At 42.3% G+C, this 118,284-nt stretch overlaps 6 protein-coding genes across 10 annotated transcripts; 1 reads left to right on the forward strand and 5 right to left on the reverse strand.

The window, feature by feature from the left end:
- Nucleotides 1-4,933: 4,933 nt before the first annotated feature.
- Nucleotides 4,934-36,179, reverse strand: prr12b (proline rich 12b). Its single transcript, XM_076080025.1, has 16 exons — nt 36,097-36,179; nt 24,764-24,921; nt 22,615-22,776; nt 17,853-22,357; nt 16,583-16,795; nt 14,466-14,540; nt 11,734-12,556; nt 10,936-11,540; nt 10,729-10,845; nt 9,074-9,207; nt 7,817-8,796; nt 7,573-7,692; nt 6,504-6,601; nt 6,198-6,329; nt 5,636-5,731; nt 4,934-5,068 (listed from the first exon to the last, which is right to left on the reverse strand). Exons 1-16 carry the CDS (start codon nt 36,177-36,179, stop codon nt 4,934-4,936), a joined length of 8,436 nt encoding a protein of 2,811 aa, XP_075936140.1.
- A 1,070-nt stretch (nt 36,180-37,249) lies between these two features.
- prrg2 (proline rich Gla (G-carboxyglutamic acid) 2) lies at nt 37,250-42,226 on the reverse strand. Its single transcript, XM_076080498.1, has 6 exons — nt 42,142-42,226; nt 41,439-41,623; nt 40,997-41,030; nt 40,271-40,400; nt 37,956-38,102; nt 37,250-37,292 (listed from the first exon to the last, which is right to left on the reverse strand). The coding sequence occupies exons 1-6, from the start codon at nt 42,224-42,226 to the stop codon at nt 37,250-37,252; spliced, it is 624 nt and encodes a 207-aa protein (XP_075936613.1).
- Nucleotides 42,227-44,184: 1,958 nt separating this feature from the next.
- rras (RAS related) lies at nt 44,185-52,863 on the reverse strand. Its single transcript, XM_076082344.1, has 6 exons — nt 52,219-52,863; nt 50,307-50,394; nt 49,067-49,169; nt 48,025-48,133; nt 46,914-47,032; nt 44,185-46,548 (listed from the first exon to the last, which is right to left on the reverse strand). Exons 1-6 carry the CDS (start codon nt 52,303-52,305, stop codon nt 46,461-46,463), a joined length of 594 nt encoding a protein of 197 aa, XP_075938459.1. The 5' UTR covers nt 52,306-52,863; the 3' UTR covers nt 44,185-46,460.
- A 1,954-nt stretch (nt 52,864-54,817) lies between these two features.
- On the reverse strand, nt 54,818-64,142 carry LOC142939098 (uncharacterized). Its single transcript, XM_076082349.1, has 5 exons — nt 62,612-64,142; nt 62,271-62,365; nt 60,037-60,196; nt 59,669-59,792; nt 54,818-55,937 (listed from the first exon to the last, which is right to left on the reverse strand). The coding sequence occupies exons 2-5, from the start codon at nt 62,361-62,363 to the stop codon at nt 55,118-55,120; spliced, it is 1,197 nt and encodes a 398-aa protein (XP_075938464.1). The 5' UTR covers nt 62,364-62,365; nt 62,612-64,142; the 3' UTR covers nt 54,818-55,117.
- A 1,156-nt stretch (nt 64,143-65,298) lies between these two features.
- ap2a1 (adaptor related protein complex 2 subunit alpha 1) lies at nt 65,299-98,326 on the reverse strand. 4 transcript variants are annotated; one of them, XM_076082346.1, is made up of 22 exons: nt 97,505-98,326; nt 93,418-93,629; nt 83,462-83,655; nt 83,148-83,277; nt 82,866-82,967; nt 81,988-82,247; nt 81,410-81,578; nt 80,045-80,182; nt 79,559-79,741; nt 78,860-78,957; nt 78,548-78,779; nt 77,400-77,588; nt 77,106-77,260; nt 74,734-74,793; nt 72,208-72,270; nt 71,430-71,512; nt 70,943-71,032; nt 70,270-70,393; nt 69,474-69,590; nt 69,300-69,369; nt 68,715-68,849; nt 65,299-67,033 (listed from the first exon to the last, which is right to left on the reverse strand). In XM_076082346.1, exons 1-22 carry the CDS (start codon nt 97,569-97,571, stop codon nt 66,956-66,958), a joined length of 2,949 nt encoding a protein of 982 aa, XP_075938461.1. In that variant the 5' UTR covers nt 97,572-98,326; the 3' UTR covers nt 65,299-66,955. The 4 variants fall into 4 exon arrangements, with proteins under 4 accessions (XP_075938461.1, XP_075938462.1, XP_075938463.1 ...); XM_076082347.1 differs by lacking the exon at nt 74,734-74,793; XM_076082348.1 differs by lacking the exons at nt 72,208-72,270; nt 74,734-74,793 and having other exon boundaries at nt 70,270-70,397; nt 70,932-71,032.
- Nucleotides 98,327-102,947: 4,621 nt separating this feature from the next.
- Nucleotides 102,948-112,064, forward strand: prmt1 (protein arginine methyltransferase 1). 2 transcript variants are annotated; one of them, XM_076082350.1, is made up of 10 exons: nt 102,948-103,045; nt 106,467-106,610; nt 106,735-106,890; nt 107,049-107,112; nt 107,231-107,373; nt 108,365-108,452; nt 108,811-108,926; nt 109,057-109,207; nt 110,343-110,464; nt 110,598-112,064. In XM_076082350.1, the coding sequence occupies exons 1-10, from the start codon at nt 103,019-103,021 to the stop codon at nt 110,679-110,681; spliced, it is 1,095 nt and encodes a 364-aa protein (XP_075938465.1). In that variant the 5' UTR covers nt 102,948-103,018; the 3' UTR covers nt 110,682-112,064. The 2 variants fall into 2 exon arrangements, with proteins under 2 accessions (XP_075938465.1, XP_075938466.1); XM_076082351.1 differs by having other exon boundaries at nt 102,958-103,045; nt 106,476-106,610.
- Nucleotides 112,065-118,284: the final 6,220 nt, after the last annotated feature.

Genomic DNA, 118,284 nt, shown 5'->3' on the forward strand with positions numbered 1-118,284 from the left:
CGGCAAAAATAAAGAAGTTACAACAGATTTTAACTAAATCTCTGTTTTGCACTTTTTAATGCAAGTTTGTTTATGTTGAATACATGTGAGTACTCCACTCTGTCAACTAGAACAGCTTTCTGCTAACACCAGCAGATCATGCAAATAATAGCAAAATACATAATGAGAATATTTGTTTTGTCACATTATTAAATGTATAAATTTGATTCTTAGATTAAGGTCAGAACATTAAACCCACCAATGAAAAAAGACACTAACATCGCCCTGACGTCCGTGGTCATGAAAACGTTTGAGAGACTGGTGTTGACCCACCTGAAGGACATCACAGGGTCCTTGCTGGACCCCCTGCAGTTTGCCTACCAGGCAAACAGGTCGGTGGATGATGCAGTCAACATGGGACTGCACTACATGCTGCAACACCTCGACTCCCCAGGGACATATGCAGGGGTTCTGTTTGTGGACTTCAGCTCTGCGTTCAACACCATCATCCCAGAAATGCTTGAACCAAACTCTCTTTCCTGACAGACTCCTGTCTGCAGCAGGTGAGGTGAGCAGGCGAGGCTGGAAATAATCACATCCAGCACCGGCGCCCCTCAGGGATGTGTGCTCTCCCCACTGCTCTTCTCCCTCTACACCAACAACTGTACCTCAGAAGACCACCAGACACAGGAACAGCTTCTTTCCACTGGCCGTCACTCTCATGAACAATGAATCAGTCATACTGCACTATTACCTGATTCTGATGATTTGCTTTGAGACTCATGTGTCACATCATTTACATTCTCTATTATGTAGTAATATATTGTTATTGTGTAGCCAACTTGTAGCAATAGTAACATGAGATAAGAGAGACTTTATTGCCATCCAGTGCAGTACAGTACATAGAGGAATGGAACTGTGTTGTTAGTTTAGTTTACTTGCTTTTATGTGTGTCTATCTACATTCCAATCTGTGTGTGCCTTTTGTAACTATATTTGCATCCCTGTTCTGTGTCAAATCTAACTGAAGCTGCTCCCTTGGCATATCCAACAAGCTGCAACAGTGCCAATGTTTCGATGTGTTAATCAAGCACTCATCCCTGGTCCCAAGATTTTCTCTCACCAAACGAAAGTTTTTTTTTCAGGGGTCGTTTTTCCTTAACCGATGCGAGGATGTCGATTGTAAAGCCCTCTGAGGCAGATTTGGGATTTTAAGCTTTACAAAATAATTGCATTATGTGACGACCCTCCTCCTGTCATACACTAGGTGCCGGTTTTTCCATCTGTTACAGGTGCTGAGTGGAGGATCGTTACCAGGATGAGTCTAACCTGTGCCGGGGCGTGGCTCATCCTTAAATACCCTTTCCAGTTGGAAGCCCAGGGGGGAAAGGAAGACCTGTGCTGACGGGCTCGCGACCACGGTTGCTGACCTTGTAAAGTGCGGTTGCGTGTTTTTGGCATCACAAATAAATACTACTTTTGGCGCCAGCTCATTGTCTCCCTGTTTTGTCTCAGTCTATGAGCCGGGCTGTGACAATTATAATTGAATTGAAAACCTCATATGGAATATTATTGGCCCAACCTGAAGCATCATTTATGGAACAACATCAGAGGCATTACTGACCCCGTTCATTGCCTATTCCCTGGATGTGTCACTGTCTCCTTGCGAGCTGAAGGAGTACTCCGCTTTGTGATGCATGATCAGCTTGTTGTTGATAAAGTAAAAACTGTCCAAACGGGTTGGAAATCATTTCCTCTACTGAGCAGAGCAAAAGAGAAACGGGTGCAGATGGAGTTAGACATTGTAAGATGGAGACTATTTCATTTGTATAAGGACAACAGCAGCAAGACAAGGGCAGACTGGCTAGTACGGGGAGGCGTTCCAACGGGGTATCTACAAAAAACACAAAATTTAAATTAAAAAAACACTAGAGAGAGATGCTCATGTGCCATTTATTCAGATTTAAAAATAATAAAAAAACATTTGTTGCCTTGTGATTATTGATCTATTTGGTTTTCTTGTTAAATATAATAGTTTTGATTATATGTAATTTAGCTTTGACAATAATGTAACATTGACATTTATGCCAAAAAAGCTTATTTTAATTTGAATAGAGAGGTGGTGGTAGGAGCAGTGGGCGTGTCCACATTGGTAGAGCAACACAGGGGAAAGAGGAAACGTACTAATACACAGAAATCACTCAAATGAACAACCAATGGGCTCAACAACAGAACAGGCTTGTTGCTGAAGTTATATTACCAACTGTAATCCTGCAGACTGTTTCCATGGTAACAAACAAATCATATTTCTAGTTATAGACTGCAGTAGTCATGGCAACAAACAATGACCTGGGTGTTGTAGCTGTCCAGCAGGAGCTGGACGGAGTCCTGGTCTCCTTGGATGATGCTCTCGATGATCCTCTCCATGTCTGACACCATGCCTGCAGCCCAACCAACACCATCAGCTTACACATATTGACAAATATTCTAGAAATTACAATACCTAGTTCCACAATCAGGTTGCATGAAAGATCAATGTTCAAAAGTAACATCACTAGAAGTAATTTGCTCCTTCTGCCCATTGAAACAAGTATAGACCCTAATGACATCGTACCACTTTGGATAAAAACTTCCCACAAAAGAAGTAAAAGGTTTCTTGAAAATGTCAAATTCTGTGAAAGAGCAAAATTCTGTGTTATCAAACTCATATGTTTTCAATTTGTTGCTTAGTTGATACCAATAGTTTTTAGTTGATTTTTACAACATACATGATGAAATGTGTGAAATGGTAATGAAATCAAAGCATTTACTGTAGTGATGCAGTTCAATGTTACAACAGCAGTGACCATGAGTTCCTGCACTCACCTGTTGGTGTGAAGTGCCTCTGACAACTTCTCCTTCTCTTCTCTGACACAACAATGGCTGTGTAATCGCAGTTCTCCTCCTTCCTTCACCCTCCAAGCCCTGGAGTTACTCTGACTATCTACTATACTACCTGCATGCTTCATCTGTAGCAAGTGATGTAGTTAAGCTGAGTACCCACATGCCAAGAAAATATCCAGATAGGCTCAAATCTCTATTCATGAAATACCAAAATCCAGTATCAAGTATCATCAATATAATACACGAATGTTGATGGTCCAATTTGCCAATTCCTTTAACTGTTCTCTGTTAATCACGTGTATGTAAAATAAATAAATAGAGAGACCACTTTTAATGGTGAATAGCTCATGTTTACAGTGTGAATTCTCCAAACTAATACATGCATGCTCACAACAGAGAAGTACATAGCACACTATAGACTGTTTATGTGTCCACAACGTGTGATCTAACACACATTGAACATACTGATGCTAGTAGTTGTACTCAAAACAGACAAATCCGTATTTTTGTTCAATCAGCTGCTAGTTGATTGTCGGTTACTGAGGATTGGTGTCCTTTGCTTATGGATAAACAAAACAAAATCCAGCTTTTTGATGCACATACTAAATATTTGAAAATAATTGGCACAGGGAAATCTGAATAAAATATAAATCTGGGCTAAGAAAAGAAAACAGCAATAAAGGCTAGCCTCCCCTCAGCAAAAAGGATCCTGCCCACACCGTTCCATTGATACCCCACACAACAAGGGTTTTCATACTTTACAATGAGAAGCGACTGTATTATTGATTTAATGTGCGCTACTAGTTTTACTGCTTTTTTTCTGTATAAATTATTATTATTATTGTATTTACTCAAGTATGATATGGATGCAAGTACCAAGCATGAGCTTTTATAGAAGTGTTTCACAACTTAACACTTAATGGATCTGGAAAAGTCATCAAACTTCATGTTGAATTTCGTGTTATTTAGGTAGTTAACTCCATGAACGGGTCAGTTTTTACCCTCCTGGTTTCCGCACTAGATTCTGGATGAACCTGCTGGATCTTTAGTGCAGCGATTCTGTATCAGCTCAAATCCACTCCTCATGCATTGCTCGAACTTCAGTGAAATGACTTAAGCACATCAGCACTTTTGTCATTTGAACAGTTTTATTTCATTATTTCAAATACAGGATTTTCATGTACAGAAGAGCAACTGGAAACTAGAGAATGAAGTAGCTGTACAATATATACACATCAAAACAACAGAATTGCTCTACAAGTATATCCTCTGAGAGGTCAAAGAATAGGAAATATCAATCAACAACAAACAGATAAAAATGACTGACATTAAACACTGACATTTATGATTTTGGATCATTTCACCTCACACTTCCTTCAAGAAAGTCGTGCTTAATTTTTTCATTCATGGTCTAACAGGCATTAAATCCTCTCTCTTATTGTCTTCTGAAGAACAAACAGAAAGAACACAGCTTAGTTGTAAATACATTTCCCCTCAATCAACTGTTTCTAACTGAGACAGGAAGCAGAGAGAGACTATCATATAGTCCTTTTGAACCTCACTTCTGTCTCACTCAACTATAGTTTATCTGTCTGTCTGATAGACGCAAAGAATTGCAGGTGGGCCATTTTATGTATATCCCTTTAAAACATTTGTCAAAAAACAATAACAGCAAACAATCCCATCTTAGGACAGTCATTTTTGGAAATGTCCTTGTATAAATTATACAAACCATAGTAGCTAATACTTATAGACATCTTGTGTGTGTTGTTCAAAATTCTGTAGGTCTTAACAAAGAACTCTTTTGTAGTGCTAATCCCTTTTTTACTTTTGTGGAAATCCATCACATTCACGTAGTTTACTCCCTCCATCGTTCAATACTTTTCTTGAAATGAAGAGGTACTTTAAATGGACTTAATAAGAAAACTTTAAAAGTTAAATCTCCAACAAACAAACCAACAGTCTCACTGCAAGCATCCGTACAGTTTTGGTTTCACAAACTCTGGATGCCTCTATCCTCCTAATACTGCAGGTGGATGTGTGAGTTTGGTGGCTGGGGCTGTGGTCCTCCTTCAGGCCTTGGCACTGAGGCTAAGCAGTTCCATGAAGGAGTTAAAGAGGCTCTCCAGCCAGCCCTGGTTAGCCATGCACTGCTGCACCACCTCCTCCTGACCGGGGTCCTCCGCTGCCTGCTCAATGCTGTCCGTCTGGGCAGGAAGCAACAAGTCAGTTACACATGCATACATTAACTGCAGAACAAGCACAGTTTGTGTAGTCCCTGTGGACAGGCCAGCATTTTAACATATCACATAGATATGTGTAGACATATTTTACCAGATTAAGTATTCGGGATTCGCTGGGGCTCCTTTTAACTCTTGCTAATACAGTAGCTCTAAACTAAAGCTAACCATGAATGGGTTCAGAAACCACAAGAAATATGGTTCTCTGAAAAAATAAAGACAGCTGGATAACATTAACAGCATTTAGCAACCAGAAAATATATCACATTTATGCCAGCGTGAACGCCATGAATGCTGACAGTTTTTAGCCTTTCACAATGCAAAGCTGATGACAAAAGAGAAGACAAACTACAGAAATAAGGGAAAGATTAGATCAATTATTATCTTGACCCAACAACCTGATCAACACTTTTTCTGAGCAGAGGATTCCAATCAAATATGCCAGTTTAAGCGTTTTATACACAAAGACACAGATGGGATATTGGAGCCAAACTATTACCTAAATACATTTAGCATCGATGCAGTCATCCTTACCTCCTTCTTGCAGTGCAGGAAGGTGTGGTACTTGTAGTGGTGAAGGGAATGATACAGACTGTAGATCCGGCAAGTTTCAATTGAGAGCTTTAGATCCTAAAAAAGGTTGAGAAAAAAAAAAGTTTGAAGATTTTTTCCAGCATTTTCTTGTAGGAAATGTCCCACCATTTGAAAAAGCACTACTGATAATAAAAGCAACACCATAGAAAACCTTTCCTTTGTACTCTGAAAGATACAATATTAAATAACAAAAAGCATTGAACAATAAGAGAATGTGTCTTAGATGAGATACATTTTTACTGCTCTACAATGTCAAGGCACAGCTGAATTGTCCCTGCTGGGCTTCCATATTAACTCCACACAGTGCTAAAGGTGAGGTCAATGTTGGGTTGCCAGGTGTGTGTGTTTTCTGCAGCAAATGGATTATTCTGAAGAGTGAAGGAGCAGTAACTGATGATTTGGCAGCCCTCTGTACTCCTTCACTGTTGGAGAGCTGCTCTACTACTAGTGGGAAACATTACTCTGTGGGAAGGATTACTTAGTGGGAAGGGTTCTTTCTGACCTGTTGCTTAGGAATACTCCTCTTGACCCGGTTGAGGGTTTTGCGGTTGTACCCCTCCCCACCCAGGTGCACTTTGACAGCTCCAGATTCCAGGGGATCTGCCATCATTTTGGGGAATATATGTAAAGCCTCCTGGAGAGAGGAAAGCAGAACGCAGTCAAAGGCATGAGTACAGCTCTCTACAATCTCTATTTGTTTGAAACCCCTACAGTAAGGTATTTACTGTAAATGAACTTCAACAGACTTCTAACAAACTGTGATCTGAGAAGTGCCCATAAAACAAAGTAGATGGATGTGTAGGTTTACCTGGTGCTGAACACTCATGTTGACTCTCCTCAACAACCTCTTCTTCTGTTCACCGAGCAGGCTATCAATTTTCCTCATGGGTGGCAGGTACAACTCATCTGAGGAGATAGTAGTAAGTAGTAGAACAATTATTTACATTGATAACTGTCACTGTCTATTACCATAAGAGACATGCAAAGGACGTTGAAAGTGTAGAAGGGTTTCTTTTAGTAAATGACAGTGAAATGTTTGATAAAATTGCTGTATAACTTACTAACGTTGTTAGCCCGCCCGCCATGCTAGCTCCTGCAGGGCATGTTTACAACCCCCCCCCCCCCCTCCACACACACACATTATTTACTGTGCCCTCCTGTTCTTGGCCACACCACTCGAGTAAATTCCGCTAGGTGGAATCCAGTATGAGTACGACATTAGTCAGTGGGAGGTTCTATAAAGGGTTATTGAGCTGGTTCTATGGTTGCTGTTGTTCTTTTATGACTCTTCTGTACATGGTGTCAATAAATGGCAACACAGGCGTTGAAGGGATCTCTGTCAGGAGAGAAGAGGAGCTTGAGGTTGAGCATCCCAGCGGCCATGGCAGTCAGTCTTAGTACCAGCACCAGCACTGTTACAGCACCAGCACCGCGCTTTAGAGAGCCCAAGCTTCATATATTGTTATTGCTTATTGATTTGTGAAGCAAATAGTATAATATGCGCGTCAGACGGTTCAGGCCTCCACGTCATCCATCAATTTCTGATAATGGACAACTCGTCAGGCATTGTACATTACATGATCTGCACTTTTCAAATCAATCTGCACTTACAATTCTGTTGCCATGCAACAATAACGCGGCAGATGCAAAAAAATTATTTCCAGACTTTATCTTCATTGTGACTGAAAAATACATTCAACAACCCAAAACTCAACAGCATGCCTGAAAATGGTCAGCTTTGCAAGAACACTCGTATGGTTGTTAAAGTGATCTGATATTACACTGACAAAAGTGAAAAGGGACAAGCCAGCTCTTTTCTCAACTCATTCACACTTTCACTGAAGCCTTTCACTGTGTTCCTCCATGTGAGCGCTCACCATCAGTGTCCTCCAGTGCTTGGATCATGTCAGGGTCGAGTGCTGTACTGACCAGCATCTCCACATAGCTCCTGAAGATCTCCCTCATGGCTCGGCTGTTAACTCCACCCCGCACCGGTCCTACAACACAAGACGGCACACTGAGGGCCTGAACACAGCAGACATTGACCTAACGACATTTATTAATATGTGATTAACCAATATGTGTGTACCATGCACACCCCACACACACAGAACAGCTGACCTTCGTCATCGCTGGGTTGGGAGGAGTCAGAGGAAGAGGAAGAGGATGGCACCTCCTTCAGCCACTTCTTCCTCTTCTTGGGAGGAGGCTCTGCCTTGTCCTTTGAAGTCTTGGCTCTGGACCGACAATCCATCTTCTTTTCTCCTCCTCTCTTCTCCTCCTTCAACCTTGCAAACCCCACTGTGCCATCTCTCCTCTCTCGCTCCTCTGTCACCCTTTTCTCTTTTTCATGACCCCTTTGTCTCTCTTTCTCTTTTTCCCTCTCTCTTCCCTCCTTTTCTCTCTGCTCCCTCTCTTTCTGTTCATTCTCCTCTCTCCGCTCCCTCTCATGTTTCTCTTTTTCTCTACACTCCCTTTCTCTCTTTTCTCTCTCTTTATCTGTTCTCTCCTTCTCCCTCTCTTTTTGCTGTCTCTCCTGCCTCTCCCTTTCACTTTGCTCCCTCTCTTTCTGCTCTCTCTCCTGTATCTCTTTTTGCTCCCTCTCCTGTCTCTCCCTTTCTTTCCTCTCTCTATCCTGTTTCTCCTTCTCTCTCTGCTCCCTATTCCTTCTATCCCTCTCTTTCAGCTCTCTCTCTTTTCGCTCTTTCTCATACTCTCTTCTCTCCCTGTCTTTTTGTGCTTTCTCTCTTTTCTCCTTTTCTTTCTGCTCCTTCTCCCTTCTTTCCCTCTCCTCTGTACGTTCCCTCTTCGTTTGCTCTCTGTCCTCTCTTTCCCTCTCCACATTCTCATTTTCTTTCCTTTCCCTCTCTTTCTGCTCCCTCTCCTGTTTCTCCTTTTGTTCTCTCTCCCCTTTCTCTCTCCTCTCTCTCTCCTTATGTTCCTTTTCTACTTTCTCCCTGTGCTCCCTCTCTCTTTGTTCTTTTTCTCTTTCTCTCTGCTCCTTCATCTCCCTCTCTCTCTGTCTCTCCTTGTCGTCTCTTTCCACTCGAGGTGGGGTTTGATTGTGAATAGAAGGCAGCTGCAGCGGTAGTGACTGGCGTCTGTCAATTAGTAAGTGCAAAAAGAAAAACACAGAGTGAATGAAGCTGCCATGTCTTAAGACCTAGGAAGCTGGTAGATTATTTGAAATTAATCCAAAATCAGTTGTTGACCATACACATTTTTGACAAACGTCTCGCTGAGTTTGCTTCAGATCTGTGGTTTGATGTAGCTTTAGCTCTGATTCTTGTATTACTTTCCAATTTGTGTCAGTTCCTCTTCCCTACCTCTGAGTGACAATCAGAAACATTTGACAAGAAATCAAATTCATCTTCTTACCTCAGAGTGAGACCGGCTCTATGCCACGGCTTCCGAGAACACACTCTGACATAATCTTTTTTGTTGACGTTCTCCAAGAACTTCACATACAAACGCTGGTAGCGCATTTTGGCATCACCGAAGTAACCCAGATACTGAGGGAAGAAACATTAAGAATAACATTTTAGTAAACAGTATTGCTCTCTACGAAAATATTCAAATTACTTACAGAGGATTTAAATAAGGATCAATCAAACTGGGTACTCTAAGATGTCCCAGATTGCAGTGAAAGTGAATTGTCTGAATTCTGGGAGTTGGACTACAATATGTGATGCTATAAATGGCCTATAGGGGGGGACAAATCCAACAAGTGTGTACATCTTACTGTAGATAGAGCACTCACTTATGAAGAAGCGCTAAACCATTTTCCCATGAAGGGATTTCCTCTCTACTAAAACAGCTGATCAGAGGGCACAGACACCAATCAGCCTAGTGATTAATGAAATTATTAAATTATTAAATACATGAATTGGTTACAAACCGTCCATTAGTTTGTTTCAAGTCCAAGTGATGTGTCATCAGTTGGTCCTTGTCCTAACTCAGAGCATTCTATATAAAGACAGTGTTTTGACCCTTGTTTTGTACTGTTGCTGCTCTAATTGTTTTTCTCATTTCATGCCTAAGTGTTTCAGATACAGAGCAGGGAAAAACTAAGATGTCTGTTGCAGTATTTCTTTGTCCTGCACTAAGCCCCACTGATAGGAATGGTGGCCAAAACTACAATGAACTACATTGTGCTGGGGGAGTTTAAGAAATGAATTATCCTGCTCAAAACAGATAATGCCCTTAAGTACAAATTAAACAGTCGCTGTTTTTATAAGCTTCTTGAATAAGTATGTCCTCAATTGTGAATGTTGTTCTGTCATCATTTCTGTATAAGACCTATATAAGCAAATGGAAATTTGGAAGTCTGCTACCAGCATTATCTTGAATCAAAAGAGAGAGAATATATGGAAACTGAAAACAGAAAAAGCATATTACATACATCTATACTACAATATCATTAGTGTAGTCAAAGATCCTTTACTTGTAAATATGCATAGATGGGCAGCAATTCAGAGGTCTGGGAATGATTGGAATAATTGTTCAATATATAACTATTTTATTGTTAGTTTAGACCTATTTTCTAATATAAAAATCATCATTTACATCAAACATCAACCTAGCAGTGGACATGATAAAAGTATATAAAGATCGAAATCAGTTAAACAAAGCAATAATGGTTAACATGAAGTTTGGTATTTCTTGTGCAGGTTCCAGAGTTCTTAAGTCACTCTGAACCTTCTGCAGGCAGGTGGGGGTCACTCGCTCATTTCGCTGTTGTGCCTTTATTGGACAGCTTACAGTGAAGGTATAGACAGGCCATATGTGGAGAGAGAGGGAATGACAAAGGTTGTATGTATGCACCTCAACCATTGGGCCATCGGACGTCTCTAATCTACTTAATCATTCGAGAGAAACTAAAGTTTAAGAAGATGCTTTTGGGAAACGGGGCCAAGTCTGACATCACAGACTTGTTTTGAACCCATAAAGAGCTGAACAAAAGCAGTTCTCTCCCCAATTTAATTTACTATTGATAGAATCGGTGTAAAACGTATGTCTGCTGGAAAACTCACGTTACTGGTTGCACAGAACTGTCTTTGACCATCTTTGATCTCTGGGCTGAATTTCTGGAGCAAGGCTTTCTGCACCCTCCAGATGGGCGGGGGCTCCCGGCCTGTCTGCAAGGCCATCTGGTGACACCAACAATCACAGTGTATACCATTAATGTAAAGGTATTTATTCACCAAACATATTTCCTGGGAGCTGTAGGGGGAACTCACCTTAAGCGTCCCGATGTCCTCAGTTCGAACCACAAACTCGTCCCGTTCACGGAAGATTCCCTCACCTCCACTCTCACTGTCCTCCTCTTCACTCTCCCCAGCTATGGCGGCGTCAGCCTGCTTCTTTGCCAGGTGGAGGGAGGTAAGACGCTGAGGTGTTGGGGCCTCTTCCGGGGTTGGAGGTGATGGTGGTGGAGAGGATGATGAAGAGGGTGAGGAAGAGGTGGGTGAGGAGGGGGAAGGCTGCTCAGCTTCGGGTTCCTGGTCCTGATCAGAAGATGATGGGGGAGGTGTAGTGGATGGAGGGGGAATGGACTGGCCCAGGGGAAGGTTGGAGAGGGGTGAGGATGGGATAGCCGGAGGGGAGGTCGATGGGGGAGGGGAGGTACCAGTTGGAGCCGGTTGGTAGGAGGACTGCTGCTGCTCAGAGGGAGGATAGGTTTGAATGACCTCTTCCTCATCCTGCTGGATCGGCAGTTGGGAGGGTACGGAGAGACTCAGGGGAGGCAGGGGCGAGGGTGAAGAGTATGTGGGTGGAGTGGAGGGGGTGATGGACAGTAATGGGGATGGAGGGGCAGGAGCAAGCATGGGTCCTGATGGAGAATCTGAAAAAAACAGGGTGGGGGTGAAAAAAAGTTTCAATAGCCCTGCACTGTAAATCTTAGGGGGGACATGGAATCACCAACTGCTTCCTTTCGCCTGTTAGCCAGGAGCCTCACTGGGAGGCAGTAACAAGCTCATGATATCACATCCGCCACCGCTTGGTTCAAAAGCAGACAGAACAAACACATACATTACCTTCAACTTGAGGCACCTCCAAAATCTGCATTTCAGACATCCTTTCCTCTTCCTCCTCCTCCTGCTCTTCCAGGGTTCCCTGCTGCAGATTCTGTGGATTTCTCATTTGTGCTTCATTGTCTGCAGTCTCCCCACCTCCCTCCTTCTCCTCTTCTCCTCCTTGCTTAGCCTCCCTCTCATCTACTTTTTCTCCATTCGGCTGTGGGGAGAACAATTTTTGCTCTTCCTTGTCCTGTATGTGATCCTGCGTGTAAGTGAGCACCTCCTCTTTTCCATCCTCCATACTGGGGATGAGGGGAGGCATGGCAGAGAGCAGGGGGCTGAGCGACGGCTCTTGTGGGATAGGCGGGGACAGGTTGGGTGGAGCCTTGGCCATGGCAGAAGCTATTGCAACAGCTAACGAGTGCGGGGTGTCATAAAGGGCAGAGATGGCAGATGAGATGCTTTTCTGCAGGTCCTGGTTTTTACTGACCGAGTCCTCCTCATCAGAAGAGAAGGAGGGCAGCGTCTCCAGGTTTCCTTTTAGCTCTTCGTCCAGTGGTTTGCAGGGACTCGGGCAGCTGCTGAGAGCCAGGTCTGCCCCATGGCCCTGGCCTCGCTCGCTGAATGTTCGTGGAGGGTGCTGTGGAGGAGTTGGTGGTAGGGGGGGAAGAGGAGGGGATAAGGGCCTGATCCCTCCCTTCATAGAGGAACAGGAGTTTACGGAATCCTGCTCACTTCCATCATGTCCCAGTTCAAGGCCTGACTGTTTTTTGCCTGTCTTCAGGAAGTCCAAAAAAGAGGCCATGAAGCCAGGTTTGAAGTCGAAAGCCTTCTCATCAGCCTGCAAAAGGCAAAAGAGCATAATCTCATCACTGATGAGAGCCTTATGATGATGTCACTCCTTGTCCACTGCACTGGCATGGTTTGTCAGTTAGCTGTATTCCTCTGTACACTGCAAAAAACAGTTTCAACTAGTAATTTGGTCTCATGTTCACTCAACAAGACTTATCTGTCTTTAAAGCAGCATTCATTGAATATTTGACCACAAGATGGCAGCGGAGCAAAGCTGTTTCCATAACTTTATCACCATACAAAGTTATGGAGAGCATGTTAGCATGTTGTTGCCAGCAGACACAAAGCGTGAATGAATGATGAATAAGCTAATATCCCCTCCACATTAAGCTCTGGTTAGGTCTTCCCCAACGCTTGGAGTGGTGAGAGTGAACCAAAACATTTGCAGATGGTAAACCCAAAACAAAGAGCTGAAAGATGGAGCTGAGGGGAACTGCAGTTGTTGATATTGTAGTTTGTAATTGCAAGAGACCCCTTTCATAACTTCATTATACACATCGGCATTTGATCCGTTGTTCATGTAAAGATATTGATCTTTACATGAGATGTGTCCCATCTGTAGTTGTTTCTGAATCTTGAATGACTATGACCACGCTTTGAGTTGTCGGAGGACTAGAAAGGTGCTTAACAAGTACAAGTCCATTTACTATATATTATCTTGACAGATAAAATCACTCCACTAGAATTAAAAAAGGAAAAATCTGACATGGCATTTTAGGGCTTCATCTAACTGCAAAGTATCTTCATCTTCAATTAATGTGATTAAGTTCTCGATTCATTGATTGACCATTTAGTCTATAAAATGTCAGAACATATTGAAAAGTCGAACATGGTGTCATCCAACATCTAAAATCTAAAGATATTCAGTTTACTTTCACATAAGAAAACACATTTTGGGCTGAATTCATGATTAATTAATGATGAGCAATTATCAAAACAGTTGCTGCTTGTTTCTGTTGACTAATTGATTAACTGATATAGTAGTATCAGCTGTACATGCTTTACAAAACAAATCTCATCCAAATGGCAGATTTCTGTTTGATTTTTGATACATCTAATTATCTTAAATTACTTTATTTGAGTGTAATCCTGAACATGTGAAATTAGACAGACAGACCACATTGACAAGCAGACAGTGAAGATGAGAAGTGATGCAAACAAAATCGATGACAGCTTTATTCTTGTTGTTTGAACTCCTGAGGAATGCATATTGATTCAGCTAACTTATTGTTCATTGTGACCAATGCTATATTGTTCATTGTCATTCTAAAACATGGTGTGTTCAACTCTTTACAACCTTAAGATACATCTGTAGCCTTCTTATATCCAAGAGCATCTTTCATCTTCAATGTTTGAGATGAAATAAATAAATAATAATACATTCTTACTTTCTCAGCTCTAACATGACATTTTAAGCGATTGAATAAATACAGGCCCTGGACGCTTGGCTATAATGAAGCTTAACAGACAGCAGGTGGCAGCAAGGGTTCTTTACTGAAAAATGTAGTAACCGTGGCAACAGCTGCCCTGGTAACAGCCATCTCTCTCCTCTCTCTTTTGTCAGTCAGAAAGAACTGGCTGTCAGTCAACTATAACCTCCTTCTCTCCAAACCTCAAATCACAAAAAACATGAGTGAAAATTAAAATGTCTTTTTAGTTCCACTGGAGACGACACCACCAAAACATTTGAACATTTAGTTTGAACACATACCTGGGCAAAATGCTACCTATTTACACGTGTATTGGCATAAGTGCCTTTAGGCACCTGTGGTGTGAGGAAGGTAAAGAATGTGCTTCTCTCTCGCTACCAGAGGCTTGAGTTTGAATGGATGAGGTATGAATTAAATATGAAGCTCCTTGGCTTCGCTCATTTTTGTAAAGGGTGTGAGGCAACTTACTGAACTGGAGAGCTTCTGCATAGCAGCCCAGGCTTCAGGATTCAATGGATCGTCAATGTCTTTCTTCCACATCATCTGTGTTAACATTAGAGAAAACTGCCTTCAAAAATCTGTTAAGTCCAAACTCTTCAGAGAGCTTGTTAGGTATATAGTTTACTTTTTCTTTACATGAACAACAATGTGATGAAATCACAAGATTTCATGGGGGGTTGTATCATCTATCTAGATGATACTTAAGAGGATAAATGTTAATTTTGTCTCTTAATATCTATGTTGTTGTCCCATCATTTGTTTTGCCCCCCTTTCATATTCTACCCTAAAGAAAGGAGTTTGAACATGATACTTAGAATAACTATAATGTGTTTACCTAGATTTATCAGTAAGAACAGTGTAGAAACTCCAGCCTTTTCTAGTTTGTCTTGTAAAGTTTAAGGAATAATAACTGAAATAAAATAATAAAATTCAATATTTAGTTGCAAATCCTTCGCAGTCAGTGACTACCGAAATCATCAGCAGACCCGAGTGATGCTCTGCAGTGTCGAGACTTAAGGTTCTTAAAGGAATACTTCACCCACAAAATGACCATTTATATATCAATTACTCACCCCGTTACCTTGAATTCTTGAATAAAACTGCAAAAACAGCAAAACTATATGAAAACATGCATTAGTAAATCCTCACACAACTTGTGCAGTATAATCCAAATCTCATTTATCCAGTCATATGCTCACTACTTCCAAAACTCACGCATCTTCACAAAAACCTTACTATTTGTTAAACACAACAAACATGTTCTTCAAAAATTCAAGGTAACAGTGGTTGAATAATTGATATACTGTACATATCGTCATTTTGTGGGTGAAGTATTTCTTTAACCCATGCTCAGTTGAAATGAGGTCTTGTGACCGACTTAGCCAGTCAAGGCCATTTCAATGTTTGGACCTTAAAAACTCCTTGGTTGCCATGGCTGCACTATATTAAGGCTCACTGCCCTGCTGCATCGTTCTGAAATTGCGAGGCTAGATTTTTAAGGGGCTGAGTCCTTAAAGCTGACTCAGCAATTTAACATCAGTCCCTGGTAATGTCCCCTAATGTGCTGGAATACAGAGCCGGCATAATGAGAGGATAACTGTTCAAATACTTACTAACTCAACTGCATATCAGCTTGACTTGATTTGAAAATCTACGTTTTCTCTTCACAGTCAAAATACTGCAGATGCAGTATACCACACTGTTGCTGAGGCAACTAGATTATATTTCCCTCGAACATGAAATACACTTGACGCTGTCATGCATAGGTCCTCTGCAGCCCTTCGTAATATCTACCACTCCTTCTCCCACACCCTGACATCAAGAAGTGAACAACTAGTACGATGTAAGCAGCCTACATGATACTACTTGATTTAAAAGATAGAATGATAAGGGATTTCTGATTAACTGATTATTCTGAATTTACATTTGCATTAAACCATATGGTCTACCTGCAAATATAAGTTCTGGGGAGCATGAGTCAAAACAAATTTAAAAAAGGAAGCAGAATCTTAGCTGATAAATAAAGCAATAATTAGCGTATATAATATGAATTACTTTGAAAAAAAAATCAAATCCTCTTTTAGGTTTATATCAGGAGGCAGGTTCTGCTTCCCCAAAAACTCTCGTCCCCAAATCCCTTTTTTGAAAAAATAAATCCAATGTTCAAATAATGAAATCATTTTAGCCTCGGATTCCTCTCAAATAAGATTTCTTTGCAAGATATTTGTCATTATGCCTTTCCCCTGTGAAAAAGCCCCTCCCCCTCAAGCTGTTGTGTATAATTTAACAGGGCAAATGAGAAAACTCTCAGCTTCCATCACACATCGCACAGCGCCAGTCCATTCAAATGTGCATGGTAAAATCTGCATTAAATTCATATAAGGCGCTCACCATCCTTCAAACCATTGAATATTTCAATACTTGGCATTGAAATTATAACAGAATTTACACTTCAAATAGATTTGTACATTCACAACAAAAGACAAGTTCAGCATTTATCAGAAAGAAACCCATAAGGGAGCTTTGCCAGTAGAACTAATGAGCAAACAGAACTTCTATTTAGGATTTTCGGATGTGCTCTTTACCTCTACAGCTTTCTGCTGATGCTTCATCATCTTGTCTTGAGTCTGGTTCTCCTCATTTCTGCTGATGTCCATGGCAGCACTGGGTCCAGGACTCAGTCCCAGAGATGGTGCCGACCCCACCGATCCGTCAGACAGAACTGGCTCAGTGCTGGACAGTGAATCTGTCCTCAACAAGCATTCTGATGAAGGCATGGTGGGAACGGGCAGTTTGATCTGGAGACAGACAAGTTGGATGGAAGGGTTAGGGTTAGATGGAAGACATTCAGAAGGATTTTTAGGATAAAATATACAATCTTTGTTTTGTTGAAGTTACTGTAACTTGGCTACTTAGGATATCTACAAGACAAGATAAGCCAGTAATACTGATTTTGTTAAACCCCTGAGGGGTTGGTTTCACAGAGATATATTACACTACTCTATAATGGTCAGCATGAGTTGTTCTGTTTTGCTTTTAGACTAATCTCATTTGTGTCGGGACGGAACTGGCAGAGGGATATATATCGCACATTATGGTAACAAACGTATAAAGATGTATTGGGGGCAGATTCGTAAGCATAAGAACAATTGCTGTTTAATCGGTTAATTTGTTTGTGTTATTGTGTGACTTTGGTGAATCCGATCTTACCCTTTAAAACATAATAACACAAATTAACTAACCGTTTGAGGCAGCTGTAGACCAGCAACTCCCATGTTCTGCAAAGTCAAATGACTGTTTTTGTCAAATAAGTCTTGTGGCTTCGAAGAGAGCACAGATAAGGGCCTTAGTACACTCAACTGATATTGATTTGTTTTACGTTTTTGCTGTTGCACATGTCCACGGGCGTCAGTAGCTCCCGTGCTGGTACTCCTGTCTGTTTCTCCAAACTGGGGCGTGCCGACCATTATCTACTGTAGGTAATACACTCACTATATAAGTACTTCATACAACCCCACTTCAAAACATCCAAACTATCCCTTCAATGCGCACAGCAAATAATCAACACTCTGAAGGTAAATATAATAACCGATATAATAACCGAAACTCAAGTTTACCAGATGAATTGTATACACACACACACACACATATGTAATCTTTACTTTTTACATTTCTATGTGTCATAAACTGTGAGTAATTCATCATCAGAACTTCTATTCTTCTACTTAATGCAGGTAGGAAGTTAACTAATGTCCTACTCCAAGCTACGGCCGTTTCAACTCATTCTAACTTTTTAGGCATCACTATGACTCTTGACCAGTACAGACCCAGATCATCTGGTCTTTTCAGGATTACCTTGATAGGTCTGATTGGGTCTTGCAGCAGCTGCTGGGATGATTGCTGTTGTTGTTGAAGATGATGCCTTTGATGTTGATGATGCGGTTGGTGGTTAGGACAGGAAACATGCTGCTGCTGATGTTGAAGGTGATGCTGTTGTTGTGGTGCTTGGTGGTTTTCTGCCTGCTGTCTGGGATGGTTGTGTGGATGCTGTTGGAGATGCTGCTGTTGGCTGAATTGTTGCTGCTGATGATGATATGGGAGGCTTTGAACTTTGTTCATATCTTGATGCATTTCAACATGCACTTCCTCCCTCTTGCCTCGCCCTCGGCCCCGCCCCCGCCCCTTCCTACTTTCTCCAGTCACTGATCCCATCAGCCCCCTGCAGTAAGGAGGCTCTGGAAGAGGACGTATGCGTGGTCTACCTCGAGGGCGAGGAGGGCCTTCACGTTTTGGTTTAGTTGGTTTCCTGCCTCTTTTTTTAGGGCCATCACTGGGATGCAGTTGTGGAGGATGTCCAAGGGATGCGTAGCTGGAGGGGTGGCAGAAGTCCATGTCACTCATCAGTGGACTGAGCACATTTACTCCTGATGCGCCACCAGCCTTCCTACAACTAGACAACAAGTCAGGAAGCAGGTCAGGAAGGCGTCGACTGTTATTAAGGCGAATATCAGCTGGAACATCAGCTTTATCCTCATCATCCTCAAATTCGTACTCCTGCGCATAGTTTTTCTTTGTTTGAGGTTGTGGCTCACGCCGCTGTTTGAGCAAGTGAAATGAGCTGGTCTTCAGCAGTTTCTTGGGTCGAGAGGAACAGAATATAGGTGAGGTCAGACCAGTAGTACTTGAACTTGCACCCACTCCTACAGCCCCCATCATCTTGTTTACTGAGCCATCCCCTTGAACTGCTGAACTCAACCCCATAGTGGGTGTTTGGGATTGGATGAGGCCTAGCTGGTCAGTATTCACAGTAGAGGGAAGCTCGGGGGTCTTCATAGAGTCAAGGTCTAAGTGTAGACTGCCATTCCCTGTTCCTGGAAGGCTGTGGCAATACTGTCCATAGCCTTGATCACTGTGATGACCAACCATATCATAGCCCTCTCCAGCACCTCCTGCTTTTAAGGCCTCCATACCCTCTTGCCCTTGCCCATGGGTAAGGCTTTCTTGAGCATCCTGTCCTGCCCCAGCATCCTCAGCACAGCTTGATTTGTAATCAGCTGAACAAAACATGTCCTCCATTTCAGGAAAGAAAGAGCGGTCTTCATCGTGTAAGAGAGAGTCTGGAAAGCAGATGGATGTTAGAGGCGCAAACCGCTGCTGTTGCTGCTGAACTTGACTCTGTCCTACTTTATCCACTGGGCTCACTGTGTCAAACTGGTGCTGTTTGAGCTGGTCTAGCTGGGAGTGTGACAGACTTTCAGGCTCTCTTTGTTGGCGCTGCTGCTGTTGTTGCGTAGTTTCCATATTTGCTGTCATCCGGTGGGAGTGTGGGTGAGCTAACTGAGAGTGTGCCATCTGATGGTGAGAGTGTGCTTGCTGTTGATGGTGGGCATGGGGGTGGGCATGGGCCTGAGGCTGGTTGAGGTGGTGCAGGTGTGAGGGTGTAGACAAGCCCAAATCTGGTTCAGAGAGAAAGTCATGGAGATCTGAGGCTGTTTGTTGGGTATGGTGGTGGGGTGTAAGTCGGTGCTGCTGTCTATGTCTGTCTCCACCACCTCCCTCCCCTCCTGTAACATTCACTCCAACTCCAGTTCTGTCCAGAGCTCCTCCACCACCTCTACTGTTGGTCTGGGAAAGAGATTGGTCTAGCATGTCTAGCGGAGACAATGAGCTCTGACTGGCTCGGGATTGATCTCTTGGCTGGGCTCCAAGGTTGTAGTGTGTATCCAAACCTTGGGTCTGGAGCTGGAGTTGCAACTGTGAGGACCGGTTCTGTGCATGAGATTCCACTCCTGCAGGCCCTGCTCCTCCAGCTGAACCCATCATGGCCTGCTGGCTCAAGGGATGCTGCCGTTGCTGTGAAGGGGCTTGCTGGGGGTCCATCTTACTGCGAGTGGTATGAGAAAGGACAGATTGCAGCAGAGTTTGCTGGGGGGGGTCTGGCGATGATTCTATCAAGGAGAGGGAGACCTGGCTTTGTCGAGCCTGCTGCACATCTGGTGTGTTACACAAGTAGGCATTGTCATTTGCATCTGACGGCTTCTTCAGCTCCATGTGAGGGTGGCTGTGAGAGTGGGAATGAGGATGGCTATGCTGACTATGTTGTGTGTGTTGAGTGTGCCGAGAGTGCTGGGAGATTTGTGGATGCTGAGAGTGTGATGGCACATGTGAGGTGTGATGGGAGTGCTGTGTGTAGGGGTCCTCTCTTCCATAATGGACCACAGAGCCCAAGGAGTCATGCTGTTGTTGATGGGAGTGGGTAGTATGGGAGTGAGAAAGAGAGTCAGTGATCCCTCCTACCCGTCCAGCATTGGACTTTGATATGGTCAACTCAGATTTGGCCTGTTGCTGTTTCTTCTGTGATGCTTCCAGTTGACTGTTTAAGCCACTTGCAACATCATCAATTGCCGTTCCAGGACTTGAACTGCTGGTGATGTTATTGGTACGAATGACACTCTGAAGGTGGTAGCGCTCTTCTGAGATCTTGTTAATGTCATAGGTCACCTCCTTGCCTTCCCCATTTCTAGCTTGTGGGAGCGGCTGTGGTAGTTGCTGAGGAGGTGGATGATGCTGGGAAGGATGGGGAGTTGAGCTCTGGGCATGTAGTAAATGGTGGATGAGGAAATCATCATCATCCTCTTCATCATTTGGAGATTGCTGAACTCCCAACATGTTAGTGTCCGTTTTTGGCTTGGGTGGTGTTGTGTGGTAGGACTGGCTCTGCGCTTGCCGTGTATCAGGGAAACCTTGTGGTGAGGACATAAAAGGAGGAGAGAGGATGGAGGACAAGTATTTGGTGGCCCCTGAGCCTCCAGGGGACTGAGCAGGGCAAGCAGAAGCAGGAGAGTGCAATCCAGGGCGACTGATAGTAGAACTGATGGAAGGCGAGGGGCACGACTCAGGCAGGTGGTAAGAGCTGCTGCCTCCATTACCACCACTAGCAGCCCCGCTCCCTGATCCTGCAGATCCAACGCCACTGCCAAGTGAAGTAGCTCCTGATATGGGGCCACTTACTGTTGATCCTCCAGAACTCCCATACCCTAAGGACGGACTGCCTGCTCTTCTGAGAGGAGTTGAGCCAAAGCTTGAATCTCCAAAGACTACCTCTGCAGAAAACGAGCGTCCTCCTGAGACTGTACTGGTAAAGGCCTTCCCTCCAGAACCCCCTGATCCAGAGCTCAGGTCTTGGGCATGAGGTGAGTTAAAGCCTCCATAAGACTGGGTCATGTGTGCAGATGGAGGCTGGTTGGGAGAGTAGGACTGGACATGTTGCTGGGTAGGGGTCTGGTCTGGTAGGCCTGTGCTGGATTTGGCCACAAGTGGAGAGCCAAAGGTGGAGAGGCATTGTTTGGGTGCTGGCTGTTGAACAAGGTTGGATGACACCACTGGTAGAGGAGGTGGTGCTGGTGCTGACTGAGATGGAGGTTGCTGACAAGAGGGAGCAGACAAGGAGCCAGTGCTTGTCTTGGAGCTTGAAGAAGATGAAGAGGAAGTGGAGGAAGCTGATGGAGGAGTGTGTGGGGTACGGGAAGAGGATGAAGCTGAGCCTGTAGAAGAGTAGCCACTACTGGAGCTGGAATTCTTGGGTCCCTTAGTGCCAGACGAGGAAGGAGCTGAGGAGCTGGAGGACGAGGATGTGTAGAGGGTTTGGATAATAGGTCGATATGTCTTGGATTCCAACCTTGGTGAGGGCTTGGGGTCAGAGGATGGACTTTGCTCCCCAAGGGGACTGCAGGACACTCCAGCATGCCGGTGGTGGCTGGCTATCTGCTGATAGCTTGATGACCCACCACAGCTGACATATTGCTGTGGGGGGAGTGTTGTGGAATGTGTGGGGGACGAGCGTTGATAATGCTTTATCACACTGTCCTGTCGGGAAACTGCCCTCTCTGAAGAAGGCTGTGGTGGAGGGGGAGCCGTAGACAGCAGGGCTGGTGTGGAAGAAAACATGGCGGCATTATAAAGCTGGGAGGACTGGTTGTGGAGCTGGGAGGACAAGAGGTTGAACTGAGGATGGGGCAGGTGGCAACTGGAGGAGGTGGGAGGGGCTTGGGTCTGAGGAGAGGCTGGGGGCTCCTGGGAGCCCCGGTAGGTGGCACTGTGGGAAGACAGCAAGCGATCAAAGCCCAAGTTGGCCTGGGAGGGTGTTTTGATGTGCAGCAAGGGATCATGGGGGGATAGCAAACCGTTGGAAGTCGGGCTAAATGTAGGTGTGTCCTGCAGGGATAGTGAGGGAGTGAAAGATCGTCCAGAGAAGGAGCCAGGATGCTGGTATGCAGAAAGGGCTGAAGAGGAGGGAAAGGAGCTGGAACCAGGAAGTGCCCCTGACATAAAGAGCTCCGCTGGTGCCGGTGTATGCATTGCTACAGAACACAATATGACATGGACAGGGTTGGTAAATGCAAGTCACTATTCACATGTAACAAATTAGCACATTTTCAGTTTTAGACTACAAACTTTTTACTTGTTGGATGTTTTTGCAAATCAAATGAATGCAGCTGATTTTGTAAATTAAACTATTATTTATTATTTAGGAATAACAGTATTTCAATAGAAACTAGAACTAACGACATATGGCGATTTTTCGTTTGTAGCATTACACTAAAAAGCTGATGCTCACCAGTCTGCCAAGAAGGAGTGTGAAACTGAGAGAGGAGGGAGGAAGCCGAGGGTGGGGGCTGTGGACCCCGCGACTCCAGAGCTGAAATCAGATTCATGACGGAGGGGTCAGGACCCGAGTGATTGGCATGATGGAGGCTGGCGTCAAATAGCCCCGACAGGCCTGGCAACAAAACACAACTCTCACTTAATTCATATATATTATCACATCATATTCATATCATACATCAAAGCATCATCATATAAACAGTTAAATAAAACTTTCTTTCAAAGTTATCTTTCTATTTTATTGAACGACTTTCACTGTGGCATATAACAGAGTCACAATTACTATATGTTGATCTCTGTGATGCACAATAAAACTAAGCGCAGAAAAAAGAAATGCATTTACATCCTGCTTCTCTGCACTATCGAGACAATATTATTATTTCCTATCTGGACAGACGTGTGTCAGGTGTGTCTTCTCTTTTGAACTATTTTCATCATGCTACTCTGGGATTGGCACAGCTGTTTAAAAGATATGAGACAAGTAATCTAAGTGGTTAAGATCAATCACCCTTCCTTTCATTTATATTCCACTGTAACCAATTGTTTGGCACATGCCACCACAGCACTTACTTTATATAAGAAAATAAAGAAGGGTCACCTGGAAATACTCACATTCTACACAAGATGTAGCACTGCACAATAGTTGGCCTTAATTCTCATTACTTATCAGTTTAGTAATTACAAGCTTGCACATCATCCATCGCAATGTTGTCCAGCTCTTCCTGGGGAACCCTGAGGCGTACCCAGGCCGGCTCTACTCCAAGCTCCCTCCGGTTGTCTGAGCTCCTCAGCCTATCTCTAAGGCTGAGCCCAGCCACCTTACGATGATGCTCATTTCGGTCGCTTGTATCTGCAATGTCATTCTTTCGGTCACTACCCAAAGCTCATGACCATAGGTGAGGGTCGGAACGTAGGTGGTGCATTCTGGCACAGCTCCCCCTTCATCTCAATGGTCCAGTACAGCGCCCGCATCTCTCACTTTGGTTATACAAGGACCGGATGGCTGATAGCAAAAACCCTGGTACCCCATATTCATGCAGTACCCCCCACAGGTATCCCCAAGGGACACAGTCGTAAGCCATCTCCAAGTCCACAAAACATATGTCGACTGGATGGGCAAACTCCAGGTTTGACAATCGACCGGAATGTCATTTCCAGCAACTTAAAATAAAGTTTCCCTGGGACGCTGAGCAGTGTGATATCCCATAAATATCCCACACTCTCCGGTCCCTCTTTTTTTTAAAAGAGAACTTTCTGGGAACACTGTCCCCTACCTCCACGCGACACTGAAGAGGCGTGTCAGCCAAGGCAGCTGAACAACGTCCAGAGCTTTCAGCATCTCAGAGCGAATCTTATTCACCCCTGGCTTCTTCAAACTTTGCATCCTCCTGGGTTCAGATCAAGCACGCCGTTCCTCCAAAACAGCGGTGCTTAGCTGGGGGCTAGTGAGTATCCTTCCAGAAAAGAAAACATGATAAAGTGCCCTGTATGGTGCCCTTCCAGTAGAGAAACATGTTTAAGTTCCCTACATGCTAAATAACTCTCTTGCGTGCTAGTGCCCCACTGCATGCAGCTGGATCCCTTTTTTATTTTATTTTCAGCCCTGCCCCTCAGACAGCCACCGGGATAGACCCTGGATAGGTCACCAGTCTACCACAAGGCTGACACTTATGGACAGGCAACCATCCACTTTCACATTCACTCTAACCTACAGGTTATCAAGACTTGCCAACAGTGGTGTGTGTTGGAAAAGTTCAAAATCAAAAATATTACCTGCATATCTCTCAACCAGACTATGGATATAAACACATTTGATTTGAATGTAAATATCCTTGAATAAAGCTGATATCGATGCCCAAATACAGACTGTAAATGGTAAATGGGCTGTACTTGTATATCTCTTTTCTAGTCTTCTGACCACTCAAAGCTCTGTAACACTATGTCATTATTCACCCATTCATACACTGATGACAGGAGCTACCATGCAAGGTACCACCTGCCCATCAGGACTATCTAACATTTATACAACATTCACACATAGAAAGAAATACAATATTTCTAGATTTGCATTTTTACAGATATATCATTCAATGAATCCTTACCAAGCGTCCGTCCAGCAGCACCCCAGGCTCCACCCTGTCTGGAGCTTCCTGGGTGGTGGTTGGTTGCATAGCCCTGGAGGGTGTGAGGAGTGCCATAAGTTTGCCGATGGAGCAGCTCTGAGTCTGGGTGGGACGACCTGGAGCTCCCGTACACGAGGCTGAGGAACACATGGTTATTAGGTTTGAATTTTACACATGCCCTGATTTACAACAAGCCTGCTTACACAGGACTGTTAGGCCTAGTAGTCCATTTACCTGCTTAAGGCATCCACACTCCCCTCTATATGTATCCTTTGGGAATAATATAGTATGTATGTACCTATCTATCAGTGACCCCAACACACAGCCTCTCTAATTCAGAGGTTCCCAATCCCCAGGCGATGGTAACGAGTTATATTTTCTGGGTCTGCTGAAATAGCACACCGAAGAGGAAGACAATAAAGACAGCAACATTTTAAATATGATGCCATTATACTATGAAGCTGTTAACACTTGGAGACAAAACATTCTGCTCTTAATGTCAACCTCAGTTAACAATGCTGCCATGAAGGCCTCATACCTGCTGGTTGATTGTATTTTCAAGGCAAAATTCTATCAGAGAGAAGTCAATATTCTTTCATCGGCAAACGACATATGCCTAGAACTTTTTGGGCCAACTGCAGCTACTAACGCTGGGCTTGTTGCACTCTATGAAAACACAATACAAAGGAGAATAGCTGAAATAGCAGCCGATGTTTAAGGGCAATTGTTTTGCTTTACAAAGTGTATGTCTCTGTGTTATCGGACTAGTTGTGATGGATCAGCTTAGCATGTATTGGAGTTGGTTTACCAATTAAGCCTTGGCTGTTTCCCTTAATCTTTAGCTTTTCCAGTAGGGATGAAATGTTCTTATTCCGTCACATTCTCCTTAGATAAACTGATAGGGAGCTGCCAATCACTTGCACGTGATATATTTTTTCATATTGTCCTAGGTATTTTATATCTCATACTGGACAAAAAAGTATATTTTATTACACAGTAGTAGAATAAGTAAGACCCTTCATTATATGTATGTGTATTTGTATAATGTAGTATTTATATTAGGGCTGGGCAAGTTAACGCGTTATTATCGCGTTAACGCATTAATTAATTAACGCCGACAATTATTTTTTCACACGTTAACGCATTTTAAAAAATGTATTATTAAGCAGACATTTTTAACACAGCGAGCGGTGAACAGCTGTTTGTGTGGCGTCTCTTCCGTCTCTTCCCGTTTCCTTCACCTACATTCCCCTGGGTCCTAAGTCCCTCCCTGTACAGCTTCTTATCACCCTCTATGTACCAACGTACATTTATAACAAATACCACACATATTATGGTAGGCAGAGTTGTATATGTGTCTGACCAAAATACCAAAAAAAGCAAAAAATAAATGATTCATTTAAATTATTTTTTTTAGTTTTTAAAGTTGTTTTGTTTGTAATATGTATAATAAGCATATGATTTAGTTATCGCTACTGAGAATTTAACAAACATAAAAAAAAGAAAAAAACATGACGTAGATAGGTTTGCAGTTTTCAAGGTGTATATTTCAAATTGCATCTATTACACACATGAAGATAAAGTTGTAAACACGGGCTGAATATCTATTATCAGAATCATTATAACTGTATTTTAACTGCTACTGTGTAAAGGGAATACTGCTGTTAAAAAGCACCTTATTTGTTTAAAGTGTTTGCAAACCAAATGTTATTGCACTTTTGGTCATATACTTTTAAAATAAAAGTGCGCAGTACATTACTTTTGAATTCATTATTAAATTTTGCCCATAACAATGAGATTAATCGCGATTAATCGCATGATTTTCTTGCGATTAATCGCGATTAATCTGAAATCAATTAAATCAATTAAAAATTGTAATCGTTGCCCAGCATTAATTTATATATTAATTTATGTAAAAATAGTGTACAAAATGATGACTAAATTTAAAAAGTTTCATACAATTGTATGAAATTATGAAGTTACACCACTACAATATCATCAGGAACTGTTTAGAAGCTCTGTGATAGGCCAAATCCACTATTGGCCTGCCGGGAGTCAAGTTTAAGACATCAATTAAAATATTGGTATGAGGATATAAATATGTATTGGTTCAGAGATATTTAGATTAGAATTGTTTGTTTTTTTGTTTGATTAACTCCAAAGATATTTGTTGGCCTGACTTTGTGGTTTGTCTTCATCATGAGACACCGGCTTGGAGAAAATGTACTCTCTCTGAATCAGGGACGAAAAACAAAAGAGAGGGTTGTAAAACGGCTTATGGAGAAAAGGTACCTGCAAAAGAAACCAAGTGAAAACTGAAGTGCAACTAAAAGCAGCAGAAGGAATCAATGTACTACCATGGTAAGTTGAACATAAACGGAAAAGCACCTTTGGCACTCAGAATTGTCCCTCCAGTTTTTCTAACTATGTAGAGTTTTGCTAGCCATAACACAAGCAGTCTTTTGGTTTTATTACTCAAGATAAACCTACCGTTGTATTAGTAGCAAGCAAAACCCTATGAGGATTGATAAATTGATTTTGAGCCTGTGTATAAGAAAACTACAGACAATAAAACATCCTTTGATGCTTTACCCAGAGGTTAGCACATGAAAGTGTAATGTAACATTTATTTCCAATTTGGACCTTGGTGTTAAAAGAACACATAGAGGTGCTAGCAGTGGCGGGCCGTGTGTTTTATACCTGGGCCTTCAGTGCTGTCCTACTACAGTTGAACCACCTCCTAATAACATCATTATGACGCCACAACTACAGGTCATTAAGGGTGTAACAATACAGTTCGGTACGAGGCTTACAGTTCGGTACGTCTTACGAACCGAACAATACGTCTGAATAATACTGGTGCATTTGGAAAATGCAGAAGCTTAAGTTGTGGGAAATATAATCTCGGTGGAGCCACTGCGCTCAACCTGGCAACCCACTCAACGTAACAGACAACGTGCTGTCTGACACGCCCACCACGGAAGAACAACATTGTACTCTGGTGAGGCACGTGTGTTCTGGGAGGCGCGCTATGCTAAACTAGCTTAGCAGGAAAACCAACAGCAGCACACATGCTGAAAACTCTCCCCGCAGCAGAGAAACAGGGCTAAAGCAATCGCCACACAATCCCCATTTCTCCAGACCATAATTCCTGCTTTGTAAAAGAAAACAACAGCCCAAACAGAGAATCAAATGTCAGAACCCTAACCCCTACAGGTTATTATTTGTTTTGTGTAAAAATGAAGCTCAACACCTACAAATCCAGTTGCCGCCTCCGTGCCGCAGCGGGTTCCAGTTCCAACCGCTGCCGTCTCCGAGCCGCAGCAGGTTCCAGTTCCAGCCGCTGCCGCCTCCGCGCCTCCGCGACCTCCAGTTCCTGCCGCGGCCGCCTCCGCGCCGCAGTGGGCTCCAGTTCCTGCCGCTGCCGCCTCCGCGACCTCCAGTTCCAGCTGCTGCCATCTCCGAGCCGCAGCGGGTTCCAGTTCCAGCCGCTGCCGCCTCTGCGCCGCAGCCACCTCCAGTTCCTGCCGCTGCCGCCTCCACGCCGCAGTGGGCTCCAGTTCCTGCCGCTGCCGCCTCCGCAGGCTCCAGTTCCTGCCGCTGCCGTCTGTGAGCCGCAGCGGGCTCCAGTTCCAGCCGCTGCCGTCTCCGAGCCGCAGCGGGTTCCAGTTCCAGCCGCTGCCGCCTCCGCGCCTCCGCGCCTCCGCGACCTCCAGTTCCTGCCGCGGCCGCCTCCGCGCCGCAGTGGGCTCCAGTTCCTGCCGCTGCCGCCTCCGCGACCTCCAGTTCCAGCTGCTGCCATCTCCGAGCCGCAGCGGGTTCCAGTTCCAGCCGCTGCCGCCTCCATGCTGCAGCGACCTCCAGCCCCTTACCCCGCTAGGCCATCACTCCATCCCCCTGAGCCCCAGTCTTTGGACTTCCGTCCTCCGGAGCCCCAGTGTCCCCAGTCCGGCCGCCCACCCGAGATCCCAGGTCCAGAGCAACTCCGGCAGTCCGGCCGCCCACCCGAGATCCCGAGCCCTGAGCAACTCCGGCAGTCCGGCCGCCCACCCGAGATCCCGGGCCCTGAGCAACTCCGGCAGTCCGGCCGCCCACCCGAGATCCCGGGCCCTGAGCAACTCCGGCAGTCCGGCCGACCACCCGAGACCCCGGGTCCAGAGCCCTGTTCCCCGTCTGATCCCCAGCCTCTAGAGCCCTGTTCCCCGTCTGATCCCCAGCCTCTAGAGCCCTGTTCCCAGTCTGATCCCCAGCCTCTAGAGTTCCGTCCTCCTGACCCCCAGTCTCCCCAGTCCGGCCGTCCCCCCGAGCACCTGTGTCCGGACCAACTCTGGATCCAGCCGTCCCTCCTCCGGACCCCCTCCACCCACCCGGCTGTGGACTCTGACTCTCAGCCTCGGAGGAGTTCTAACCCTCCTCCGGGCCCCGACCGCCCTGCCCTCCCTTGGGAGACGTTTATGTTTTGTTTTTGGGACTTCCGGAGCCGTCCCTTGAGTGGGGGGTTCTGTCACAGCTCTGCCACCATTATCCTGTTTTTTCCATCTCTCACCTAATCAGTTTATTCAGCGCACCTGCCAGTCACTCCCACCTCGTCAGTTAATTTCTCTCACCTGCTCACTCCACTGCAGCCACAATTTAAACCCCAGTCACACACGCACTCACTGCCAGATCATTTTCATGTCTACCCGCCTGCTTGGCTCGTCTTGGTCCCGGGTTTCCCGTCTGCCTGCCCTGCCTCATTCTGCTGGATTTTCCCCCTCGTCTCTTGTCTTGCCCGTGGATCCCCCGTTGTGTCCTGTAAGTTTCCTGTGTTGATTTAATTTCATTAAATACCTGCTTCATGCTACTCTGTCTGGCCTGCATTTGAGTTCTCCACCACACCCCGTGACAAGCAGAGAAGGCTTTGCCGGCCCTGACGGCCCACCACTGGGTGCTAGTCATCACTATTAGAATGAGCTATGTCGAAACAGAGCAGTTGTTGCTGAAAGCGAGAGCAACAAGTCCGTGGACTGCCGAGTGTTTGAATGTCGTCTCTCTGCTCTCACCCACACAAACGATGTGTGCATGCAACGCCCTGCCCTCGAAGAAGAGGAGAGAAACCAGCGCAGCAGTAAAGACTCCCATGGTAACCCCATCCCTACACCCATCTCTGTCTCTGATGAGTGGGAGATCATTCCATAAACCCGCCAATATGGAGGAATGACTTCTTTAGTTTGCTAATTCACCCTTGGGACTCAGCATGACATAACACTTGTTCTGGTGATGATACTGTCGATGTACCATTGTATATGGCACATCATCTACTATTCTTGGATTCAATACCGTTCCCTGCACATTTTACCTTGAACTTGTTTTATTTTTGCAATCTGTGCTTGACACCATATAGTATGGACTCTACTTTTCCCAGATAGTAAAGATTATTTATTGTCAACCAGCCAATTTCTCACAGATTCCAACTCGCAAGTGTTGACACTCAGATCTCTACCTGACACAGGTAAGGCTGAATAGTACTTTACCACACTTACCATGTCATTACATAAAGGATGGAAGGATAGACGCGGTATCCCACAAGTTAACACTATAGTTTCGATGCCACATCTCCTAAATAGCAAAACTGGGATCTCCCAGTCAAATATGATTTAAACCATCCAACTTAAACTTCAGTCAATCCTAAGCATTATAGCTTCATAAGTAAGATGCCATGCAGAAGGGATGCAAGTTATGGTGGACGAAGATAAAATAAAGCAGAAGTAGTAGTTTCAAATGGGACTGAACGGGGGTGTAAAAACTGATGCATGACAATTCTCATGTATGCTTTGAGCAAGTGTCTTGGTTTAGGTGTTTCATCTCTTTCATAAATGCTTAGTTATTTATTGCTGATCAATTCACACTTGTAGTTCAGATGCAACGTACATTTGTAGAACTGTTTCACATTTTGACAGGATTGATTCAATCTAATCAAATTGTGGTCAGAATAACATTCTATGATGCATCAAATAGTTGCCGTAATAATTGATGCTGAATCAAAGCACTCTCAAATGAAACCATTACACCACTACCACTATCAATATTTTGAGGCTTACATAAATGTCTTACCCATGTGGTGGTGAGCTATTGTTTTGGGTTACATGACACCATTTTGAAACTGCTGTGAATAAAGAAAGTATCGTTTATCCACACAACTCTTATCGATACTCCTTATTGGTTCGGTTCTTTACCTATATTGTTATTGGTTCTCTTTCATTACTAAATGCTTTTTAATATATTATTTAAAAAAGAATAAATTCCAAACAGGATTAGACTATTTATATTTTACATATAACTAAACGTTGAGCAGCAACAGTATGTTTACGACAGCAAAGTCACCATATAAACTATAATATTATCACACTAGAAACAATCTAATATTTTAATAAAATAAATACTATTCCTGAGTGATGTTTAGAGAGAATGAAGAACAGACATCAGTCAGTATCAGTCATTCCTCCTGTCCTCTGTCCTCCTCCCTCTGCTGATGTGACTTACTGCCTGCAGGTACCGCTGGCAGAGGGAGGAGGGCTGCTTTGTCGTCAACTCAAGAAATACAGATGTATTCTCAGAAAGCCACCTGTGGTAATGTAATATGTTGAGGTTTGGTTAAAACTCTCGTGACATTTTAATGGATCGCCCTCAAGACAGAACTTTTCATCAGGGCAGTTGCTTTGTCATTAGAAATCCGTCTGTCAAAATTTTTTTTTGCTTGTTTTAACTTGAGTTACAAGCAATCTCTATGTTTAGCAGAGCACATCAAACATAAAAAGACACTTACAAAATGCTGAATCTTCCAAGTATCACAAATCCCCATTATAATAAAATGAGATCGTATGCTTTTCTGCTTCATGAGAATGACCTTGCAGCTGTGTACTCGCATTGATTACAAAATGATTAACACAGTTTTAAGATGCATGCAATTTGTCAGAGCATTGAGTGTATTTTATATTTATATTCAGCACCTATTAACTTAGCTTTAAGTAACATCTTACTGTAGTAAAATGAAGGGGACATTTTCTGTTATACTTTTTATTTAACCTTTATTGAGCTGGGGGTTTTTCCTTTAGTTCCTCTATTACACTAAGAAGTAAAGAACTGCTTTATTTGCTTGTTTTCTCCTTTATTGTATTATGATTCAGCAAATAAATCAGCAAATTGTGTGCATCAAAAACTGTGTTTATTATGTCAAAAAGTAAAAGAATGTTACAGTGTCCCTGAACTCTGACCATTCCAGAATAGATGTCCCATCACAGACAGTCTCTCAAATCACATGAAGACAATAAGATTAAAAGAGTCTCTTATCTCTGTGAAGATGTCTTGTATCGGGTCTAATCTTCAAGTTATTCACAGAGGGAGTTTCCAATTTTAGATTTGTTTCTGATCGATAAATCGATCATTAACCGTTAACCGACCGGGGATGCTGTGGTTGAGGGCCTGACAAGCCGCCCATCTGCAACAATAACCTGATGCACGAACAGATTACATCCACCATTTACTGACAGTGTGTGCACTAAACAGGCACCTGTCCGTAGTTCACCCGTCTGGTGAGTTAGCAGCCATGCTGTTGCATGCATTGTGAGGACACATCCAGCCACTTCCACAGTAAGTCTCCACCGCATCCATTAATACAGCGTTAGCAGCGAGGTTGTCATGCTATGTATCTGCCTGTGTACTGCAGGCCGGAGTAACGTTAGCTAGTGTCTGCTGGGGAAACACATCGAGTATGAACTTCACAGTAACATTACAGCTGTGACCGGCGCAGTGCAGTGTGTCTGCATTTTATTAGTATGTGCATGATGCTCCCACTCCTCAAGAGCCATGCTCAGGTCCCGTGTGTTGCTGGTCAGCCACCTGCTGATTAGAGTAAAGGGGTTAGCAGCAAGGTTAGACACAACTCAAACTCAGGCGCATTTAAGGTGGGCTGACCTTTAAGGTGGAACAGCTATTCTATTAGTTTTGCTCTGCATTTTTTAAAATATTTTTTTTTACTTTAATGGGTCAAAATTATTGGTTAAGCGATTCATTATTAACCTCCCTAGATGCTGTATCAATTTGCACTCCTGCTTGTAGGTGAATCCTACTAAACCTACAGTTCAAATAAATTGCTATTGAATACATTTAAATTTAATGCAAATTGCAATGCAATGCAAATTGTATACAAAAAGAGCTCTGGATCGGCCATTATCGTGCACTTGTAAATGTACCGATAGGACTAACTGAATGAAACCGTTTTAATCAAATAGGCATGTTCTTGCTTGGGGCCCTATCTAGACTAGAGCCGGTATTGTTGGGAATAAAGGCAGCCAAAAGAACCACATCACAAACAAAGTCTTCACACAACAGTCACAGCAGCACCTTCATTTTGTTTCGGTTAGATTTTTCCTAATCAGCTTCTCTTCCTGTGAATGTGAAAAGGAATTGGGGCAAACAAACTGAAACATCTAAAAGACATGCTGAATGAACTTATTCCATGGCCAATGCTAATTCCTTATTTTGATTTGCTGGCATGTTCTATTATGTTCTTGTAACATATGGTATAGGCAGACAGCTTTCAGCCAGGTGTTAGTTCACCATTCTAACTTACAGGTTTTTACACATATTTATCCATTCTGAGTTCACTTTTTCAAAACTCTTCTTTAAAAAAAAAAAAAAAAAACACATCCTAAATGCAGTTATGCATTGGAAATACCTCATACACATTTTAGCATCAACTTTGACAACATCTGTCTGCCAACATGAATGCACTAACACAACGACCTAAATCCTGTCAAACTAGCAACAGCGTTACAATATATTTTGTTTGTTTCGTAAACTGTAAACCAACATTCCATACGAGGCATTGTTTTTATGGAATGCAAAACGAGATGTTGACCACACTTGCTGGGACATGCCGCATTATTTTTTTGTGTTTTGTGTATTCCAAAAGTACACCATAAAATTCAAGTATTGTTGTATATCCACTATACATCCATGTATTGTATACCTGATCATTTTTAACAACCCTGCCTTCTGTATTTGGACCGTTGTCATCCAGATAAGAACGTATGTCTGCCTCTGTCAATGAAGCACACGTAGCAAACAGAAACTTCATTTTGTCTGATGTTTGGAAGTTACATTTATTCAGACAGTTTTTTAAATAATTGCTGGTGGTTGAGGCTGAGAAAAAAAACGAAAAAAAAAACGAATTCATAAATTTGTTAGATGATGTGGTCAATGAATGCATTTTTTGTCCACAGTGAAGTCTGAATAGTTTGCACAGCAGCAAACTATTCAGACTTCACTGTGGGGAAAAAAACAGTGAATTCAGAGAAATGCAAAGTACAAACAGCAAACGCTCCAGTGCTTAACTGTTTACTTTCCTCTTGACACTTACAAATGTCCTTGGAGCCCTAAGGCCTCACCAACTTAGCCGTAACATTTCTAAAGTTCTCTCTTTTCCTCCAAATAGCTCATGACTTGAAGGATCACAAGTAGCACTGCAAGCAGCAAGAATTCTAAGTAAGAATCTACATTTTATGACTGTTTTCAGAGAAAAACAACATACATTATCTCTTACAAATTCATGCTACAATTCTGATATTTTGACATAAATGGATGCATGAATGGAACATTCTTGTTAAAGCTGTCTCCCACTGTTCGTTTCTAAAAAGGGCTTTCCTTATTCACTCTGTCACTTCATCATTTCGTTGGCTCACTCCTGTGTTCACGCCTTAAACTTTAAAGGTTTTCCTCAGCAACCTCTCGACCAAAACAATGTGTTGTTGACTGTTACAAATCTACTGCCTGCTTCCTCCATTACATCTCTGCTATAAGCATGTATGTCATCTCCTGTATATTAACTGTTTCATTCTCTTTTCCAGGCAGAGGCAACAGGAAATGGCTCACAACAGCCTATGTTGCAGGGTGAGGCATGTAGGCTACTACTGAAAGCAGGAATAGGATTAGCATTTCAGCCTTCCCTATGGAGATTTATTATCATCATTTTACCCTTATTCTATTTTCATTTGACATTTCCTAAATAACGTATTAGATTGGAAGGATTTCTGCCAGACAATGACGATGAGGTTCCGGAGATGGAACCCTATGCAGTCTGACGGAAGACTGATGTGGTTGTCAAGGCGACCGCTAACGTGGAGCAAAGCTAAGAGGAGCTAGCTAGCGTTAGCATGGCTCGATGCCGCACTTCATTCCAACACACTAGAAGTGTCAGAAAACCCCACTTCATCTGTCACGTATTGACAGCGGCAGCTTAAATACACCAGACGGCCATGATTGTGGACTTTGTTCGCATTTGAGACCGCGTTACGTGGCCTGTCTTTGAGGATAACTAGTTTGCTAACGTTTATCACCAGTTTGATATGAATACAAGGGAAGTGATGCGTTCACGGTCAGATACTGGTTAATGTAACATGTAGCCTGGTAATCTGAAAGCTAACGTTACCAAGTATTAGTAATGACCATAGTAATGGGTGATGTTAACTTCATCACTGAGCCGCGTGACGGTGACAGTCAGGGCACGTTTGTCAGTCACGTGACATGATTGTAAAGTCGTGTTTACTAATAAGGGAGAATAGTCACCAACAAGTTCATTCGTAGCTTAAGCCATATTTGAAACATTTTATGAATAAATTCATACAGCTGCTGTTACCATAACCAGCTAGGTTAGTAGTTTTGTTTTAGTTTGACCTTATTGAAATGAGGCTTTCATATCAAATCAACAGATAAATCAGATCACTGTGTCTGGCACATTATTTCAGGTTGTCTCTGTATTTGACGGAATGCATTAATGCGGTTTGTTTGATTCGCTAGACAGCAGACTGTAGCTGTAAGCATCGGACTGCTTTGATAAGTAGCCAATTAGTGCTGCTGTGGTCTACCAACAAGCCAACCTGCGAGTGTCCCTGTCATGCATTTGTCAAGTCAGAAGCAGGACAGAGCTGCAGCGGAGACAATGCCGTGCTGGAACCAAGGTGTAATCTTTCTTTTTCTTAAATAACAGACTCGATCTGCTTCCAGCAACCCATCCCCCTCCGTTTCTCCCCTCTCCTCTGTCTCCGTATCACTATTAACCTTCCATCGCATTCCATGCGTTTTGGAGACAGCCCCCTGTACCCCTCCCCTCCCCCAAATGACAATACGGCTGGCTCTACCTGAGGCTGGTGACCGTGTAGCGGCACCATGCAGCCCGGCTGCAGGCAGCGCTGTGGCATTGTTAGAGCCAGTCCAGCACCCTGGTGCCGCCGGAGGAGCGTGTGGGTGCCCATGCTTTGGCCACCGGAGCTTACCTTGCTTTGGCCGATCTGTCGTAACTCCATCCCGCCCCGGCCCCTAGATCTCCGAAGCCTGCAGCGGGATAATTCCTCTCCATGAAAGAAAGGACTGGATGAAGATGGACAGATAGTGAGGGGGAGGGGAGGGAGGAATCTATTCTCTGTTCTGCGCTCGCCTCTGTTTATTTCTCCGCTTGACGAGCCTGTAGACTGGGAGGAATGGAGGGAGAAGGAGCGAGAGCGCGGGGGCGGGGGGGGGGGGGGCACAGCAGCAGCAGCCAGCAGGAGCACCTCCTCCTCTCCTCTTCATGTATTTCACTGTCTATTGTCTCCTGTGTGGAGCTGACGGGCCGTAGAACAGATGCTCCGCGTTCTTCAGCAGCATCTTTAATGAGCGGGCTTCAGTCTCACGGCTCTGCTGCTCACTCACACACACTAAACACACTTTCGCTCATTTTGTTCGCAAGACGCCATTTTTAACGGGAATGACTGGGCAGGCGTTCATCCTCTCCTTCCCTCCCTCGCTCTCTCTCTCTCTCTCTCTCTCTCTCTCACACACACACACTCACACGCACGCGCACAATTTGTCACGCACAGCAGCGCTGTGTGCTGTAGCATTGTGAAAGATTGAGTCTGGTGAAAGAGCTCAGCTTCTGTTGCCAGCTTCTTTTTCTCGAATCAACTGCTGTGATAAACAACAAACAAGTTGCAACATGTAAAGGATGGTGAGCTGACATATTCCTCACTTCAAGTGCACACACACCTACTTGTCTCTACCGGCTTGACATGTTACAACAGATGCATAAAAAAGACTTTAGGCATGTGTTTGTAATTTATTCAATTAAACATGTTTGTGTTTTGTTGAAGACTCTATAGTGTCCATGAATAGATTGTCTTTTGCTAAAAAAAAAACCCAACACAGTTTAATGTAGCTACAGTGCAACCACAAAAATGAACCACACCCTCAGCTGTACCGCTTTAAAGCATCACATGTGTAGTGGACAGACTACTGGCCAGCCATTATGCAGATCATGCTGTCAGTAGACTCCATTCTAAGATTGTGTCTTAACTTCACTTATAAATACCGTAAAAAAAACAGGCTATCTTCAAAAGTTCATTCAAACCACCAGTGCCCATCAGCTATAATGAGGAGGCTCTGCCAGCCCTCTCATGCCTCGTCTCCGGGATCAGCAGGCTCTGATGGCGCCCCCCTGTGGTCAAAGAGAGGAAAAACCTCTGTGAGCGTTACTGTACACGTTACTGTACACAGTAGCACGGCCCATGTCCAACACTCACAACACTTCACAAAGACAGGGCTGCAGCATACTTTGAGCTGAACATAAAGGAGTGTAATAACAGAGAACGAGACTTTGATCAAATACACATAAATGAGACAGACGATGGTGCGGCTGGTTCAACAAGAAAGCCGATCAAAACTACTGATGGTTTTCATCAAACATAGATATATGTTGTTCTACCGTTGTTCACTTAGCTGGCACTAGTCCTGATACACGTTTACGTTGATTTAGAAGTTGTAAATGTTGTTTTGATGTTTTCTATGCTTTTTATTTCTGATGATGTAAGTGGTGTGGGGGAATGGAGTGGAAAGCTGTTGAATATCCAGGAGCTTCTTTTGAATTGAAATACATTTTATTACATTTAGGACCTGGGAAAACTGCGCCATGAAAAGTATTTCTTTATTAAAATTAGTAATAAAATGTATATTTTAATACGCTGTACCTTTTGCAAGTAATGTAGATTTGTCATCTGCAATTTTCTTAGGTTCACTTGTATCTGTCTTTTTGTAGGTTTCGGGCTGGATCTTAGACACTGACCTGGATCCATGTGAGGAGCAAACTGGAGCATCCACTTACCCTGAATAAGGTGGTGGTGGGGCATCGTGTTGCCCACTGTGGTGCAGAGCCTCATTGTAGCTGGGTAGAGCTGGAGGGATGAGGATCCCAGCCAGGGGCACCGTCTCTGGGGCTGGACCCCCATCTGCTGCCATCCTCACCGGAACGCTGGACCAGCACACAGAAACAAAACTCAGAAGAATTCAACAAGCCAGTGAAAGTACTGTATAGCTAATCAGGTCTAAATCAGACATGAATGTGCTCCGTAAAATCAAGTTAATAGGTTTGATTTCCTGTTGTGGATTGTGGAAATGTTCACCAGATGGTGGTGCTAGAGAGAAGGTTGTGGTTGAACATCAGGATTCCTGACCAACACCAGCTATTATTACACTGCTGTCGTCCAGATCGTTACTTTATGAGTTTTCATTCAAATTGTTTCAAGGGTTATATTGTGATATGAAAGTGTCATTGATAATAATGTGTGTTTCTCTACAGAGTTAAAGGATTTCTTCAAGGCACTATAAAGGAATTAAATATTGAATAAATTCATGAATGAATACAGAATAGGTTGCATAGCTAATTACATTAATATAGAATAAAATACAATACAATAGGGACTTTGAATTTGGGCTGGTTCCTGTAAATCTGGTCATATTTTTCTAAAAAGAGCTGCTTACTGGGAATTGTGGTAGACAAAAGTCCAGGGGGGGGGGGATCACTGAAGCCCTTCCACATCATTATTTGAGGACCATGAATGTCCACACCAGTTTAATGACCAGCTGTGATAAAGTGTTGTGGTCTGAGCTAGAGTGTCTTGATATATTGGTATTGATATTGATTGATAAGAGTGATATTTACAAAATTAAACAATTTCATGTTGATAACACACATATGATAATATTGTGTAAATCCAGCTCATTTCAAATCATTTTATATATACAGATATGGGTACAGACCCTAGCTCTTCCTAAATACACTCGTATTTTGGGGTTAATGAAGAACAAGCTAAAAATGAATTTGACTGAACATTATTTTTTTCAGATTTTCTATAGATGTCTTGATAACAGTGGCGGCTGGTCAATAGAGGGCTCTAGGGCGCCGCCCCACCTTGAGCCACAACAAATAAAATAAAATAAATAATAATAATAATAAACTATACAAATTGTCAATATTTGTGTTTTTGAAATATGGAATCACCCAGTAATATGTGTAAAATATGATATCTGCGGTAAATATATGCTTTTCCTGCACGTCCGCTCCTCGAAACTGCCAAAAAGAGGCGGGTCTATGAAGCAGTTTAGCCAATTGCTGATTAAAGATATAAATGTGTGACATACAATTTAGCCAATCAGCGTCCTCAAATAGATTCAGCTGCGCGTTCCCGTCTGGACTAGTCTCTACAGGCGAGCGCGAGCACTGCTCATCCAAGACCCGTTTGAGAGGAGAACTTTGGCGGACAAACTGCAGGTGAAAGAGCTGATATCAGATCAGCCTGACCTCACAATCAGACAGCAGACTAGCAGGAAAGGGAAGCAGTACATACGAAGCTTCTCTACTGTACACCAGACAGGTTTGGCTAGCTGGATGACGTCATGCTAATAACTTATTTAGCTTTTTAAAACAACGGGGACAGATCCAGCACGGACAGTTATGGGAGTGAGGGACATGAAGCACCTGTCTGAGAAATGGATATATAGTTATAAATAAATAATTATATATATGTGTGTGTGTGTGTGTGTGTGTGTTTTATATTATAGTGAATATTATTATATTATTATATGATATATATATATTATATTATTATATTATACTAAATAGTATTATATGATATATATATATTATTATATTATACTGAATATTAATATATGATATATATATTATTATATTATACTGAATATTATTATATGATATATATATATTGTTATATTATATTATATATATATTATATTACTGAATTCCCTGTGAGGGTGACAAAAATAAGATGTCCTGACGTGTTTGTCAAAGTGTTATTTACTGCTTTTTTTCATGTTGGAATAAAGGTTAAATATTTAACTGCAAAGTATTAATGCGTGTTTGATACCTTAATTTTTTTTGCATGAAATCATTCTGGGATGTTTGCTGAAATTGATGGGATGTGGCACAGCCCTACCAAGAATATTTTCCACCAGCCGCCACTGCTTGATAATATCATTCTATGGAATTATTTTGGCCACAATAATTGTGTAGTGACAATCTGATATGGGGACAGCCCTTGTCTGAGTTTAAGTGCTGGATGTTATCCACATCCCTACGTTAGCAGCGTTTCTTCAGAAATGTTCCCATCAGAGTGAACTTACTGGGCTGACCTCGGTCCACCTTTGTTCTTGTTTTTGTAGCAGTAGATTCCCAGCACAGTGGCAATACCAGCAGACACTAGGACAGCCACGAGCCCTGCCACCAGCCCTGACACATCCACTTTGGGTGCAGCTTCAAAGACAAACAGCAATAACATTAAACCAATGCTTCTTATACAGTTCTCATAGCAGCCTGGCACTAATCACTACAGCAATGACTTCAGTCATGACTGTCTTCTGTTAGTTGGCTTTTGTCATCACTGATACAGTATAAACGTGTGACTGCAACAAATTCCTTCCTTTTGATGCTCCATGCAATTTCTGTCCAGTTATAAACTAAAGTTTGCAGCAAAGAATGCACATGTTACAGGTGTATTCTGACTCCACCTTCACAGAGCATTTCATTATAAAGTACAGTCTACTTTAAAAAGGACTGGAGATATTATAAATGACCAAAGATACACTCCCAGACTGTGTTGTAGCATTCAGTAGCACCCCAAAATCATTTGGGCTTTTGGAGCACTATAACAAGGAGTGTATCTATAACCAAGTAGCTATACTAAATACAATATTAGCAATACAGAAATTAAAATGATCATAATGTTAATTATAATACTCGTATTTTTAACGTTGTGCATGTATTTTCAATGTGAAGACACTACATTCAGCTGGATGAGCCCAATACAACAGACTACAACAGTGTATCATATTCATCTTTAAAAACATTACCGTTATTGTTGTCATAGTTGTTCCAAAATATATCCTAAAAATGGAAGCAAAAGAAGACTTAATGATGTACCTTCATAAACAAGCGGCAACCACAGGACATTTCAGCCAATGTGAACATGCCTTAAGAGTTCTTTTTATTTTCAAATGCAACAGAAATGATTTCTAAATGATGTTTAGGTAAACATTCTGGGAGTTGTTTGTTGTATAATTAAATGGATACTACAGATTTTCTCCACTCTAAAACTGCAAACACAACAATGCAGTGATAATAATTTAAGCAGGCTGTAAACTATAGTGATGATGTCTGGTTCTAGTTTTTTAAAAACTCACTGTTCTCACAGCTGTCACACAGAGGTTAACTCAAATGTCAGGTTTCTCCTGATCTGTCTAGGTCCATTGAATAAAGCTATAGGATTCTACATCCAAATGAGTGTACTGAGACAGTCACTACCAGCTCGTTGGTGTTGTCCTCGTACACCTCTCTGGCCTCCTCATAGCTGCACCTCTCTTCAATGCACTCCCTCTGTAGATTGTCAGGCACCACGACCTCAAAGTCCCAGTTGTTCCAGAGCAGCGAGCGGGACAGGAAGGAGGTCGCTGACTGCTGGTCTACCAGCACTGGACCTCCTGCGGGACGCAGGCAATGTGAACTCACAGAGCATACACTGAGTGACGGCAACAATCACACCTGATGTTTGTCTTTGTGTTGGCCCTGTGGTCACATGCTCTGACACATTTAATTTGACTCAATATGCGTAAACAAGTGACTTTAATGTACATGTCCTCATGTAAGCCAATGAGTTCACACAAACAATGGTTTATCTCATAACTGTGATGCATGCCTGTGATTACTTATAGTCCTGTTATCTGTTCATTTGTGCACTTTATTTTATATTTCACTTTATTTTATATCTTTCTATAAATTTTTACATGTTTCTACTTTGCACTGTGTTCATTGTTGTTGATTGTTAAATGTTATGCACCTCCCGTCATGTCAAATTCCTTGTATGTTCATGGCAATAAACGGTTCTGATTCTGATACCACTGAATGCCACGTTTGAATTATGAGATACAAAGGTCACAGGTGAGTGCACCGTGCCACTGTATGAACTGACCAGCTCTAAGTGAGAAGAGGTGTGATTTACCTGGAGGAGGTCTGGAGAAGACAGAGCCGTGAGCCAGCTGCAGCAGGGACAGCACAGGGATCCACACTGTTGACAAGGCTGCCATTGAAGCCCAAACTACAAGGACAATGACAAGGAAGAGCCTCTGCGGGAATGAATGCGACGCTTCTGGCCAGAGCCCTGAGCGTGAAGAGGATGAGCCTCCAACACGCACCCGTCCCAGCCTGTCAACGCTTTCCAGGAGCAAAACCAAACGTCTTCTTTTAGATTTTCAGAAACATGCATGTCCCAATCTTACTCCAAAATGAACTTCTTTACCGTCAGGCTACTGAGGGCTGGGTTGTTTCCTAGAAACCCGTCACATCACAAACCTGTTGGACAGCATACCTGCTGGAGGGAGGAACCTCCACAAACCTGTCTGTCTCACCGCCTACTCTGTCGTTTACTTGCTTGTTTCGTCCACCAGCTAAATGTGTGTGTGCGTGTGCGTGTGTGTGTGCGTGCGTGTGGTCTCACTAAACTAAAACAGTGTAATACAAACAGTTTTGGTCAAATTATTTTCTGAGCAGTGTTTGCGATGTGACGGTGATGTAATAAGCATATAATTATGAGATATAAATGGCATTTAAGATCAAATGGAGTATACAACAGATTATTAGGATGAAAGTGAAAACGTTGAATGGATATCGATCACGTCATCTCCCGTATGTCACTCGCGTCGCGTGTGAGAGTCGCTCAAGATCGCGACTGTGGTGGGCGGTATGTGGTAAGCTCTGCAGCACTAGTTGAGTATTTTGTGTATTGTCTAAGGCAACCTGTTTCTAATGTGTCGGACTACTAGATAATGCTGCACGCACCGACAAGTCAGGGTTTGACTGCTGAAATAAGAACGGTGACGGCGAAAATATCCTAAAACTTTAACACGTGCCGCAAACAAGTTAGCATACCAAGCTAATATCAACACGTCACCTGTGGACCAAAATGACAGAGAGACTCAAAGAAGGGCACAAAGGGAGGGATAATGAGGACGTTTGTGGTCACCCCTTCCTGAGACCTTCAGAGAGAGTTCAAACCCAAAGAAAATGTGTCAACAAACAAGAGAACGATATCTAACGCCGACATTCTCAGCGCCATATTCTAGCAGGAGTGCTTAAATGTCTTTGAACAGCGAATAAGTAAAAACACAACAGACATTAGCAACGGTAAATGGTTTGGGTTACAAGCAAAGGAAACTGCGGACAGAGTGAAAATACTGGATAAGCCCACGAGAGACCTAAGAGAGAAAACTGCGGTCAAGTCAGCGCCTACTTTGTTTTGCGGTGCGTGTATATACTATGCATTACGGTACGTGCGTGTCCCAGGAGGATATACACTAGGCATTACGGAGCGTGTATATACTATGCATTACGGTAAAAGCGTGTAAGAACTGACTTCAAAATAAGAGCAAAGTTCCGGTGAACATTCAGTCAGTCTGTCAATAATAAATAAATAAGTAAACAAATAAATAAATGGGAAATAATAGATAAAATGATTGATACCTCAAATAATAATTACTGCTAACTGGATTTCAGAAAAAATGTAATTCCAATTGTGTGAATATTTAATCAAACTTCTTAAAGAATAATTTCCAATGACCGATCTGACCTCACAATGACAGTACACCCCCTCAAATTCAGTAAAGACATCAGAATGTCCTGATATTCTGAGTGACACCGATTGTCTTCCATCATTCTGAGGTGAAATTAGTCTGTGACACAGGGCAGCTCAAATGAGATATACAGTACACTCACGTTGTGTATGTCATGCACACCCAACACCGTATATACAGTCACTAAAGTATATACTGTGTGTATACACTAATGATTCTGAACTTGGACACAGTGTACATATGAATACATTAACACTATCAGCTCCACTGCATTAGTGGACTGTATGTAAAACGTGTCATCTTATTCATGAACCAATATCTGACACAACAGAATCCTAATTAGCATGAGATCTGAAGCCCTACACAATGCTCAAAACGGTGCCAATGTGAGTCATAGAAGACAACAGAAAGAAATGTTAAGTTGTAAATGTTTTAATGATGTAAAAAAAATTGACTTTTATTTCGATACAAAACTGAATGATGTGAATTGCAGGTTGTAGTATAGATACATATATGAATTCTTATTAAAGGGAAAATAGTAAACAAACTGCCCAAAGCATTAAAGATGACAGATAAGAAGATGGATATTAGTGGACATATACTATGAGAGATTTTATTTTATTTTTCTTAGTGTGCATAATAGTGAGTTAATCTTTCCTTAATAAGCAGGGAGGAGGGGCCTTGAAGATGTGAAGTGGACTCATGTCTGTTCTATCTCACCACCAATACAAGAACACACATCACGTAAACGTCCACCACCACAGGCCCCAGACGTCTGGCCTGAATGTGGCTCCGACACAAACAGCTGGACGTGTCTGTGTGTGTGAAGCTGGGGAGGACTGCTGGCTGCTCATCCCTGTTGCTGCAATAGTGACCTCCAGCGGTGGATTGGGGCTACTGCTCAGTTGGGGTGGATCTTACAGAGGTGGCACGTCTGTTAGTTAGACTGCAGTCCAGAGTCCAAATATGACAAATGGGGAAAAAGAACAAACACACCCTGTTTACCTGCTACTCTGGGCCCAGTATTGCTGCTATGCAGAAGAGGGCTAGGCCATCTTTAGGCTCCTGTGAGATTGTAATGGAGATAATATAGAACTCTCTAATGTGATATGATAGGGAACATAGAAGATTACACACCTTCAAGACCAAAAGAACAGTGCTTTCCATCCACTGCAAGACAAAAGAACCTCAAGTCAAGGTCCACTTATTAGCTTTTTCCAGAACTTTCAACCTCAAATCACTGCCTTCATTGGTGAATAAAGCTTGCTCAGATGTCAGGAAGATGGCTTAGTTGTCATCATGTGACCTCAGAACAAAACTTCAGTCACAGGATAACAGTATGTTGTGAACAGGGACCCCCAGAAGCCTCCAGAGGGACTCCCTTATGTAGCTGGACTTTCAGCCCTTGAGGAGACGGGAGTGGTGTATGACATCACCATGATGTCACACTACATCAGTGACACAGCAGGAGGCCTGGATGACCCCCAGATCATTCACACCCGACACATCCCTGTACTGAAGGTCCACATTTATGTCACCTGATGACAACTGAACCATCGCCATGGAGTCCAACCATCATGCGATGAAGACCATGAGATGCAGTTGAACGCTCAAGAAAAAGCAAACCTGGAGATTATTTTGTATATATAATTTTCACCACTTGATTTCTGTGAACAAACATTATTATACATGTATCCCTTATTAAGACACTGATGATGTAGATGTAACAACCACATGAATGGATACAAATAAAAAGACATAGTACCAGAATGCAGTCCACCTATCACCAAAACAATGAACATCCAGAGATGCAAATGCAGAAACAAGCTCTGCTGTCATGAATACTGCACTGCCAGGTTGAAAATTGACTGCAGCCTTGAATTAGACTCTTTCTCATCCAGCTAGTGTAGGCGGTGCATGGCCGAGTGACCAGGGGTTCTCTACTGAGGTCTGATCAGGCCTGTGTATTCAACATTCTGTCACAACATGGCACCACAAGTGGAAAGATGGGGTTGAGGCACTAAAATACATACAGCAGCTTTGGAAGTCCTTTCCTAATTGTGCAGCGGGGGTCTGCTGCCCCCTGCAGGAAGGCATGCAGCATGACAGCACATTATGTCAAGGCTCGCCTTTGGGCGTGCTACATTTCGTGAGCAAGTTAAAATGTTTGACATATCCATTTTAAAGACATGGTATTGGAAATAATTGTTTGCGTGAGTTTTTTTTCACGCAGTCTAACACAGTCAGCTCTGTGGTGATGATGTCATCATTCACCACAGAGGCGGCATCCTTTCTAACAACAGTTTGGTCATTTTTATTCCATCTCTCCGGTACACCGGCTACAGTAATTCCTGTTTCTCCTCCAAACTGTTCCTGACACCTCTCCCTTTATATCCTCTTATTAAAATAAACGACTACACTGATTTAAAAGTTGCTTTTGGCAAAAGTGCAAATGAAACCATTTGGAAAGAAAATGATGCACCTTATCTCTGTCTCTCTGTGTGTCTCTCTCTCTGTCTCTCTCTCTCTGTGTCTGTCTCCCGCCCTCTCTCTCTGTCTGTCTCTCTCTCTCTCTCTCTGTCTGTCTCCCCCCCCCCCCCCCCTCTCTCTCTCTTACACAGACACAGACACACACACTCCTTTTTGGACGAGCTGTAGAGGGATAAGGATTTGGTGTCCATGGTAACAGTGCTTAGAGGAGGACACAGGGACAGCCCCCCCTTTTCTGTTTCCTTGTGTGATGAGTTGGAGGAGGAGGACTCTCCATCTCCTGAAACCGTCTGTGGATGAAGAAGAGTAGAAACGGAAAGAGAGGAGTGAATCATTCCTGGTCCCACGTGTGCACATTACACAGTGTCATGTGACTGTTGGTAACCCAAAGGTCTGACTAGAGATTCTTGGTAGTGAGACCAAACAGCCACTAACGAGCTTTTAAAGGGAACGTGAGAGTGCTTTACACTCCGAGTGCTTTAATTCAGGTTACGCCCCAAAACACACCAGTGATTGACTAAAGAGTAACTACACACTTACTTCATTTGTGGTCTGATTAACAGTAAATGTATCACAGTCAGTGCCCCATGCCTATCTAAGCTGCTGTAGCTGTTAATTATCTGTTCAAATGAAGTGAAATAAACAAGGACTGTACCTGATAATTTGCACCAGCTCCAAGAAGACTTCATCCACGTTGTAGCGATTCTTGGCTGAAGCCTCCATGTAGTGGATCCTGTTCTCTCTGGCGAACGCCTCAGCGTTCTCCCTGGAGATCTGCAGACAAAGCAAAGATCCTCCACTGTCACCTCATCCTCATTACACTTTCCACTCACTTCAGTCAAGAGCCACCGGTCCATTACTGTACTGTGAGGAGATCAGCCCACAGAGAGTCAAACCTTCATATTAATCTCTATCAACAGATGCTACTTTCATATTCAGACTCTGTCTGCAACGAGACAAGATTTTGATATCAGAAGTGCTCTGGTTTCCGCTTGTAGTCCGAGTAGTGTTGACCAATCACGTTGGAGCAGGCTTCGGTTGAAGGCAGGTAAAGAGTCTGTGTGGAGAGCCAATGAGGAGGAAGACATATGCCGGGAACCCACCTGCTACCGTGGTCATGACGATGATTCAGATTTGTATTGGTTTTAATTTAGCTTGTAAACTGGCTACTTCCAAAATGGTACAAGCCTTCTCTCAGCTTCAACTCCAGTCTCACATCTTGAGCTGTAATTGGGACTGAGAACAATGAGACATGCCGTCTTGGCCCAGATCTCCACTCGCTACACTGGAACCTCAGGAATAGATCGGAGACGATGGTTCACAGTGTGCTTTCATAGAGGAGGAGATTTGTCCAGGCTTTGCTTCCTTCTACAAAAACAAAATAGCTAAATAAAGGGAAAAGATCGATTGGTGTCGGAAATACATTTCCAGTTAAATAATAAGATACATTTGACATTCATTTGCATAGGTCCTTTTTAGTGTGTTTTGTTTTCGGGCCCTAACAGTTCACAGCTGTGTTTGAACTTTGCCATCGAGTGATTTGCTCCTCCTTTAAATGAGGCGTTCATATTAGTTTGTCTCATATCTGAGGTCACTTTTGACCCATAAACCTGAAGTTTCACAAATTCCCTGATATTGATATTTCCAAACCCTGGATGAGAACTGATCAAATTCCTTCTGGAGCATATCTGTCTACACTCCACTACAGTCCAGGAGCATTGGGAAAACTAAGTGATCCCTTACAGATCCATGAGGGCCTTACTCACCACTCTGTGCTGCTCCAGGTCCGCCTTGTTTCCAACCAGCACCATGGGGAAGTCGTCTCGGTCCTTGACTCTCAGGATCTGAGTGTGGAATTTCTGGACCTCATGGTAGCTGTCGGCGGACAGAGGGAAATAATTAGCAATCACAGTACCAACAAACATAGATTCATATGGATTCTGATTTTCAGAAAAGAATGTGCCATGCACAGGAGATGGACACAATAATAACCAATCTCCGCTCATCTCTTTTAAGCGCAGCAGAAAACATCTGGAGTTATTAGTAATACAACAAAATGTGGTTCCAGTGTTAAAGAGTGTCTGAGTATGTTCATTACAGAAGTCACAACTGTAAACTCTTATAATCCACATATACTGGATGCATTGAGACAAACAGACATGTTACCACTAGAGAAATCAAGCTAACATAAACATAGCCATGATGAACACTTGTTATAAGGCACATTGGTCACAGTGCTATAGTCATTTGATTTGTCAGGTTTGTGTAGATGAATATCTGTGCTGCTTTTCACATTCATTTATGAATTGCTAACCAAAGAGCATGGAGTCTAATAAGTGACAGACCCTGTTAATACAGCCGACTGCACTAGAGTGCATTTAGCTATGAGACTGCAGAACAGTGCAGAACAGGGGTCGACTCAATCATAAACACCTGTAATATCTAATATCACCTGATACCAGCAACACTTACCATAGTCTCACATACATGTATTCAGTGCGTGTGCGCTATGTGCGTTTGCTGGAATGGAATGCATGCGTTGTACAGGTACCCGTGACACTGAGTCCACTTCCTGTCCCTGTCTAAATAACAGCTGGACAGAGTCCTCACGTCAGTCTCACTTCCTCTGTAGCACCAGACGGACGGTGATTGGCAGCATCACTCTGCTACACTGACTGACCATTCTGAGGTTCTGATAATGCTACAATCATCCATCTGTTAGGAAGCTCTAGAGTCTAGACACACACACACACACACACACACACACACACACACACACACACACACACACACACACACACACATTACCTGCCCCGGTCGTTGAGTGCAAACACCAATAAGAAGCCTTCTCCTGAGCGCATGTACTGCTCCCTCATCGCTCCAAACTCCTCCTGACCTGCTGTGTCCAAGACTGAAACACACACACACACGTTATATACTCACGACACAGCATTGCTACAACAGCCAGAGCATGCTGCATGTTATATGATCCATTTCTATGGGTGGGCTCAGTTCTAAGAGTGTTGGGAGTGAGAGCACAGTAATCCTCTCTTGTTGTATCATTAGCATCATGCTACAGAGCTTAGCATCTCTGAAGACCTGTCAGAAACACACAAGGTTCTTTCACAACACTCACTGCTGCTCTGTGGGTATTTCCACAATCTGCTTCTAAAAACATACTCTGTCCACTGCACAATCGCATTCTTGAATTGCTCTACAAGTTGCAACTCTATCTACTAACCCTTGGACGATTGCCAGAAATGGCATATGTCCTTGCTTATATTGTAAACGCAACAATGGAAAGAAACATTGATAATAAAACCTTTACATTTTGGTTCGCGGATTACAATGTAAATAGGAAACAGAGTCACAACTTGTTAAAATAAGTTATAAATATTTGATATTCATCTAGATAGAAAGAGGAATCTAGAGTATTTTTAACAACCTTTCGTTTGTTAGACTTCCAGACAAACGATGGCTCAGCTGTGTGACTCAAGCGTGAGGCTACATGAGACTGAGAGGCACAAAGTGGGTCTGAGGAAGCCCATGTTCCAGTAGAGAGCTCTGACAGAGCCGGTAACTAGTCATGATATGCTGGTTAACACCACCCACAGCACACACTGCAACATCTGTGTGCACAAACACTAAAGTATATAACAAGTGCTCCCAACGTCAAATCAAATGTAAGGGCCTTTAGATATGATGACGTCCGACTACTACGTTCACCCAACAAGCTTCAATTTCTGCCAAACTGTACCATTTGATCTCCAGTGATGTTTAAGGGTGGCAATATAAATCTACAGTGCTGTAAACTAGTTCATCTGTATACATCTGATGATTCACATATCACTGTGTGGTGAAACAGTGTGACCCAACACACTGCAGCCTGGCGCTGTGCAGTAACACTGGCCAAGTACAAGTCCTAACAAGGGAATGAAACATCCAGAGAGCAAACACACTGTCATCTCACATCACCGTGCAACACACCCTCTGCTTTCAGACAAACAGTGAGCACAACGAATTCATATCCAGTGTGACGGAGCCTTACTGTCCAGCCGGGTCTCCTTTCCATCCACTGTACAGATCTTGGTGTAGGAGTCTTCGATGGTGGGGTCGTAGTCCGACACAAAGTAGGACTGCGGGACACAATCAATGTTAAACAAACTGCTGCTGAGGGCACAGCTCACACAGTAGACGATATTTCTTCAATACAGTGTCTCCCAACAAACACCTGGCTCCATCTGGAGCGTCTGTTAGCGAGCGGCCATTTGTTACTGCTGATGGTTGGAAAAAGATGCTGTACATGCATTCAGTAGTGCTACACATATGACTATTCCAGTAAAGAGATTTGTTTCTGTAACCAGAAATAGGACATTTACAATTACTCAAGTAGTGGAAGGACAATTAAGTACACTTTTGAGCAACTTGTCCTTTACCGGAGTATTTCCATTTCAACTCCACTACATTTACCTGATGGCTATGGTTACTAGAGACTCTACAGGTGTTACACACAGTGTGGTATTGTTAGGATCTGAATACTACTTCCACTTCTGCATGTACTAGAACGACAGTTTACTGGAGTTTCCAAAACAGAGTTGTACCTGTGTACCTATGTAACTTATATTAATGTTGGCTTGTGTTAGCTTGTGTTAGCTTGCATCTGCCACAGTCACTGGGTAACAGTGGCTTTCTGAACAATGGCGCCACATGTATAAATGTAGTCAGCAGCAACATAAAGTAGGACATGTGGAGTCAGTTCCCAAAACCTAAAGAAATACTGAGATGGTCCTTAAACTGAACCCACATGGTCAGCTGGGTAGTTAGCCAATTGAAGCAAGTGTGTTGCTGCTGAAAAACAGCTCACACATAAAGAACTAAACGCTGTGGTCATCAGGTCATGACTCAGCTCATAAAGACACGGCACACAGCTGCGTGGAGGCAATGCCACCAGCCAATCACACATGAGGGAAATCTGTGATCTTTTTTTTTACATTCAAGTGCGAAGTGAGAGATTTGACATGTGTTGAGCAGCAGGTTCAGCTGTTCTGAGAACAGTTAAAGACTCCCTCACAATGAACATCATGTCTGCATGCTGCACTGTTACTGTGTAGTTACACACATGTAGCATAACTGTGAGGAAATCAGAGCCCATATGATGTTCACTGTGACGTGCAAGTTTCAAGTAGCTTTTCATATGAATAATGTAAATAGGAAGCAGTGTTCAACATCTAACATGCTGTTAAATAGAGCAGAGATGGAGGGAAGGCCTAGCCATGCTGCTGCTCCCTGTTTGAGAGGCTGTATAAATCACTTACCACTACTTCATAGATCAGTAATAACCAATAATCAGGTTAAGATAAATCCTCACACTTTGCGTTGCCTTTTGAGCTCTTTGGTTCATCAGGACAACCGTGTGACCTCTCACCTTATGAATGTATTTATTAATCAATGTTCACATGTTCAATTCAAGACTGGATCGTTGTGATCGATACTTCATGTTCCTACAGTACGACCTGATCACTGTGGCTCCTGTGGACATTAACATGACTATTAATGAATCACCAGCCGGAGAGTTTTCATAACCCTGCAAAATATGTTTCTCATGAACAGCCAGTGATGTATAGAGCGTCAGTGAGTGATCTATACAATAATAAAGTCATACAACTGTGGCTCTATAGTACAGTAATAACAGTAATAACACAGATGTAGTAGAGAGGCCGTACATGGATTAACTGGAGTACAGTAATAACACAGGTGTAGTAGAGAGACCGTACATGGATGAACTGGACTACAGTAATAACACAGTAATAACACAGTAATAACACAGATGTAATAGAGAGGCCGTACATGGATGATCTGGAGTACAGTAATAACACAGATGTAGTAGAGAGGCCGTACATGGATGAACTGGAGTACAGTAATAACACAGTAATAACACAGGTGTAGTAGAGAGACCGTACCTGGATGAACTGGATGGTCAGTGCGCTCTTCCCCACCCCTCCTCCTCCCACCACCACCAGTTTGAATCGTTCCTCTTCTCCACTCATACTGGTTTGGAACTGGGATTCTTACGGATCAAAAACCTCCCAGGGCCTGAGCTCAAGCCAACCCGAGCCTCGACAAAAGCCAAAGTAAAGTAGTCAAGCAGATCCGCCGGTATACGTCGACGTTAGCAGAAGACACCAGCACGGACGATTTGATCGGTGCAGCTTCAAACGGAAACTTTACTCATTTTTTCTACAACGAGGTCTTCGAAACACAACCAGACCTGACGACCAAAGTCCCGCCGGAGCTCCGCTGTCCATCCGCCAAAGCAACAAGTAAAGAGTCCAGCAGCAACGTGTGTCTCTGGGGCTTCTCTTCTCTTCTTTCTGCTCTCTTCTCCTCGGCCTCCGGGCAGCTTGTGGGGGCGGAACTGCTTCCTCTTTTCTTTTTCCTCAAGAAACTACAGCAGCTCGCGCACTAATGTTCTAACTCTAGATAGACACACACACACACACACACACACACACACACAGGTCGATGTATCGGTGTGTCACAAAAGACACGATGGAGCACCAACGTTACACACACTTCAGCTTTCTCTCATTAATACTGAAACCGAGCAGAACCAATTCCACTTTCATGTGTCCGTGTCCTTATTTGGTCATCTGGAGGGGCCTACCGTTACCTTTCCGTGACATCATGTAAAACCTACTGGCCCGCGCACGATGTAAAAGCAGCACGAGGTTGGAAGTATTTCACTGCACTTATGGTTATCAATAATTATATTTAATTTTTTATTAAACAGACGTTACCTCGTTGATTTACAATAAGAACAAATTTCACAACAGTCGGTTAACAAGACGACAACTTCTTCATCGTGAACTTAAAATGGATTCTTCTGTCATCTCCTATCCCTCTCGAGCACGACGCCATTGTGTTTCAGTCCACATGTGGAATGCTGTGGAATGTGAGCCCTCAGGCAGCAGCACATACCTCACCTTTCTACGTGGACACGTGACCCACACAATCTAATCCAGTCCCAGTTCACCTGGAGCCCATAAAACAGAAGGCACAGTGAGATCCACATCCAATAAATACACAATACATACATACATTTGATTACTAAATTAATGTTGCCATTCTGATCAATATTGATACTTCACTTTTTGACATATTGTGATGAAACGTGTTTTGTTATGGCTGATAATAAAAATAAGAGTTTAATACACTGTACGAGTCATAGAAAGTATTACCAAATATTCACATCCAACATTTTCATTTTTAGTTTTATATACCAGCTGCCATTGAGGAATCCGTTTAGCACAGATTCATGTTATTGTCTCATTAACCTGCTGTCAGTGCCTTCTGCCCTCCAATACAACCCTGAAACAAACACTTGTGGGAATCACTTTCATTCCTAAATGAAATAAGATACTCAAAAATGAAATTCACAGACAAACCTGCAGCTGCACTGCGCCTGTTAAACTACTGAACAAAGCATTGAACCTAAATGCTGACCCCTGGTGTACAGTATCCCTCTGCTGCAATATCATGTGGGTTATTGGTTTGCGTCGTCATCAGATTCAAGTTAACACCAATTCATTCAGGAACATGTACAATGTACGCACAATATCAGCTACAATAATGGAAGCACTACACTTAGACAGGAACCCTTCTTCCAGGGCCACACGACGGAGGTAATGAAGGAGGATCCGTCATAAGGCCCTCACTGCAGGTGACATCGTGCTTTAGTGATACATATCCCCAAACACATTCTCAATGAAATGAATAAGAACCACTCACAGTAAGTGTGGCGCTGATGGGCCCTTGGGGTTTTACAGTTACTCATTTTGATAACACGCCCTTGATTAGTGTCTAAACTACAGAATTACACAAATTTTACAGAGGAGATGGACCACCGTGCTTTTAACAGGCATTAGGCCCATTATAGAGCCATTTGAAGACTAAAAGTACATCTCTTACCTAGCTCAAATATTAGCATTACTACACGTGCTACAACTACTTCATTATTTTGCACTTCTGCAAAATGTATTGACCTAGCGATTTAATAGCGATGTATAAATCAATGTTAAGATCTTTGTTATCTAAACTGATGAATGGTTGGTTCTCTAGTTTTGGTAAGCAGACCTTGTTCAGATGTGTTTATCATATGAAGAAGCTGACATCGTCTCCATGAGATATAATCAATGAGCATCTTTTCCCATATTAGTAGCAGATCATGTCTTCCAATTCCTCACAGTGGTTTTCATGACAATGGTTAGGACAATAATCATGATTCTAATACACAGAGACGGGGACAATGGGATGGAGCAGCTCAGTCTTTGAGAGGAATGCTTGATTATGTTCCACCAGAAGAAAGCAAAACATTTAGAAGGGAAATATTGTGAGAAATGCAGCTCTCAGAGAAGATAATGTCCTACTGTGGCCTCCTGTGCACCAAGTATTTGTTTAAGCTGTTAAATACCGGGGTTATCAGAGTGATGAGACCTAAAAACCAGATGGCAATGTTGAGAAGCGCCGCTCAAAACCACACTGAGGAAAAAAGCAATAAGACACGGTTGAAATGTCATCTTTAATAATCAGTAAATACATCTTGAACCATTGTGCGAGAAATCTTACGGAATCTTACAAATGTCCAGATAAGCTGACAACTGTCAATATGTAATAAACAAGATGCATTTGTGTGGAGGTTTATTGTGTATTGTAAGTATAGTTCTTAAATTCAGCTCTGCAATACATAAATGAATAAATACATAAATAGAAGACCTCCTGTATGTATGACCCACATAGTGTGGTTTATTTCAATTTGACAAACATGCACAGACACAAACAGCCTCCTTCATTCCAGCCCCCTCAGCACCTGTACGGCAGTGCAGGCTGGACAAACACCCCTCCCAGCAGCACCCTCTCCCCCCAGCCCAGCAGCTTGTTGAGAGTGACGCTGAAGGGCGACAGCAGGCCCTGCTCCTTTACCTCTGCTGTGCTGCACTTGCTGTGGGGGGTGCTCTGCTCCCGGCGGGTGTCCTCTGTCTGCCTGTGGCAGCCAGTGTTACTCTGTGTCTTTGCCTCAGGCTTTTCTCCCGTCTCCCTACTGTGGACGGTTTTGGGCGTGGCCGTGCCTCTTGCTCGCTGCCTGCTGCTTGCTAAGGAGGGAGGGCAGATTTCCACAGGGGTCAAAAAGAGGGTGAGGCTTTTTCGTTTCTCTACCAGAGAAGCAGAGCCTGCTGGGAGGTGCAGTTGAGCGGGCTTTGCTGCTGGTCTGACCGGCTCACAGGGGCTTGAAGCTGGAACCTCACATGGCATCTGGACTTGCTGCTGGACTTGATTAAGAGTCAAATGAAGAGTCTGAAGTTTCCCTGAAACCTGCTGGTTCCCATTCCCATCTAAATGTGAGTGTCTTTGCTGTGTTGTGCTGTCTGTGTGGTAGGAATTCTCTCTCTGTGTCTGCTTGATCTCTGCTGAGTCGCTGGTCACACTGTCGGCCTGAGTATTCAAGTTGCGACTGATGTGCGCTTGGTTAACGCCGTCATTGATGGATGGCAGATGATTGTCCAGCTGCTGCATGAAGAGGTCGCCACCAGAGTCCTTCTGGCTCAGAGTGCCCTGCAAGTGCTGCAGCTGACCCAGGAAGTTGAAGTTTGGGGAAATAGAGGGCCGGCGCTCTTTCACAAACCTTACAAGGGGACAGACAGGATGTGGGTTAGGGCTATTCTTCAACAGCTCACGCAGCTCTGGTTGGTGTTCCACACTTTGACATGACACAAACAAATAGACAGAACAATTACAACCACACTATGCAACATGAAGAAAAGAAAAATAGGTAATGACACTTGTTTGAAGTTGAGTGGAATAGGTATATTGGTGTTGGCAAGTGTTCGTATTCTTTGTTATCTAAACTGATGAATGGTTGGTTATCTAGTTTTGGTAAGCAGACCTTGTTCAGATGTGTTTATCATATGAAGAAGCTGACATCGTCTCCATGAGATATAATCAATGAGCATCTTTTCCCATATCAGTAGCAGATCATGTCTTCCAATTCCTCACAGTGGTTTTCATGACAATGGTTAGGACAATAATCATGATTCTAATACACAGAGACGGGGACAATGGGATGGAGCAGCTCAGTCTTTGAGAGGAATGCTTGATTATGTTCCACCAGAAACAGGCCAAACCCACAAGTCGTGGAATTAGTCATCTGTGGTTTTAAGAGTACACTGAACATACTGGTGAGTCACTTTATTCCATTTTGTACATACTTTGTTGTGTGAGATGTGAATTCTAAGTATATGGTCATCTCCAACTGGCTAAATGTATTGGTATCTTGTTTATTTTGGCGGTAGGATTTTACCATATTGGAGTGTATTTGCATGGAGAATAATAATAATAATAATACATTTTATTTATATAGCGCTTTAAAAGGCACTCAAAGACACTTTACATGGTAAAAACAGAAACAATAAAAACATTTATAATAAGAACAAAATCTATGACATAACAGTAAGAAAGAAAAAAAAACACGAAAAGAAAGAAAGAAAACATACATGACTGACTTTAGAGGTTAAAAGCAGATTTGAATAGATGAGTTTTAAGTGCAGTTTTGAAAGTGGCGAGTGATGGAGAATGTCTGAGGTGTTGGGGCAGGGAGTTCCAGAGGGAGGGGGCAGCAACGGAGAAGGCCCTGAGTTGTGTTGATGTTTTTATAACTCTCCACCAAACTGCCAAATGTGCTACTATTTAAAGCAGGTGTGGTTTTTGATAGCGTAAATGCTCGAGTCAGAAACAGAAAGTTATTTGCAGACTGTTATATTGGTATATGTATTGCCTGGGTGGTTGTAATTCTTCCAGTTAATAATCTACTGTATTTGAGTGGCTATGTAATAGATGTGGAAATGAGATGCATCTAAGCCTCCTTGTTTCCTGCTTTCCTGTAAAGTATCATTTCTCCAGTAGAATTTAGATATAGTTGATTGGTTGAAGTAGAATAGATTAGATTCTCGTACAAATTGTCATTTTAACTGTAGCAATTCTGCGAATGAGTGGAGTGAAGTAAGGAAGTGCAGTTAAGTTGGAACAAGTGATAGCTTTGGATAGATGTTGACAGCCAGACATCTAATCTTCACAAAGCTGGAAGAGAAAAAGGTGTGAGGACTGTTCATTCCATTTCTCTTTGTTAGAGGGACAGTTTATGAAGTAATTACACTAAAGCAACAGCAGCACATCGTCTACGTATCGGGTAATTGTATGTTGTGTTACCAAGCTGAACTACTGGGTTGAGGTTTTGGCAAACAACACAAGCAAGTGGTTCAATGAATATTGGAAATTGAATCTTGATGTCATGACTGTGGCCAAAGAAGATGTAAATAAAGTCATCGTCCAATTCATAAATCAATCAACTAAAAACCTGTTGTAGGGTCGTGAATATGATTTTGTCAAAGGCTTTTCCTGCGTTGAGTGATCAATTCTATGTGGGATGACAGTTATTGTGGCCAGGGCTTTTCTAATGATTTTAATGTCTTTGTTTAGGAGTAATATTGGGTGATAATTAGTCTTTTCCTGGTTTCAGATGGACGTGTATGCTTGCAGTAGTCATATATTTTTTTCACCGTTTTTTTCTGCTACCATTCTGAGAAATAAAGGGAAGAGTATTGTCCAAAACAGGCTCCGGTGCCTTAATATTTGGCATTTATTCATCAATGTTCAAGTTCAGTTAGAAAAGAGTTGATGTCACTTACACTCGGATTGTAATTGGATCTGTTTGGTCCTTGCTAGAAATGTTGCTGTTTTGTTACACTATTCAAAGTTATTGTATCTCAGCTTTTGTAAAATGAGCTCAGATGGAATCTGTATTTTCACAGGTCATTTTATTTTCCTGCGGGATCTTTGGAATGAGCGTCTACATTTTTAAATATTTGTTGTAAATGGTTGTCTAGTTCATCACCTTTTCTTGTGGGAAGAGGAAGAGCTCTGTGCATTTGAGCTTCCTGGGGAATCTTTCAGTTCCATAAAGGATGCCCACTCTTGTTTGATGAATGTGTTTAACTCAGTATTTGTGATGTGTTCAAACGCCATCTACTGACTGGTTGATGGAGGTAATTGTCATTTAATTAAAATACTGGAACGTGGTCACTGATAACAATGAGATGGTTGTTTTGTATCAGCGATCTGTGGTATCAATGAATTACTGGTAAGAAAGAAATCTATACAGGAATAGAAATGGTGCGTGTGTGAGAAATATGTAAATTCCTTTTTCTCTGGATGTTTTATGAGCCAACCATCACAGAGGCTAAAGTGATTCACGTGTTCGATTGTGTTTGAAGCCTGTGAAAGCTGAGATCTGCCAGTATAATTTGACTTGTGCTGTCAGATTTAATGACGTATTAAGTATAATAATAATGATGTATGAAGGTAGCCACCTAGCATTACATTAGTTAGTGAAAAATAAATAAAAGAAGCAAGTGTTCAGTTAGCATTGAAAAGGGAAAACTATGGCATTGATTACTTGTGTTGGCATGGAAAAAAGGCTCCAATAAAAAAATCAAACTAAAAATTATAAAACTATTTTATTCCATAATATATGTTTTGCATTCTGGTAAGTTTTTCAATGCCAATTTTCCAATTTTTCAGAGTCAGAAAGAACACAGTTGGTGTTTGGGAGTTTCAGGTGAACTTGTGGAAACCACGGTTGTATGCCAAGTGTCATGTAGAGGCTTCCAGAAGATGTGGTATGCAGGTTAAATGTACGCTCTCCACACCAAAGTGGTGACAGAGAGTTGAAACTGAAAACCACTGTCAGTGAAAAAAACTGTCAGTCTAAAAATAAACTGACAGTGAAAAGAAGAGTGACATAAAGAAAAAAATCAGAAGATTGTTATTTAAAAACACATCAGAATACAAACAATTATTTTGATTGCCTATGTTTTGTTTTTCAGAGCCAATACAACTTTTTCAATGCCAATGATTCCTTTTTCAGTTCAGGTTGTGTTTTCAGCAAAAGAAAAGGTTCAATGCCTGTATTATGTAGCGACTGTCCTGGCTCCAGAAATGTGTTATGCTGCAGGACTGGGTCAATCAGTTGTAACTACGGTGAATTCAAACTGGCTTCAAACGGTACAGCGCTTGACAGGGCTTCTTTAATTATTTTCTCTTATTAAAATACGGCTACTGTTTCGTCAAAATGGGAAATCAAAATCATATTTTCATCAAATTTAATGAAAATCTCGCTCTCTTCGTCTTTCATTCTTAATTCAACCGGTCGAGGCAGAAGGACGGCCAAGCAGGACCAGGTCCTGCTCCAGCTGTCTACCTGTTAAAGAGCACTTTCTCTTTGCTACGGCCACTGTGAATACCAGCACAGCTCAGATCCGGCTGCAGTCTGAATGTACCGGTACAGGTATGAAGCCGTACCTGTAGGCGTGGTCCAGGTCCATTCCCAGTCTGTACATGATGTAGCCTACAGCCAGAGCCGGGGAGCGAGAGATTCCTGCTGCACAGTGAACCAGCACGGAGTCACCAGAGGACATGGCTGCATCTGAGCACACAGAGACAGTCAGTCCAACAGCACGGTGAGAAACAAGCAGCAGTTAACCATTGTTCAAATGCACCGGTTACATCAATATCATCCATTTTTGTATATGTGTGTATATAAGTTATGTGGGGAAACTGGACTGTTATTTGTATTGGAAATATATGTATTAGAAATTGGAGGACATCAGGTCGTTAAGATGGTGGCCGTTTTTGCTGAATGCTGTAGGAGGGTGAGTGAGGGTGCTGACCGATGAAGTGCAGAGCCTGTGGGATCCAGGGCAGCAGGTCGTCCCACAGGGAGTCATCAATGGGGATGCGAAGGTATCTGGAGTGAGGCAGAAAGGATGGCTGGGGGCTGCAGCGACTCACACTCAGCACATAGGAGATACCCAGAGAGGCCAGCCGGTCCTGCACACACACGCACACACACACACAAACACACTCTAGAGTGAAATATTGAAATATTTGCACTTTCCATGAAAAGGAAAGCAGACTATATTTTCTCTCTGTGGAGTATCCAGCCTTATTTAGGATCCTTTGTCTCTTGAGGTCTTTACAGTCAGTCTACTGTCATATTTCAGAAAGACACTTTAGTATTCCTCAATGGTGAAGCGTTCAGAAGCAGATACTGTACGTGTTACTCCATCACTCAGATGTTTAATTAGCAGAAGCAGATGTTATATCAGGATCAGTGTCTAAAATGAAAATTCAACTTTCCAACTGTATATAAAGAAGTTCTAATTAGCTCCACCTCGTTTTACACATCACATGCGCATTTGTAATAATCATACAATAATATCATAAAAGCCCACGGACTTTAGCCACCTCGCCCGGACCAGGGAAACCGGGGCACCCTCCCGGAGCCAGACCCAGGAGGGGAGCTCGTAGGCGAGCGTCTGGTGGCCGGGCCTTTGCCCATGGGGCCCGGTCGGGCTCAGCCCGAATAAACACCATGGAGCAGCCACCCTGTGGACCCACCACCCGCAGGGACAAGCATCGGGGTCGGGGGCTATGCAGACCGGGCGGCGGGTCGGGCGGGAGGCCTGGGCGGGAGGCCTGGGCATAGACTAGCTCTAGGGATGTGGAACGTCACCTCCGTAGCGGGGAAAGAGCCGGAGCTGGTGCAGGAGGTGGAGCGATACCAGCTAGAAATAGTTGGACTCACCTCCACACACAGCGTTGGCTCTGGAACCAAGCTCCTGGAGAGGGGTTGGACTCTGTCCTTTTCCAGAGTTGCCCAGGGTGAGAGGCGCCAGGCGGGAGTGGGGATACTCACGAGCCCCCGGCTGAGCGCCGCTGTGTTGGAGTTCTCCCCGGAGAACGAGAGGGTCGCCTCCATGCGCCTACAGGTTGTGGGGAGCAAGGCTCTGACTGTGGTTTGTGCTTATGCACCAAACAGCAGTTCGGAGTATCCGGCCTTCTTGGAGTCGGTGGGAGGGGTCCTGGAAAGGGCGCCGCCTACCGACTCCATAGTTCTCCTGGGGGACTTCAACGCTCACGTGGGCAATGACGGAGAAACCTGGCGGGGGGTGATTGGGAGGAACGGCTTGCCCGATCTGAACCCGAATGGTGTTTCGTTATTGGACTTCTGTGGCTCATAAGTGTACCTGGTACCAGAACACCTTAGGCCGGAGATCAATGATCGACTTTGTAATCGTATCATTTGATTTGCGGCCGTATGTCTTGGACACTCAGGTGAAGAGAGGAGCAGAGCTGTCAACTGATCACCACCTGGTGGTGAGTTGGATCAGATGGCAGGGGAACCGGTTGGAAAGACCCGGCAAACCCAAACGTGTAGTGAGGGTAAACCGGGAACGTCTGGCGGAGGACCCTGTCCGGGAGGTCTTTAGCTCCCACCTCCGGAAGAACTTCTCACACATCCCGAGGGAGGTTGGGGACACGGAATCCGAGTGGACCATGTTCAAAGCCTCTATTGTGGACGCGGCCACTAGGAGCTGTGGCCGGAAATGAGTTTCCTCCGTAGGGTGGCCGGGCTCAGCCTTAGAGATAGGGTAAGGAGCTCGGTCATCAGGAGGGAGCTTGGAGTCGAGCCGCTACTCCTTCGCGTCGAAAGGAGTCAGCTGAGGTGGTTCAGGCATCTAATTAGGATGCCTCCTGGACGCCTCCCACTGGAGGTTTTCCAGGCACGTCCAACTGGGAAGAGACCCCGGGGAAGACCCAGAACACGCTGGAGAGATTACATCTCCCAGCTGGCCTGGGAACGCCTCGGGATCCCCCAGAATGAGCTGGAACATGTTGCCGGTGAGAGGGAGGTCTGGGTCGGCCTGCTTGACCTGCTGCCACCGCGACCCGACCCCGGATAAGCGTGGAAAATGGATGGATGGAATATCATAATATGCTGCATGATACTTTGAACGAGGTTGTATCGATACAACTGTAATTAAAGTAAAACTTGGAATGCTGTATGCTTACATAGTAGAATTGATACCTTTACGTGTAAAGGATGTAAAGGACGTCTCACCTGCGTCACGTCGCTCTCCGCTCCGAGGTAGAGCCGCGGGAGGATGACGGACAGCGGAGGCCGCTCCGCCTCTGTCTCCCGGGACCAGACCATATCTGCAGCACAACACGCGCTACATTTAATACATTTAAAACCTGGAGACTTTTGTCTCGCAACTTTGATGACATAAGACCATGTTGAATTGTTCTATGAAGAGGCAGTGAAAAGAGTGACTGTTAACATCTGGAGCTACTTTTCCTGATGTCAGCAGAGACTCCAGCTGAGAGAATATGCAGATTAATATGCAGCGACTCTTTTCTTCTCACGCACAGCGGCGATGCTACTCGTTTCATATTACTCACTGTAGGTGTCCCTGTTTCAAATCGCCGACACGTCCTTTTCTTGTAGCAGAAGCCCGGAGCAGGTCTCGGTCAGCTTCTCTCGGTCCACCGATGTGCTCCGTTGCCTCCGTCCTCACTCTGCGTCCACAAACTGGCTTCTAAACGATGAGCTCATCCTCTTTTCAACAATAGATCTAGGACTGGATGATGTCATCTTTAGCCAATCAGCGCCTTGCCAGACTTCCACACGCGCAGACGCATCTCCGCTGTATCAGCGCGCCGCTCAGCAGAGGTGGAGAAGAAGCAGCCCGTCAGCCTCCAGCCGAGAGTGGCGCTAGCAGAGTGGAGCTCACCGACAGCTGCTCATCAACACCACCCAACATTCATGTGCACGTTATGAAAGACCTAATGAAAGGCAGCGTGCATGTCCGCGCGCTCTGCACCACTGATCACCTGATCATCTCAAGCAGTAATGAGAATATTGCAATGAATGAGCAACAGAGCCTAATGTAGCCTGTAAAATAGAATTGAGTTAAATTAGAAATGCCTTCTTTATTTCATCTTGGTGTTTGAGTTTGCATAATTTTGGATTCGTGTCTCCAGCAGAACCTATAAAATGTGTGTTCAACAATATCCCTGTATTATTAAATTGCTGGGTGTTTGTATTGCTGTTAAATTGAGCCTATAGGTTCCACTGTTTAAACCAAAGAGCATGCTGCATACCTCTGTGGTAGACTAATGGTGTAGTTGATTCAGGTGTTGAACAGCACATGGGACATACTACTAATGCTAATGCTACACAGTGGGCAGTACATGCTCTTCCTTTCTTTTCCCTCAGCTTCCTCATCTTCTCCTTATCTCTCCCCTTCCCTGGCAGAATTATTTATTTAATATTTTTTTAGGTCTAGTTGGTCATTGGCAAGGTAGTTATGGGCAGAGTAATCTCTCTATAGATGCATAGCAGCATCAGACATTAGGTGCATCTCAATGAATTAGAATATCATCGAAAAATGTATTTATTTCAGTAATTCAATTCAAAAAGTGAAACTCATAAATTATATAGATTCATTACACACAGGGCGATATATTTCAAGCGTTTATTTCTTTTAATTGTGATGATTATGGCTTACAGCTAATGAAAACCCAAGATTCAGTATGTCATAAAATTAGAATATTGTGAATAAGTTCAATATTGTAGACTCATGGCTCATTGACGCCCTCCACAAGGAGGGGAAGCCACAAAAGGTCTTTGCTAAAGAAGGTGGCTGTTCACAGAGTGCTGTATCCAAGCATGCTAATGGAAAGTTGAGTGGAAGGAAAAAGTGTGGTAGAAAAAGGTGCACAAGCAACAGGGATAACCGCAGCCTTGTGAAGCAAAGCCCATTCAAGAATTTGGGGGAGATTCACGAGGAGTGGACTGCGGCTGGAATCGGTGCTTCAAGAGCCGCCACACACAGACATATGCGGGACATGGGCTACAACTGTCGCATTGTGTCAAGCCACTCCTGAACCAGAGACAACGTCAACAGTGTCTTACCTGGGCCAAGGAGAAAAAGGACTCAGTGGTCCAAAGTCCTCTTTTCAGATGACGGTTGGGTTAGGGGTTCAGGGACTCTTCGGCACAGGTACTCGTAGCAGCCAGGATCGAACCGCCGACGTTGCGATTGCTGGACCAGGGAGTAATTATTACATTACAGTCATTTAGCTGTATTAATTACAGCACTACAGTCAGTTAGCAGACGCTTTTATCCTAAGCGACTTACTTTCAGATTATATCACAATTCATACACGTAGGCACAGCTATGGGAGCAATTTTGGGGTTAAGTGTGTCAAGGACACATCGACATGCATCAGTCATAGTGGAGCCGGGGATCGAACCGCCGATCCTCTGAGGGAAGGACGGCCCTGCTCTCCACTTAGCCGTTTGTCATAACATAATTTGTGAATAAATAGAAAGATACGGTTTTCTGAATGCACTCTTTTGATGTACTGATGGGTAAACATTTCCAGAATAATTAAATGTTAGATGTGAAATTTGTTAATAAAATAACTATGGCAAGTTTCGCCTTAAAGCTTTTTAGGCGTTGTCTTTAATAATAATGGTGTTGGAGGACCTCAAACCTAATATCTCCTGGTATCTTTTATTCACTGTAGAAATCCAGAATGTAATGATTGCTGCTATCAGTCAATACACATGTGAATAAGGGAAATGCTGGCACTTTTTTTCCCCCACTTCAAGCACTGCTCATTGCATGTACCTTACCTGTTATATTATGAGAATGATACAGTAATATTACACAGTGCTTAGCAAATCATAAACTGAAACTTTAGGCATTGGCCATTACTTTGATAATTGTTATTTAGTGACTCCCTGTATGCTCCACACAACACTGAGGAACTTTGACGTTCTGTACTTTTCTTCTCAGAAGTTTAAGAATGACTTTAAGTTCCTTTAATGCTGTTGACCACCAACTGTGCATGTGCTGCACTGGAAGACGGTGCTTTCATCTTTGTATCACTGTGAGACAGCGAGACAGCAAGACACGGAGAGACAGCAAGACACGGAGAGACAGCAAGACACGGAGAGACAGCAAGACACGGAGAGACAGCAAGACACAGAGAGACAGCAAGACACAGAGAGACAGCAAGACACAGAGAGACAGCAAGACACAGAGAGACAGCAAGACACAGAGACAGGAGGCGTCATATTGGATATATGGCATAGTTTTACTTTCACATTTTTTCATTACAGAGTAAATCTTAATTCTAAAACAGGTATTGGACAGGTTCTTAACACCGATACATGAGGCTGCATTAGCTAGTGGATACTGCATACACACATACACACACGCGCACACACACACACACACACACACACACACAATGACTATGTTTTCCACTACAAAGTTCAATGTCCTGTGATTGCCGTGCAGCCACAGAATGTAATGTGACCATGTATTAGAAATGTCTTTAGGCTTTTTTTCTTACCTGCTTACAGCCACAGCCAGCCAGCCACACACGCACACACACACACACACACACACACACACACACTGTGTCCCCTGTAGTTGCAATGGACATCTGGGTGTCTTTCATCCTGTCCTCTCCCACATCAGTGCTTGTGCGTGAGAGGAAGCCCAGGGAAGAGTTAGAAAGCTGTGGACGCTTGAATCTAAACATTTTGAGCTTACTGAACATTTACTGTAGTGGTTGTGTACACATCAGATTTGTTTGCACTGGTCTCTTGAATAAATGCTTGGCTGGAGAAGCAGGAATATGAATGTGTATATATGTATATTAGACTGATATCTGTCCAGCCTGGGATGGAACGGGCTCTTATATATATCTTGGTTCTGGATTTAGCTGCTGCAGCCACAACTCTTCAGAACATCCCTGCCTGGCTACACAACTGTTCTATCCTTCAGGTGATTGTGGTGCATCCAGGACTCACAGAAGCTTCCCTAAGCTTTTCAATGGCAAGTACCTGGAACCATCTCCCAGGTGGAAGAGACAGACTCATATGGGTGTAAAAGTCTCATCCCTGTACCCATCCTTCTACTACAGTGGCTTGGTTATGGGAATGTCTCAGAAAGCAATAAAGTAATACACTGGCACGTATTTACATACACATCAATAACATAAACGGGTGCACTAGTTCTTTGAAATGAAAAGCTGCCCATTAAAAGGCTTCCACGAGAGGGATCAGGTCATTCAGGGGAGAAGTAAGGTGAATCCCACTAGAGGGTCCCAAAGAGGGTCTCAAAGCCTTAAGTGCATTTTCACAGGGAATGCTTGACGGAAATGAGTGGGCAGAAGTTCTGGACCACCAGGTCTCACTTCATTAGTGGATCCCAAAAGAACCACAAGAAATCATGGAGGCCTCATACTAGAGTGTGTGTGTGTATGAGTGCAATAAACAGCTTCACTCATTAGAGTTCAAGGAATGCTCAACCAATTTAGATCACACACACACACACACACACACACACACACACACACACACACACACACACACACACACACACAAGCACAAGCAGAATGGGACCCCTAGCACAACCATGGGACACACACACACACCTGGCCACACAGGCTCCAGCTACACAGGTAAACACAACAAAAACAAGAATTTAGCATCATGTTAATAAACAAGTACGAGATGAACTGGAATCAGTATCTGGGACAAGTATAATGACAATAATATTGCCGCTGCTGCTAGCAGGTGCTGCTTTTTCCCTTATGTAGGTTACACCTTTTTTTACTCAAAGATTCTTTGTTGGGAGGGAGGAGGAGGAGGGACAAGAGGGCTCCAGGGAGAGGTCGCTGGTGGGGATGGTGGGAGGACTGGTTACGGTGCAGGTCTGGACTCTAGAACTGTTGGGCCAGCAGCTCGCAGAGACGCATGGACACAGAGTCCTTGCTGCAGCGCAGAGTCAGACGGTACATCTGCGCGCGCGCGCACACACACACACACACACACACACACACACACACACACACACACACACACACACACACACACACACACACACACAGGGAGAGAGAGAGAGATAAAGTCATGGAAGCCTGTATTTACTCCAGGCGAAAACATATGAAAAGGGTCTGAGTGTTAAAGTGGCGAGACATGCCTACTCTGAAAGAGCTTTTGATTGTTTGAATTAAACAAACTGACCTATGTCAATGGAGCATTATGTTAATTTAAAAAAGGACTGCCAACATTAAAGCTGTCAAAGAGCGTTTTGAACACAAACTTTGCCAAACTGGCTGGTGTTCCTGCAAGTCTTTTTGAAACAATACAACGAGCAAAACATCAGAACCTTAAACCTGATGAGACCTGGCCTTACTCTGGTCCTGGGTCAGGTCTCGGTTTAACAGCCACATTGTTCAGGTTTGTGTAAAGGCACCAAAACGGGTCTACATGTACAACTTGATTTCAGAATTGGAAAATGTATAAAACCAACAAAGGCTTTCTGATAATATAACAGAGAACTAGGATTGGAAAATCAATATACAGCAGAATTATACTGCATGTTTCACATTCTAATCTACAAACACTTGTTTCTGTTCCAGTGACGTGCGGTGAGGTTCGTGGCCGGTGAGGCACTGACTCTTTCAGAGTCAGATTTACAAATATATGAACCCAATATAGAGTATCTTAAATCACCATTCAATTGGCAGCTTGCACATTGACTACTGGTTGTTTTTCATATTTCATATCAGCATTCTTTACACACACATAGGTAAGGTACATATTTGATTGCACCAGGAGCGTGTGCGCCGCGATCTGCGACCTGCCCCACCAACCTGTTTCAGAAGCGGGGCGCTCGCGCGCGAAAATCTGTGTAACAACCACGGATTTATAAAGAGACAACATACACATACAAGGTTACTTTACCTGTCCGACGTTGGATTGCTGTTGATTTGGTCATATTTCCCTGTTTTTTGAGAATTGTTAAAGCTTAGATATTTAATCTTCAATGTTTGCGGTCAAAGCAAAATATAAGAAGAAGAAGAGAAGTGTAGAAGAAGAGTAACGGAACTACAAGCATGAACCCGACCCCCCCTTCATTGAGGCAGAGGTACTGTGTGCCTCCCCTCTGTGCTTTTTCACTGCGGTTTCTGTCAGATCAGCAAGACTGAATATGTTCTACACATACGTGAAATACATGAGCTATTCTATGGAAAGAAAGGACATATAGTACAAGAGTCTACAAATATTAGTGGTGACAAACAATGAGAAAGCAAAAGGCACGCGCTCAACCCAGTTTGTTAGGGATTGCGCAACATGAGGTGAGGCACAGCTCATGCTGCCTCACCTCATGTGTCTCCTCTCTGTTTGAACAGGACATGCGCAAATTCAGCGATTTTGACTATAAAAATGCTTAAAATGATTGAAATCATACAGAAATTACATTTATAGCACAGATCAGTAGAGAAATATTATTTGTTTTTTACTTTTCATGATGACAGGGTGAGGCTCTGCCTCCCCTGACTGCACGTCCCTGTTCTGTTCTGTGTGTTTGAAGAGAAGCTACGGTATATACTGTAGATGTGAAACACTAAGGCTAAATGATTGATCCATTCCAAACACTGAGCAGAGCTGCTTCACTGAGCCCTTGTGTTGTACCTGTGCCTGGCCATTTGGCTCCAGTCTCAGCAGACAGCCAACCTGCTGGCCCTTGGTCTGGATCACTCCAGCACACACGTAGTTCTCTGGGTTTGGATCCACGTCGTCCAACAGGGCCGTTCCTAGTCCCAGTAGCTACGCACAAACATACCACCACACACAGGGAATGAAGGACACCATGAAAGGATAATAGTAATAGAATAAAAGACATTGCTGACATAAATAAGTGTATTACGAGAGGGAAAAGCTGTTCGGACTCAATGTTGGAAATATGGATTTTCATACACTTTCAGAAACCAATTAAACTGGCATAATCAACATGGCTTACATAATTCAACATCCTTTCTCCTGATTGCATAACAAAGATATATAGAAAAATATTACTATGTAACATTGTCAATTACAAACAAATCCCTGGTTGTAAGCAAGCGAGTACTCTAGCATTAGCTACTGTACATTCACAAGTAGACAGCCACTTCCCCAAATGGCCTTCTTTATGGAGACAGATGTGGTTGATGAGATTTGTGATGATAAAACGTTGCAGGAGAAGCACACAGAAGAATGAGCTATTAAATAAAGACGTACCTTAGCCTTAAGTACTTCAGTGTCCATGCTGTGGTTAGCCTTGAATATCTTTTGTGCTTCTTGTTGAGGCCTGAGGAGAGTTAACACAGGAGATTTCAGCTTTACCGGGGAACCAAGATGTACTGACCACACACACACACACACACACACACACACACACACACACACACTTACAGGCTAAGCTGTTTCCAGCGCTGGAAGAAGTCATGTGAGGTCATCTCAGTGGGCTGAAAGAACTTGTTGATGGTGACGGGCAGCTTGAGGCTCAGGTTCTGCAGAGCTCCTCCATACCTGAACATAACACATACACACTGCAGGTCTACACATCCTTTATGATTTTGTCTGACACACTGACAGCACACAGACAGACAACACATCGCGGTCAAAGTGAGCTGACGTTTGGATTTCAATGCACGTCCATTTGTGCCGTTATGGTACCGGTACCTGGAGCGGCCAAAAAGGAGGAAGAAAATTCAGTGTACATTACTTTACAGGAATGTCCGTCTCATAAACTAAATAGATCAAAGATTTTCACCAGAGGTTTGCTGAAAACTACTTCAGGATGACCCCGATTGTGACCATGTCAAATCTGAAGTCATTTCACCTTACAGTTTAGGAGAAAATTAAAGGGAAAGTCGGTAACACAAATAAAATCCTTTACAATTTTTCTGCAGATATTTAAAAAAAAAATGTAGAATGTATGTTGAAAGTACGGCAGCTCAGACTTTAGACCTTTAACGACTTGAGCATTTTTTTTGTAAAATGAAAAAAGGGTTTTGTAAAAAAAAAATAGGTTTGTTCCTTAAAGTAAGGCATTGGAAAAAGTGTTGAAACATCAAATCATTTCAAATGATACTGAGCCCTCCAAAGCTGCCTGATTTGAGAGTGAAAGAAAACTGAATCAAACTCCTTGCGATTGAGTCTCAATCTGTAGTTTTTCATCTGGACTGGGCTGGTTGTTGGAGCTTACCTGAACTTGATGTTGAGCAGCGGGGCTTCAGAGAAGTCAGTCAGACACTCTATGTTGAGGACCTGTTGGATCTGGGCTCCACCCTCTACCAGTGGTTCCACTGGTTTGGTCTGAACGTTGAGCTGTGGCTGGTTGTCAAGGACCATCAGGATAGCACACAGACTGGCAAGTATAAGTTTATTACACAGTGTTACTATGATGCAGCATGTTCTTCCTACTGTTTTCTGCTGATGATTTAAATTTTACATCCTATTTAAATGTGGAACTGTTTACATTTGTATTGCCAATGGGCAAAACGGATCATAATGTGACGTTAGACCTTTCCCAACTTTCTCGGTTGCCTACAACAGCCTGTAGACTGATTTCCAGGAAAATCCAAAGGATGCGATGTTTATGTGCTGTCCCAAGTGCCTTAACTCTCTTCAGCTCCCCTACAGCGCCGAAAGCATGCAACACTAGCTAACAGCTAACAGCTTAGAAATGGAGTCTTTAACATCAACAAACGTGGCACATCGGCGGTGGCCCGAGATAGACCTTCAGTAGCGGCTGTAGCAAATTCACATTCAGCCAGATCCAGATCCCAGACTACGGTTTGAGCTGGTTGAAGTCAAGTTGCTACAGCGGGTAACTGAAGATCCGTCTCTGGCGAAACATTACTGCACAGAAAGGATATGAGACTGCAGCTCCCCAGGACAGCTGACTGTGGTGGTGAAGCTGGCAAACTGCACCGACGTCTTGTTCCCGTAGAATAAGTACATCCTCCCTGAAAGAGAGACTCATTCTGTTTAGAACATGGCTTGTGGTTTATAGAGTACTGAGAAGAAATATATCAAATATCAACACACCAGTTCACACCCATTAACAAACGGAAACAAACCACTCAATAATCAATGCCTGTTCTCCATTTGGTCACGGCAGCATGCTGTTTGTTATGTAGACGTGAGGTCGGGAAATCCAGTGGAATGGAGCCCAAAAGACATTTGTCTTCTTTCTACCACCCCCACCTGCATGGACCTATTCTCACTGGTATATACAAAACAGCAGCTTGTGTAGTGTGGACAGAACAGGATCTGATGACTGGGCTTAACTCGTGCCAAACCATGGCCATGTGTCAATAAGACCCGCCGGGCCGTGCCTGCTTTTCTGTGAAGACAACTCACCTAGATTCTGACGATACTCTGACTTGATGCCAATCTGTAGCAGCTGATTCTCAAACAGAACCCCGTTGTTCTTGCACACAAACCTGTAGGATGAAGGCATTTCAAGGGTTAGTCATCAACACTGAGATATGCTTCGACAGTTGTTCCATCATTTCCAGAAAATAAAAACCTTTGATATCAATAATATATAAGTACAAGCTAAATAGTGTTTGCTCTAGTCTTAGCAGGTCTTGGTTGCTGTGCGGTGTAAATGGAATAGAGTGTCTGCAACTTTTATAAAGTGACTTGTTGTATTCAGAACTCTTTTTTCCACACCGTTATGAATAATTATGCATATAAAGCTAAGTACCCCAGCCCAACAGCACAAACAAAATGTTTGACATTTTGTCAATTGTCTTGAAAAAGTAGCTAAACTGCCACTAGTTACCAATAAAACTTCAACTTGAAGGAGGAGCCAAGTCAAAAGTTGGCGTCAGTTAGTACTTGTAGCCACTCGACACAGCCAGAAGTTTCAGTTAAACAATAAATGATCTATGTGCTGCTGTCTTGTGTTGAGCCAGTGACCCAGTTATGCTATTACTATGGATGCTCTGATCATCTGATAGTAATATTTCATTATTTTACAATACAGTACAAAGTCCAACTTGGAAAACAGCATGGCTAACGCGGACAAGTGGCAGATTTTGCAGTCTCTAACGCAACCTTTCTTTAAACCAGGAACCCAGCACCAAAACTCAAACTATTGGACGTCTGGCTTACACACAGAGAAAAACCTTACTTGTTAAGAAGTTCGTCTGCTTCAGACAGAAGAGTAGCAGGATCCTCAGAGGGAGGAGCAGAGCTGAGAGACCCCAGGACAGCCCACAGGACAGAGCAGAAATGAGATGAAACAGCCATCCATTCAACACAGGATACAGCAATGGTGTGACAGAGATGGGTTAAGAGAAACAGGAGAGAAGAAGAAAGAAGGATAAAACGCAGAGGTGGTTAGTAAAAGCAGTTTGTACAAAATCGATATTATAACACAATGAAAGGGATCTGCTGTGTAAGTTACATTGTATAATAAATACTCATCCAGTGCAGTCAGAACGTATTGAGACTATTTATATTGTTTTGGTGCTATACTCAAGAACAAATGAAACAATAGGTATGGCTTTGATTTGACAGTGTTTATATCCAGACTGGGTGAAGACGGCATAGTCCTACTACACAGTTGAAAATTGGGGCAACAGCATACAACATAAGCTACAGCTCATACAGTTAGCATGCAGGAAGGGTTTTAACAACCTCACAGACATTTTGTCTGAAAGTCACTGGTTCATTTGAAATCAGAGTACAGAACTCAAACAAGAGAAAATGATTCACTGTCCAAATGTGTACAGACTGCACTCTGTCAGACACTGTTCACATCTTAAAAGCACATACGTAGTCTACACAGAGCTTGATGCCATGAACACTGTTGGTGAAAAGAATTGTGGTTTTCATGTGCACAGCATAAGAGCTGCAGTACATAACTGAGCTTTTGTTTTGGGTTTTAAGTTTGCAGCAAATCGCATTTGTTGAGCATTTACAATGTACTTGTGTAGATGTCCAATAACAGCATGTCTAATGTCCTACCAGAAGTGAGTTACTAGTCAGTCCAAATTATAGTAATGCCAGAAATAAATATATTTGTATATTGAAATATCTCAAAAAGCTTGGTTGAGGTGAAAAGTTGGTGTATCGATAAAAGCAAAATGTGACAAATTGAAGTGAAAACAGTGATAGCAAATAAACTGAGAGACTGAAAATAGAGGCTGCACCTTCCTCCAACGAAAACACAAATGTCACATTTACAACTCGTTTTCTAGATTTAATTAAGATTTGACTGGAGCTCTGTTAATGACGTCATCTCATTGCACCTTATAGAAAATGAGTTATGTCGATGCATTCAACTCCTAATATTCACATATTAGTGGGCAGAAACACATTAGTTTGCACTGCATTTAGAGGGAAACCTGTGTAGTGACTCAGGAAATGATGCCCTCTGGTGGCAGCAGAGCCTGAGTGCTTTCTCCTACTTGTGAGGGCTCTGGAGTGAAACAGAAGAGTGGGCTCACTGTTCAGTGCACTTTATGTGATTTGACAATTAAAACCTTTTCCTCAGAGAAACATAGTGTACAGCTAAATCCATAGTGTGGTATCTTAATTATAGTGCTCATATCATTATAGTACCATAACTTACATCGTCATAGTTAGTGACTCGAGTAGTTCAGGCTATTTTCTAAGATAAGTTTGATAGAAAGACGGTCAGTCTACTGCTGTGGCAATGTTGTCATACGTTACACTATGATGACGTCCAATCATCAGCTCCCACTATCACCCACTGTGCTGCTTTCTCACATTGAGTGTTAGTGTAGATGCAGCGCTGTCCAAAGCACTGACACGGACAACAGACACTTTCTTACACTGCTTGCTTTTCATGGTTGTAATTTGAATTTTAAATTCCATTTACTCCCCACATGGAGAGGCAGGAAGTGGGTATGAGAGAGCGGGGGCGAGAGAGAGAGAGAGAGAGAGAGAGAGAGAGAGGGAAAGAGAGCAGGAGAGAGAGAGGGAAAGAGAGCGGGAGAGAGAGAGAGAGGGAAAGAGAGCGGGAGAGAGAGAGAGAGGGAAAGAGAGCAGGAGAGAGAGAGGGAAAGAGAGCGGGAGAGAGAGAGAGGGAAAGAGAGCAGGAGAGAGAGAGAGAGAGAGGGAAAGAGAGCAGGAGAGAGAGAGAGAGAGAGGGAAAGAGAGCAGGAGAGAGAGAGAGAGAGAGGGAAATAGAGCAGGAGAGAGAGAGAGAGAGAGAGAAAGAGAGCGGGAGAGAGAGAGAGGGAAAGAGAGCAGGAGAGAGAGAGAGGGAAAGAGAGCGGGAGAGAGAGAGAGGGAAAGAGCAGGAGAGAGAGAGAGGGAAAGAGAGCGGGAGAGAGAGAGAGGGAAAGAGAGCGGGAGAGAGGGCGGGAGAGAGAGAGGGAGGGAGACAAGGATATCTAACTATGCACTGACAATGCAGGCAGGATAGATTGTGCTGCAGATGCACACAAACCATACCATAATACAATGGTATTCCATTCATCTAATGTGGTTTTAGTTCTAAAAATCTTGAAAGGCATCAACGTATATGTAGAGCAAGTCAGGTGCTTTTATGTAAACCGAAATGGCTCATGTGCATCAAGCTACCCATTCAGTGTAGTGGATATTACCAATGTCATTTAAAGATTAAAAAAACGTGTCATATTTGCATTTTTCTAGCTACATCTGTAGTTCACTACTGGGCCCTTACTCCGAGTCACCGGAGCCCTCCACCAATAGGGAATCCGAGGTCCCGGTGGGTTCCAGATCTCTGTCAATGTCCAATCACGGTTGAGGACAGGAGACAGACGCACGCACACACACACAGGGAAATGAAGAGAAAGAGAGGAGAGAAAAAGACGAAAGACAGTCACATACACAGCAAGATAAAAAGAACAGACAAGTGTAGCGGACCTGCCAACCATGAAGAAAAGTCTACACCATTTCCTGGTTTTAGACTGCTGTGGAACTGAACAGCCTGTGCCGAACCAACACCCACTGCCCAACGGTGTTTTCCTCCATTACTTTGACTCAGCACAGCAGCCCCTCCACTGCACACGGATACCTTTCCTCCTCGCTAGGCTTACGTCACACTCTAAAGAAAGGACTGAATCTGAGAAGGTAATGTATTCCCAATCTTACCTTCCTGAAGAGACTTTCACGGTGATCACCATGACCTCATTACTTTGGCAAGAACTGACCACTTGGTCACAGTGGAGCACAAACAGAACCAAATGATTCCCTGATGTAGCAGTGGCTAGATAGTTAAGAAGAATCCTACAGGTAAATGCATGTAGAGGAAGCCATATCCCTCCTAACATTCCCATACTAGTCTGGCACCAACACATTTTCTATCATTCAGCTCTGGGAAAGACAGTGAACAAGGTAAAGTAAGAGTCTTAAATGGAATTACTAATGCTATTTATATTAGATAGTTAAGCCATGCTATAGCATTACCTATCAAGGGACTTATTGACAGCAATGTGTATCTAACAGGCAGTCTGGATGTTACCGTACACACATTATGGCAGGTTTGTTTGGCTGTTATTATATTGCCTTGCATCCTGCTTTTGCTTTGTGTGTCAAAGAACTTTGTAAACTGTATTTAAAGGTGCTACATAAATAAAGTTGTTATCCTTAATATCTACTACAAAATACCCCCGAGTATCAACTTGACCTATCAAACACTAACCTAAATACTGACATAAATACTAGCCTAGAACTAGTTTATTTCTGGAAAGCACTGCTACAGAAAAACACAGCTAACTGCAAAGAGAGGAAGGAGGGCGAGGGACAGATTCAAAGTTTTGGAACGGTTATCATATTTTCAATAAGTCATATCAGCATACAGTATCTGACTACGAATGTCTTCAGGTTGACATGTCCGTATAAGACAAAGATAGAGCAAAGAAAGACAGAGCCAACAGAGTGACAACCAGCACAGACACATTACAACTAGTTGCATCTTAGTCTAACAGCGCAAACACACCACAAACATCACAACTATTTACAAAAACAGATTGAGACAGGAACAAAAGTATATGACAAATTCATTCATCTCCATTAGGCTCTAAGACCAGTTTAGCCCAATCCAGTATGAGAGCCACTTTTTGAACAGTGTCTTTCCTTCTATTTTTGCTGTGTCTGGGACGTTTCTGGGCGTCAGCAAAGAGCATTTGGACCCCAGGTGGGGATGTAATCATCAGCCCGTTGTCATTCCCGGGTCAATCACGCCGCTTACAGCGGCTCAAGGTATGTGGCACTCTTTAGTGTCCGATACAAACCCGGCAGTCTCTCTGCTGTGTTCTGCTATGTCGGTCTGTGCCAGTCACTGAGTGTAGACACAGACAGACACAGATGAAGATGAAGCTGGCCTTGGGCTGCAATCATTCAAAATCTGTCACCTTCCTGCAGGTTTGTGAGGTGTGGATGTGTATATTTGTGCTTTGGAACGTTACCAGATGACAAAATACCGTTTTATTCTTCTGGGTCATGACTTTGTTCTCACTAACATCAGTCCCTCTCTTCATTCTCTCTCTAGCTCACTCGACCACTGCTGCACTCTCTCTCCCTCCCTTTCTTTCTCGCTCATTGAGGCGGAGAGGAGGGATGAATTTTGAGTGCTGTATTGTTAACAACCGACAATGTGACTACATATTATACCTTTAAGTATCCGGGTTAGTCATTTGTTTTCAGTAAGCTGGTATCTTAAACGTCATGTCAATGGGAAACTGGTCCCTGTAATTGCTGTGAGGGCAGCAGACCTGTAGAAATCAAAGACCTTTACTGAACTGTTTTATCCACCTCAGCCTGCTGGTGTTCATTCAGTACAGCTGGCTCTGCAGTTTAACACAATCAGATACATATTCCATCAATATGTAGATAAATAGAAGTATGGGATCAGACTTGGTATTGTGAAACGACTCGGGTCGGGATCATTTCTACAGTAATGCTGTCTCAAGCAGACAGTTTCTCTCCTTTGACAGCAAGACACTATTATTAGCAAGCCTTATTGTAGCACGTCATACTGGACTTTGGCTTACAGTGGATTCTGCATCTGCATATCAAGAGATGACTTTTCACCTTAGGAAGCCGTCGTCGTTCACAGCAGCAGAGGGTGCGGCAGGCCCTGCCTCAGAGAACACATCCACCAATAGGCTGCCAGCACTGGTTGGAGCAGCACCAATGGGAGCTGCTGAACGAATCCCTAGAAGGTCTGCGGATGGTGACGGGGTGGACTGGAAAACAAAGGAAACTTGCAGTAGGGCCATGACAATGTGGTATTTTGGTGACAGCTGCTGGTATATATAAAGGCAGCTGGAAGCAACCAAGAAATTCTGTTGATTTGGGAACAAGCCCTTCAGAAAGTCTGCTCACTGCGTTGGAGGCAGCCATGGCTCCCGAGTCTGGCCCCCTGTCGCTCCCTCCATTCAACTCCCCGCCCTCCCTTTTGCTATCTTCCAGGTCTGTCACAGACACAGCACCGGGCCCTTTCTTCTTCTTCAGCTTGGCCAAGATGGACGACTCCCTTTCTGGGAAGGGAGGCATCTCCTCCAGTACAGTAGCCTAAGGGAACAGAGAGGACAATCCTGCTGTGGACTTGGACTGAAAGAAATGATGACATGTGGAAATGTAGACCTTTTTACAGTTGTAAATGTAAATATTCCAAGTGTATCCCAGTTCATTTCATGTTGCAGAGTATGTGAATGGCATAAGCTGACAGGAAGTAAACATGGACCGAAGCTGTTTCTAGCTGCCTAGCAAGGCAATTCTGTTATTACTAGTGCTGGGTAAGTTAACGCATTAATTAATTAACGCCGACAATTATTTTATCGCGCCGGCCGGCAGCGAGCGGTGAACAGCCGTTTGTGTGGCGTCTCTTCCTGTTTCCTTCACCTACATTCCCCTGGGTCCTAAGTCCCTCCATGTACAGCTTCTTATCACCCTCTATGTACCAACGTACATTTATAACAAATACCACACATATTACGGTAATCAGTGTTGCCTGTGTCTGACCAAAATACCAAAAAAAGCAAAAAAGAAATGATTCATTTAAATCGTTGTTTTTTTTTTACAGTTTTTAAAGTGTTTTTGTTTGGAATATGTATAATCAGCATATCATTTAGTTATCGCTACTGAGAATTTAACAAACATAAAAAAAAAAAAAACACGGGCTGAATATCTATTATCAGAATCATTATAACTGTATTATAACTGCTACTGTGTAAAGGGAATACTGCTGTTAAAAATAACCTTATTTGTTTGAAGTGTTTGCAAACCAAATGTTATTGCACTTTTGTTCATATAGCAGTACTTTTTAAATAAAAGTGCGCAGTACATCACTTTTGAATTCATTATTGAACTTTGCGCATAACAATGAGATTAATCGCAAAAACATCATGCGATTAATCGCGATTCAAAATTGTAATCGTAGCCCAGCACTAGTTATAACACAAACCGTCTATTGTATCATTATTACTGCAGCTGAGCTGAGTTTAGTCATCAACAGGGTCATCAGAACTAACCAGGACATCAGTACTAGCGATGGAAGAAAGCTTCAGATACTCGACAGCACGCTGCTGCAGCTCCACATCCGAGTTGCGGATCTGGCTGTCACAGCGCAGCACTTCTTGGATAGTGGCCTTGGTCTCTGGGAACAGGTTGATAAACTTGATGTACGCTGACAGCAGCAGGGCGCGAGTCGGAACGGAGCACAGATGGAACTTGGAGTGGAGAAGGTTGAACTGGACCAGGGGGCTGGATGAAAGGACAGCAACGTTACTATTTACCATTTCCAACAGTCAACTTGGAGCCCTGGCAGTTAAAAACCAACATACCTGGAGCGTGGGTCACCAGCAATGAGGTTACCAAACTCTCCCAGGATGTAGCCTCCAACCTTCACCATGTTCTCATGGCAGGCAGGGGCCTGCAAGGCCTGGAAGAGACAATGATTCAACTTACTGTTTCCTAATTCATTCATTACAACAGTGCTAAACGACCAATTGAATCTACCCTTATTCCTCACAAATGCAATTCCTTTGTTTAATACATGCCACGATGGGCAGCAATTCTTCAACTAAGATACAAGCACTACACCGGGAAATTTCTTTGTAGCATAACATTAAAATCCTACCACCTTATTGAATGTCCTGAGTTTCTTTAATGACTTCATGAGTTTCTTTGAATGACATTTACACCAGTGTGACTGATGAAATCTGTGATTATGGCGACTTCACGGGAGGTTTTAATCCTGCTTTGCTACTGTGTCCAATAGGTCAAGCAGTTTATTGATACAATCTCAAATACAAGTTTCAAACAAATACCCAGTCAACAAACACCATCCTAAACATCCAATTAGTGGACATGGGCACCTTCTGGAAGAATAGCAGGTTAACAGCAACAGCTGCTGTATAACGGACTGACCAGAGTCGTACAGATCAGGTACGGAGGCTCCATTTAGTTACACTGTTGTGCGTTCAAGCTCCATCCAGTAAAAATGAGTATCGTGTGTGAAGTATTGTATTATGTAGTGGTACCTCAAAGACCGTCTTGGCGGCGTAGCCCTGCACATCATCTCGGTTGATGACGATCTGAATGACGCGATACCACACCTCTTCGCTGACGTAGTCGCCAGCAATGCGGATGAGGTTAAGAATGGTATCCACGTACCAGGAGTAATCCACAGCATACTTCTCTGCAAGTATGGCCACTTTCAGCACCTGAATGAGGAAAGGCACAGCAAATCACTGCTCCATCTGTTGCTGTCATTTTGTGCGAAAAAAAAACAAATTTTGGACACTGCTGAATGTGAGACTTAAATTAAGGTTAACTGTTTGGTTTGTCAGAATGAATATGTTTTCTAAACACTGCTGGACGTTTTTTTGATCCTGATCAATTCAGTATACAGCTGGTGGAAACAAACAACCTTCACCAATTCTCACTTGACATTTAGAGAGGAATAGAATGGTAAAAAAGAATATAACATATCGCAAAAACTTGCGCGGCACACTCTTAACACCCACCATCTCCTCTCTGATGGAGTAGTCTGCCGTCTCAAGGTAGCTGAGCATCTCGGCTACGATCTGCTTGGCATTGCTGCGATCACACATGGCGTACAGCAGATCAGCTGCCCTCTGTCGAACACTCACATCCCTCTCAGTCTGTAGAGACAGAGAGAGACCAACAGTAACAACATGGAAGAAGCAAATGAGTTAAAGACAGACCTACAGACAACTCTTTAACTATGTGTGCATCGTGCACACAGTCTGGCCAGTATACCAGTTATTATATATAATTAACCATTTAACTGAAAATAAAAACTTTGACCAATTTATGCATTAAAAGAAGCTGAGCAAAGGAGTCGCATGACTAAAGGCTTACGTGACAAATTGTCAATGTACTCGAATAACTGTCTCCTGGACAAAAGTCCTGTGCTTTGACACATCCACCTCCTCTCCCACCCACCCACCACATTAAAGCGGTGCGTCGGAATCAGACGCCGAGGGGCACTGACCAACTGTCGGTATTTGACGAGTTGGGAGTGAAATGGACCTGGCTGCCTTTGTAAAGTTGATAGACGAAATAAAGTTTGGCCGTCTGCGTTCGGGATCTGTATTGTTTTATAATTCTTTTAAACACAACCTGTTCCGCACAACACAATTGGTTGATGCATTTATTCGCTGTGGGAAAAATAGACCTTGCTCCGGGGAAAAAAATATCATTAGCTTTTTTGCTGCGTTATATTCGTGTTCTGTGTCAAAGTAATCATGACGAAACATCAAAAACGGAAAAATGCATCGACATGCAAAATAATTGCTCATAAAATGCCACGGAGTAGGTCTATCAACGGGCCTGCAAGGCTTATCTGTGGTTTACTGTCGGGTTTTGCTGTTTGACATACGAGTCGGGATATGACAATGCACCTGCTGGTATCCTGATTATTCATTTTGGAGTAAACAAAGCCTCCTTTATACACAATACATTCCCTCTAGATGTTTTTTAATGGACCACCAACCTTGTTGGAAATTCATTAATTAGGAATAACCCCTTGAAATGTGCCATCACGTTTTCAAAGGGGGTCTTTAAAGTTCTAACTGCACCTATGCTGCATGTGTCCACAACAACACATGCAAACACCGTGGCAGCTGGGCACTCAGTTGCTCATTGCAGTTTGTTACGCCCTTCACCACAACGCCCCTGCATGCAAGGCAATAATGTTGCCAGTAAACAGGTAATGATCAGTTAACAAGGGTCGGCTGTCAGTTAGAATTTCTTTTTGTAACTAGCATCCCTACTATAGTGTATTGTTGTGAAGTGGAAATGTACAGGTAGCACTGTGTAGCCTGGTACAAGTCACACTGCAAAGTGTTCCAAGTGTGAGACACCACCTTGAGGGCGTTGATGACGGTCTCGATGTGCGTCTTGACGGCTTCATGGGAAAACTCGGAGCTGGCCAGAGTACACATGCTCTCCAGAGCTAGGTAGCGCAGGTTAGTCTCTCTGTGCTGCAGGAACTGGCCCAGCTGATTACAGGCTCGCACCAGCAGGTTTGGCTCACTGTGGAACAGAGACCAAGACTTACTTCACTGGCAGCTGGGAAAAACTCTCTGTGTCATCAGATCAGTTAGGACTAAGCAAGAACGGCTGAAATTTGAATTCACTGACCACAATAACAAAAATAATTTTTATACAGTAAAAGAAAGATCTATAAAATGTATTTTTAACAGTTAGTCATACTGAATTAATGCAACAAGTGTGAACATGCATTTGAAAACCCACCATAACGAACCTGTAAGATTTTAGTTTCATCAACATCAATCCTAATTTGTTTTAAAAACCCTACAATAACTGTCTATCTTTTCTGTATTTTAAATGCTATTTCTTTCCTGACAGACACACATGTGGCCCATCATAATACTCAAGGTCTTCTTTGAATATTTGAATACCTTTTGCTCAGAATACTCACCTGTCATAGTGGATTATCAGTGAGATAGCCTCAAACAAGATAGCATTTTTGGCATTGGAGTGCTGCACCTTCTTGGACTTGGGTGGCTCCTGGGCCTTATTGAGGATGGTCTCCAGACACTCTACCAGCCTGCCTTTGACAGCGCCATCTTCTGGTGGAGGGTAGCACTGCAGCAGGCGCAGCAGTTTGCAAGAGAGCCACGGTGCTGGGACAAAGTAGTAAGTGTAATCCTGTAAATCGGTGGAGGCCGACGACACAATCTGGAGAGACAACAGAATTTTTCTTAGGATTTATTATGGCCAGGCAAAACTGAACCCATGCAAGACACTGCTTAACTGTCTTGGCAAAATGCAGCTTACTACATAAAGGAAGCCCAGAAATGAGCAGAATTTACCATATCCACTGTAGGAAACATGGGAATCGAGTCAGGTTGCAAATGTTTTTTTGGCTTAAAAATGAATTGTTTTAAAACACTGTTTTTTTGACACTGAAGTGCACAAACATCACTCTCTTGGTAATAAGCAAATCAGTGGTCTACACATGGGAAGCCTAACTTTAACATATATTCTTTGATCTTGTTTGAGTGCATCAGAATTTCATAGAAAATAGTGCTGTCAATGCTTTACAAAACATTTTGGATTGACAGGAATGTATGCTGTCAGTGAGGAACGAGACAATCTAAACACCTTAGAGAATCTATTTTGTGATACTATGAAAACAAACGACTCAGAAGCCCCGAGTGGTGAAGAGAATACATTAACAGAAAAGCATGAAGAATAACTGGATTCTTCATAATGTCCACAATCATTTTTCAAAATTCTCTTTACAATCGATTGGTCATGACACACGCGCACACACACGCACACACACACACTCACCCTGCTAAGTCGGGAAACGGCCAGGGAAACACATGTCTTGAACTCATCTGGATTCTTCTGGCTCAGACAGGTGATCAAAGAGATCGCTGCTGTCACCACACCCTAAACCAAAGGACACACAAGTTTCAACCTTCAACACATAATAAATGTGTTAGCTAATCAACATCGGTCTTGATGATATAAATCATTTAATCTCTTTAACAACTCAATGTAAGATGCACACAGAAACAGGCACAACAAGGCTGCATCATGTAACTACACTCTTCTGAAATGTGTGCTCACCATGTGTTGGTCATTGAGCAGGTGCACCACGCGCGATGTCCACTCACCCATCAGCACCAAGTCAGGAGAGGTCTTATAGAGCCGCAGCAGACACAGGGCCGCTGACTGTTTCACACTGTCCATCGTATCACTGTGGTGCATCACATTCATATTACCAGCAGCCAAGGGAAGTCACAGTGATGTAAAGCGACATGATAGAAAACTGTCTTGGATTCATCACTTACAGCAAGTCATGACAAAGAAAAACAGGACAACAGGGGATGGTTTCCATTACATTTACTTCCTCGAGCCTCTAAAGCAGAAGTAACACTCACCCAGCAACCAGGATCCGAGGGATCTCACTGGCGAAGGCCTCGGCCATCTCGCGGCTTCCCACGTTGGCGATGCAATGAAGCGCCAGGCACATGAAGGTGGGGTTGCGGCTGGACAGGTCATTCTTGATGGCGTTGTTGATCAGACGTATCAGCTCACTGTTGCTGTTTACCAGCACTGAGATGAACAGGTAGCCCTGGAGTAACAGAGAACAAGAGAGCAATGACACCAATGAGAACAGTGAAGACATCAAACCCCAGAGCAGGGATAGAAATACAGTGTTCATCGGCTGAGCACTGAGCAATATCATCTTGTTCATATTGATAATACATGTAGACAATCAGTGTCCGGTTCATTAAAACTAAAGTGGTCTAGTAGAACAGTCCTTCATGACGGGTATAATGTTCAGATGTTTTCGAGAGGTGTTGACTCAAATGATAACTTTGGTAGCTGTAGTCGTGCTGCTGTTGAACTGAACTGGATTTCAGACAGATGTTTCTTATACAAACATAGTTAACCTTCACTGATTTTAATAGAGTAGATTAACCCCATCCAGCCCCAGCCAATACCACAACAACCCCCATCACTACAGTCCCCACACCATGAGCCTATGCAGACTGGATCGCTGTAACCAGTAGGTGGCACCAAAACATTAGAGTCACTAAGTATTCAAATCTGTAGCTGAGATTAAATATGTCAAGTCAGAGCTTTGGTATGACAATACATTTCCTACAATTCCTACAAAATGGATTGTATTTGTCGTATTGACAGAAACTGCAGCCTCCACAATGACCATGAAGCTGAATCAACTCCTCTAAAACACAACATTAGAACCTTCATGAAGGTGTGACTTATTTCAGGGAAGATCTGTCACCTTTGACTAACTGCCAGATGATGGATGATGAGAAAGAGAAACGGGAAAGACAGTTATAACAAAGGTCCCGGGCTGGACTCGAACCAGCGACATTGCAATTCATGGTCACCGTAGGATGCAACAACTGTATTAGTTGAAGTTGGATGGACTTTAGGTGTTCTGGGGAGTTTTTCTCACCAAAATGAATTGCATGCATCTTTGAAGACTAACAGACATGAATGCATTTTCTTCCTCATAAAATATTTGCAAAGCTTTTCCTAAAAGTTTGAAACCTGTATTGTTTACATCTGTGTTTACTAGAAAGCAGTCTTCTCGTTTTTGTGACTGGTGATCGTTTACGTAAAAACCTTTCACTCTTTACTCTACACACTGGAGACAAGCTCCATATTACAATTGCGCAAGATTGTGTAGAAGAGTTAGACTGAGGTCACAGTTCCTATGAAGCATGTTATTGTAACTAGCGTAAATGCTGAGCTTCATTGCACTGGTTTTCATCAATCATGACTGTACCTGGGTGTTCACTTGAACAATAAACTGGACTGGACGGACCACATACACGCACTCTACAAAAAGGGTCAGAGCAGACTATCTGCTGAGGAGACTCAGGTCTTTTGGAGTGCAGGGAGCACTCCTGAGGACCTTCTTCGACTCTGTGGTGGCATCAGCCATCTTCTATGGAGTGGTCTGCTGGGGCAGCAGCATCTCGACAGCCGACGGGAAGAGACTGAACAAACTTGTCAAGAAGGCCAGCAGTGTGCTGGGGTGTCCACTGGATACGGTGGAGGTGGTGGGAGACAGGAGGATGATGGCTAAACTATCATCCCTGATGAACAACACCTCCCACCCCCATGCGGGACGCCCTGGCAGCTCTGTGCAGCTCCTTCAGCCACCGGCTGATTCACCCACGATGTGTGAAGGTGAGGTACCGCAGGTCCTTCCTTCCTGCCGCTGTCAGGCTGCACAACCAGCTGTGCTCCCAGTAGACCACACAACACCAACAACACTATAAATCTGTGCAATAGAAACACACTGTGCAATAAAATACCCTGTCTGTATATATAATATTTTAGTATTTTAGTTCTTTAGTTCCTGTGGATTTTGTACTTTTTTACTAGTTGATATTCTTACTGTTTATTACTTATTTATATTACTTGTTGCTCTTGTTTTTTTGCTCTGTATCTTGTGTGCACTGTCCACTTTGCTGCTGTGATCCTGTGAATTTCCCCACTGCGGGACTAATAAAGGATTATCTTATTATGAATAACTTACAGAAACATTGCATGCATCGTTTCCTCTCCAGCAGTCAAAATGCATTGAACAAAGTTCACAACATGTTTATATCTAACGCACGATTCTGATCAACTCCATATTTATTGGTGTTTAACATTTCAAAAACAACATTTTCAGCGGTTTGTTCCCCGTCCTGCACGGACCTGTACATGACGTAAGATCATCCCTCTTTTGTAGGAAACTTAGTCACATGCAAGTTCAACTACTTCTCCAGATGGTGACTTTATGTTTTGTCTTTTATAATCTTCCATTGTTTGAAAAAGGACACTAATTTGAGAGATTAATATCCATACTGTTATGTGATGTATGAACAAAATTATGACTGACATCCGAGAAAAGCTTTTGAGGGCAAGAGTGTAAGTCATTTTATTGGTTGGCTCATTATCGGCATCCGAAATGCGCAGAAATTGAAACGGCTATGGAAAAAAAACACTGCAAAATACGAAAGTTGCAGATTTGGTGTGGATAGGCTCATAGAGATGGATGGGCTTGAATTTTTAAATGGACGCATGATTTATTCACATAAATTTATTTCGGTCTATAAAGACCTTAAGTCATGCATAGCTTAAACATATAATGTAAACCAAGAAGTCCAATACAGGCTTTTAGTTTAATAAACTACATTTATCATCACATTTTATAATAAATAAACAATATTGGTCATCAGCCACACAGTTGCAATAGCTGCAACCACATGAGTGCAACGATGCCTCCCACAAGAGTCTGCGACAAAAGGTTCCAGAGTTTGGCCATGGTACGCAAATCCATTTAGAAGTTATGCACCTCTCTCTGGCACGACACCAACACACTTCATCTATATGCCACATTTCAGCCTCCTAGGGCAGAAACTGTGGCCGTCAAAGGGAGGGGTGATTTTTGTGGTCCGACTCACAAAGTGAGCTTTAGAGCAGCTGGTTGTAGACAGACAGAAACATTCGTTATCGTTGAGCTTTGTGGAACATGCGAAGAGACGGATTCTACTGGACCGTGGCATCTGCCAGTGCAGCTCGGTTTACAATCTCATGAATTGTTTGCCTTAAAATTAGTCAATCATTTTTACTGGGTAAATGTATTTATACAACCACAGGGTTAAACATTTTAAAAGCTTTAAAATACATTTGGTTCATGGCTGCTATCCTAAGGAACAACTACACAACTCTCAGACAGCGCACTCTCAGACAGTGTCCACTTGTCTTAGGAGAAGTTCTGCTGTCTTTGTTGGTACAGCAGTCAGCTCTACTAATAAAGATCCTGACTCAACATTATTTAGCTTACTCAACATTTCCTGTTCCTGAGAAAATGGTCCGCCACATAGAATCAGGAAATAGTCCCAGTGGCTGAGGTATTTGTTCTGCTTTAACATTTAGAACATAAAACCATGTGTGCATCTTTTAAATGGCATTCAAAGTGGCACATTCATTTAGAATCATAATTAAAGAGGTACTGCACACCTAAATATGTTTAATGAATTGTAACCTAAATGATATGTCCTTTGAAGAAAACACATAAATGCTTGTGATAATATTGACTTTCATTGACTTGTATTTTATATATCTATCTATCTAATCCGTCTATTTATTTATGTACGTATTTACTTTAGTTTGTTTAATAAAAGAACACGGTATAGACCTGTTCTATAGGAAAGGGAACCTTAAATGACTTCTGTTGTGATATGCAGCTATATAGAAAACAAAATTAACTCCACCTTCAAGGGGGTGCCGTTGGGGGGGCGGGGCGCCCCCCTAATACAATGGTAGGGGAAACACTGCATATTAAACCAAACAAAAATCCATCTTCATAAAAACAAGTTGTACAAAAAATAATATATAAACAAGCATATTGAAGCTACTGCAGATCTAAAAACAAACGCATTTAACTTACCAGAGCTGCTGTTCACTATTTAAAGACAAACTCCATCCTCCTTTCTTTGTTAATAAAGAGTTTAATCTCACGGTTGTTCAGTACATCCGTGTGTTTTAGTTCCAGTAAGAAGTCCTTCTCCATTCATGGATGCCAGTGAAGACAGTCGAGCCTCCCCAGTTGTATTTCTTGAATACGTTTTAATGCGTTTGAGGGCTCAAAATGTCAGAGGCAGCAGATATTGGGATTGTCACCGCCCAACATGTCAGGCTAGCCCACTGACCAATCACGTATGGCGAGGCCAGCTAGAAGGCTCTGGCACGTCAAAGAATACGCCCAACATGTCAAACTAAAGATCTGATTGGTTGAAGACTATGACAATCAACAACATCGTCCCCATTCACTTAAACTGTAAAGGGATTCACTTGTGAGTCTGCAGGCCTCGGCCTCTCTTCTTACCTAGAGACACAGAGGTGAAATCTGATTGGATAAAAGCTCTACTTAAAACAAGCTGCACTGGAAGCAGAGCAACTGAGGAAGACAGTAGCTGTGCAATGAGAAAATAAGATTATGGGAAAAATATTTTTATAAATTATAATACATGTAGTGTATTTAAGAAAAATGATTAAATTATAAAATAGCTATAACTTTGTGATTCTGTTTAGGCCAGCAGAGAAGGCTTAGCTGGCCCTGACGGCCCACCACTGCAGCTTCGGAAATACACGAGGGCAAAGGGCAAAACTGCCTCTAAGAAATATAATTTTGCACCCCGATATCACTAGGAGAGGGGCAAAAAATGCCCCCGAACTTTCTAAACGAATAAATAAATGGAGCGCTTCTTAATCAGACCTGTGACTGCGGTCAACTCAGCAGACGCTTAAATGTTAGTGCACCTATATGCTGAAATTCACGGTAAACTCATTCAAACGGCACAGATCGGGAGCGAGCGAAGGACTTTGAAAGTTAACGGAAAGATTAACATGAGACAACATCCGGTTTCTTCAGACGAACATCCGGTTTTCAGAATAAGATGCCAACAAAGTACACATATTGCATCATGGAAATTAGATTAAATGAATTATATTCACATTAAGTATAAAACATGCTGCATCTCGTGAGTTAAAGGGAAAATACACCTAAATTGTGCGTAAAGTGTCTTTATTCTTTGATTTGAGGGTTGCTGGAAATGAATAATACCTGACTGACAGTCAATTAAGATATTTTACTGAGTAAAAACTCTGAACTGAATTTGTACCTTCAAATGGCACATTTTTAAATTTTTAAGGTGCTATAAAAATGTTTTTCTCAAAAATTCCACACAATGACTAATGCATAAGTTCAGGACAAAAATGGGTAATATCACAATATTTGAGGTGCTACAAAAATATCTTTCTCAATAATTCCATACAATGACTGATGTAGATGTAATCAAGGCATCGTTGACTTAATAATTGTTAATAGTTGTTTAAAAAAAATGTAATAACAAATAACCACAAAGAAATAACAATAAAATTGAATATGATTGTCTGATTTATGTTTGTTTTTTGTTAAATAAATCTAAGAAAACACTTTGAATCTGTAGACTACTGCTAATAGTCTTATTATTGCCATTTGATGACAATTGCTCATATACTGTAAGCCTAAATAAGTATATTTATTATTTTGAACAAAGGTTAAATGTTATTTCACAAGTTTCAAAAAGTGCCCCCAATTTTTTGAAAATGCCCCTGGATTTCAGTCAGTGGGGGCAAAAATTGCCCCCAAAAACATATGTAAATTTCCTACCCTGCGCCACTGTAAGTACTCATATACAGTAGGTACTCGGTATCAGCAAGTAGTCAAATGTAAGTATTCTTACTTGGTTGGTGCATCCCTAATATTTATAAAGATCCGCTTTCATGGGTTGAAAATGGCTCAACATGCCATCTTCTATATAAATCAGCCGATGGAGCAATCAATAATGATAGTTTGTAAAACCTCCATTCTGTCGACCTCTAATGTGTTTTGAATACATGTTCAACTCGGACGATAGGCCCAAGTATTTGTTTCCATCAATTTTATGCAGAAAAGTACCACCATTCTATGTTATAGCTGAAGAATTAGATTTGGATTTGAGGCTCTGTCTTGTACCAAAGACTATGGTGTAAGATTAAGTTTTAATAAGTCATTTGTGAGATGAGAGCCACTTTCATATAGAGTTCAAATCAGATTGTAGGGCAGTTTGAATTTGCGATTAATTAGGTTTCAATGTGTATATCACCTTGTCATCTGCATATAAAAGAACTGAGCAGTTATAGCTAATTAATGGGAGGTCATTAACAAAAGAAGTGGTCCAAAAGAAGAACCTTGGGGCACATCTTTATGTTGGGTAAAAAAAGTCAGATTCTCTCTCTTGTTCCAGAGTCCATTGTGTAAATAGGAGTTACACCATAGTAATGCATTTTGAAATAGGCCAATAGCATGATAGCTGATCACGGTCTCTAAAAGGAGATAGTGATCAACTCTCAAAAGCCTTTGTGAGATCAATAATAAATGCCCATGTGACAGCAGTAGCTGTAGAGTGATACGATCTACATCTAAATTGGAATATGTGCTGAAATATTATTGGTCCTGACATAATGTGACAGTTGGTTATAAATACATTTTTTCAAACAAATTCTTTGTATGGGTCTGAAGTTATTAGGGTCGAGGATATCTCCTTCTTTACGGAGTGGAGTGATGAGTCCACACTTCCAAATAGCTGGTAACTAGTACGTAAATAAGGACGGGTTCATTAAATAAGCAAGTGGTAACATCATGTTATGGGAAGCAAATTTGATAAATCTGGATCTTCATCATCTAGTCCAACACCATTACTAACACTACATTTTTCATACTACTCTGAACGTCAACTGGTGATATTTTCTGACTGTAAAGTTGCTGTGGCAGGGTAGAATATTGCCGATGCTGCCAATATAGGTCAGGAGACCGTAAGGAGCTTCTGCAGCAACTCAGCTCACCAATATGGCTCGCTAACAGGACAGCAAACAGCAAACTATTTCTCAGGCAGAGGAAGCAAGAGCGGGCCTGACAGACACCTGATTAGCTCACTATGTGCTGCTAACCCAAAGCACACAGGTTTAGAGTCAGCGGCTACAACGAAGTCTGCAAGCTAACCTTAAAAGCAACAGAGACAAAGCAAGTTAGTGCTGAGCTACTAACTCGAAGAGAACAACTAGAGCAACCGGCTTTCCTCAAATCTATATTTATAAAGTTATAAAATGCACTTATAGCTGAATGCAGAGTTATTTTCCTTCCTCCAGAGAAAGAGGCTGGATTAAGGCCTCTCAGGCTGGATCCACTTCTTCAGGCAATCACCCCAGAATCTCAGGTAGGAGATTTTATATCTCATTCTGTATTTTTGTATAGCGTGATTCTCGCTTGTGTGATAGAGTGGGAGTGTCTGAGGTCGCCTCAACAGAATCCATGCTTGTGGCAGAGGAGGAGAGAGGGTGATTGGCATTAGCTGATAAAAAACAAAAAATTTGTAATGGGGTAATGATTCAGATTGACAAGAAGAACCAGCTGTGGTGTTAAAGAAAATTCTGGTGCTTTGCTCTATGGACCAAATAATGTGGAAGATCAGAGTATTTTCATCAGAATTCTATACTCGGAAGTCAAACTTTGTTTTTGCTTCTCTTTATACATCTAGGCCACCACCGAGTGGAGCTAACAAAGGATTCCCTCCCCCCATGGACTGGGTAACGCATCACACACTTTGCTCTGACTGAACACATATTTTCAGAGAAAGACAAAGACACCAAATGGCTGAGGTATTTGGTTGAGCCATATTTGTAGTTATATCCCGTCAGTCGTGCTGTTTTGTAGGCAATGCCACCTCAAGTCTTTGCGTCTCAAGCGCACAAATTCATGTGAACAGCGGATTAATTACACACATTATGAAATAAAGTTCTACTGCCAATCATTATCGGCCAATATTCAGTCAAATATGCGATCAGGAGATTGGCATTAATGCTTTCTAGTCCCCGGTCCCTGATAATGCTACATTGTGAACAATATATTTGTATTGAAGTAGACAGGAGCAGAGCTAGTAACGTTGGCAGCACCAGTGCTAACAGCTAACGTGCGGAGGTTCCTTTCAGCTACATTATGATGCGTTCAGGCTCTGCTTCATTAAAAATGAGAACTAGGAAGGTAAAATATTACATCATCATGATACGTTTAAATGCAATCTTGTAAAATGTAGTTTTTGTTGAGAAACTTGAATCAATACAGAAGAATATGTTTTCACAGCAATATAAAATAGATATTAGAAAGCATTAATATCAGAAATATTCTAATTCTAATAACGACATCTGCGTCTCCAACATCGCCATGCTTCAAAATGTTGTGCCTGCATCTCCACAGACCAAAATCGGTTTGGACCTGAAACAGTCTGGGTTAGGGAGTGAAGTACTGCAAGTATAAAAAACAGTATATCTACCAGCTGATGGCGACAGCAGCATGATACTTTGAGTGTTTGTTATGGCGGCCAGTATGTGGGGGATGACACACAGGTCAATGATCTCCTATTCTGTCAGCTCTGAGTCAACAAACTTGGATCTGGTTTGGTTCAACGTAGCAAGAGTTCTCACAACAACAAATTCTATATGATAAAACACACACTGTATATATAAAACCAGTAAATTCAACATATCTTAAGAAGATAAACAGTTCTTGAGTTTGGCCATGGTACGCAAATCCATTTAGAAGCTCTGCGTCTTTGTTCTAGGCCACTCTCTCTGCCACACCCCTTGTCAATTGGCATGAACACAGACATACTTGACCTAGGAGGCTGAAATTTGGTTCTGATTAATACCAAATCATGTGCTGGTGCGACCAAATGAGAAAGTTGGTGGCAACAGAACTACCAGTGAAAAAGTTAATTTGGACTCCTGTTGAAACTTACTTGCTATTTAACCCTTCTGTTGATGTGTGGACTATAGTTTTTACTCTGTAATGTATTGTTTTGATTTTGTATTATTGTGAATCAATGTGCATTTGACATTTGAATTTACTTCCTTCTTGGCCAGAACGCAATCACGAAAGAGATTTTTCCTCAAAGGATTTTATCTGGTTGGAAGAGCAGCTGTGGCGTGTCAGAGGTAGAGCGGGTCCAATCGGAAGATCGGCCGTTTGATCCCGGCTCCTCTGGTCCGGATGTAGAAGTGTCCTTGGGTGAGATACTGCACCCCAAATTGCTCCCGAAGGCTCTGCCATCAGTGTATGAATTGTGTAAATGGGCAAATGATGACATGCAGTTTATAGCGCTTTGAGTGACTAGAAAATAACTATACAAAGGCAAGCCCAGTTATCATTTACAGATTAAATTAAATGAATGAAGTCATGCTACATGAGTACTCCAGAAAAACAAAGTGTTCAAATTGAATGATTATATCGTTGAATTTTTTCTTTATTATACGACAGGCACCGGGAGTTTATCCACCCTTTTTTTCATGGCGACCACGCCCACCGCCATTATTTGAGACCAGGCTTTTGTTTGAGAAAATATGGTATGAGTGTTGCACAACAGAAGTGGTATAAAATGACAATCATCCAATTGCGTGATCGTGACAGCCCTGCTTAAAGGTAAAACACTTGATTTGTAGGCTGTTACGAGTCTAATATGGGGCGGTTGATCACAGGTGGAGGAGTGAATAATACATTTGTCATAATTGTAGGTAAGGTGCATTGATGTGTTAATTTTGAGCATTTATGAAAACGATAATATATATAGATGTTTTACAAAGCAAGAACCACAAGGACATGACAAATTTAAACACTAAAGTCTAGTGGAATATTTGGCCAAAACTGATGACTTGAGTCAACTTTGAAAATTGTGTTTTACATCAACCAATCAATGCTGTAAACACACACAACAAGCGGAAGACTTACGATCTGTTTCTCGGTGTACTTGTTGGAGCTCAGCAGGTTGACTGCCTCCATGTGTCCAAAGTCAATGTCATGTCCAAGCAGGAAGATGAAGAGTAGCTTGCAGACATATTTCTTCTTGCTGTAGCCATCGAGAGCCTTGTCCCCTTTAAACTTGGAGCGAATGTTGGCCAGCTCTTTATTGATCCGTTTGATCTCGGCTTCCTTGCTCTTACCTGACAGGGGAAAGAAAGTAGGGCCGTGTCAGAATTTTAAAACAGACATGATGGACTCCATATTTTTCTAGAATCAAAAAAGAAACCATCTGGAAACCAAGTGCTCAGGGTGAGAATGTCTTCCATCATTTTCAGTAAGTCAATATCTGTCGTATTTGTCTGACTTTTATCTGATTAACTGATTGTTTCATAACTCCACAACAGTGCCACAAAATGCCAACATTTCTGAATAGCTTCAAAATCAACTAGATGCATGCTAACAAGAAGAAATAGTTAGCTGCCCCACTGGTCGTGACTTCAAGTTCTGAACCCCAAGTTGGCATAATAGCTGGATTCACTAAGCTGCGAGGCCAACAAATTGCATCTTTTCTCTCCCCTCACTCTGTCAAAACAGCAAAGAGCAAAGTACAATACAAGGTTTCACAATTCTATTTTCAGTCCATTTCCATTTCAAACATGGCTGGCTGCAGATCAAATGGCTGGCTGCTCTGAATTTGTGCAAATTCAGAGCTACAAAGTGCGTCCATTTTGGTTGCACAGGCAACCAAAGTTAGTTGGTCTCTGTAGATAAACCACACATTAAATTACTCCACTCTCGTACAAACGTGATAGGTAGCTGTCAACAATTGCCCGTTAATGGGTTAACCAACAAGAACCTATTTGACCTGTTACACAGGTCAGTCTAACAGTTGATTTACACTCCATAGCCTGGGTTCATTTATGGTCTACGCATTTATAGAATTATATCACATTGGTTATATATCTATATATCTATATATATATATATATATCGATAGATTATATATAGATATATATATATATAGATATAGAGATATATATAGATATAGAGATATATATATATATATATATATATTTAAATTGGTTAACATATTAAGCTGTTCAGACAAGACGCACCGTGGCAAGCTCAGCAGCCCAGGACCGGCAGACGGGTGTGTGTCCCTGTTCGTACTTACAGATATCAGCTTTATTTTACCGTTTGACTTTCAGCTCAGTGTTTAGTTGTTGCTGATGAAAACCCAACATTTCCTGATTTCTCTGCTTCACAACAAAAGTTTTAAAATGACAAAATAACTTATTGTGCAGAATTTATAGGAAACAAAATGTGTTTATCACCAAATTAGCAGAGCTTTGTTAGCGGCTATTCTTCAATAATAACAAGTTTCCTAATACTGCAGGGATTAAAGCACATTTTTATTGTTAAGAATATAGCAAATTAAATGTGGTCATCCAATGTTTTACAGCTTTTCCTCTGACAGGAGAACATAATATAACAGAGTTGGCGTTTCCCTTTTACAGACGTGGACTCGCCCCTGGGACTACCTACTCTGCGAGCTCAGCGGTGGAACTACTCTATCCCCCCAGTCTACCTACGTACCCTTCGTACAGAATAGTGAGGCGGAATAATCCCACCTTAAACAGGCTGTGAGACAGGGGCTTAAGAGAGAGTATGTTTGTGTATGACAGAAAGAGCCCAAGGCCCTAGACCTGACCACTCACTATATTATAATCTGTTTAAAAAAGCATCGTTTCACATTGTTGAACTCCAAGCAGTCATATTGTTCTCCCTGTTACTTTAAGCACATTGTTATTTATACAAATTGTCTATTGCCAAAGCATTTATTTGTTTTGATGTTTTTAATGGTTTTATGTGAAGCACTTTGAATTGCCTTGTTGTTGAAATGTGCAATACAAATAAACTTGCCTTGCCTTTATCAGTAATACAGTTAAGACAATGTGTTGTGTTGCATGTTGATTAAGTGGGGCTCCTATTTTTTTTACTGGAGCTCTTAAAAATAGGAAGCATCAGTGCTCCTGGTAGAAAACAGTCAACATGAAGCGTTAGACAGTGAACTGCAGTTTGGCTGCATGGAGCCACTGCAGACGGCTGCATAAATGAGGGCACATCTGTGGAGTGAGATGTGCAATTGAAAAGCCGTACAGTTTAGTCCTCAGGACCCGAGCCAAGTTCCCGTGTCTTGCTTGCCACCTGCTGATTAAAGTAAAAGGGTTTGCACCGAAGCTAGCGACAACTTCAGCCCACACTTTCCCACCGGGCCGAAGAACTTTTCTGATGGTCGGATATTCGGATCCAGCCCGGCCCTTATTGGAGGATATACTAGTCAGAAAACATGATTTTGTATTAATGTTGCAACAACACTGAAACTATCAACTTTCAACATAAAACTTTGAAAGGTAGTGGTAATCAGATAGACACACAATTGAGGGCTAATCATTTATGTTTTGAAAAGAAAAACACAACGACTAGCTTCCAAAATGACTTGGCGGACATTTCTCAGGCCTAACAGCTTTAAGGAATCATTGTTAAACATCATTTAGTGTCTTAATCTCCAGTAATAGCTATTCTCAATCCAACTGGAAAAATAAAACAAACAAATACCTTGTTTACAAAACAACACGAAACTCCCATCAAACACAATTGTTTAAATGACTGCAATAGCCAAAGAGCAACAAGGCTGGAGGGTGAAAGTACCAGTTTGTGTTTCAATAACTAACAATAACCACAGCAAACTGTCTAATGCTTCAATCATTACTGGGTGCACTGTTGTGCAAAAGCCGCTGTCTTTGTTGGAGGTATTATGGTCGGTAGCTACAGTAAAAAAATGTACAAAGTAGAGTAAAACCTTTATAGATTAATAAGCACATGTAGATAGTTCCACTTTGGATCCAATTGCAGGTTGGCAAAAGAAAACTGGCAAAAACCTTTGCTAAACTAAGTCCAATAAACACCTATACATTCTTTCATTTCTTCTCACTGCTCTGTATAGGCTTGGGTGATATTATATACTGAGACTAAATACATTTGTCAACAGCCAGACAAAGTGCCATACTGTCCCATCTAACCCTTTCTCATTGTGGGAAACAGTCAGGTATTTAATGCAATGGATTAGCCACACACAGACACTCCTGTCCGCTCCTATTACAGACCAGCCTTTATTTATATGTGCTGCCCACATCAACAGCCATTATATTAATTTAATTTATTAATGTAAAACGTATGATAAACCGGTATCACAATATATAATTACACATACCCTGATGGAGGATATTATGTGCATCATACAGAGTGAAGAGTCTTCTTTAGTGAAGCGATCAACTGATTGAACTACATCAATTTCTCATCATCAATCATTTAGTTTATCAGCCTAATTGCTCTAAACCGCCATCTACAGAAACTAGTTCTGGCCAATGTAGTTGGAATCAATATCTCAATATTAAAAAGGGAACATCTATATTGTAAATGTATGCAGAAATATGACATAATACTAATCCACTTTCTATATTTAACCAATGATGTATTTGATGATGTCTTATTCATTGTACTTGTTGGTGGATTACTGCAGGACCTTCAGGTTCTGCTGCCTTTAGTCTGTCAGAGAGCGGTCTCCTCAGTCAGTTATCATATGGAATGTCATGCTGTCAGTTTCAAATAATGACACATACGCCACTTTTCAATTGTGAAACGAACCTCCGTTTTCAAATGACCTTAGACATCTGGATTTCTAATATCATACAGATGTTTATGGTTTCAATTTGACCAAAGCAACAGCCAACACTCAAAAACTAAAGGCCTCGTTTTCTGCATCATAAACATTGTTTCAGGTGGTGGTAAAATGGTCACGTTACAGGCAACATCTGCTTTACATTAATGATTAGGTAGCAGCTAGTAAAAACGAGGCATCTACAGGCGACAACAGCTCTGTGCTGTGGTGCCCTACATGTCATTCCACTACAGCATGCAAAGGGTTCAACGAGCAACACGGGTAAAGTCAAAGGATACCGTTAGCACTAAATGACTCGAGTCAGTAACAAGAATGAAAGAAAATATCACTTACAATTCCTTATGTCCGAAATGAAAACGGCTAATCCGCGCATTCCATCTCCTTTCGACACAGCCGGCATGTTTGCAGGTTCCGGTCCTCACTCCGGCCTTAACGGTATCGGTAAAACGGACTGACGTCGGTCAGCTCTTTACACCGGACTGGAGTAGCAGATGGCCAACTTGACGTTTAGTAGTAACGTTAGCCAACTACTTTGTAGTTAGAGTCGTTCGCTAACGTTACAGCTTTATGATTGGCTGTTACCTACAAACTCACTGTGTGCCTGCAGGTCGCTAGCTCAGATAGCACTAGATTAGCTGGACGACGGTGGATCAACCAGCAGCAGGATAAGTTAACGTTATCCCTGTTAACTGGCTCGTTTCCGCTGGCTAAGACAAGCTAACGTTATTTCATTCAATCCTTATCTAGCGTTAGCCAACATTAGATGCGACGCACATAACACCTCATGTAAAAATGCACAAGATGTAAAACCACCGACTAGTTGGATGTCTCTCAGACGAAGGCAGTCCAGATGTGTTGGCGAAAATAGTGTCCGAGAATATAACGTTAAGTTACTTCGAGTCAAGCACCGTAGAGCTAGCTTAACAGCTAGCTAGCTGGCTAGCAATATCATTCAAGGACTGGAATACATCACCGGTTGACCGGAATAAAGAAGATGGTCTTAACAGCCAATCAGCAATTTGAAATTACAGCGAAGCTCTATTTACCACGCTCTAAATTTGGTAAATAAAATGTGCTATATAATTGATGTCCGTTCTAATTCTCCAGCCTCCACTCCGCGGATGGATAAGGCTCGTGACAGCAGATCCAACAGCGTGACCGCGCGACGCATTCGCGCACGCGTACGCTTCTTTCCGTTGACTGAGTGCAGACCAGCGCTGATTGGTCCACCTTGCAGTGGCTATGATATCAGAATCAGCGTTATTGTATATATATATATTATTCATATCAGCCCAATACTACTGTGGCTGTCACTGTGCCCAAAGATGCCTGCTCCACCCATGGCCAGGCCACGAACACTTGTATTTTGAAAGCCAAGCACCGGGTATATAGGGCGATAGGGACACTGTATAGAAAGACAGCGGGGGTAGCACGAAGGTTCACGTTCCATCATCTTTGGCATTGAGCTTCGTTTATTGGCCACTGACTGTTGACATGCATCGTCACCATGCTCGTCATCAACGATCAGCTTTTGCAGCAATTGCTGTCTGTTTGACCTTATCAAACACAGTATATGCTTTCAAGTGAGGAGAGCACGCGATTTGTTTTTAAATGTTAATGTCAATAAATACAATCCTTGAATCTTTGCTTAACTGGCGAGATTTTTGAATGAATTAACAAACACAAAGGCACACTCGCTCACCCGATCATAAGTATTGTCAACAAATCTCTCAGGCAATGTGTGTTTCCGAAAGGATGGAAATCAGCCATAGTAACACCCATTTTTAAATCAGGAGATTCAACCTATGTCTCTCACAGGGGCGTCGTTAGGCCTAGCTGAAGCCCCCCTAAAATGTTCTTCAGCCCCCCCAAATAATTTGGCATTATTGGCTTTAAAAAAATAAAATAAAATCTTTTTATTTTGTTGATGTCATTAAATTAAACTATTGTTTCTCACATGGACAAGTTATTTATAACTCTAACATGCTACATATGTGCATGCGTTCTGGTTTGTATGTTTTCTCCCCCTTCAAATTACAATCCAATAGCCTAACATCATACTTTACGATATAAACCCCGGGCACTAGGATTGAACCAATCTATGAACTGTCTGAAACAATGGATATCAGCGGCCCCAAATGGGCCCCAAAAAAAATTGCCCACACATTGTGCGCAAATATGCCACTCCCCTTGGGGCTAAGCCCTCCATTTCTTTGAATCCTAGAAACGCCCCTGTCTCTCATTATCGACCAATCAGTATCCTCCCTGTTGTTTCCAAAATTGCTGAGAAATGTGTTGCAGAGCAACTTATTAAAGACCTCAACAGCTCTCCATATCATCTGCATCCTATGCAGTTTGGTTACAGGGCTAATCTTTTGACTGAAACAGCCAACTGCTTCCTCTTAGAGAATGTGAAGCTTAAAATGGATAAAGGGGGTGTAGTAGCAGCGGTTTTTCTAGCAGCGGTTTTTATTGACCTCAAGAAGGCTTTTGATACAGTTAATCACAATGTCCTGATTAATAAACTGTCAAATTTTAACTTTTCCCGAGAGTCTCTTGCCTTGCTGAAATCCTACCTTGAAGGATGAACCCAGTGGGTGATGTTTCATCATCTACTCTGAGATTGAAGGTGGGAGTACCCCAGGGTTCTATTTTAGGACCTTTATTATTCAGTTAATGATTTGCCGGGTGTCTGCAATGGGTGTGATATTCAAATGTACGCTGACGATACAGTGATTGATTGATAAGCTGCATTTAAACTCACGTCCACAATGACAAATGTATGGCTTGCAGATTCCTGCCTTCACCTGAATGTTAAAAAGACTGTTTGTATGTTCTTCACAAAGAGGGCTTGCAAAGTGTCACCTGAGCCAGATGTTTATGTTGCTGGTGAGAGGCTACAGATAGTGTTAGATTTTAAATATTTAGGATTTTTTATTGATTCTAATCTCTCTTTTAAAAAGCAGGTAAAACATGTGACAAAGGTCTTAAAATGTAATCTCGTGAATTTTAGATATATAAGAAACAGTCTAACCATGCAGGCTGCGAAACTGTATTTCAATGCAAGGATTGTCCCCCATCTGACCTATTGCTTAACCAGCTGGGCACAAGCCAGCAGCACAACATTCAAATCTATTAATATTCTCCATAAACAAGCTCTAAAAACAAAAAGTCACCATCACTGCAATATCCTCATCAAACACCATATCCTGAGTTGGGAGAACCTCATTAAATTCACTGATGTGTGTCTGGTTTTTAAAATTGTACATGGTATGACCCCGCCTCCACTTAGTGTTTAAACAAAGCACTCAAAGCAGACTCACTAGATTTGCTTCAAGAGGTGCTTGTGTCATTTCACATAGGTCAAGCTCTTTTAGCAAATCTACATTCTATGTGAAGGCAGCACACTCGTGGAATGCTCTGCCACCACACATACGCACACAAAACACGTACAAAACATTCAAACATAGCCTTAAGGAATGGCTTGTGGCCAATCAGGCATGCAAGCATGGCTGTCCTGTCTGCTTGTTTCGCCTATATGTGCATTTGTCTTGTTCAGTGTTGCTATTTTCCATTTGAATGTGTCTGTTATGTGCCTCAGTGTTATATATGTGCTTGTAGGTGGTTTTTTTTCTGCCTGACGCATGTTGCAGCCTGTTATGTCTGCTCTGCTCTAGTGTCTTATGTACACTTTTCTTTTGCTTATGTGTATTTGTTTTGTCTATACGTTATTGTCCATTGCATTTTAATTTGAAATTTTGTAATTTTAGGCTGCCTTCAAACATCTGGCTGGGGACAGCAGATGAAAATTAGCCTCTCTGGCTAACTCTGGCTCACTTACAGTGTGACTGTTGATTGGTGTGCATTGTCCCTGCAAAACAAATAAACAAATAAATAAAAATAAAATTTCTGTCTGTCATACAGTGACAGTTTCCTGATCCTTCCTTGTATTGCCATTGTGAATTTGACCAGTTGGCAGTGTGGAAGATCAAGTGCTTTCATCAATAGTTGAATTCCTTTTTTCTTTATCATCTGTTGTTTTTGTGTGGCGTTTTACAAGGCTATATGTATTGCTAATGTACTGCACCTTGGTTAATTCACTGTGAATTTCAACCTTGTGTAAAGGTTACTTGACAGTGAACAAAAAAACGTGATACTACTGTGCATGAATGGATTTCACCTTGACTTACCGTATAATACTGTGAAATATCACTCTAGAAACTCAAACTGGTGAGACTCCCTCCAGCCCCCCACAACCCAAGAAAGATCAAAGTGGACATTCCCATCCAAAGCCTGAGATCGTCTTTTTCATTTAACAGAGATGGATCAATATATAATGGGTCCTCTGAGGGTCACCTTAGTAAATCTTATAGGTAGCCCCTGAGATGAGACTCAGCTTTAGTATATAGTGATGCTTTAAGCATCCATTTGGGCCACACAAACATTAATTGGCAGCATCTGCACTATTTTCTCCTGCAAATACACTCCAGATTCATTGATTGCCAATGTAACATTTATATTTCTGATGTAGTCAAGGTGTTTTCTGCATAGTCCCAGTTTATCAGCAACATGCAAATCTCATGGGGGCTGTATTTGAAAGAACAAAATGAACATTGTTCCATCTTTGTTAAAATGGTGAAAGTAATATTACAGGAGTGCTGGGAACAAGGCGGAGGACAAAGAGCAAGCTTTGGGTGGGTTGGCAAAAGGTATGCAGAGGACATGGGGGTTATTAATATCGAGCTGAGCTCAACAGTAGTTAATCCAGAGGCTGAGCCATGAATACACTTAACACCACTGACAGACATGTGCTTGCTGAAGCTCAATAAGACGGGAAGTAGACTATGAATATATATATCCATATATATCTCAGTATATGTATCCAGATGGCTAAAAATATCCAGAAAATCCAAACAACTGGGACTGCCTTTTCTTTTTCAGAAAAATGCGTAGCCCACATCTTATTATCTGTGAGTTTATTCAGTGTATAGACTGAAGTCTTGGCTCTGCATTAAGAAGAGGAACATCAGGGAACACTTTAATCTGCTCCGATTCGGTTTCACCTCTCATCAGCCTAGATCCTTCAATTCCAACTGTCTAGATATTTTATTCAAAGTAGTCTATTACAAGAACATCAAGGTATGTTAAGTTTATGTGGGTTCTTGCATGTAGGTTTGAATGGAAATGGTCCCTTGTGGCTATATTTACAAGTAGGCTACTATTAAGCTTCAGAGCAGAGGTAAAGGTAATAGTTTAGAATTAAGAGTGACAAGGGCAGTGGAACACTGAAATAAAGGAAGGGTTTCTGTACGATTTGAATAACAAAGTCATTTCAACATAGAAACATACATAGGTCAAGAAAATAGGTGATTTTTAACACCCACACATTGTCAGGTTGAGGAGTCTGTTGTGTTTTCCCGTAATCATTGTTTGTAGGAACAAGACAGGACAAAATGCAAGAAGGCTGGAATTCATACTCTTCATATAAAACATTGATGAACCTTTCAAATTGAGCAAACAGTGCAGATTTCTTTTGTCGGAGAAACTGTATTCACCGATTCACACTCCGAAGCAGAAGGTGACGGTAATGCAACTCATGCCCCGGTTGTCAAGAGCCGTTAAAAGCTAAAAGGAGAAGAACCATGGCATTTTCTTTTTGAATTTTTATTTTTATATAAGTACGAGACATCCTGATCCACACTCCATACCAGTTGGTGGCGGTAATGCACCAATTCATTGTTTGCCAACCGCCAATAAACCTCAAAAAAGAAGAAGAACCATGGAAACAGTGGTGGGCGGAGCCAAGGAAGACTTTTTCAATCTCACGCAGGCAGGCACGAGATCGAAATGGCGGCGCCAGCAGAGAGGATGGAGGTGAGGCGTTACAATAGGAAATATAATATCCCGCTACTTGTTATTGTATACTTTATACGCACGCATTTTTCTTTCTTTCCTGGGAAAATGTTATGAATTGTCTTAACATTTGTGCTTTTGCCATGACATTCGCGCCACTGCGTGGTGCATCCATCTTAACTTAAGCTAGCTGACGTTACTTGAGTGATGCAGCTGCCGTTCATTCATTACGGGACGCTTATCGCACCGAGCTAAGATTTGTTTTATACACTTTTACCATTCCGTGTGTATTTGGACACGGCCAACTTTGCAAGTTTAAGCGACGGGTGTCCGCAGAAAGGTTGTTTTGCTTTGTGCGACATCCAGCCGGCCTCTGGGACCGCATGGGAACTAACGTGTTAGCTTACAGTTAGCTTAGCGTTAGTGATCTACTAGGTATGGATGCTGCCACATTCACCCGCCGGTTTTACTAAGGGACACTGTTTGTTTGCTGTAAAAAGATTTCACAAGAGCGCGAAATATTTTCCTACTGCGTCTTGGTTTATTAGCGGCATCAACATTAAATGTGCGGACTTAACGTTATAACTCCTCGTTCGACTAATTAGTAGCAAAGCCCGTATCGTTAAAAGACAAACGGCTTATACCGTTAAGTCACGTCAAGTGACCTGTTTGACGACTCTAGCAATCGTAAAGGCCTGGTAGTGACGTCCGGCCAGTAGCTGCAATTTATCGACTTTTAATTAGTCGATAGGTGACACTGCGTAGTTTAGATCGTCTGTGGCTATCTTAAGAGAGGAAGGCCAAGATCCCATCAGAGTACTATCAACCATGTGCTCCCATCTATTGTGCTGCGGGGGAGGATGCCCTCACTCACTCACTATGATCTATACTCGCATAGCCACACTCCAGGCTAAGCAAACATTTAGCTTCAGTCAGAAGTTTGTGCTACAGCAACATTTATTCTATTCTTGTGGAATAGTGTGCGTTTTGCTCAGGATGCAATTGAACCGAGTATCGTATGGACCGATAGCGTTACACCGACGCGCGTGTCCATGGTGCGACTGATTTTACGTGGTGTAGTTTATAATTTAGCGTGTTGTTCACTCGACCCTTTTTCATCTCATTCCAAAATGTTTTGATCTGCTTCTTAGGAAACTCGTTGCATTAGCCTACTGATAAAACGTGTTTTTTTTGTGTCCAATTTCAAACAGTACCCTATCTCCTCAGTGTTATCAATTCACCAATTTACAAACAATAAGGCCATCGTTGCAATCAAATAACTGTAAACAAACTGTCAACCACAGCACCCTTCATTCAGAGCACACATTTTGTTGGTGATGGAAAAGCCATTCAACCAAACATAAAGCGCTCGATGACTTTGAATCATAATGGTCTTGAAAGTGTACTGACCAAGTTTGAAGAGGATCAGACAAATTCCCTAGGAGGAGTTCGTTAAAGTATAGCGACTAGAAATAGGCCAAAATCGATGGAAAATGACACAAATCTAAATAGCCGACTTCCGGTATGGTTTAGAGCATGGTCCCAAGAGACTTTTATTTAAGTCTTTAGATGATGCATGTGCATACCAAGTTTCATACATGTACCTAAAATGCAGCACTGGGGCTGCTCTTTTGAAATATTGTAGGGGGCGCTATGGAGGCAATTTAAAACTGCCAAGCCAAAAAACCATGTAAAATGTCTTCCCATGACCTATGACGCATGTACAAAATTCCACGAGTTTTTTATGCATCCCAAGCTACTGAACCATCAACTTACTTTTTCATGACGAATGATGCGTTGCCACGGCAACATCGTTCATTGAAAAGTCCCAATATTCATGATGATGCATCATCAATGTCTAAAGGCTATCAATACCAAATTTGAGTCATCAGGTCACCTGGCTAGGAGGAATAAAGAAATGTATAAAATGTGATGTTTCCTTTTGCCAGTAGGTGGCGCTATGAGTTATTGAAAATTTTGGCTTTGGAATATACTCAAGCTTGAAGTAGCATCATGCATAAGACATTTTGTGAAGATTGAATAATGTACCTTGGAGTTATAACAACTTTATTGTTCATGCTGAATGAGGCAAAATGGCCGCCACGCCATGTCAAGGTTCTTCCATGAAGACGCACAAATTTGATAACTTTTCATTACAAAGGTCTTAAGAGCATCCTGACCAAATTGAGGTTGATCCCATTAATTCTGTTGGAGGAGTTCGTTAAAGTACAAATGCTGAAAAGTGACAAAAGGAACATGATGGGTTTACTGTAGCGCCCCCTGGTGGTTGAATGAAATTAAAATATCAGGGTATGTTACAGGATGCAATGTGCACATATGCTGCAAATTTGGTGATTTTAGGACAAATGATTGAGAAGTTATGTTTATTGATATATAAGCCACGCCCCTAAGATGTTTATTGGTCCATATCTTGTAAACGCAAAGATATCAAAAAGCTTTTAATAACTTTTGGTGATGTAGTACCAATAATGATTCAGAGCAAATTTGGTAGCAATCGGCATGTAGGATGAGTTCGCAAAAATGTGTTTTTCACAAAATTCAAAATGGTGGAAAATCTAGGTAGGCGGAGTGTAGGGTCTGAGAGGCTTTTTTGTAGAGCTAGCGGAGTTGGACATGTGTTGAATATCGAGTAAATTGGACATACTGACAGGGAGTGCTAGAGAGCTTTTTTTACACACAAATATGCAACCTATATCAGATGGCTATATTCACCAGGCCTGACAAGTGTGCATAATTTGAGTTTTCGAGTATGGCAAGTCCCCCAAATATGCGCCCGACGTACTATGTGTATTCAAATTTCAATAGGGCCTTCGCGGCCCGGCGTTGTCGTTTGCACGGGCCCTAATTACATTCCCTACATGAGACATTAAATATTTACACACAGTACAAAGTTGTATTATAGAATGGATTCAGCAGAACATAACATCAATAAATCATAATTTTTCTAATATTTAGATTTTTGGGACACTGATAAGAGATTATAATTATTTAAGCTGGCCAATCAGTCACTTCATGCTGCCTGTGTCTTGACCAACGGTACTGATTGTAGGCAGACTGGCAGTTGATTAAAATAATGTGGCTATTAGTTGAGTCTTCATTAGCTGCCCGTTGCACTATAGAGACCAACCTTTGGTGCTACTGTGCACTATACAGCATCATAGAAACTGGAGCGTCTGTATTTATGGCGGTATTGAAACTCATACTTTCAGGATTTCCAAATACCCTGATACACCGTTATATCGCCCTTGCCTGACTCTTGTTTTTATGATGTGTGTGTTACATCTCCGAGTTGAGGATACAATTCTTTAAACCACATCTGACGCACTAATGTGGCTTAGTATTTCCATTACTTATAAACCCAAAGCACAGTAGCAAAGCTCAAGCTTGCTTCAGGTTGTAATTGTGTGTGTCTTTTGTTGAGATTTCTCAGGGGGAGAGCTCAGCCAAGCCTGCGGGGGAGAGCCCAGCCAAGCCTGCGGGGGAGAGCTCAGCTAAGCCTGCAGCCGAGGATATGACATCAAAGGACTACTACTTTGACTCGTACGCCCACTTTGGCATCCACGAGGTATTTTCTTTTAAACTAAACAAACAACTTTCATGTTCACATGATCAAACTGTATAAAGTGAATCCCTTTTGTGTCAATAGAGCTTAACCCATCTGCTGCTATCTTTTCTTACTGCCACTGTAGGAGATGCTGAAAGATGAGGTTCGCACTCTGACCTATCGTAATTCCATGTTCCACAACAAGCATCTGTTTAAGGACAAGGTGGTGCTGGATGTGGGCAGTGGGACAGGCATACTCTGTATGTTTGCTGCCAAAGCTGGAGCCAAGAAGGTTATAGGGGTACGTGTTGGTCTATATTGGAACCAATCAATTAGTCTTTTCTGGATTAGCTGGATTTGCATCACTAGTTAGTAGGGTTTGACCAATGATGATTGCTTTTTTTATAGTGGCATAGGAAGGGGAAGTGGGAATTCAAATGTTGGTCTTTGTCTTAATAGATCGAGTGCAGCAGCATCTCAGACTACGCTGTGAAAATTGTCAAGGCCAACAAGATGGATGATGGTGAGTTCATAGAATCCAATCATGTGGTGACACATTTAGAGTTTCAAACTGTTTCAATATTTCTGGCTCACATGGGGATGAGGGAATGAATGTAACTCGTGACATCTTTTGTCTCCAGTTGTGACCATCATCAAGGGGAAGGTGGAGGAGGTGGATCTGCCTGTGGAGGGAGTAGACATCATCATATCAGAGTGGATGGGCTACTGCCTCTTCTATGAGTCCATGCTCAATACAGTCATTTATGCCAGGGACAAATGGCTGGTATGTATTTGTTTCTCTTTCAAACAAAAGTCTTAATATTGATATTATGTCTATTGAATGTAATTATTTTTGATTGTTACTGTAACCCTAAGCTGAAAACATGGTGGCTGGCTCATTACTACAGTAGTATCATGAGCTTGAGTGGCCACAAATATGGAGAAGCAGTGGTAGTCAGTAGTGTGAATCGGAGTTAAACCAAATTCAACACTTTGAAAGCAATATAAGATCTTCTGGCATGTTTTGGTTCAAGTATGCCCATTTAATTGTTACCATGCATTGCATATGGCAGATGGCCATCGTCTAGGAATTCAGTCAAATGACATCCCTCTGCATGCACACTGCCAAAGCACTAGGTCCTACATGCTTTCATGTAAGTTTTGATTATATTAGTGGAGTGAATATATTTAGTGTTTTCGATCGGCATATCACATGGTAAAAAGAGCAGATAACCCCTATATTTCCATGTTATTCCCGTTAACTCCATGGACTGTTTCTGCAGCCCTAACTGGTTCTGACAACTCATTAGGTAACATTAGACTGCAAGTTTAAATTATATTCTAGATATTTGCTATAATTGACATACCTTTACTAAAAGCTAGTATTTAATAGGAACTGGTCATGAGCTGTTTGTGCCCAGTCCATTTGATTGAGATACAAAATAGGGCATCACGTAGTCTTGAGATGCCCTGGTTGAAACCGGCTGGCTGTCGGCTGATCATGTACCACAGGTTGCCTCTCCACCGGTCAACCAGTTTAATACAGCTGAGTTTTGTTTTTATTGAATTTTCCGAGAAAGAAAATGTTTGTATGCTGTCAGTTATAGTTTTTAGAAAGCAAATTGGCAGGTCAGGCTTTAACATGATCTCAAATCGGAACCCTCTAAGAAAATTGCTTTGGCGCATGTCTATTCCATTTTGTGTTGGATGGCTGTTGATGTTGTGCAGACTGGATGGTCTGTGAGTCTCATGGTTTTTATTTTTCCCTCTGACAGAAGCCAGATGGACTCATTTTCCCCGACAGGGCAACCCTTTATGTCACTGCCATTGAAGACAGGCAGTACAAGGACTACAAAATCCACTGTGAGTAGTCTTCCACTCATTGGCTTAGGTTGGGTCTGGTGAGTTTCCCATAGGGAGGAGCTCATCTGTGGTCCTGATGAGGGAACTCGGTAATCCAGTAGTGTCTAGCTATATGATGGGGTTAGTGTTTCTAACACATTTAGGTTTCCATTCCAAACAAAAGACCCTTTCACTATTGTCTAAACATTACAAATGTGTCCCAGTTTATTTCCTGTTGCAGTCTATATGAATGATATCAGCTGACAGGAAGTAAACATGGGCCCAAGCTATTGCCTGACAATGTAATGTTAGTCACTTGCACAGGACTGGACACCACTGTCTGTTACTGAACTGACGTGCCTGTTTGTGTCTGCATCAGGGTGGGAGAACGTGTATGGGTTCGATATGTCGTGCATCAAGGAGGTGGCCATTAAGGAACCCCTGGTTGATGTGGTGGACCCAAAGCAGCTGGTCAGCAGCGCCTGTCTCATCAAGGTAAGAGGATGTTATGCTTCTGAAATGATCCTGTGACAGAGGTGCAGCTGTCCTTTGCTACTGAGGTTTTGACTCTGTTAGTGTGTTCTGAAATAAGAAGTTTAACTCTGCCTTGTGTTTGTTTGTTCAGGAGGTGGACATCTACACAGTGAAGTTGGATGACCTGACCTTCACCTCGCCGTTCTGCCTGCAGGTGAAGCGGAACGACTACATTCAAGCTTTGGTCACCTACTTCAACATCGAGTTCACCCGCTGTCACAAGAGAACCGGCTTCTCCACCAGTCAGTCTGCTTTCTTACACACTCTACACCTGTTGTCTTTACCCAGTGGTCAGGATGCTGTGATCTGTCTGCATTAGTCAGGGTTGTATGACTCTAAATCTGATAGTAAGATAGTCTACCCGTTCTTCTAGTAACTGGATAAGAGCAACGTCAAGGGTTGTGATACTAAGGAGACGTATTGTATTCATTGTTTGTTGATATATTATCAGATAAATCCGAATATTAACTTTTATTGTTCCTTTAATGGAAGAACCAATAATTACACCTAAAAACCCTTTAACCCTATAGCAATGCTATTTTGTCAGTAACAGGAAACAAGATTCAGTCTATTCTTTACTAATAGGACGATGAAGGTCCTTTATTCTCTACATTTTTGGTTTTGCAAAAGTAATATCAGTATTGGCCACAACAAAAGGGTGATTCTAGTTATCAACCCTGAATTCCATATAAGCCTCTTGAGTATCATTGTAAATGACATGTGATTCTCAGCTTTGATGCCTCTCCCAAATCTGCATAGTGCAGTATAGGTTTTTCTCACTTATTAGTATTATGCGTTATAATACAGATTTAATTTGACTTTATTTGATATTGATTGATAATTGTTCAAGGAGCAAGACCCCTGACTATTGAACACAAATATAGAATTCTAACACATGATCACAGTTCCGTTAGTTGTACCTTTCATTTGAAATTACTCTTTAAAATATTTGGTTGCATTTCCATAAATGTTTTATTTAAAACCCACAATGTAAAGTTTCACTTAACTAAATAGGTTTAGTTTTGACAGATATTGTATGCAATTCATGAAATAAACAAGTACACCGTTTATTTTAAGAGACCTGTCTTATTTTCTTTATTCAATATTTACTATTGCTCTTTGATAATAAAACAAAAGTAGTTCCTAACCAATTAATCTATGGAATTATTGGTAGAATACCGATTACTAAAAATAGATGGCTGCAGCTCTAGTAAGATCCCTACAGGCTGAAACGGCAAGTTTCTTTATTTCTATTCAAATCCATTTAAGTGTGAACGCCTTTCTTTCACTCACCCACTTAGTGGAGTTTTGCATTGGACATTGACTGCAGGAGTGTGAAGTGTTCTGAATTCATGCCCACTTTATTTCCCCTGTCAGGCCCAGAGTCTCCCTACACCCACTGGAAGCAGACCGTCTTCTACCTGGATGAGTACCTGACTGTGAAGACTGGTGAGGAGATCTTTGGCACAATCAGCATGAAGCCAAACGTCAAGAACAATGTAAGCGGAGCTCCACCTTTATATCAAATTTGGAAATTCCTTCCCACTTGCTGTGCTTTGATTTAAACTGTGCTCTATCACTGGAGTGGGTTGCTGTGTGGGTCTTGTCTGACTCGTTTCTGTTGGTTTGCAGAGAGACCTGGACTTCACCGTAGACATCGACTTCAAGGGTCAGCTGTGTGAGGTGTCAAAGACGGCAGAGTACCGGATGCGTTAGAAGTCTCATCCCTCCCTGTGTTAGTTTGTCTTTAGTAGGGGACAGATTATACTGTTTGACTCGGAGTCTCTACAATAGTTTGACGCTCCCCATGCAGCAACATTTTAATACGTCTTCTTTTCTTGTCATTTTCTTGTTCAGATGTTAACAGTATTTAAAAGATCTTCACATGCTTGGGGGTCAAAGTGCATTGTCCTGGCGACGTAGTCACTCAGAACACGTGACATGTGCCTGATGTTTGTGTCCAACAGCTTGGGTTCTGCTCAGGGGTTTTTGTCCTTTGCATGTGCAGGTGTCTATGTTGTCATCCATACAGACGCCAACACAACAGCCCTGCCGACATTGTCTGCATAGTATGCTGTTGAGTCACTTTGGCCCTCTGTTTTGTCATTACATGACCCAGTTTCTGATCTCTCCTTATTTTTGAGTCTGTATGTGGGTTTTCCGATTTCTGTATTCTCAAGAAACTCTGCCTCTTCCACCTGTGAACCAGTCAATAAAAAAACATGTAACTGTGAGCACACTTTAGGACTTATTCAAACTACAAATAATACAGTGATGTGGTTCTGGTGTGAAAAGGACCTCAAGCTTTCTGGTTTGGTCTTCTGGAACCTGATCAGGACTCTGAAGCACAGCATACCCTGTAAAGTTCTGGCAAACCTGTCCCAAACTACATACTAATTCTACACAGTACAGACTACATATTCATCCTCGTATACTGTTTTAAACGAATAAATGTCAAAATATGATTTAGTTTTTTCTTTGGGTTGCAGTGCGTAAACTTATTTAGATCTGCTGTGAGCAGCTCCATTTCTTTTGGGAGAGAATGGTGTGCGTCGGATCACTTAAACCGGAACGGCATGTAGTCTGAATAGTGTGGTTTGAGTAAACCGTATGTCACGTTTCCTCTGTGAACTCACTCCATATTAAAAACCTGCTTAGAATCAGTATGTAGTATAGATTTGGGACAAGATTGGTGATGCTTCACACACGAGTTGATTCCGACCGTAACCAGAAGTGGTCTGCTGTGTTTCTCTGGTCTACATGTGTGCTAGCTGGGTTGCACCATTGGCTCTGATCAGGTGTCACGGCCTTTAAAGAAACCACATCTGAGCATCTTGAAGAGTTAGTTACTGCTGCACCGTGGAGAAGAAAAACCGATTCCAGTAGGTTCCTCAGGTGTCCTGGAGCCCATGTCAGACTCAATACAATGTTAGTCTTGATGCAATGTGTCTGTGGCTGCTAGAGTCCATCTGAACAGTAGGAACCATGTTGGCACTGCAGAGATTACTCTGAATCACCACACTTGTATTTTTCTCTTTTGTATTTTTGTTTTGTTGTCTGCTTTTTAAAAAAATAAATAAAACTAATCTGTAAATGTGACTTTTCTTGAAGTGAGCTGTGTGGTACGATGAAGAAGACCAACACAAATATTCTGTCTAACTGAGTTGGGAGTTGTCACAGCACCTGTAGAAAGTATCTATCAAGGTTTATCTTCCATTCTTCATTCATTCACCGTGGTTCTAATTGGTAATATGACACGGATGCTAACGCGTTGCTTTATTAGAACATCTTGACAAAATCAGTAATAAAATGACTAACTATTCTCCCTTTCAAGTCTATTTGTTTACATGAAGAAAATATTACTCGCTTTGTAACATTAAATTAACAAACTATCACTCGCTGGCCACAGGACATCTCTGGTCCTGGCTACATGGATGTAGTTGATAACATAAACCTTGATTATTTATCAAGTAATTTACATTGATGCAGCTAAGTAAGTGGACAATGTTCATGTTAATGCCTCAATGAAGGCCCAGTTTGAGCCAGGTGGACACACTGCAATCTTCCAGCAAAGACATGTTGAATGATACCAGGTGAAGTGGCTGTGGAAATGTACATCAGAATAGTGACACCATGCAGAGCATGTTAGTGAAGGATTGTTGTGGTGAGATGTACAAAGAAAACATTGTTAAAGTGAAGCATAAGTCATTCATGTTACAAATGTATTATGAACCAGTAGATGGCAGCAGAAGTAGGCCTTTTGTTCTTGGGCTCACTGGGGACAGCACATGTACCCAACATGCAGTCAGAAAGGACTGCCTCACTCTGTTCTATTGAGAGACATGTCAGCTGTGGCTGAATGTTCGGTGGTGAGACACATCCTTTCAACAGCACCATTCATCATTAGGGAATACAACTGCTGTGTTTGCAAAACGAGCAAGCAGAAAAAGAGAAATAAAGAAAGTGAAAGAATGAACTAATGAACAATAGTTTATACTTCAGATCAGAAACATTTGTAAATGTGCATATCAGGTTTAATAATTTAAACTTCAAGAGACTTAGTTTATGTTGAATAGTTTACACTTCAGATTAGCGACTGCAAAAACCTCAAATGTGTACACATCAATAGAAATGATCAAGTAATGGTGATAATGTGTCTCTTTGTAAATGTTTAAAGGCATACCACTTAGTTTTTTTCTACCTTCTCTTCCCATTAAATAGTATCAACTTTTTTGAAAGTGATTTTACTATTATTATTAAAATATGATATATTATATGGCCCATTTGTGGTGTGTATTACAGTACAGAGGGTACAGACACCTGTATGCATTCTCTGATACACATGAAGTCACCAATCCCTTCTATTCACCTGCATGTGAGGAACTCCACTGGCAGGTCATAACATGTGCGGAGGTTAACTTTATCACAGTGATTCATAAGCATTCATGATTTGTTAATTGTTATTTCACAAATGTACTAATGTTTTTAAGATGACTTCCGTCACAACACAGCTCTGTACTCAACAGTAAACACCTCAATTATCACACACATATATTATGGTAGTCACTGCTTTGCTCATATATTTGTACCTATGTATATATTTATATATGCTATACCTTATTTCATCTTTTTACTCTGCCTTACAGACATTATTTTAAAGAACTAATTTTAGCTGTATTTCTATTCACTTGAATATGTATCATGTCAATGTCAATTAAAAAGAAGATGTGAATTTCAAAAGTTTTTAACTGATAGGACTGGAAATAGAAGCAGCTCATTACTTATTTAGTTGTCAGATGGTATCATAGAAAATGGAGCTTGCTTTGTGGCCCATGTAGCTCCTCCTCCACGCCATCACAAGACCTTTCACTGCCCCCTTGGTTATTGCAAACAGGAAGCAAGTTTCCTGAGTTATCAAGCCACTGTTTCCTGTACTGTCTCCTTAATCTTTCATTGGATGGCCACACACACACACACACACACACACACACACACTACAATATGGAAGGCCGTTATGTTCTAAGCTTTTAAATGACTGGAAGTTTATGTGGAACTTGAACTCACAAGAGACACACAATGTTTTAGTCAAGTCAGTTAACTACAAGTCCGAGGCAAGCCTCAATTCTTCAGCTCCCGAGTCCTCCAAGTCTTAGGACAAGTGTTGTCAAGCAGTTGCAGAGGACAGGGCCGGTGACAGTTTGAGCCACTCTGTCACACCAGGTCAGAACTGCTCACAGCATCCACTGGAAGGAGGTCAAAGGTCACTGACTAGCAGCCAGTAGGCGTCCAGAGGGAGATCAAGGAGGACATTCTCATCTGACACCAGAGACCATCTATGAACAGAGGCAGTAGTTACTATCCCTCCCCATATACAACCACCATATGCTGAATGACGACTGGGAGATGCACTTGAAAGCTCTGATAAGCTATTAAATAGAGCTTCAAGCTTAAATGATCAAAAAACAAATCATGCGTCATTCATTCCCACCTTGAAACTGACTTTGATATTGTGTGTTTTTGTGTGTGTTTCCTTGACTCCAGTATTATTTGGTGTAAACCTGAGATCCAGAGTTGCACAGAAGGAAGAATGTGCTTTATTTGTGACTTCCTTGTGTTGGGGAAATGACTCCGGCATCCCCAGGGGAGGACCACCCTACTCCAAACCCATACTGTCCACTTTTATCTTCTCCATGCAGAAGCCTCTTCAACTAACTCAGACTCCCTTTGAGCTCTCTGGCTGCATTAAACACAACATTTGTGTTGTAATGAACATGTATGTATTAATGATTTATTCTTCTGCCAAATCTTTTTAGAATCTTCTCAATAATCACATACCATGTAACCTGCGATCCTGTTTGTGCTGGTAATGAAGGAGAAGAGAGTAGTGCTGTTGATAAAACAGAGCTTGATGAAAGAGTTGCATTAAAAAAGTAATCTACAGTGTGCAGATCTTTTCAAAGTAAAAGGCCTGGCATGAGGACACAGAGTACTTCTAATTAGCAGCATAGGACAATATCATTGAGTCTGTACCCTTTATTTACACAGTCATGCCATAATGTTGAGCTGTAAAATTGATTTATTACTAATGCTTAAACCTACTAATCTACCTGTTACAGATGTTTTTGAACCACAGTGGGATACTGGTTGGACTGTAAACATTTACTCCTTGTGGATGCAGTATTTTGTCCACACTGGGATTCTGTAGAATAGTGACCCACAGCTGTTTGGTCAGGGGGTGGTTCTTTTATATGCTTTGATCTCTTTGGGTGTTTTCATATTGATTGGTATCAGGCCTGAGTAAGATTCCCCCCTCCACATTATAGTTGTTGTTTTTTCAGGTTACTCAGACAAACGTCCTGTACCACAGGAACTACAAAGTCAATGCCCAAACACTGCATTAGGGTCGCTGACCAGTAGGAGTTACCAAAGAACACCGAATAACTAGCGGGGCCAGAACACTCCCCGTCCTGTCTCTTTAAGACACCGCTACTGAATACAACTAAACAGCTTGATCTGATGATTTGAGGTAAACCAGTTCTGAATGAGCCTTGAGAAGACCTTTGTCGCACAACTTTCACCTGTGTCTGTCCTTATCAGTCCATCTCTGCTGGGAACAGCTTTGACCACGACTCCCAATGGCCAGTCATTCCTTCTGACTTGCTTCTTCTTGAGAAGAACAACATCAACATCTTTCATGTTGGGCCTTCTGTGCTGCCATTTCTGACGAGTTTGCATTATGCTGAGGAATTATTTTCACAACCTACTCCAGAATTCATCAGCCAAACTTTGAAGGCGATTCCACAGTTACTTGAACATCTCCTTTCTCCTTTGCTGAGCTCACCCTGAGGAGGCAGAAATGTGTCTGTTTTTTGGGTTAATGAATGAATGAATTGTGTCAGTATGTGAGGATATTTAGGGTCTGATGAACGTCATTAATTATGATGTGATCTCAGCCATAAAGGCGGTTAAGACTTTGTTGTGAACACCCAGACTGGAGAAGCATTGAATTGAGTATATGTTGCCAACCCAGTCATGAGCTCCACCCATATGCCAGGAATGTGGTGGATTGAAGATCCATTTTTGTCATATGGATTGATCATGTTGTCACTTTGATGTTGTTCATTCTGTACACATGACATCTAACGTACCCCTGTCCATCCTGAGAGAGGGATCCGTCCTTTGTTCCTCTTCCAGAGGTTTCTTCCTTTTTTCTCCATTAAAAGTTTTTTTTTGGGGGGAGTTTTTCCTTATCCGATGGGAGTGTCCAAGGACACAAGATGTTGTACAGGTTGTAAAGCCCTCTGAGGCAAATATGTGATTTGTGATATTGTTTTACACAAATAAATTGAATTGAAGTTTAAGTGTCAGTCAGTCGCATAAACACAGGGACTATGTAGGTGGATATCTTAACGCACTCTCTCTGTGCCAAGGAACACTCTTGTTCAAATACCCTACCAACAACATGACCCAACCCTTCATGTATATGGTTTAACACGCTCTGCACTGTGGTTTCATTGTTTGTACCAGCCTTCTAGAAATGTTAAAACCCAAAGGCCCCAGGCTTGCTGGCCGCTCCTGTGCAATTTGATCAACCTCCCTGTAACTTTCAACTTTTATCCATTTGACTTTGTATGTTCTCTTAGCTTCTTTTATAATCCCCCTCTGCTCCACATGATTCAGGGATTTAGCTTTACTGTTCTCAAATTCTCTCTGTTCCCACAACTCCAACGATTCTTTCCTTGAATCAGTCACAATAGCAACTACTTTAATGCCTTTCTTTTTGCAAAATGGTAATGCTTCGAGGATTACTTTAGCTCAGGGGTCTCAAACTCATCTTCACTCTGGGCCACATCAGCATCACGGTTTCCCTCAAAGGGCCGGTTGTAAATGTAAGACTGTGTAAATGTAACTACTCCTAACATATTGGTAAATAACTGTCTCTGCATTTGATTATTGTTTATTCAAGTGTAAAAATATTGTACATGCAGTTATATAAATGTAAAAATATATTTAAGCACATTTCTGTGATTATAACTTAAATCCTTTTAATTTAGGGTTAAGAAACCCACATTACTCTATCAAAGATCAAACTATTAAAGAAAATAGCAAAGACAAATATCAAACACAAGTTATTACAATAACTTTGTTCAATGCTTAAAATCCTTTCAAGGGTGCGTTTGCACAATCCCACGTGAAGTATTTCATGTGTTTTAAAGCCACGTATAAAGTAGTCTTCAATGTACTCACAATACATTTCCATGTCAAGTGTACAGTAACCAGCCAAAGAGCTGCTTCTGTGACTGTGTTTAAGTATCTCATCATTTTGACTTTCTATCTCAGAATTATGACTTTCTATCATAGTTATGACTTTCTGTCTCATAACTTCGACTACGGGGATATTTTTATTATCAAGTCTAACTTTTAATTATTTAATTGAGTTTGAGACCCCTGCTTTAGCTGTTTGTGTTTTATCGCTCCTTTTCATCACATACGCCCCTGAGACATTTCATATTAACTTATGTTGCTTGCTCATCTGAGAACACATGCCACTTTTGTTCTATATCCTGCTGTGGCTTCGGATTTGTGATTTTAGTAATTCGTTGACCATCATGCATGAATCCAAACTGTGCATCAATCAACATTATTTAGTATGTTATCCACGTTATCATGAACGAGGAAGTATGAAGACCCAAAAAGTCCACAGGACGGGAGGGAAGGGTTGTGGATGGGTCCAACAAACGGCGATCTTTCAGATCTGAGATGCACAAAGCGCCGCAACCACTACGCGCCCCTGGTGTGGCCATCGCAGAGATCAAAACACTAAATAAATCAAAGAGAATGAAATGACAAATCACATTAGTAATAAAAAGCAAATTAGACTTGAAAATACCGCTCACTAACTTGATGGCTTAAGGCCTCAAAGGTCATGTTGCAGTCAAGAGCGTAAACTGTATATCCTGCTGCTGCTTGGCTGTCAGTTAATGGCAGAGTTTAGCTGCAGTAAACCACAGTACAACAGTTTCACAATGTTGCATACTGTTTCAAAGTATTTTTTAAAGGTGCACCTACAGGGAAAACAATAGAGAGGAAGGTTTTGGTAGGTTGTGTCTGGGACATTTGACATTGATTCTACGTGTCTCTAAAGATGATGTTCTTAGCTCTTTGGAGTGGATCGTTGGATGCGCCTTTATTACAGATATGCCAGTCAACACAGTCACCAACATCTGTTGGATGGGTGAAGCAATAAGCAATGTGATGCTTTGGACTTTCCAGTTGTAAAAACGCTCCAGCCGCTTTAAACCTGTTAAAGTCTCACAGA

Source organism: Anarhichas minor, unplaced genomic scaffold (assembly GCF_050575085.1).
Source record: "Anarhichas minor isolate MPS153535 unplaced genomic scaffold, ASM5057508v1 ptg000007l, whole genome shotgun sequence".
Classification (NCBI taxonomy): Eukaryota; Metazoa; Chordata; class Actinopteri; order Perciformes; family Anarhichadidae; genus Anarhichas; species Anarhichas minor.

Excerpts from the sequence above, each read along its gene's own strand:
- prr12b (XM_076080025.1), bottom strand. The coding sequence starts at position 36,179 with ATGGAGAGGAATTATCCCGCTGCAGGCTTCGGAGATCTAGGGGCCGGG. Across the intron at positions 22,358-22,614 it reads CACTCCTTCTTGGCAGACTG|CAATGCATACACCGGCACCA; the intron begins GTGAGCATCAGC and ends TGTGTTCTGTAG. Across the intron at positions 5,069-5,635 it reads TCCTGCACTGCAAGAAGGAG|ACGGACAGCATTGAGCAGGC; the intron begins GTAAGGATGACT and ends CTTCCTGCCCAG.
- prrg2 (XM_076080498.1), bottom strand. The coding sequence starts at position 42,226 with ATGGCAGCCTTGTCAACAGTGTGGATCCCTGTGCTGTCCCTGCTGCAG. Across the intron at positions 41,624-42,141 it reads CTTCTCCAGACCTCCTCCAG|GAGGTCCAGTGCTGGTAGAC; the intron begins GTAAATCACACC and ends TGCGTCCCGCAG. Across the intron at positions 40,401-40,996 it reads CAACTATGACAACAATAACG|CTGCACCCAAAGTGGATGTG; the intron begins GTAATGTTTTTA and ends TTGTCTTTGAAG.
- rras (XM_076082344.1), bottom strand. The coding sequence starts at position 52,305 with ATGAGTGGAGAAGAGGAACGATTCAAACTGGTGGTGGTGGGAGGAGGA. Across the intron at positions 50,395-52,218 it reads TGACCATCCAGTTCATCCAG|TCCTACTTTGTGTCGGACTA; the intron begins GTACGGTCTCTC and ends TGTGTCCCGCAG. Across the intron at positions 46,549-46,913 it reads GAGCTGGTGCAAATTATCAG|ACGGTTTCAGGAGATGGAGA; the intron begins GTACAGTCCTTG and ends CTTCATCCACAG.
- LOC142939098 (XM_076082349.1), bottom strand. The coding sequence starts at position 62,363 with ATGGTCTGGTCCCGGGAGACAGAGGCGGAGCGGCCTCCGCTGTCCGTC. Across the intron at positions 60,197-62,270 it reads CGGAGAGCGACGTGACGCAG|GACCGGCTGGCCTCTCTGGG; the intron begins GTGAGACGTCCT and ends GTGTGTGTGCAG. Across the intron at positions 59,793-60,036 it reads ACAGGCTCTGCACTTCATCG|ATGCAGCCATGTCCTCTGGT; the intron begins GTCAGCACCCTC and ends CTGTGTGCTCAG.
- ap2a1 (XM_076082346.1), bottom strand. The coding sequence starts at position 97,571 with ATGCCGGCTGTGTCGAAAGGAGATGGAATGCGCGGATTAGCCGTTTTC. Across the intron at positions 69,370-69,473 it reads CGCTGGAAACAGCTTAGCCT|GCCTCAACAAGAAGCACAAA; the intron begins GTAAGTGTGTGT and ends AACTCTCCTCAG. Across the intron at positions 68,850-69,299 it reads CTGAAGTACTTAAGGCTAAG|CTACTGGGACTAGGAACGGC; the intron begins GTACGTCTTTAT and ends GTTTGTGCGTAG.
- prmt1 (XM_076082350.1), top strand. The coding sequence starts at position 103,019 with ATGGCGGCGCCAGCAGAGAGGATGGAG. Across the intron at positions 103,046-106,466 it reads CGCCAGCAGAGAGGATGGAG|ATTTCTCAGGGGGAGAGCTC; the intron begins GTGAGGCGTTAC and ends TCTTTTGTTGAG. Across the intron at positions 108,927-109,056 it reads GCAGCGCCTGTCTCATCAAG|GAGGTGGACATCTACACAGT; the intron begins GTAAGAGGATGT and ends TTGTTTGTTCAG.